Source organism: Scaptodrosophila lebanonensis, unplaced genomic scaffold (genome assembly GCF_003285725.1).
Source record: "Scaptodrosophila lebanonensis strain 11010-0011.00,11010-0021.00 unplaced genomic scaffold, SlebRS2 tig00001410-arrow-pilon, whole genome shotgun sequence".
Lineage (NCBI taxonomy): Eukaryota > Metazoa > Arthropoda > Insecta > Diptera > Drosophilidae > Scaptodrosophila > Scaptodrosophila lebanonensis.
Genome location: NW_022060738.1, coordinates 6,626,928 through 6,769,995, shown reverse-complemented (window position 1 = coordinate 6,769,995; position 143,068 = coordinate 6,626,928). Strand labels below are relative to the sequence as shown.

At 39.6% G+C, this 143,068-nt stretch overlaps 14 protein-coding genes across 17 annotated transcripts; 8 read left to right on the top strand and 6 right to left on the bottom strand.

Moving 5' to 3' along the window:
- The first annotated feature begins 8,158 nt into the window (after positions 1-8,158).
- LOC115630565 (casein kinase I) lies at positions 8,159-9,523 on the top strand. Its single transcript, XM_030527181.1, has one exon. The coding sequence runs from the start codon at positions 8,159-8,161 to the stop codon at positions 9,152-9,154; it is 996 nt and encodes a 331-aa protein (XP_030383041.1). The 3' UTR covers positions 9,155-9,523.
- Positions 9,524-36,794: 27,271 nt separating this feature from the next.
- LOC115630812 (dynein heavy chain 7, axonemal) lies at positions 36,795-62,589 on the bottom strand. The gene is made up of 23 exons (XM_030527479.1): positions 62,002-62,589; positions 61,707-61,931; positions 60,458-60,620; positions 60,164-60,397; positions 58,512-60,091; positions 58,325-58,447; positions 58,046-58,199; positions 56,676-57,971; positions 56,171-56,617; positions 54,477-56,104; positions 53,625-54,411; positions 53,363-53,545; positions 52,950-53,296; positions 52,618-52,889; positions 51,161-51,728; positions 50,731-51,096; positions 45,652-45,939; positions 45,170-45,585; positions 44,930-45,108; positions 42,010-43,386; positions 41,355-41,604; positions 37,471-37,622; positions 36,795-37,339 (listed from the first exon to the last, which is right to left on the bottom strand). The coding sequence occupies exons 1-23, from the start codon at positions 62,532-62,534 to the stop codon at positions 36,833-36,835; spliced, it is 12,075 nt and encodes a 4,024-aa protein (XP_030383339.1). The 5' UTR covers positions 62,535-62,589; the 3' UTR covers positions 36,795-36,832.
- On the top strand, positions 37,742-41,349 carry LOC115630809. Its single transcript, XM_030527477.1, has 3 exons — positions 37,742-38,116; positions 38,182-38,416; positions 38,469-41,349. The coding sequence occupies exons 1-3, from the start codon at positions 37,810-37,812 to the stop codon at positions 41,281-41,283; spliced, it is 3,357 nt and encodes a 1,118-aa protein (XP_030383337.1). The 5' UTR covers positions 37,742-37,809; the 3' UTR covers positions 41,284-41,349.
- Positions 62,590-62,770: 181 nt separating the features above from the next.
- Positions 62,771-64,416, top strand: LOC115630810 (elongation factor Ts, mitochondrial). The gene is made up of 4 exons (XM_030527478.1): positions 62,771-62,958; positions 63,040-63,368; positions 63,428-63,676; positions 63,740-64,416. The coding sequence occupies exons 2-4, from the start codon at positions 63,195-63,197 to the stop codon at positions 64,265-64,267; spliced, it is 951 nt and encodes a 316-aa protein (XP_030383338.1). The 5' UTR covers positions 62,771-62,958; positions 63,040-63,194; the 3' UTR covers positions 64,268-64,416.
- Positions 64,417-66,084: 1,668 nt separating this feature from the next.
- Positions 66,085-92,970, top strand: LOC115630532 (villin-like protein quail). Its single transcript, XM_030527136.1, has 7 exons — positions 66,085-66,649; positions 89,625-89,834; positions 89,906-90,108; positions 90,188-91,109; positions 91,239-92,264; positions 92,470-92,661; positions 92,727-92,970. The coding sequence occupies exons 1-7, from the start codon at positions 66,623-66,625 to the stop codon at positions 92,838-92,840; spliced, it is 2,694 nt and encodes an 897-aa protein (XP_030382996.1). The 5' UTR covers positions 66,085-66,622; the 3' UTR covers positions 92,841-92,970.
- Positions 92,971-93,672: 702 nt separating this feature from the next.
- Positions 93,673-95,653, top strand: LOC115630447 (glucosidase 2 subunit beta). The gene has a single exon (XM_030527009.1). It carries the CDS (start codon positions 93,774-93,776, stop codon positions 95,421-95,423), a length of 1,650 nt encoding a protein of 549 aa, XP_030382869.1. The 5' UTR covers positions 93,673-93,773; the 3' UTR covers positions 95,424-95,653.
- LOC115630448 (ragulator complex protein LAMTOR3 homolog) lies at positions 95,610-96,185 on the bottom strand. The gene is made up of 3 exons (XM_030527010.1): positions 96,142-96,185; positions 95,901-96,093; positions 95,610-95,838 (listed from the first exon to the last, which is right to left on the bottom strand). Exons 1-3 carry the CDS (start codon positions 96,183-96,185, stop codon positions 95,701-95,703), a joined length of 375 nt encoding a protein of 124 aa, XP_030382870.1. The 3' UTR covers positions 95,610-95,700.
- A 374-nt stretch (positions 96,186-96,559) lies between these two features.
- LOC115630573 (conserved oligomeric Golgi complex subunit 5) lies at positions 96,560-99,215 on the top strand. Its single transcript, XM_030527190.1, has 4 exons — positions 96,560-96,622; positions 96,699-97,341; positions 97,413-98,519; positions 98,573-99,215. Coding segments are annotated over exons 1-4 (2,331 nt in total). The 5' UTR covers positions 96,560-96,620; the 3' UTR covers positions 99,152-99,215.
- An 81-nt stretch (positions 99,216-99,296) lies between these two features.
- LOC115630574 (probable tyrosyl-DNA phosphodiesterase) lies at positions 99,297-101,499 on the bottom strand. Of its 2 annotated transcripts, XM_030527192.1 has the most exons (6): positions 101,470-101,494; positions 101,338-101,407; positions 100,683-101,238; positions 100,228-100,617; positions 99,570-100,167; positions 99,297-99,508 (listed from the first exon to the last, which is right to left on the bottom strand). In XM_030527192.1, exons 3-6 carry the CDS (start codon positions 100,886-100,888, stop codon positions 99,377-99,379), a joined length of 1,326 nt encoding a protein of 441 aa, XP_030383052.1. In that variant the 5' UTR covers positions 100,889-101,238; positions 101,338-101,407; positions 101,470-101,494; the 3' UTR covers positions 99,297-99,376. The 2 variants fall into 2 exon arrangements, with proteins under 2 accessions (XP_030383052.1, XP_030383051.1); XM_030527191.1 differs by having other exon boundaries at positions 101,338-101,499.
- Positions 101,500-102,124: 625 nt separating this feature from the next.
- On the top strand, positions 102,125-104,879 carry LOC115630579 (apoptosis inhibitor 5 homolog). The gene is made up of 7 exons (XM_030527196.1): positions 102,125-102,284; positions 102,466-102,627; positions 102,685-103,218; positions 103,276-103,476; positions 103,535-103,737; positions 103,798-103,984; positions 104,049-104,879. The coding sequence occupies exons 1-7, from the start codon at positions 102,216-102,218 to the stop codon at positions 104,298-104,300; spliced, it is 1,608 nt and encodes a 535-aa protein (XP_030383056.1). The 5' UTR covers positions 102,125-102,215; the 3' UTR covers positions 104,301-104,879.
- Positions 104,880-105,170: 291 nt separating this feature from the next.
- LOC115630580 (small glutamine-rich tetratricopeptide repeat-containing protein beta) lies at positions 105,171-106,512 on the bottom strand. Its single transcript, XM_030527198.1, has one exon. The coding sequence runs from the start codon at positions 106,398-106,400 to the stop codon at positions 105,351-105,353; it is 1,050 nt and encodes a 349-aa protein (XP_030383058.1). The 5' UTR covers positions 106,401-106,512; the 3' UTR covers positions 105,171-105,350.
- Positions 106,513-106,709: 197 nt separating this feature from the next.
- Positions 106,710-116,434, top strand: LOC115630813 (MAGUK p55 subfamily member 6). Of its 2 annotated transcripts, XM_030527480.1 has the most exons (10): positions 106,710-107,138; positions 107,537-107,634; positions 112,803-112,955; positions 113,790-114,287; positions 114,656-114,754; positions 114,815-114,976; positions 115,046-115,256; positions 115,324-115,655; positions 115,729-115,803; positions 115,974-116,434. In XM_030527480.1, exons 1-10 carry the CDS (start codon positions 107,036-107,038, stop codon positions 116,148-116,150), a joined length of 1,908 nt encoding a protein of 635 aa, XP_030383340.1. In that variant the 5' UTR covers positions 106,710-107,035; the 3' UTR covers positions 116,151-116,434. The 2 variants fall into 2 exon arrangements, with proteins under 2 accessions (XP_030383340.1, XP_030383341.1); XM_030527481.1 differs by lacking the exon at positions 115,729-115,803.
- A 297-nt stretch (positions 116,435-116,731) lies between these two features.
- LOC115630814 (proteasome maturation protein) lies at positions 116,732-117,423 on the bottom strand. The gene is made up of 3 exons (XM_030527483.1): positions 117,370-117,423; positions 117,052-117,317; positions 116,732-116,982 (listed from the first exon to the last, which is right to left on the bottom strand). The coding sequence occupies exons 1-3, from the start codon at positions 117,370-117,372 to the stop codon at positions 116,847-116,849; spliced, it is 405 nt and encodes a 134-aa protein (XP_030383343.1). The 5' UTR covers positions 117,373-117,423; the 3' UTR covers positions 116,732-116,846.
- Positions 117,424-125,420: 7,997 nt separating this feature from the next.
- LOC115630610 (homeotic protein caudal) lies at positions 125,421-142,083 on the bottom strand. 2 transcript variants are annotated; one of them, XM_030527235.1, is made up of 3 exons: positions 140,771-142,083; positions 134,263-134,316; positions 125,421-127,006 (listed from the first exon to the last, which is right to left on the bottom strand). In XM_030527235.1, exons 1-3 carry the CDS (start codon positions 141,555-141,557, stop codon positions 126,540-126,542), a joined length of 1,308 nt encoding a protein of 435 aa, XP_030383095.1. In that variant the 5' UTR covers positions 141,558-142,083; the 3' UTR covers positions 125,421-126,539. The 2 variants fall into 2 exon arrangements, with proteins under 2 accessions (XP_030383095.1, XP_030383096.1); XM_030527236.1 differs by lacking the exon at positions 134,263-134,316 and having other exon boundaries at positions 140,771-142,070.
- Positions 142,084-143,068: the final 985 nt, after the last annotated feature.

Here is a 143,068-nt window from a genome sequence, read left to right as displayed (position 1 = left end):
GCTGCGACTGAGCCTGAGTTGTTTGCGTTCATTTGGTACAGTGCTCGCGCTTGAAGCATCAGTCTCTGGAAGCAGCAGCAGCAGCGGCAGCGCCAGCGACAACGACGGCAACAATAATGTCCGTCCCCTGGTCCCGTTGTCCAGCAACATCAAGCGACAGACGTGCAGACTTTTGACTGTGTGGGGTGACCACGTTGCTCACGTTGTTGTTGCTGCTTTGCTTCTTTGATTGCCGCAAACAGGGTGCTTTTTTTTTACAAAAAATAGCATGCTTTAAGGAATTTAATTTTTATACCCTCTAGCCAAAGAGTAAAAGGGTATACTAGTTTAGTGCGAAAGTATGTAACACACCGAAGAAGGCACGGCAGTCTATATTACCATGTTTGTCTGTCTGTATGTACGCAAGGATCTCAGCAAGCACCAGTGCTAGAACAACCAGATTCCCTGAAGCCCAAGGCAGATCAAGCTTATGTTTTTTCCGATAGACCGCCCTCCTCTCCCCCCGCTATTGGTGATTTTCTATAATAAAGGGGGTATTTACTTTTTGGCATGCGGTTATTGTTTTGTGGCTTTATACATACAGTTGCATCTTGTATGTCATTTGTAAGGTTATAGCCAGAAATGTAATCTGTCTGCCAGCAGCTGTTTTTGTTGTTGTTATATATTTTAAATATTTTGAATCGTAAAAAATAAATATTTATTCTAATTTATTAATTTTAAAACTACTTATACTGTTACTAAAATACTTATTACCTCTGATAAGTCAATTGTGATCTATATTTTAATAAAAATTTATTTAATTATCTTTGTATAAAAATCTCGCTCTATTAATATTTAATATGAATTGATTATTTAGTTCATTTATAATTAAATGCTTTCAAAATGAATTAAAAAACGGGTATTACAATACAGAAAACACCAACAGCAGTCTCCTTAATTAGCCCTGTACCTATTTTGAATCGTTCGGATGTCATTTAGAACAAAAGAATCTATTTGTATTGCAAAAAGGCAATTTGTTGTTCACTTTGGCAACACCCTGTATCAACTATATTTAACTTTAACAAGTATATAAGAATATAACATCAAGCATATAAACAGTGAAATGGAATTAAGTTTGCATAGAAAAGAAAATAAACTACTAAAATTACAATAACAAGCAACGAGTGGCGGCGGCAGCAGCAACAACAACAATGAACGAAACTAGTGTAAAAACACAACAACAACCACAACACAATTACATGCCCCCACAGACACAAACACACACACACACACGCAGACACTCACACACTTTACGACAAAAGTGGCAACTTTTTCTGCATGGCCCTAAAAGAAAAAACAGTATTTTATAATATCCTTTGTCCTCTGTTGTGCTTTGTGTGCTATGTTTGTGAAAAGTGAAAATATGTGTAGTGTGTGTGTATGAGCATGTTGTTTGTTGATGTCAAATACTTTTGCCATACAGGCGCACAAACACATACTATTTGAACATACATACATACACTCGAAAAAATAAAGAGACAACCACTCACAAATGGCAACGCACATTACTGTTGTCGCTTTGCTTTTGTCCAAAGAATGGCACGAAAAAAGCAGACAAATAGTTGAAACTAAAAACATATCTCCAGCATAAAATAAATTTAGTTGTTGTGTGCAGCACACACATACTCGTACACATGTATATACACTTAGCTAAAAGATAGCGACCGATGATGAGACGCCATCTTTGTGCACATTTATTGCGCTCGCTCGCTCGCTAGCTCGCTGCCCTGATAAGTATCCTACAGTTGTTTGGCGTAGTCCGTTTGCCTGCTGCAGCACGAAATCTCATTATATTTATTTTATTTTATTTGCAACCACGTCGCTATCGTTGCCGTTCTCACTTCGCACAGTGGTTCAGGACAAAAACTCATGTGTCCAAATTGAATTCACTTTTTGGTTGTGCATTTTTTTCCTTTATATTTATTATATTAATATCATCATTGAGATGAACCTCGATTATTTTTTGTGAAATCTGTTGAAATGAACATTTGAAAAAACCTTAGATGATTGCATTAAGGAAATTAATTAATATTTATTTTGAAGCTTGTTGATATTGGAACATACAGCCGACAGTGTTTCCAAGTATCGGCAAAATATCGATATTGTCTTTTAAAGCGTATTATAAATTTACATCTCAGAATTGTTCACTTTCAAATTTCAACTGAACCTGCTTTTTATTTAAGAAACGCGTTTTAAAAGAATGACATTTATTGACAAATCCTGAAACAACATGTTTTAAAAGAGTGACATTTATTCAGAAATCATGAATAACTTTTTTTTTTAATTAATAACATCAAATATGTTTTCATTATTCTATACACTGATGAGAGTCAGTAGACCATAACAGTTGTTTATATTAAAGCCGACTATCTTTAATCAGCCTTTCATTAATTCTTAAATATATTTTCAAATACCTGTACGTACAGTTATGTCACAAAATTAATATTTAAACCAATAACAAATACAAATAAAGCACCATATATTTCAGCCTTATGATGAATGAATTGATAGCCTAGATTCTGTTTGATCCCGAGCGTAATATTTAGTAAAAATAGTACAAGACGCCAACATTCCTTTCCCAAATACAAAATTGAGACACCTTGCTAGGTTAGTTCAAGTAGTAGACAACTATTTCCTCAAGAAAATATGATTCTATTATTATTATATTTTTATGTTACTGGCTTCCACTGTGCTAGCAATCAATTCTGTGGGTGCTCGAAACGGCCTCTAAACATCTGGTGCCGATTTGCTGTGATGACTCCTCTAGTGACAAAACCGATACTAATGGGTTTAATTAAATTTCAGTACTATAGGTCTTGTAGGAGATATAACCAGTCTAAATTAAATAATACTGTGCACATTCTCTTAACAGAAAACAACTCTATATGATTTGTTTGGACTGGTTTTCAAAGGTTCGAAGCCAGATTATTCGAATATCTGGACCTGCAATTCAAGCCAAAGCAAACGAAGTAGCAACAAATCTTGGAATAACAGACTTTGCGGCCCCCTAGACGCAATATTACGTTTAGATGCATATCCGGAGAAGCTGCTTTCGTAAACCAATTATGTACAGCAATTATTGAACATCTTCCATAATTGCTAATTGGAAGATGAGATTGGGCTCATTTTCATTCCTCAATAGAACTCTTGTGTATAGCATTAAAAAATATCATGAAAGACAACTATCCAATGAGATGCTAACGGTTTTATTTTGTCCCCTTGCCATGCTGGACAACTAAATACCCCCTAAAGTAGATCACTTAAAACAAGCAAAAAAAATATGTCTAAGTATCCTCTTAAGCGGGCAAAAGTTGGCCGGCGTTGAGTTTCTGGCTACGAAGGGTTTTTCTTGTATATTGAGTAAGTATGTACATCGTTCGCTTCCCGACATTATAGCACCCCCTGATGTTACCTATTTTCGGTATATAAAGTGTGTAACCAGTCCAATTAGTTGCAAAGTATTTTACTCATAGCTCCCACAAATTTGCTTAGCTTTTAAATTTGTACAATCCAACCTAGTTATTCAAAATGCTGGACTAGTTTAAAAGGTGTAGAGTATGCGCAGATGCAAAATAGTTCTGAGCCACAGTGCATCGTCGTCTTCTACTGCGAATTCTTTTGACTTTTATGTCTATTGCCAGCTTGGGCATAAAAGCCAAAGTACTTTTGTGTGTAGTATGCATCTGTCTGTCTGTCTGTCTGTGAGAACGTCTTTGAGTGTGAGTGTATTGGTGTGCCGTAACTAACTTTGCACCACCCACACAATTTGGCCCAGTGCATTGTCGTCTACTTACTTACTACTTACTGCGTGCTTAGTTAGTGTTTTCGTGTGGCCCTTTGTCTCAAATTATTAACAATGGACTTTGCCAAGTGAAAGGTGTGCTCTATGGTCGTCCCGCGACGCGCCGTCCTTCCGTGTGCTAGTGTGAAGCAACGGTAATAGCATTTAACGCACCTGCAAAGCGCTATACAAATACCCACACACCCACACGCACAAACACACACACACACACCTAGAAAGTTAAGGCGCTTTGTTCACTGTTGCTGGCATTGTCCCGATGCTGTTGCATTCTGGTGTACACACACACAAACAAAGGCAGAACACTGTTACTTTGTAGTCACTGAGAAATATGCAAGTGATTGGGATTCTTTAGCCGCGTGCTTCTGATTCTGTGATTTTTAATTTCGATCTGCCATAGAATTGAGATGAGAAATGCGTCCCCTCATGTATGTATAGTATGTCACTATGTAACCCAGAAGAGCAACTGCTTCATAGTTTAAACGGCTGTTAGCACCACATCTCTACTTTTATTTCATTTTTATCACTTACATACATATGTACATACATATGTATGTACTTGTTTAAAGAAGAACAATCTAGATGCATGTGTGTACTTGTTGCGACATACATATTTGGCAATTCATACATACATATAAAATTTTAATAACAAACGCATTTCACTACTTTTTAATGATTTGATATTCAGCTTTTTAAAAACTTATATGACTTCACTGTTTATTCGTAAAAGCACACACAATTTCGACCATGGCATATTAATATATGACGGAATATTTGCTATAATTCCGCACTTACATGGAACGGGGATTTTTTCAATCAGCTCTTCACAATTGATGCGAACTAGTGCTGGACGAAACCTCGATGCTTCGATACCTCGATGTTATGATATTTTTTAGACATCAATGTTTTATTCCCGATGTTTTTATTTTTGTATCTTACACTTTATTTTGTTTATAACATGTGAAAATATAATTTGTTTTGAAACCTTTTGTATTTAATAAAAAGCCTTAGCTTTTTAAAAAATATAACAAATAAAAATGATATAAATAATAAAAATGAAACAATAAAAAGCCTTAGCTTTTTTAATAATATAACAAATCAAAATGATATAAATAATAAAAATAAAACAATAAAAAGCCTTAGCTTTTTAAATAATATAACAAATCCAAATGAAGTTCCCTGTGTTTAAACATCAATAAAACCTTTTTAAAAACTCGTTAATAGGAGTTCGATGCATCGATAAATCGATGTTCTGCGCCTTAAAACATCGAAACATCGATGTGGGTTTTCCTGAAATTACGACTTACAAAGGCGCTACTTATTTATTGAGCGGCGTGCACGGCAGAAAAACATTTGGCCATAGAAGAACAAAATAAATTTTATAGAAACACCACCACGCATCTTGATAAATACATTTTTCTATACAAATGTACGGGTATGTACAAGTATGTATGTATTGGAGGGCACGAAAATGGAGAATGGACCAGAGGAAATACATAGTTTGCCAACCACAGGGCGCAAACTTTTCATTTTCCTTTGCTAGAAAAATAAGTGGAAAAGTTTATTCCATATGCCAAGCGCCGTGAAAACATCCCCGACAATACTTTTGTTAAAGAGCCGCTGACGCACCTGCTGCCAAATTAAATTGTAAATACAAATATGTAAGGCATAATACACTCGAAAAAAAAGTATATTTCATAAATATAGGCATCTAATTTTTGCCAAATTTCAATTCCAGGAATTACGAGAGCTATGAAAATAATCTTAAAACGAAGAACTCAAATTGTGATAGACAAAAAAAAAAGAAGAAACTTGCTCTTCTTAAATCTTAATAGCATTCTAGCTCTTTTATTTTACAATATCCTTGCGTTAATACGTCCGTCAGGCGACGGATTTGGCCCATCATACTAAAAAAGAATATGTATGCTTGGTAGGGTCTGTCACGCATTTTTAGGTGTAATACCAGTTTGTTTTCTTAAGTTTATAAAATCCTTTTCTAAAAGAATTACGGCTAAGAAATAATAAAAGTTGGTTGAGATCCATTTGAAGAAAATTGCTAGAAGCATTCCATTTTGAGGAAGAAATCCGGTATTCAGCTTTTTAAAAACTTATATGACTTCACTGTTTATTCGTAAAAGCACACACAATTTCGACCATGGCATATTAATATATGACGGAATATTTGCTATAATTCCGCACTTACATGGAACGGGGATTTTTTCAATCAGCTCTTCACAATTGATGCGAACTAGTGCTGGACGAAACCTCGATGCTTCGATACCTCGATGTTATGATATTTTTTAGACATCAATGTTTTATTCCCGATGTTTTTATTTTTGTATCTTACACTTTATTTTGTTTATAACATGTGAAAATATAATTTGTTTTGAAACCTTTTGTATTTAATAAAAAGCCTTAGCTTTTTAAAAAATATAACAAATAAAAATGATATAAATAATAAAAATGAAACAATAAAAAGCCTTAGCTTTTTTAATAATATAACAAATCAAAATGATATAAATAATAAAAATAAAACAATAAAAAGCCTTAGCTTTTTAAATAATATAACAAATCCAAATGAAGTTCCCTGTGTTTAAACATCAATAAAACCTTTTTAAAAACTCGTTAATAGGAGTTCGATGCATCGATAAATCGATGTTCTGCGCCTTAAAACATCGAAACATCGATGTGGGTAAACATCAATGTTTCTCCAGCTCTAATGCGTACCATAGGGATGTAAGAAAAAATACACACATACATATGTACATGCGCCGAAAATCGACGAACATTTGTCATGTTTTGTTGGGCGTTCAAATTTGTGGTCCTCTGGTATCGCTAATTTTGATTTTTCCTACTATGTCGGTTAGAATCGATAGCATAACTGCAGGGTACCCAACAAAGTTTTAGAAAATTCAGTCACGCATTTTGTTTTATTCTCTCATTTTAATACATTTTTGTTTTTAATATATGTTTACAAACCGACACGACATTCCTCAAAGCATTATTTCATCAACATAAACGTTAGGATATAGAGTAATAACTATGTATTTGCAGAAACAAATAAATACCGATATGGTATTTAACAGACTATTGAAATGGTACTGACGATCAACTTTATATTTAAAGTAAATGTTATTCTAATATACTTACATAAATATGCTTTAAATGAGTTAAATATCTTATGCCACGGGTTTTATTCAAATCGCTGCAGTTTAGTCACAATTTATCATTCGTTGCACAGCACTATTAACTAATTCTCTTCTTCTTTAGCAGTCACAAATAACAACAACAACGGGAGCTGTGTCATTATAACTCATAAGCGGCTTTTTTATGTATATTATTATTTATGTGTTTGTTCATTACTTATTTATTAAAGTGACTCTTAGTTTTAACCATTACCACCCAAATGTTTTTATAGTTTTTTCAAGTACGAACATTAACAAATATAATGTAGAGACTATAGACAGGTTTGTCACCATTAGCATTAGTTCAGCACATTTAAGAACTAGAAAACTAAATATCAGATGTCATGTACATAATAAAGTTGCAAAATAATTGATATTGACTTAATCGTTATTTTCTAAAAAAAAAAAAAAAAAAAAAAAAAAATCGATAATGTGTAAGATCGATTAAGCGATTAATCAATTTCCAAATACAATCGATTTTTAGCTAACTTCTTAAGCGTCGACTCTGAATCGATTCTTTTTGCTGTTCTTATTCATAGGTCACTTCTCTTTCTGGCGTATACTTGGTGTGGAATTTAATAAATTTTCTTGAATTAATGATAAAATTATTGGCCTTCAAGCATTTTGTCTTGGGGCTTGTTTTCAGTTGAGACATTGTTTGATTTGATTCGATGGTGAAATTTAAGAACAGAAATGCAGCGGCTTATATTATTTACGTGTGTGCAATGAATTGCGAAATTTTGAGTATCAAATATCGCAGTTCCAATATATATAAAACAAAGCCAAACATTACAAGCATGTCCACTTAGACTGATCGCAACTGAATATCAAAATATTGTATCTGTCTTCCCTCGCAATACATGTATGTATGTACACATGGAGTATGTGTTGCGAGTAGAATGTTACTTGAGTGATTTCCCCTGTGAGAAAAGTAAGTGAACCATAACGAAAAACACAGTTCGATAGCTCGATATATTTACCCAATCAATCGAACCAGCTTAAACTTGTTCATATGAACTCTCATCCTTATTTGAAAACTTTACATCTGGCAAATCAATTAAGTAGGTATCGCCTAGATTTTCAATCACTCAATACCTTCTCAAGTCCAACGAACATTACAATAGGGGACGACGTGATGAATGCCTGCGTGGAAAACCTTCTGATTGGTGGGAAATACCGCGTCATCAGGCAGATTGGCAATGGCTCCTTTGGCGAAATCTTTCATGGGGTCAACACCCAGGATGGTAGCGAGGTGGCCATTAAGCTCGAAAGCATTGACGCCAAATGTCCGCAACTGATGTACGAGGCAAAAGTCTACCAACAGATCGGTCCGCACTATGGCATACCGAAGCTTCTACATCACAGCCGCGAGAACCACTATAATGCCATGGTGGTGGAGCTCTTGGGACCCTCGCTGGAGAGTCTGTTCAACCAATGCAAGAGACACTTCTCGTTAAAGACTGTCCTCATGCTCTGCGATCAGATGCTCTCACGCGTGGAATACGTGCATAGCTGTGGGTTCATTCATCGCGACGTAAAGCCCGACAACTTTCTCATGGGTGCTGGCCGCCACTTGAATAAGCTCTACGTGATTGACTTTGGACTGGCCAAGCGCATCATCGATGCCAAGAGTAATGTGCACATTCCATTTCGTACCGGACGCCATTTGACAGGCACCGTTCGCTACGCCTCCATCAATGCCCAGAAGGGTGTGGAGCAATCTCGACGCGATGATCTTGAATCCTTGAGCTACTGCGTCATGTACTTCAATGTGAAGAAACTGCCGTGGCAGGGTATGGTGGCCGCAACGAAGAAGCAGAAATACGAAATGATTCTGGCGAAGAAGTTAAGCGTAACGATCGAGGAACTCTGCAAGGGTTTTCCCGCAGAGTTTGCACTAATGATGAAGTATGCCCGCAACTTGCGTTTCGAGGATGAGCCCGACTATACGTATTTGCGTCAGCTATGCCGCATATTGTTTCGATCGCTGAATCATCAGTTCGACTATATGTACGACTGGAATGTTATGGAGCAGCAGATAGCTAATCGGTTGAAGCGCGATAATGAGAAGCAACTAGAGAAGGGAAGTGGACGCTCCTACGACAAACACAAGGCGTCAATGACGAAATAAAACAGACCCTCAACGTGTTCTGTTTACAAAATTTTTATTTTAGTTCATAAAGTAGTTTTTAATTAATGATTATATTTTCGAAAAAAAAAGAATAGACTTCCATGATCTCTCAATAAGCGGAATATGGCTTAATTATCATCCCAAATTTCTTTCATAAAAACAATAGTATAAAACTATATTAAAGCTACATTCAGATGGGCAAATAATTTATAGACAAATTCGTTCCGTTGAAAAGGTACTACAACAGCCTGAACATCTTAGTTGCTTTGGCTATAAATTAACATTGCAATTTAGGATTTAATCCAAGTTACAATAATGTAAATAAATATCATGACAAATAATAATATTTGTGTAGCAATGTAACCGAAATCTATTTGAGATTGATTTTTTATAGCCAACATAAATATCTCTATTGAATTTCTTGTAATATATATACGATTATCCAGATAAGTAGTTGTATTGTGCCCTGAAGAAAGTGTAACATACACGTAAATAGACTATCATGAAGAGACGAATTGATATAGCCAGGTTCGTCTGGTATTTTTTATTGCTGAATGGCTAAAGCTTTTATATTGATTTTTTTAAATAAGATAAATATCTCCATTGAATTTGTTTGTAATATCTATGAAATTACTGTGATAAGTAGTTGTACGCCAGAAGAAAGACGAATCGATATAGCCAGGTTCGTCTGGTATATCTTATAGCTGGCATAGGAGCCATATTGTTAAATACTTAGTAACCAGAGAAGTGCATTTGCAAACGTATACATGCCACCAATTTTAAGGTATATACACATTTTTTCCATAAATAATTTCTAAAACTTTACTTTCACATTTTTTTGTTGTTTTTGTTTTGCCTGTTTCGGGGCCCCAGCGCTATGGGCAAACTTTATGAACCCCAACTGTCAAATTGTCATGTAAACGCAGAAAGCTGCCAACGTTGCTGCGGCGATAAAGTTTTCCTGAAATTACGACTTACAAAGGCGCTACTTATTTATTGAGCGGCGTGCACGGCAGAAAAACATTTGGCCATAGAAGAACAAAATAAATTTTATAGAAACACCACCACGCATCTTGATAAATACATTTTTCTATACAAATGTACGGGTATGTACAAGTATGTATGTATTGGAGGGCACGAAAATGGAGAATGGACCAGAGGAAATACATAGTTTGCCAACCACAGGGCGCAAACTTTTCATTTTCCTTTGCTAGAAAAATAAGTGGAAAAGTTTATTCCATATGCCAAGCGCCGTGAAAACATCCCCGACAATACTTTTGTTAAAGAGCCGCTGACGCACCTGCTGCCAAATTAAATTGTAAATACAAATATGTAAGGCATAATACACTCGAAAAAAAAGTATATTTCATAAATATAGGCATCTAATTTTTGCCAAATTTCAATTCCAGGAATTACGAGAGCTATGAAAATAATCTTAAAACGAAGAACTCAAATTGTGATAGACAAAAAAAAAAGAAGAAACTTGCTCTTCTTAAATCTTAATAGCATTCTAGCTCTTTTATTTTACAATATCCTTGCGTTAATACGTCCGTCAGGCGACGGATTTGGCCCATCATACTAAAAAAGAATATGTATGCTTGGTAGGGTCTGTCACGCATTTTTAGGTGTAATACCAGTTTGTTTTCTTAAGTTTATAAAATCCTTTTCTAAAAGAATTACGGCTAAGAAATAATAAAAGTTGGTTGAGATCCATTTGAAGAAAATTGCTAGAAGCATTCCATTTTGAGGAAGAAATCCGGAATACGGACTTGAATATACTCGTAGTACATAGGAAGTAGGAACGTTAACTTACTTGACCGCAACTATGGACTATGACAGCCGCAGAACCGCCATGAACCGCCAAATAATTTATGAACTGCCGTTCTGGACGAAAAGTGTAGAGGAAATGCTCGAAAATGATTTTCGTTGCTATATTTCGGACGCTGTTACTATTTGTCTTAAACAAAACTTTTCCCGCTGCAGAAAACATAATTAAGTGTTGTCTTGAGCTCCGGCATGACGCTACAGTTGACATGACAAACAGTTAATGAAAAATAACAAAAAGTCGAAAACTGCCCAAGGGACATAGAAAGTAGTTGGTAGAACTTGCAATGTGGCAAATAAAGCGACGCGTCAACCACGGCTGCCAAGAAGAAAAAGGGCCAGAAAGTGAACAACAAAATACTGCACAATAGTGGCAGCAGTAGCAGCAGCAGCAGCAGCAGGACCAGTAACAACACCAGGCCGGCCCCGAAGTGAGTGAAGAAGATCTGTAATGGGGTGGCAGCCCTACGGTTCCTGGCACCTTCAACGTTGAAATGACAGTTGGTATGTCAACATATGATAAATTGCACAACTGACAGGCGACGGCTTGTTGAAATGATGTTATGGAAATTCGAAGTAGTCTATCTGCCCCCCCACCCGCCACATCCATCGTTGCACAGTTAGGAGTAGTTGACAATGACGATTGCTAGTCAGCATATATGGCAGCCATTTCAACTCGGTTCTGGGGCTTACCTGTAAACACATACATGTACTATGAGTATGTTTGTGTAAGTGTGTGTGTGTGGAAGCCGACGGCGGTGGCTTTTACCTTCACGTAATGTAATTGCACACAGGTAGGTGTTTATTTAATTTGCTGAGTGAAATATTTCTACGTGCGCGGTGGTTATTTACACTTGCACGTATTTGAAGGAGCCCTTTGAATGGTCTCAGTTTAAAAAGCACCCAAGATGGATAGACGAGATATGTATAACCACATGAGACTTGTGAATGTGAAAAATTAGTATGTAGGACACTATCTACAATCATAGAGTGACATCCACTTACTCAAATCAGTTGAAGCAATTACATAATTTAAAACTCCATTAAGGTCGAATATTGATATTTCGAATTAAGCGTGACTGAAGATCATAAGTATAAAAGGATCAAATAATTCAATTCAATTGACAAACTTAAGACAACAATTTCGGACTGTCCTTATACTAATAATATACTAGCTGCTGGACCGTTGATAATGGTTGCTACACTTAAATTGTCCGGCAATTCCTGTCTTTAATAAGCAGCCTTGTCCCATTGCACATGCTCGGAGGGCTTAAATATCTCAAAATCAAGATTGAAATACCGATCTTTAACTGCAATTCATTTGGCTGCAGTCCAGAAGGGTTTAGCGAATTTAAAAATTGGGTAATGGACTGTGTCTTCGATATTAGTCACAGTGTCGATTGATTGTAATTCTTTATTTGGCTAGGGACTTTTGAATAATATAGCCAGTAGCTTCGGAGCACATTCAATTTAAATTAACATAAGAACAATCAAATCTTTCCTTTATATAATATTAGTATAGATACGACTCTGTGATCGAAGATTTGTAAACTACCAGGCTTAAGCTCTGATTAAAGGAAACAATTCTGCTGCAAATATAATGGACCAATCTAACCATCCATCTAAGTAATATCTGTACATCAACTATATGATATATTTGAGTGGCCTGTTACTTTATATATGTGTGTGTGAGGATATCGCTATATCAGCTAGACTTCTCAACAACTCCCAGAGGCATCAAATGAGAGGTAGTTAAAAACTTGGTATCTAAATGCTCTTAAGATCAAAGTAGGACAAGAGAAGTTAAGTCTAAACTAAAAAAGGCATATATCTTAATAAGTTAACAAAGACCTTCAGTTTTTAATGTTTGTTTTTTAAGCAGATCTTTGCAACCAGCCTCAGAATAATTATACACACTATGCTCCTTGCTGCTTTCAACTTCATTAAGCGGGACCACACTAATCTTTACAATGCCACTACCGCAGAACTAACCATTAGCGTCAACACGTCGCCAGTGAACAATGGACGGAACTGGCAGTACTCGCAACTAGCAAACTTTGCAGGACACTAAATGCGGTGACCGTCGACGTGGTTTGCAATTATTTCAAAACTAATAGCAACGTAAAACCTGAAACGCACTGAGATAATGTAAGCCAACGCCGAGTCCTGGTAAAGCAGCCACAGGCAAGCAACGTCAATGACTCAACTTTCAGGAGCTCCGTTTAGCACACTCCACTCCCCTTACATTCCGTATTCTGCACTTTAAGCTGCATGAGCTGCAACCTTAAACTTTTCACTCAAATAATTGCTTTTGTTGGCACTAATAGTCGACGTTTCCCCGAGCTGCAGCATAATCCATGAGCCAAGATAACTCACGAGCCATCCCTGATAATGGCAGTTGGGCCAACTTTGTTTCCAGCTCTCCACTAAGGCCAAAGTCAACAAGAAGACGCAACTATAATATGCCCGAACAATAGCAGCAACAGAATGGCTCCTTTTGTGCTGTGCCATATGCGAATTATTGAATTATTTATTTGGCATTTTCGTGGCTCTGCCCGCTGAAGAGTACTGGGAAAACAAAAACACGTAAATGTGTGCTTATTTTCTTCTGTGCAACGATGCGTATGCGTAATGTTTTATGTTATTTCCACAACAAGGAGGAATTAGACATAAAAATTAATTAGTCCGTGTGCCAGGTGGTGAGTGGCAAGCTTCTGCTTCTGCTTATGGTTGGGAGGAAGGTAGAGGACAAGAAAGAGCTGATAATGAATCGATTTGCAGAAAAACGGAAGCTCCGTTGGCTGCCCTTTTCGGTAGGGAGAGAGAGCCATCAAAAACAAGCAATCCATAAAATAGCATGGCGTTGCCGAAATGCCAAAATAACTTTCAAGTTCTTGCTCCTTGTTGTCTTCCTACCACTCTAAACAATGGCAAACATCATGTGCACTGTTGGAGCTGTTGGATAGTCATGCTGTGGAATCAAAATCGAATGTCATTAAAATAAAGACAAAACAGAGTAAGAGAGGCGGACAAGTAGACGAAACAGAAGAAGAAGCTGAAGCTGAAGCTGAAGCAGCAGCAGCAGCAGCAGTGAAAGCAAAGCAGCATCATGTTGAGAGATCATTAAAACGAATACGAATTTAATGGTACTTAAAGCGGAAATTGCCTGGGAAGTTTCCGCAACGGTGAGCACACAAGCAGCAACAGCAGCAGTGGCATCAACAACAACAACTTCAGCAAAAACAACAATAGCAACAGCTGGAGAAAATATGGGGCTGGAGCAACTGAAACTAGAGCCAAGCGGGACAAGCGAAATCGAAGTAGCAGAAAAGCCCACAACAAAGCTTTTACGAGCTGAAAACTATTAGTGCCAACAACAGAGCTGGCAACGGCTCAACACACACCACAGCACTAGCATCAGAGCTGAGCGATTGTGTGTACACCCTGTACCAGATATATACTTGTATGTACACACGTGTATGTTGTTATGCTTCGACTATTCACATGTACTGTGGCTGTAAGACCTGTAAGCTTAAATGAAATTTAATTTGATTTATAATTTAATTCATTTAGCAGTTTACATCTGGCTGCAGTTTCACATCATAAATTTAATCAATCAACAATTAAAACATTTCTCATTATCACAATAATTTATTAAATTCACTGATGCTTGTAAATGTGTACGCAAAAAAATGATAGTATGTAAAATTCATTACAGAAATCCCTAATCAGAACGATACAAAAAATGTTGGAGCCTGCTCTCTCAGCAGAGAGTTTGAGCGTGTGGTGGACAGGTAGGAAGCTATTCCTACCTTAATTATCGCACAGTAGGAAAAGTCATTAATTTTTTATAAGCATGCAGAGTGGTCAAGAATTCAACAAAGTTGCAAAATAATGGCCTTCCGATTGGAATTCGTTTGGAATTACCTTAACATTAAATTGCATTAAGAGGGAAAATATTTAGCATATTTTAACAAATGCAGCACTTTGTCCCTTTTCTTTTAAGCGCTGTAATCTAAACACTAGTCTTTTTTGCTTGTACCTAAAAAATCCAATAGTTATTTTTATAAATTCGTTCAATTCAGGACGACCCCTTAGCATATACATATATATATATTATTAATCAGCATGACAACACGAGTCGTTCTAATTATGTCCTTCCAAATGTCTTTATATATAAAGACAACGGTCTCGAAAAGCTTTTAAGCCTTATTTACTTATGTCCCACGTTTTATACTATATAAATAGCACAACTCTAAAGGAATCCACAGCTGGGAATATGTGCCAACAAATCCACCCACATCGTCGCTTTGAATGTCTTCATTTTAAATGCATATACATATTGCTTGTATATACATAAGTGCTATATAGTATAGTCTATTTATTATTAATTTCAATCAAATAAAAATAAAATTCCAAGAAATGTTAATCTAAATTATTCTCATTAAGTGTCCAATGTTTTAACTATTTTTAAATACTTCTCGGTTTTTATTTCATATGCGAAGCTGTACCAACTGAACTTTTTGTGGTATTATATCGATCTTTTATGGACCAATTTTGTACCTCTATTTGAATATTTGTGATTAAAATTTTATTAACAACAGTAACTTTTGCATGGAATCTCATGAATGAATTATTGTTTTCATTTTTTTTAAGTATAAAATAAAGGATTTTAAACGAGAAATTATATGTACATAGACGCACATACATATGACTATTTCAATATTTTTATTCTTATTAATGATAACAATGAAATTAACTTGGAACATGGACAAATATTTAGTTTTTTAAATTTCAAGGCTCCAAAATCTTCGGCAAAATATAAAAATATATAAATAAAGAAGAAACGACTTATAATTTACAACCTTTTCAATGTGCTTAGAAATATTTGTTCATTTTTTTAACTGTCCATTATATGTTTGGATTATCGCGCACATATTCTATTTGAGTTGGCAAATGCAAAGGGCAGCCTTGACTTGGCTTTAACTTTAAGACCCATATGGTTAAATATATTTTCTTATACCTTTCCTAAAATGGTAAATCTGATAATTACTGCAGTAATTATTGTTATATAATATTCTCTAGTGATAGGTATTTGTAATCCATCCATCAACAAAGTATTTACCAGTTTTTATATTTTATTCAGTTTAGGAAATAGAGGCAAGAACCACTTTTATTACAACGTTTTTAAGCAGTGTTTAGAAGGCATTACGACAAAGAATTAAATGGTGCTATGTATAAAGCCGTAGACATACATATTGTAAGCACTTTACAATGTTTTAGAGTGTAGCGCACTTTATAGCTGATTAAGCCAAACTATAGTGTCTGCAGTTTTTTACTTTGCAGGAGAAGCTACTATTGCCAAATGAAGCCATCACACCAGGACAAAGCGACAAGTGCAAGCACAGCAGTAAAACCTTTTGGGTTAGGGAGGAGAGAGGTGGAACAAAAACGAGGTAAGCACAAGGAAAACAAAGCAAAACAAAAAGCAAAGTGCGGCAATGGCTTGGCAACAGTGTGAAAAACTGCGACGCCATTTTGGGACAAACAAAAGTATGGTTTAATTGAATGTTTGTGTGGATGTTATGAAAACGTCGCAGGTGTGCGAGATGAATGTGCGCACAGGTGTGTGTGTGTGTGTTTTTATTTGTACAGGCATATGTATGTATGTACTTGTATGTGTGTGAGTGGATGCAAAATGCTGGAAAATTTGCTGCACATATGCATGTCAGCGCCCATAATGGCTATACCATTGTATTTTGAGTTTTCAATTTCAGCTCAACCCACACTGAGCCCACCTCACAACCTCACAACCTCACACACGAATATGTACATATGTATAGACGACGTATACAGACGTGTAGAATGTTTTGCCTTTCATGTGCACGGCATACAATTCTGACACAAAAAGTAGATTAAAATGGCTTTTCGTTGTTTCGCCAACCTACATACATATATACATATACTCGTACATACAAGCGTACATATTCGTACTCACAGCTGATAACGAATTCTGTCAAAAGTGAAGCAATTTTGCGATTGGTATACAGAAAATCGATTATTGAATCATTTTTGCACAGATAAAACGCTTTCTAAATTTGATTTTCTTCCAAGAGAGAATTAAACACAGAAAAGCGTAATTTAAAAATGTATCAGTGAAAAAAATATCGAGTCGTAATATCTGTTTAAAATACAAAATTCCTGTCGTAGTCGTGACATGGAATCATTGATTTATTTATAAATGGACCGCACACAACACTGTAGAGAGAATTCTTTAATTTGTGGCGAAGAGAAAAGTGTGCAAAAGGAAGGAATAAATAGTATTGGGGTTGGGGAAATGCAAATCCCAAATATTCACTTAACTTTTTAAAATAAATGGTTCGTCAATTCCTATGTAATTCTAAATAGATTTATGTAAGCTATTCTTACTTTAACAAATCTGTTTATTGGTCGAATGGGAGGGAAATGAAATATGCACCAAAGCTCTTTACCCTTAAATGTGGCCAACAACTAAGTACCTTCAGAACTACCAAGTTATTCGCGGCACGATTGATCTAAAACTGTGGAAGAAGTAGAGATTAATACAGAAAGACAAACATCGCGATTTCCATTCGGTCCGGACACTATCGCTAAATCTAGAAAAGTAAACATGATATGGGGCTCTAGATTTTGAATAGTTGAACCTCTGGAGATCAAATAATAAAATATAATATTAGATACCCACAGCATGCTAGTCTCTTTCCTTTGGGGAATATCCTCTCCCCCCTACTTGAAAAACTATAATTTTGGCATTTCTTTTCTTTCAAGTTTGTGCACACATCACGCACAGACATTATTGCGAAGAACAACAAAATTGCGAACAAAAAGTCCGAATAGTAATAGACAGAGAAAATATGCCACTACACCATTTGAAATTTTTAATTTTAATGGTCAACAGCACGCATACAAAAGGACGCCTCCAGCCAAGCGTATACACAGTTACACTCACACAGACACACACGTACATATTCCTAGCAACCGACAACCACACACTCCAAGCCGACTTTGAAGTGCACTTAGTTGCCAAAAGTTAATAATAATAAGTGCCTCTTGGCCAAGAGGCCAAGGCACAGGCAAAAGCAAAGGCAAAGGCACTGTGCTGTTTACCGAGTGTTGAGTTCCTGCATCCATATGAAGTGCTGCAGACCGACATTAGTAATTTAGATTGTTACAAAATAACTTTTTAGCACATTGTGCAGGCGGCAACGACTGCAAATGTCTGCCAAGTTAAAGCATTTGTTGGGCAAACGAAACAGCACAAGAAACAGCTCAGCAAAGGAAAGGGCAACAAAAGAAAAATAATAATAACAATTTTCAACACATGCCAGCCCCAATCTATTCAATGCCCTACACTATAACCCCAACCCGTACGCACCGTTTCCAGCAATACTCAACAGCCAGCCAGGCGGAAACATGCCGAGCGGATGTCGACAGCCATTGACAATAATTGTTGTTTGCTAAAATTTGTTTAAAATATATTTTCAAGAGTTTATGTAAGTGCCAGCGCCCTCAAGCTCGTAACTTAAGTCAATTCTGAGAAACCCTAATATGGTATATTTTTATACTCTTTTGACAAAAGGTTATTATGTTTCTGTCAAAAAAGCTTGTGCAGCTTCAAGCACACACGCAATAAATATAAACATTATCGGCTTTGTCTCTAGTTGTGGGGAATCATCAGCGTTCAGTTCTGATTAATTTTGAAATGTTTGAAATCATTTTAAACCTAGATAACTAACTGAACAATTTTATTATTATTGAGCAGAAAAAATGAAGTTGCTTTCGCATTTCGATAAATCAGAGGGGGCTAAAGGAAATGGCATTGCTTTCATTCTATATTATAGTTAATCGAAACGCATTAGCTTTAAAATGTGGGAGGATTAGTGAGTAAAACAGACAGAACAACACTGGATATATCTCATCTTTTTTATGGGCAACATTTTTCTTTATAAATATAGATATACCATATTTAACATTGAGAATATTATTGTGTTTATTAAAACTTGCAATATTGGTCTTTTGGAGCAAACTGTATTTCAAAGAAAATAATTTGCAAGCGCCAATGAGAAAAAAACTTCTTCCCCAATAATTTGGGGAGCACGTTTTCTTTATGTCTACATACATTTTTACAATTATATTTTCAGCTCATTTATCATAAATCTTTGGAGTCATAACTGTCCGCTTGTTTGTACATAAGAGTGTAATTTTTCATTTAGGCAACTATTGCAGAATTGCCGCGACCCTGAAAATTAATTAAGTTGCCAACAAATGTGCCAGCAACTACAAGTCATACACACTAAGTCCCTTAATCGCGTTTCTAATTAAGTGAGAATTTCTGGCGCGGCCTTTGAGATGTCGTCGAGCAAATTGTGTTGCCGCCTATTTCCTCGCTGTTTCCCTCTTTGCTGAATTTAATTAAATTTCTGGACTTCAAAGCTAGGGCAATGTGTAAAACGTGCCCGACAATTCACTACAAAAAAAATTCCACCAAAAAAAAGTGGGAAAAGGTTGTACAAAGAAGAAAAAAATGGTTATAGTAAAAAGGAAATCTTAATTTTTTCTCTTCGTTATTTTCACTTCAACTTCGTTTCCTTCAGGTTACAAATTGTTGCCACCATTGCAGCAATGTTTGCTTTTTTCTATTTTATTGCCCTCGCATTCGTTGTTATATTTCGCTTTCTTTATTCTTCTCGGTTTACTTTAGCTTCCTTTACTAATTAATTTCGATTCATTGAGCACTTTAACAAGAAATTACACACCCACACCATGCCACAGCCCTCCTGTCGCATTCCAGTGCGCACTTTTCCATTGCATTACTTGCTCTCCCACTCACTGAGCATTTCTCTGTAAGTCTCTGTTTGACTTTATCCAGGGCCTTCTTCAAAGGCAGTCACTGAATGCTGAACGCTTCAGCAAATGAGCGCTTCAAATTGTTGCTAACAAATTTGCTGCCATTGAAGAAATTGCTTGAACTGTGGCTCAAAAGCGACAGCACGGGTTTGCCAGAGTGGGCGCACTAATGTGACTGGACAGCTGCGTGGTTGTAGGTTTGTGGATGTGTGCTAATACACATTGGTCTGTCGGTATAGTTCGTTTAATTCCTTTTACCCATGCGTCAATTAAATGGTATTACTGTAATGCATGCATTAGATGTCTGCATTAAGCAGCTGAAGTATATACTCTACCTAAGAGATTAGGTAGGATTACATTAATAATTTAACACTGCCACTTGTTTATTTATACTTTGTGGTTTTTTCCCCAGTTAAGCAAATGGCTGTATGTGTATTTAAGTTTTTGATGAACAAATACTCCAATTAGTTTCCTTCTATCAAGAATATTGCAATCGATTTTATATTGAAGTGTCCGTCCTATTAATTAAGCAATTTACGTAAAATTTGACAGATTGCAAATAAAATGAATTTATTAAAAACAAAAAATTAAAATCATAATAAATCAATACAAGTATTCAATCACAGCTCACACGACGTTCATAGCTATACATACTTGTATATAGCATTTGTTAAGTAAGACTATGTAGTTTTAATGGATGGTTAGTTTCTCCAGAAGTATTAATAAACACCCCTCATTTAAGGAGTTCTTCTTCTTTTGACAATGTGTATTATTTGTATGTAAATTATGTATTTAAATTATGACTTCTTCAACAATTATTATATTATCTATTACTTCTAAAATGTTATATGATATACAATAGGAAATGGAATACCAACAGTCTCTCCATCTAAGACATTATTTCTCGAACCACTGAACAAAAGCTCAATCCTGGAAACCCCAGCCTTATTAGATACTAGATGTTTCTGAAGGTACTAATACCGTACCAAAAGGTTAATAGAATTAGTAAATAACTGAAAACTATTTAAAAGTATATTTTTTTTAGAAACTAAAACAAGCACCCTAATTTTTTCCAATTACTCCATACTAGAGATGGGCACGGGCCGGCTATTTTCGGCCCGACACGACACGGCCACGAAATTAACTTTTGGAAACACGCACGCGCACGCACGACGAAAATTTTTCTTAACACGGCCCAACACGGCCCAACACGAACTTTTTATATATTAAATATAAAAATTTAAAAAAAATATATATATATATATAAACATTACAAATTTTTATTCAGAAAGATTATCTTATCAATATTTGAGCTAAGAAGCCGAGTACGTCGCTCATTTAAAATATGTCCAGAAGTGGAAAAAACTCGTTCGCTTGTTGCAGAGCTGACAGGGATATTGAGTATATGCCTTGATAATTGCCGTAGCATTTTACATTTTGTTGTTTTTTTCCAGAATGTTAGCACACAAATTCCTGGATCAACTACACTACTTATATAGTCATCTATTTCAATATCCATTCTTGACCTGTCCAATTTAATTTTTTTTTTTTAATTATTAGTGTCTAAAAATTCAGAAAAGTCGTGTTGACTATTGGGTGCTTCGTTTTCTGATTTTAGTGTTCTTTCGTGTTTCCTCGTGCGTGTTTTGTCGTGCCTTTTTGGCTCAACACGAACACGCACGGCCACGCACGAAATCGGAATTTACAACACGAACACGCGGGCCCACGCGTGGCACGAAGTGCCACGACAAAAAACACGACCCGTGCCCAACTCTACTCCATACTATACTTGTGTGCAGCCGAAAATAAGTTTTCTACTTGCCCCATCATTCGCTTTAATGTTTAAATGAAATTCCCATTTAAATTCCACACATGCCAGCTCAGCTCTGTTCAAATTGCGACCCGAAGTCAACATTGTTGCATTAACTGAGCCCACAAACCTCAACAACAAACCGACAAGAGCATTTCAACGGCAGAAATATGTATGTAATACGTAATAAAAAGCATAAAATAAAAATTAAATACCGAATAAAAAGGCAAAAGAGAAAAAGTGCAGCCATTCCAGTGAAACAAAAACCTCATGTACAGAAAATGTATTAAATTTTTAGCATGCTCATTAAAAAAATATTAAAATAAAATTTCTATGGTAACCGACAAGCATATTATGCACACAGATACTCAAACGCACACACACACGCGCGCACACATATATGCACTAATAATACCCATAATGTATGTACAAAAAAAAAAAAATATAAAAAAAATAAAATAAATAAAAATGCGAACACAACTGCCTTATGGCAAAACCATGAGCCAGCGGAAGGGTGAACTGGGCATAACATTAAAATTGGCATCCCACAAACACACACAGAGACGTACAGACGCCTGCACATTAAAACAACGCCATGTTGTTATATACATACAAACATACACACACGCACACACTCATGCGAGTACACACCCCCATACACTTACCCTGTCATGCCAATGCGAGCTTTCAGGGGGACTGAGTGAAACAAACTGTAAAGATATCGGAGCAACCCTGCGATGCCAGTCAGCGAGGCAGCCAGGCAGCCAGGCAACCAGCAGAGGTGAACCAACGATATGTGAATATCAAGATTTAATTTAAAGTTAACTAAGTAAGATTAAGCCAAAGCAACACATACACTCACATCTATACTTATGTACATGTACATCCATATACGCACGTACAACTATATGTGTGTGCGTGTGTATGAGTAGTATGAGAGACACACATGGCCATTTGCAGGGTGCAAATGTGTGTGTGCATTGTAAAGGCGGGGGAGGGGGGCGTTGGTATCAAGTAGAGCAGAAACTCTTAATAAAGCAATTGCCTCTGGCAGTCAAAAAGTAAACGTCAACATCGAGCTCTGGGGGGTGCGGTGTGTGTGTTTGCGTGTGTGTGTTTGCGTGTGTGTATTTGTATATACATATGTATAGTATACTCGTAGTATATGTGTGTATGCCTGTGCTGAAATGCTTAAACAGACCTTTTTTGGACCCAGGGCAGAGGCATCAGTTGGATGCTTCGCACAGTAACGTTGCAGGATTGAAGTGGTAATTATCAAAATTAAAGCGCAACTTGATGAAGTAATGAAAAGATGAGCAGTGTGAGACCACTACGATTGCACAGGGGACTCTCTCGCTAAAGGAATATGGAATGCCAAGCAGAGCATAACTAACTAAGAGCTGCATTTAATTAGCTTTTGAGTGCATAGTTTCGATGGCGCTCACATTCCTTTCTCAATCAATGTTAAGCACTTTGACAGTATTTCGAAGAATGCAAGCGAGCACTATTTCCCAACATTAAAATCAAATTAAGAGCAATATTAATTTATCAGTAGAGAGACAGAATAGCTCACTCGTCTTCTGATAAATTAAATGTTGCAAAAAGGGCCATGGTTTACAACTTCGAAACATCGATCATATATTATATAGTTTATAGTAAACGGGTACTAAAATAAAAGAATAGTGTCTTATTAAATAATAAAAAAATATACAAAATATACAAATGATTATATAGTAAGTAACATGTACAGATAGTATTAGTTTGTAATAGTAGAAAAAAAATGTAAACTTCACATTTCTCAGGCTAAGGAGAACGTCAATACTATGTTTTTTTGATTCTAGGGGTTTCTGGGTGCTTTCTGAGATCCTTGCTCTCAAAACACACGGTCAGTCGGAAATTCCTTAAAGTCTGTATCGACTCATTTCGACATCCTAATGAGTGTATCATAAATAATCTCTCATGCTAGTTCATTACCAATATATACCAATAATGCAAATTCAAAGGAGTTAGGATTTAGATGGTATTACAATCGAGTTGACTATTAACTTCATATTTCTCAACTAAATAGGGCATTTTCAAAGTTTCTTCTCAGATCCATATTCACATTTAAACAGGTTTTTTTGAGTTAAGTGATATAAAAAGGGGAGAAGATCCAAGTTTTAAAGTTAAGGTGCTTATCGAATCTACCTAAAAATTATATTTAAACATTGTTCTATTTCTTCGTCTAGAGGTACTGTATTTATAATTTATGTAGAACACAAAAGATTTGTAATATTACCTGAATAATAACTTTTGATTGATTTATTCCTTTACTTAATCTCAGTGTAGTTTGAATTTTGTTTAATTGACTGTAAACCACTGTGCAGGAGTCTGTTGTCCAATATACTTGTATGTGCGCAAGAGGCAAATTACATAGCAAGGAGCGTATTATTTGCAGCACCAACAATAACGACAAATGTGACACATGAACTACAACAACTGCAACAACAGAAACAACATCCACAATAAAATTAAAAGAACGAACGACTCTTAGCTACCCTAGCCTTGGCTTGGCTTGTGACGGTCGCATTGCCCAAAATCCCCTTTTATTATTATATCTCTGAACAAGAGAGTATTTCAAACAACGGGAAAAAAATTTAATGTAAACATAAAAGCAAGCAAGTTCCCAAAAGCTAGTTTTACATTTTATAATCAGCACAAATCGCGGGGGTTTGCCGCGGCATTAACAAAAAAAGGAGAATAATAATACAAAAAGGATAGGGGAAAGGGTGACTGTCTGCTCGGCATGTGCTGCATTTGATGGTTGTCTCTGTTGATGTTGTTGTTATTGTTGCTATTTCAGCTGGGCATTGCAGCAACGAGCAGCAACGAGCAGTTGGGGTGGCAGACACAGACATATAGCCTGAGGCCTTAATAGCGCTCTGTTGCCTTTTATGCTTTGTCAAAGGGAAATTTTATATGATTTTTAATGCTTCGCGCTTCATAAAAATGTAGCTGTAGAAAAAATAGAAGAAAAAAGAATAAATGGGCTTCATGTAGCGCCCCATCGTAGCTTTTAAGCCAATTTTTTACGGCCACTTTGTACGTGTGCCGTAGATTTGATTAACTCGCCGGCCATCGACGTTGTTGTTGTTGTTATTGTTGGAAAGTCCCGAAAATGTGGAAATTTGCATCACAAAGTTAGTTCATTTGAAGTTTTGGCAAAATTGTTTTCGCCTTTTATGCAAAGTATGTATGTCAGCCGGCTATCGTATTCATACTAAGTATATACTAGTAAATACCCGCAGCATAGACAGGCTTAATTTATGCAGAATTTGCATATTCAAAAATATTTGTAGCATACTTTTTGGGGTAGCTGCGCAAAATTTACAGATCAAAACATCCTGCCATTTATAAGTAAGTGTACATGTATGTTTGTATTAAATACTATATTATTGTGAGCTCTAAGGCGATGACATTTAAAATTTAAAATCAAATATTTCTGCAATAGATAGAGCACGAAAAATACATGTATAAATGCGATATGTCATTGCACAATTTTAATGCATTTCATTAATATTTAATTAAAATAAATAGCATTCATTTTCATAGTTAATGAAGCAACACTTCATTTAAAATAAACACACATAAGTAGGCACAAATTCTCTTCGACCATTTAAAATCGTCATGTCACATAGCAACACGCGCTCATTATGCAACAACAAAACTCCAATTATAATTTTAAAACATGGCAAACAGAAAAAAACAAAAAATAAAGCCGTATACACCCGGGAGCAATAAACGCTACGCAATTAAACTGTGTGCAAAATGCCGTCCTGCAGCAAAAACAATATAAAAAGCCTTTTTCAAAAATAAAGCACGATAATTAATAAAAATAAAATGCGCATGGTTGAACAGTCGAAGAGCTTAAAAGCGTGCAAAAAACAGCATAAATGCATAAGGAGGTGGATGAAATATAATTGTAAAATGAATATAACCCTATTTACGCACATTTCGCAGGGTTCGTCAACCCTCAATAGTTTCTAGACTAAGAACGTTAGAGTGAAGCCATCAATAACCATCAGTTTTCTGTAGTTTAATTATTTAGAAACCTTCGCAGTGTTTTAAGTAAGCAAAATATTACTATTTTTGTTCGCTATCTATGCTGTTTTCCCAACAGCAGCTTTTCTTTATCATCTCTAAGTACATACATAAATTATAAAAACCTGGCAGTTTGAATAACTAGGGTGGAATGCTAACCAAATACTATTTTTAACCATTTGATTCAAATGTGTTTAGTTGTTTTCATGTGACCATTAAATTGAGCTTTTCCTGAACGCATTTCAGTTAGTTTATCAATATTTCATTAGAAAAGTTCAGAAAATTCTTTAAATAGGCAAACGAATCCTTTTGCGACTAATCCTTTTCTTCCAATGGCTTCCTAAAGGCCACCTGCGAATTTCTTGTGACTTATTGTTATGAAGCGACTGATAAAAAAGGTTAACCACTGGACTGTATTATTATATAGATGAGCACTTACAATCCGCCGATAAGCAGCTGTATCCCATAGCACAGTACAACATTCAAGAGCATTGCGTTTCATTTTTGTGTGTTTACAGCCTTTGCTTAAATTTAGTACTCTTTACTTATTTAGTACTCAGTCAGAAAAAAGGTTGTAATTTAAATAAAATAATTTAAGAAAATTCATTGCAATGCGAGAAATTATATCCTGCTTTCGTTTGAGCCATAACAGCTGCATGAATTGAAAATCTTAAAAACTAACACTACATTCGGACTCCAAAGCACTTTTCTACACCAAGTTCTGCAGTTTAATTGTCAGACATCAAGCCGACGCTTAGCGTTAGTCAAACTACGAGTTTGCAAATAAGCCGAAAAACAAATCCTTTTTTTAAATACCACAACTCTAAGGTTAAATAAATATAAATAAATGTATATGTAAACCGTACTCTGACCATATTATCTTGTTTCATAAGAAAGATTTTAAATATTAATGTTGGCTCCAATACTTCAAAAACAATAAGTCATATCGTTTGTTTGACTACTGATCTGATGTGGTCGGTCTGTGTCCATAAAGAAAATGGCTCGATGCAAAGTTTGAACGCACGGATAACAAATGGACAGACGGTCGTCGCGATTCATCTCATCATTCTGCCAATAAAAAGTGGAATATCACTCTTTCTTTTGGGTGTCACAAACACACACACATTTTACTGAAGGATATAAGATATCACTACACTCCTTTGTTATGGCAAACAACTCATACTGGTATATAGAGTATATGGAGTAAATCAACGGAGGCTATATGTATATATGTACTTATGTGATTATTTTTGTATGGTGCATGACGCAGGCTCAATTACAAGATGAAGAAAAATAAAGCTTTTAAGTCGGTCTTTTTAAAAAGCTGAAACATTCAATTATAGTACACCAGGACTTTTGTAAGTATAATCGCACACAGTTGTGATATAAGCACTTTGGCGGAATAAATTGCGTAAAGCCTTAATTCTGCTGACATGGTCAAAAACAAGAAATATCTGTCATTATTTATATTCAACGCACAACTCATTAATAAATGCCTGAACATTTTCACAGATTTCAATTAAATAAATGCCTTGCCTATTTAGTGGGCTCAATCCTCTTTTATTTACAGCCATTCGTAGCCATCGGGCATCTTCGCATGCTTTTTGCTTATTAAGAAATATTTTTTATTTGCGTCAAGTACAACACAGAGCAGGAGCAGGAGTAAGGCCAGAGCCAAGGAGCACCGACAGCCGCTGCCACTTGCCATTTGCCTGCCTGCCTTCCTGCCTGCCACCAAGTTCTGGGGTGCAGTTTCATTTTCATATTGCCGCCTCATCATAATGTTGCGCAACCCAGGCAGGCACCAGCCACGCCTCAGGCCATCCTTCAGTGTCAAATCCAACGAACACACACACACACACACACACACACATACTTGTACACACGCTCAGCCATACACTTTTAATGCGTGTCGCTCTCCTTTTATGAGCTGTCGCACCCACACCCACACCCACAGACACACACACAAACAAACAAAAGTAAAGAGGAAGTACGCGGACCCAGCTGTGACCAACAGCAGCAAATAAATGAAAAAAAGTTAACTAAATAAACAAGAAAGCAACTTGTGCAGAATTCTCTCGCTATTCGCATCTGTATCACTCCCGCCTGACTCTTATTTAATTAAATGTCAAATGTGACTGTCCGCTTGATTCGCGCCACAATCGCAGCGGATTGGCACTTTTGGTTGCTGTTGCTGTTCCCAATGCCATTTCCATTTGTTTGTTATTGTGCTGTTTGATTTGTTTTTCGGCAACGTTGCAAATTAAATGCGTCTGACAGCTGCATCCTGATAGCTGCACAAATTTTGTATCGCAAAAGGATATCGCTGCATTTCATAGTCACGTAACTTCAGGCAAAACAACGTTCTGTGTTTTTTAGTAATGCTCATGGAATAAACAGCAATAAGCTAATTATATTATAGGTATGTACTAGCTGGATGACAGGCTAATAAGAGGGCTAATAATATTGTAAAAATACGCAAATGAGTGTACAAATTCTCATTAAAGTAGTAATGTATTAAAGGCCTATTCCGCCTGCGCTTGGGCTTACTGTCGTCTGGTTGCCTTGCTAGCTCCCTAAGGCATTAAGATGGAGCTGACATCAGCTTATATACGTTTGGTTAGTTTGCTTGTGGCTTTTAGCCAGTTGAAATGATAGTTAGTTTGCTTGAGGCCTTTAAACCAGAAACCAAACCAGAATGAAAATAATGCATTAATTGTGGGAATGACAGCGCAGAGGATGCATTTACTGCGTCACTCAACTAACTTTGCGCAATAAGGATTACAAGAGGAATTAAGAGAAAAGTGAAAAACAATGAATCGCAACTCGCAGCTGTCTGTTTGCCCAAGCACCTCTTGGTGCTGAGTACCCTCGATAGCAAGCAACATTCAAGAGCTAAGTCGCAACAACTCGAAACAATTTCGACGAAAGCAAGGTTTTCTGTTCTTATTTCAGCTTTCATAGAGACATTGGTTTATCTGCGGTAAAGCCAGATCCAAATTAAAAGGCTATATCTCGCAGGAAGCCTGTTAAAAGAAAGATAATCGGAAATGGTTGGAGATGTTCAGCCAGATCCTTTCCATAACAAAAGACAATTCGTAAAAAAATGTTCAAAACACAGTCTCCTTCACTTAATGTTGGCTAGTTTTTGTATTCCTATCTAATAAACATTGGTTTTTTTGTTTGTGCCAACAAAAATGACTATTAACATTAATTTACTTATTAATAATAATTTGAATGGAATTTAAAATAGAGAGATAAAATAAATTTTTAATTTAATCATTTTTTTTGTTTGTTTCAATTAAATAAGCTTGTGCCAAGGACTAGGATTTAATCCATTTTAGCTAAGCTTTTTGCGCAATCCAGAAGTTAATCGAGACATGTAAAGGTAAGCAAACGAACAGACAGATATGGCTAGGTTTGTGCCGTCAGGGAAAGCAAGAATATACGTGTATATGGTTTCCAAGATGATTCCTTCTGCTTTCTGCTTTCTTCCCAAAATAAGGGCTATGGAATGTTATCAAAAGAACCAAATATCCAACGACACCTCCAATTTCTTGATGGAATTTTGTATTTGTATTATCATTCGGTCGTTAGTTATATGCCTTTAAAATGTACATTCTCAGCCTCGCACTGATCTAGTGGAGGTAGACTTCCCAGACTGCCCGCAAGCTATGTATACTCAGATTCAAGACCGTTGTGGTCCACCGTTCTCCCTCAAATAGGGAATTAATGGAAATATGTACACACGGCTCTACCTATGCTGACTATTTGTTTCTTCATTGCGGAGTTTATTTTTTGTTGGCCAGCACGCCAGCTAAATATTTAAGCTTCTGCTTTTCTCATTCTCAAGTATGTCATCATGGCAAATTGTAAAAAGATATACTAGTTTAGTGCGTGTGTGGAAAACAGAGGAGAGTAGCAGACCCCACAAATTATATATATTCTTTAACAAGATGACAAGAAAACTTATGTGGCAAATATATCGAGCTAGTACGTATGCGTCCTCATGTCAAGAAAATTACAGCCATAAATGTAATCTGTGTCCATGCTCTGCCAGCAGCTGTTGTTGTTGCTGCTTTGCCTCAACTCTGTACCGCGCACAACGCACACGCATAGACACGCATAGATACAAATAGACACTCAATCTCCATGCCAATATACTTGTATGCTATTAAAACTTTAAATAAACGTCGCATACGTAGTAAATGCGTTTTATATATTTTATTATTTTAATTAATTTATGTCGATGTTGGAAAAATTTGAGGTGCGATGGCACTTTTTCTGACGTTGATGATTATTTTTGCCTTTGCATAGAATTAGAATTATGTCGATAAATGAGAATGGGCACACACATATTTTCGAACCAAAACATTGATTGGAGCATGTTCATCAATAACAGCCTTCTGTCTTGTCTCGGTCCACCAATGTTTGGTATTATTCATGCTAACATAATTGAGCTGCTTCTTGAATATAAGTCTGTTGTCTATCATTACTCCTATGTACTTAGTTGCTACTTCAGAGGTGATTTCCTACCTCTATCTTTTCCCTGCTGCTTACAATTAGTTCTTACGTTTTGCGGTCAGCTATTTTGAATCCTATGATTAAAATCTGGTATCTGACTATTGCTACAGCCTAAGTTTAGAGTATTGTCAGCATATCGAGTGCTGTGCTGTTTCCTCAGCAATCCTAGTGATTTCTGCACTGCTGGGCAGCTCAAGCCCAAGTAAGCCGTCATACAAAATGTTCCCAAGTACTGTCACAGCATATTGGCTTCTGCCTTCGTCTGTGTAGTACAGATAGAGTGATAATGTGTAGTTTTCGCACCGCGATCATGACGTATTGACACCGCATAACACAACTCCATGGGCATATAAAAGATATAGTCCCGCTTACTGCTACCATCTCCCAAAGAAAGGTAAAATACATTTTTTAGGCACAAAGTATTCTTTATTGGAAGTTAGAGAGCAAGTGCGTAGTAATTAAAGTTCCGGAAATATCTGTTATAGACACATAATTTACTTTCTGATGCCTCTTCTTTCTGTTTATTCTTTATGAACCTATTAATTAATTTAATTAAATCCAAAGCTTATATATTGGTGTTAGTTTTAAAATGTATATTTATACATGTATGGTACTACATTTCCATGGAAGCTGATGACCAAACCAAAGCGTAATTCTTGGCACTCCTCGTTTTTTTGTGTGTGTTTGTGTGTTTGTGCTTTGTCATTTTGCAATTTTCTCATTTACGTTTGTAGCGCTTCACGCTCGAAGGCACACGATGCGTCCGCCATTTTGTTGTTTGCCTTCAAATGGATTTTATAATACATTTTTGCGACAGGTTATTAGCGCAAAACCATTTCTCCCATGGCAATTTTATTCTCAATTTGCAGCTGCTGTGCATTTCATTGGGTGCTTGCGTTGATTTTCAAAGAAGTCCAAGCATGATTTTACACACACACACACACACACACACACACACACACACACACACACACACACTTACATATACTTGTACATACGAGTATTTATATTATGTACTATATGTATCGACCGCAGAGTCTGCCAACTGCAGCAAATGGCAACATAATTACGGCAACCAAATACACGGCCACGGCAAATGTTTAACATTATTGTACTAATATGTCATTACATTTAATTAACCGCATTTGGCAAAGCTCGCACACACACAAAGGCATACTTACTTAGTATGTATGTTCGTACATATGAACACGTATGTGTATGTATGTATGTGTGTTTAGGGCACCGAAATGCCTGAAGAAGACATCAAACGCAATGCGTGCCTGCAAACGTGAGAATGCGAGTACAGTTACACTAATTAGATTAGCAACATTCCGACAATTTTATTAATAATGTAGAGTAGCCTTTTCGGCTGATTAAAATCAGACACGGACTTACCTACATAATTAGAATCGAGTTGTCTCTCTCTCTCTCTCTCTCTCTCTTTATATCTCTCTCGCAATCAAGGGCACTTACAAATCAAATCAAATCAAATTACACAAATTCTATTAGATTCACTCAAATAAAACATTTAATTTAAATACATGTAGGGCCATTGAAATAGTTTATTTGTATATACATATGTAGTATGTAAACTTGTAGAATAAGTGTGTTTCAACTTCTATAATTGCATGCCCTAAAGTTTTATATTTGAATTTGGGCTTAGACGCAGAAAATAACTAAACCTATAACAACAGCAACAGCAACAACAACAACATGTTGCTGTGCATGCCTGGTCTTTAGGTCTACTGCTCGGCTCATAGCTGTGGTGGACTAAACAATTTTCCGAACTGATGCCCAATGGGAAAAACCTGTTCATGTGTGTCTGCTTGTGTGTGCATTACAGACAACAAAATATATAAGAAAAGCAAACCAAAATCCCAAAAATCCCTTGATTTATTTGTAATACCCACACACACATGCAGACACACACACACACACATGCAGACACACTCACATATTTACACTCGCACACGTACACACACGAACAAACGCGGGAGAACGTCGTTTATGGTAAATAGAGCAAGTGAAAAGTTGGCACCAGCCTCATAATGCTTGCCGGCGGCCAACGCCCACCCCCCACCCTCACCACACCCATCGAATACAACTACAGCTTGAGCATTTCCCAAAGGAATTGAATTCTGCCAACGGCTGCTTGTTTGCTGCTCAAGGAAATGCGGCGCACGGAAAACGCTCGAGCATGCAAAGCGAACCAAAGCAAAGCAAAGCTAAACGAAAGTGCCTCAATTTAAGTTCTAAGCTGATTTTGAGAAGCCCCACATACACACACCCACACACCCACACCAGAATCGCACAATCACAGGAATAGGCAGGACTTCATATGCGCCTGCCTTCCAACAGCTTATTGCTGGCAGGAAAAGCATTTGCTGTGGCAGCAATGTTCGGCATTGAAGCAAAAGTTTGGCCGTACAAAAGTCTTGCCTTCGACGCGCCTGATTTTTTCCTATATTTCGTCGTCTTCGGCTTTTTGTTTTTTGTCCGATTTCGACACAAATCCCTTTGGTGCTAAAGCAATTTATGTATAAGGTTGAGGCCACAGTTTGTATGCTTTTACGTGCACTTTCGTCGTTGATGCCATTCAGACAAAAGTCCTTCGGGATCTACTATACGAGTTAAAATGTAAAGCACAATGTGCTTGCTAAAATACGATTATGCATATAAGCGACTTCTTATATAATATACATTTAGAGCTTATGTAAAAACGGTGTCACTGACTCCGCCCTGTTTCTAACTGAAGTCACAAAAAATTTATTGCATTTCAGTCATCGAGTAACTCTTAATACTGCTTTTTTTATCCATTTCAAAAATTTTAAGACCAAGTCTTTAGAGAACAAACTTTTGAGAAATATTTAAATAAAATATTAAAATATGAAACAAATTCAAACAAATTAAATTCATTCATTATTAAATTAGAGTCAAACACTCGACAATTTCTAAATAAATTTAAATGAGTTTCTTTTACATCCATCATTAAACGTAGTCGTACGATATGCTACCTGCACTATTTATAATAACTTTAAAAATCTGTATTTATTCAAAATTTATTAAAATCCATTTCATCGCCTGCCAATGGTTTTCCTAATTCTCGAAGCAGTACTCGAAATTAGTTTCTAGAATGACCTTCAGTAACTTATTGGATTCGACTTTAATCTCTTCAATCGCGTGTCAAAACGTTGTTTATTTAAAAGCCAAAAGGTTTTTTGCCCCACGGAGCTAAATTAGACGAATACGGTGGCAGCTTGTTTTGGCGAAATCATCACGAAAAACGGGAGTAGTGGTGCAGTGTTTCTTTGGAACCAAACGAGAAGCTATTGCTTCATCTCCATTACTTTTTTCTGAAGTCGAATAACGTCTCTGACTTCTTTCTAAATCCCCCACTGAACCTAGCTGGTTTCTAGATATTTTTGTAATTTCTAAGGCTTTCCTAGTTTAAAGAAAGCTATACTTCTTTTTCGAGGAAATAAATTAAATAAATAAAATAGATTTGACTTTTATGAGGCACAAAAGTTCTCTTAAAAGTAGTTCATTAGAAATTTCAATGCCTCTAGTGTCAATCGAGAGCTTTTTCGAGAGCTGATGGTTATTGTCGTGATGGTTGTGGTTCGTCTTCTCGCTCTTTTCTTCAAAGAGGGATTTTGTGCCACTCATAAAATTGTGTTTTTGTCATAGACTCTTTCTCAAAAGCTGTTTACAACATTCTTAACGTGTAACGGCTGCAGAAATTTCAATCTTCACTCAAAATTAAATTGAATTTATTTTTTGACAAATTTCGGACATTGTAAAAATCGAAAAAATTACCTTTCAATGTCCACACAGAGTTATATTCGTTCCACCTCAATCATTTATTTTTCCCTAACATTTGGAATTAAAATTTTATGGTCATAATTTGTTCTCAACTTTTAGGAAGAAATATTTTCTTTTTCCCCCTTTAAGACTTTAAGTATATAGTTTATAGTTTCTGGGCTGTCTGAAAAGGTGCTATTTTGTATTTCTCTATTTCTCGACTGCCCCAGTTGATAAATGGTAGATCGCCAAGAAATTGTTGGCGCCAGAAAGTGCAAAGCTCAATGGCAATTCAATATTGGAAAAGGTTTCCAAAACTAGATGCTCATACATACCTTGACACAATAACTTCTGTCACAACCCTACTACACCCTTTCGAATGATGAAAAAAATGCAAATTTCTGCACATAAATCTACCAATTTTCATATTTTTTTCTTTTTATGTCTCTGGCATATCAAAGCATGCTTGGCTAACGAGCCAGCAGCCTACCTTTAGGCCTCGGTGGTTGGTTATGCCAAAACATTCTGTGTCATAAATTTTACGACATAAGCGCGGGCAGCCAAAATCGGATAAAAAAATATAAAGCAAACGCCCCAATGCGATAACCAACAACAGCAACAACAGCAGCAGCAACAACAGCAGGGGATGTGTGTATTACAATAAATATTGAATCACAATTTTTTGTGTTTAGAACATTAATTTATTTGGCAATAGGGGCTGGCTCTGCATAACCTCAAATGGAGTGTTACATAACGGCCATAGAGTGTGAGTTACTTTTTGTTGAAAGCCATAAATTAATTTAAGTGCCTGAAAATATTTTTGATATCATAAAATTGCCAGGATTTAGAGTTCTGTTAAACGTTTGCCCTTGCATTTTATATAAAAGCCAGCCGCCCATTTAACGAAACGAGTTGCCCATACTTTAATGGCTCCATTTTCATTTTGTGCAGACGAGTTTGTGGGTGCGTGGGTGTGTGTGTGTGTGTGTTAGGGGGAGAAGCAGGAAGGGAGGAAAAGAAACACTTTCCAATACCGCTCTTTCGACATTTTATTTGTCTTATGCTTGAAAATTTAATTAAAAAACTCAAAGCATGCAAACGAAGTTTTAAAGAAAATGTTTCTGGCATTAGCTAAGTGGTGGCGGGCACCACAAAAGCCTCGGTTGCAGCCACATCTGTAGCCTTGGCAGGGACTTGGCAAACTTGGGCGCACATCGTTATCAACACCATAGCCATAACCAACGTCTTCACCATCACCATCATCATCATCATCATCATCACCATCATCGTCAGAGCAGATACTTGTACACCAAACAACAACAGCAAGAACAAAACCGTTGATGCCGAGACTTCGATTTCTTCGCCTTGTTCTTACTTCTTTTTTTTAAAGCAAATTCTGGTTGTGTGGTGGTTGCCGCTTTTCTTTCTTCATACTACTATACTCTGCTTTGGTTTGGTTTGATTTTTCCACAGAATCGCTACAGCTGTTTGCTGTTGCTGCTGCTTATGTTATTGTTGTTGCTCCCGTTGTGAATGTTGGATGAGTTCTCGTAGAATTAATTGCATGCAAATATTGGTAGAGCGCAAGTAAATATAATTTCGTTGTTTGCCCATAAATACGCATTATTATTCGAAATGAAAAACAAAAAGCAACAACAACTCAAACAAATTGCGTGGACGGGGGTCGCTGGCGGTGGTGTGGTGTGGTCTGAAAGAGGGGGAGGTTAGCTGTTTTACATATTTGGGGTAGTTTTGATTTTCCAAATGTTTGGAATACACATTTCAACAATATCTAATCGCTTTAAACACTGCGAAAAAAGTAAAGTTTGTTGCTTAATTAGCCTCATTATTTTTGATGGGGTCACGCAGTACGAGTATTATTAGATGGGTGGGGTAGAGTGGGGTGCGATTGCGATAAATGGCGCTACAGCTTCGAGGGCTAATTAATGGCTGAAGGAGTGGCACGAGCGCAGGTAGATAGCATAGCAGCTTTCGCTTAATACGCAAAGTAATTTATGTTTTCGATCAACATGCTTTATTGAATTTAAATAAAGCCTTTAAGCTCGATAATGCGTGCCACATGCTAAGCATAAAGAGCTCCCATAATTGCTTTCGATAGACTCTATATTTATTTGAATGATGCGCTTAATCCCCTAGCACCTAATATTTTAGCAAGAGCATAAAGTTTTTACATGAAATGTAAAATGTATTGCAAATTTTTAGCAAACAAAAATGTTGTTGGTGGATTCATCACAATTGAAAAGTTAAAGCCCTAGCATAAAATGAAATATGGCAAGACAGGAGCTGAATAATCACAGTCATGTCAGATAATAAATGATTAACGTGCCCGAAAAGGCAGATACTTCATAGGGCGCGGAAGTTATTGAGGTGGCAACAACCCATCAGTGCCACATTTTGAGCCATTTATATTCTGACTTAACTCTGGCCGAACAACAAGTATGCCGCAACGAAAAGATGCACTTACGAGTCTACATGGGCGCGTGCCTTAGGATACAAAAATGTGGAAGCAGAGAATGTATTCAAATTGAAATTGATGAGCTTTCGGTCTGCCAAGTAAACCCTTTTTTCGGGTCACTCCACCCACCCCTATCCCCTGTGTTTTCACATTTTCTGTAAAAATATTCCAAGCTAAACAAAAAAAAAAAAGAAAAAGGCCAGATTGGTGGTTGCTGTGATTTCGCACCAAATGCGGCAACTAGAAAATATATTTGTAGTCCTGTAAAGAATGATATTTAGAAACTTAACTGACACAACAAGGCCGTGCCACGTATAATCCAATGTGAGGGCTCAACCTTCGGATTGCACGGTAACAGCATGGCGACTACGAAGTTCGTACTGTGTCCGGTGGTGGACAGCACACCTCTACGCTCAGCTGTCTTGTAGAGCGGACATAGATAGTTGTGGCGATCAGGCAAGTCGCTGCGCTTGATGGGCTTCAGCCAGATGAGGGGCATAGTGTCGAAGAGTTCCCGTGGATTCGACTCTGCCAGATATTTAATCTTACGGTCCCAGCGGGCGCCCTCCAAGTAAATACCGTACACAAACACGCCATCTATGGGCGCCGATACGCCCGGAGCTTGATGCTCCTCCAGCGATAGCATCTCATAGTCGAAGACCAGCAAATCAATGGGTATGACGTACTTGCGTGCAAAATTCTGCTGAGCCCCCGTTAGAAAGGCCTGTGTAAAGAAAAATCCGGATAGCCAGAAAGTAGAGGGCGCCCCCTTTTCAAACCATTTCTGCAAAGTAAGAGAAATTCCATGAGAGAGGTGTGACCCACATATGCGCCCACTCAATCGATTGCGCAAAAAAAGTCCCTAACAGCACCTAGACAACTCGGTTGCTTGGTGACCGGTTATCGAACGCTTACCTGCAAGAAATCCAAACGCCGCAAAAAGTCAGTGACATAGCTGCCTAGTGGCTTTAGGCTCGGATAGGACTTGCTAGCCCACATTCCCGGGATCTTTGCTATCAATACCGACTTGTAAACGGCTTCCACAGCAGCGGACATAACGACCAGTCCTGCAGATCAAATATTTATTGTTTGTATTGTTGTTGTGGCAAATCAAAGTAGGCCCAGGAATTAAACATCAAGCACAATCAATTAAAAGCACAGTCATTCAATTACAAATTAGACTTAACACACCAGAGCACAGAATTTTGGAATTATTATTATATTTAATTAGAAGTTAACTAAACGCAAAACAATATGCCTGCACCTTACAGGGCCAGTGCAAAGGTCCAGTCGCCCACTATTGAAGTGCTTCACGAATCGCATTATTTTCGACGCTGCACCTCCAAACAATCCCTGCAGTCCACCATGAGCTCGAAAAGTATGAAGAGCGTGAAGAGTGCAACTAGTGGAAAGACAACACTAGAACTTCCCAGACACACTAAACGCGTGACGTTCAGCAAGCCAAGCATTGAGAAGCCGCTGAATAGGGAAATCGAAATACAAACAGGCCTAACATCATGTCTGATAACAACCCCAACCCTAGAGCAACGGCATTCAGGGGGTAAGTGGCCATGATTGATGGTTGTTTTTTTCCCCCGCATCTATAAAATTTGTGCTGTATGGCAGGTGCCAATAATCCTGCCGAGCGCAAGGTAATCGGAGCCCCTCGTACAGCAAGTGAATGTAAAATATCGGCGCCTGGTATAGATTACCTAATGGGTAGTAAAGAGCCTACAGTGGCTAGCTTTGAGCTCAAAATAGATGCCACCCCACCCCCACTTTTGAAAAATAAGTGCGGCTTCTTCCCCAAATATGTTGACTCCAGCCCTTTTAAGGAACAGGCCACACAGACGCTTTATCGGTATGTAACTAAAGACTTTATCTGTTGCAAACTAATTATAGCATTGATTTAGTGAGTCCTCGGCACAGACCCTACCTTATTTACCCGAAATAGTCGACAAGGAGCTGGCTGAGGGACTGGAGCTTTTTAAGCTATCAACGCTGCTGCCGGGCGATAAGCCACCCGGACTTTATGAAGTTGAAATACTAGAGCGAGCGCGAAAACGCTGGGCCTTCACTAGCGCCCTAAAGACAAACTTCAAAAGACAGTTGCACGAGGCTCGCGAGCTGGCCATCAAGTCCAAGTACAAGACTATACTGCAAGCCTTTGAATGGGAACACTGGATCGAACGCGAAGAGTATATACAGGAATGCCAAATGATGCGTCTAGAAATCGTCATTCGCATGTTTGACAAGCGGGAGCAGGAGATGCACACCGCCTCCAAGACGCGCATCGAATTGGCATGTGATCGCATAGAACAGCGTCGTCTAGCTGGTCTCAAGAAAAATGAAACGGAATTCCATCGCGCCAATCGACGTTTGCTGTGGAAACATACAAACACATCCCGGAAATGGTCAAAGCAACATCCAATTGTTGCACTAGGCTCGCCAACCTCAGAGTTTTATGCACCCCTTATACGGAATGGCGTGGATCCGGCTCGTGGCCACTTCCAGTGCACACAGAAGACCTTTGATATGCGCATCGATGATTTGGAGAAACGCGTGGATATGAATCAACTGGAATGTCCATTCACCAAACTCAGGGAATGGTCTAGGCCAAAGGAAACTGTTAAGGAGTACGAACAGAACTTCTGCTCTGACGCCAACCTACAGAAATTATATGAATCGCTCAAAGGACTTCGCACACAAGCCGCTAAGCAGAAGATGTCGCCAAAGTGCCTGAAGAAACGCTATCATGCGGAGCCACCGAGGGAGACAGTTCGGCGCGAGATATACGAGTATGCGGAAACAGACTATTCGGCATACTATAAGAAAACCGAAACACCTGACGCGGATAAAGAAAAGACAGAACAGTTCACACCTGAACAGCTGCTCGCCTTCCAGAGGCACTGCGCCAATGCAGAAGTGCCAACTCAACAGCAGGCCAAGGAATTGTTGGCTGAGCGCTGTCAAGAGGATCTCGAGAATTTATTGTACATGTATGAGGGCACCACCATAGGTTGGGTTATGCAATTCCTATCCGAAGAAATGGAACGATTAAAAGAGCAAAGAAAAATGCACTTCTTTTCTATACTGGCGCAGAAGGAGCGTTGGCGACGTGAAGCTGCCGAGGCGGGTCTGAGGCAAAAGGAGAACGAGATGCGTAATTTGTACGAAGAGCTGTTCCAGGAATGTAATTTGACCAACTCAGAAGTGTCGAAAGAATATATAAAAAGCATATTAACCACCGACATGTCTCATATTGAAACAAAGGAAGCTAATGAATCCATTCAGGAATTAGCTAAACGCATTGATAAGGATATAAAGCACTGGCTTGACAGTTTCAAGCTCGTCCAGACTCCGTTGACTTATGAACCGCTACGTTATGCACTCCGCGATATCGTCTATCCAGACTTAAATTCTGCCCTCGAAGCTCGCGAAAAAGAGTCTATGAGCAAATATATTATCGAAGAAGTGCTATTTCCAAAGATTTGGGATGAGCTCGAGCCCTACGACATTGCTTCTGCACTGACCAGCGACCTCGTCGATCGGTTAATCGACAACGACCTATATCTTTTCTCAACCGATAGCGAGAGCGATACAAACTCGGCATCCATTGAAGCTGGGGCCATTATACGCAAGGTGATACGTCAAGCTGTTCCCGGTCGTCGCTGGAAAACAGAAGTTGAGCGCATTGCGCATGAAAACTATAACGATCTCTTCGATGATGTGTTTGATGAAATATTACGAAACTTCTTAACCGGTGCGGATTTGCCACCAGCCGAACCCTCTGTTGTGCATTATGTTAATGAACGCGCTCTAATATTCGAATTTGATGATCTTAAATTCGAAGATCCATACCTGAAGCTACCATCGTTGGCCCACGAAGACTCGGAAATAATACGAACCCAAGTTCTTAGCCTATTGAAGAAACTAAAAACCGACTTTGTGACAAAGACTCTGGCTAGCGACGATAAATATGAAGGCGATGATAACTTTAAAGATTCTGATCCAGATACTCTAATTGCGTATGAAATATACAATCGTGCTACCAAGAATAACGTGGAGCTGGAGGAAATTTACAGTATTTTAAGCACATTGGATATTGGAGATTTGCCGGACTTTAAGATCTTAAAGGCATATCAAGCATGGAAAAAAGAGCGCGCGGAGACAGAGAAGTCCTCTTCATTGTCAGATATAGGAGTCGTATTTGATAAAAAAGAAACTCGCGAAGAAGCACAACAGACCTCGTCTCACGACACGCTTCTAGGTATAATTGACGCTATTGTTTCTAGTGAGGAAGAAACCGATGTTGCTGATCAGAATCTGTTTGATTCAGAAGAAGAAATCAATTACGAGGCAGACGAAGAACAGAGCTGGAAGGAGTTGACAGAGCCAAGTGCGCCATTACTAATACCAGAAGAAGAAGCGCCTGAAGTACCAATAGAATTGGAAGCACCAGACCTTAATTTAGTCGTGGAAGAAGAACAAAATGAGACTGAAGCAGTTTTAAAATGCGAGCAGATTTCTGAAGTAGTCACCCCCACACCAGTCGCCCCCCTACCAGCCCCAGACATTGATGATGGGGCGGATACAAGTTCCTTCTTCAGTACCAAACTTAGCTCGACAATTCATAGCGGAAGTTCATATAGCTTGATAAAATCGGGTTCCCACATAATTCCAAATGTAGCAGTCAATGACTTGTCACCAGAAGTACAGCGAGAGTAGATCATAAATGAATGCTACTACTTTTTTGACACATGTTTGAATTAAATTAAATGTTTATTACCAGTACTTACCTTTAATGCCCTTCTTTAATGTAATCAGACTTGTGCGTATAGTGTTGAGCAGCACATTGAACCGAACCATCTCTTGAACCAGTACAGTGTTCATGCTCTGGTGATACAAAGTAGGATAACGCTGCAGGGCTGCGTCGCGATCAAACGCCTTCGGTAGCTTGTCCAATATGTCAGTAGCCACGTTAGTGACCACCTCTTCGGGGGTCAATGCTTTTGAGTCCTCGCTGTCGTCGTGAGAGGCACTCGTGTCCTTTAGGGGCAGATTATAGAGTGCAAGGAAGGGAGGGCATGTTGGATAAGTGGGAAGGGAAAGGTTTTCGGGAAAGCGTTTCGAAAGCACTTGCGTATAAAGCAATTGGGTCTTTTCCAGTTTCTGAAGTGCGGGCATTGTGTTGAAAAGAAACCTAATTATAAGCCAAACTTGTATAAGCTCCATCAATACTTTCTTACCCGTTTCTCATAAAGATCCTGGTCAGCGTGTGTGAGTCAAATAATATGATGATTTCTCAAAAGTAATAGCAACACTATTTTACTTACCCATCGATCCTTTATCGGGAGGTGAGCAATAATGTTAAGCAAGCAGAATAATAAGCAACCATTCGGCAACAGATGCCTATTCTAATAACGGCCCGAAGCAGTGCCAATAATTACTTACCTGCGTTAGCAGTGTGTGCGACAACAACATGTCCGTTTCCTTCTGATCCTTCATAATATCGGCGTTGGCATGAAAACCGAATATGGATGGTGCCGATATTTGTGGCAAGTCGCGCGTATAATTCAAATAAAGGTCAACCTCCTTATAAACGGGTATGTAGTACAGCTCAGTTTCGTCCAAGAAGTACGGTTTTTCCAGATCCAATACCTCCGGACAGTAGTAAATGTCCAAAATTGTTTTAAGCGTGCGTCTATCCCAGTCGTCTGTCACGCGTCCACCATAATTGCATTCGCCCGTCAAATATCGCAATGCATCATAATTAACTGTCTCGTACTGATTCAAGAACATTTTTAACTGCATTAGAGATATACGCAAGTCGGTCTCATTGAACTCATAAGGTATGTTCCACCCAATCGGTCCGAAATAACGACGTTCTTGTATGACCGCATGGAAGAAGCACAGTGAATAGATCAACTGCTTAAATATGCGTGGCTGTGTGCAGGACTCGTACCACTCCGGATCGCTAATTGGATCGCTCAGCATTGATCGCAGGATATTTGAGCGCAAACCCTTTGGCGGCTCATTGGTCATCTTTATGCCATTCTGCAGTACGACGACCGGAAAATGATCAGCCGGATAGGACGTGAGCCACAAACGGAAATCTGGATGTGTCGAATCCGGCAATAGTCCCTCGCATATTTTCTCCAATTGTGGCATGAAGCTCGCAGCCAAATGGCAATTCTGCAGGACTACCCAGTTCCCTAACTTAACACCCTCGTCAATCATTTTCATGGCAATCGGACCTTGACCTTGACCCAAGGACAGCGAAAACAAACGATTCGTGCCAAATCCCTGGTCCTCGGCAAATTTCAGCAATGTGGCCGTAGGATCCGAACCAGGTGTCAGTATAAATATCAAGGGTACACAGCAGTGCGAATCGCCAAAGGAAGCCATTAAATCGAATTGTGGCGGATCCACAAACTTGGGACCCAACTCATGCGATACAAAGTTAAGCACGGCTGGCACCAATTTATCAGGACGAAAGACGCGCAAGATTAATAACTTTTGAAACATAGACAGACGTTTAGCCCAATCCTTTGGAACATCTTCATTATTTTGTGGCGATTTTGAGTCAAAAAAGGCCTTCCAACTGCCGGTATTTGCGACGAGATCCTCTCGCAGGCCTTTAAAGTTTGGTAATTGCGACAAGCGACACACCTCGTCCCAATTGTTCACACCCAACCAGGGTGCCGGATTCTTGTGCGGATTTTCAAGACCAATACCACCCGTTAACAGAAACATCCACTCAGCATTGTCAATCCGGTTGTCGTGCTTCATCAGATTGATGTTCAATATAAGCGAGAACAGGAGCTTGTCCTGTCAATAGAAAAAGATTTCATTATAAATGTCGCTGCCTTCGTGTCGGGTAACCGGGTGGTATGTGTATGTGTGTGTGAGGGTGTATGTGTGTGTGTGTGTGTGTGTGCATGAGGCCAACGGCAAAGCGAGGCACTCACGCATTTAATGGGTTACACAGGCAAAAAGGTTGTGCACTGAAATCAAAGCATTTCGAAAGGCAAACGAAGCGATGATAGCATTTCATTTCATTTTTTTCGCAAGAAAATTAAAAAGCAAGGATCAAAGGCACTCCTCTGTGTGCGCTGTGATGCTTGTGGGACAAGGCATAATTGACTGAAAACGGCCTAGAAGCTGTGAAGCACTTGTTGGGATTTTTTTAGACGTATGTATGTTTACGCTGAAATGCGTTGCTCTGATTGCAAACGCGTCTATTTGTATTTTCTACGATAAGAACCCATACAAAATTTAATAAATTTAAAAGATGTAACTTTATATGTTTGTATAAGTCATCTGATCAAAAAAAATACTTGTGTGTCAGGGCGACACGCAATAGAAGTGAAACTTAATGGTATTGGAATGATTTGATTTGAGTTAATTTTTCTTAGATTGAAGAGAGAAGCCTTTATAATAATTCATTAATGATTGATGACAAATGTAAATTTGTCTTGGTTGATGGTTTAACGTGCTAGAAAACCGCCAGACGTACCTGCTATAAATAGCTAAAAATCCTGCTCGAAAATTACTAGAAAAAACAATAATGAGTAACGGTATCTTGAGAAAGATAAAAAGTCTAGAAAAAAACTGAAATTATATAGAAACCCCGCTGGAAAACGGCTCTAAATAGCTATAAAACCACATAAACTTGGAAGAAAGCCCGCCGTCATCGATGGTTGTTGATCCAGCTTTCAAGAGCCTCGGAAAGCGCAGTTCTGTTTCGCATTTAAAATATTTCTAGAAAACCCGAAAACCACAAGAAATGGCGACTACAAAAGATCAAGACGAACCAGATTTTGCTTGGCTATTTTAATGTCCATCTTGCATTTATATGTTTTAACAAATAAGAGAACTCCAAGTTTGTTTACATTTCAGGTTGTACCGTTAGGTTCTTAAAACTACTGTTGATTTTTGCTTGCATTATTGCAGAAAAGATTGCCGATCCACCATTCAAAACTCTCGCATAAGAAGCTTTACTTCATAAACCTGAGACCCAATTGATTTCAAATAGCTTTTATAAGCAGACTATAAGAGACTTATTCGAACCCTTATTCGAATGCAATGTCATTGAATCAGTGCTTGTTTGACCAATTTCTGTAGAAATCAGTCCGATTGAAATTAAAAATATTTGTGGATAAATCGGGCGAAATGGTGCTGCTGTACCTGCATTGGTCAATTGAATAATAACCGGGGATACACAGTCACATAGCAGCAAATAAGCGGTGATAAAATGCTTCAAATTCTACATTATGAGATTATTTCGCAATTAAAGCAGCTAACACAGGTTGGTTCTGGGTTGGCCATTAGGCCGCATGACGATAATTGCGTTTGAAAGCCAAATACTCACTCGCTCGAACAGACTGCGGCAAATGTTGACGTACAGGCTATATGTGAAGTGATTGCGCAGGTCCTTCAAACGCGCCTCGATATCGTCGACCTTCTCCGTGTTGTCAATGGAGGCCATGTAGAGATTGACAAACCAAACCAAGCTGTACTGGTACATGGGATCTATGTTGGCCAGCTCGACTGCATGGAACGGACAGGTGGGAAATATAATTATTCGGACTCCAAGGATTTGACTGCTTACCAATTGTGAAGAATAGAATGGTGGAGTGCTCTGCAATGGGCACATAACTCAGACGCGCAATGTCGATTTGCTTCTCGGTGGCCTCGGTAATTATTTGCTTCTCACTGATGTCATTAGCCAAGGCTTTGGCGGAGCTCAGTATTTGCACAGCCGTTTCATCCTCCAGTATATTGTCCGCCGATGATAGCACCTCGAGTATCTGGTCCTCAGTCTCTTTCAACATGCGCTTATTTTCTGCACCCTGCACTATTAGATTATTCTTCTCCGCCTCCAGGTCGGGACGTTCCCGTGCCACCGTAATACCCAGAAGCTGATCTTGTAAGCCCTGCGATGTAATCATAAAGTTAAGGAGTGTGACCTTGACAGCTACCTCCGGAAGATAGTGGGGATTGCGCAACTTGGTGGTCATGTAAAATCTGTAAATACGCATTTGCGAAAAAATACATAAAAATAACTCTTCGTCGAATCTCGTAATCCCTCACCTGAAGCTGTGATTGTATTCTATGACCGAGTCGCCCAGCTTAATGCACATGGTGCCGCCCTGCTTGAAGAGCTGTTTTAGCAAAATCGACTCCAGAATGGGGTCTAATTCCTCGCCTATATTCTCTAGTAAAACAGGTAGTCCGAATTGTATGGCATTCTCCAGCACGCGGGTATAATCCGGTTGATTGAGACGAATGACACACAGCTTGTTATTCTTCTCATAGTTCTTAATCCATTTATTTGCCTGTCCCTGCGGATCAATCATGAGCGGCCAACGACGTGCATTTCTGCAATCAGATATAGAGAGGCATTTAATTCCTGATGCATTTTAAACAAAATATACACATTTATTGTATTTTAAAGAATCTTCGTTGAATTGCACGTTGATTGTTTACGCTTTTAACAAACCATATAGAGACAGAAAACATTTTAATTCGGTTAAGCCTTCAATATAAATGACACGTTTTTAAGTACCCTTCAGTACGAAAAGCTTAGTGCGCTGTTCCTGCAGCAGAGAGATTTCAAACTTAATTTCATTAAATTTCTGCTTAACTTTGAACAAAATAAATCCATACACTTTTAGAGTATTTTAAAGAAACATCTTTAAAAAGTACGTTTATTGGTTACTTTTTTAACAGACCATTTAGAGATAGGATATATTTTAATTCAATCAAATTCATGACAGTTTTCTAACTATCCTTCAATGCAAATTGTATAGAAAACTGATTCGGCTTAGATTTCATTTCATTTAATTCCTGAGAAATTTTGAATAAAATAAATCCATACACATTTAGGGTATTTTAAAGAATCTTCTTTACTCTTTACAAAGACCTTATAGAGACAGTAAAAATTTATATTCGCCCAAATCCTTCAATGTAAATGACAATTTTCAAACTACCATTCAGTGGAAATTGTATAGAAAGATTATTCAATTTAGGGGGCTTTTAGTGCAGCAGATAAATTTCAAAGTGACATTAAAAAGAAAGTGCATTGAAACATTCAAGTATGTACTCGTATATTATTGAACGCTGGCACAGCGAAGTTGCTACCTATTGTTCGAGCTTTGGGCCACTTACCCATGCTGAGGGGTACAAACTACTACATCAGGCATTCGTATATAGTAAGTATGTTTTCGCGATTTATAAGCCACACACAAACTTATACGTATGCCAATGAATGAGTCCGAGTGGGAGGGTAGCGTTTATGTACGCCTGACTGTATCTTAATACAGACATATATACATACATATGTACATATACATATAAAGGGCGACATCGCACGATAACTCTCAGTCACAACGGCATGAAAAAACCAACAACAACAAGAACAACAATACACACACACACACACTCACAAAAAAAGGAAACAAAAACGACAGCAGCAACACATGACAAATTCACACCGAATACAAATTACTCGTGCGAATGAATGAACATTTTTGTAAATTGAAAACTTGATGAATGGAAAATATTTGATGGGAAAACAAAAGAACGGTGCCGGCGATGTGTAGTGGAAAATACCAGCGAATAGAGCTGGATATGGATAAATGCATGAAAGGCACGCAGCACGCAACGCATTGGCAGGACACTGAAAAGATAAGGTATTCAGTTCAGAGAGTGCAGGCAGGCACGAGAACACAACGCACAGATAAGTTCCAAATGGTTTGTTTCATAAACGGCAAATCAATCATAATTTACTAGGAACCATTATGTACACTCAAAAAAAAAAAGAACACAAATATTTAAGAGTACATGAAGATATAAATATTTTTACCATCGATTTTTCAACAAATTAGTTTTACAAAATATATAATGTATGAACACTTCAAATTCAAATTAAAAAGAATTTTTTTTTTCTAATTATCAATTATAGCTGTATTAGTTTTTTCTAAATGGTGGACTGGTATTTCGTATATGTATTTGTATACTCATTTTTGAAGTAAACCATTATTCGAACATTTTTGTTCTGATAAATATATTCACTACACCTAGCCCTCGCTTCATATGAACTCTTTTAACGCGAGCTCGTTATTTGGTTTGAACATAGAACAAGTATTTAAAAAGGCAGAATTTTTCCTTTAAAACGATTTTGTTGTTAAACAACATCCCACGTCCTGCAAAAAACTATCCGAATGTCAAAAACAATTTCTTCCCTCTTAATCAGGCGCTCTAAACGCATGATTTTGGATTCAACTGAAACTGACTTCATAGATGTAATCAGTGCTTGGAAGAAATTTTCTATCAAAGATAGCCTTGAATTGGTTATTTTATCTTTAAAAGAGTTTAAGGAGTCATCAGATGGTGGAGGAAATTAAGGCCAGCAGTCGAAACATGACTATCGATGATGTCCAAGACTTATAAAATAGTTAAAGCCATAGGAATACTTCAAAAAGAATTCCCATATACTAGCAGCATTGAATCGTAAATTCTGAGCCGCTCATCGAAAAATTATAACGCCACTAAACAATCGCAAAGCAAAGCGATTTTTTTTGAAAATATTCGAAATAAGTATTAATAATAATAAATTTAATAAATATACTATGTATTTAAAGCAAGTACAAAAAACTTCAAATCTAAATTAAGAAAAATATCAAAATACACTATGAATATTTTGAATTTCATTCTTATTTAAATACATACATAGGTGTTTAAATATGTTTTTAGGTATTTAGTAAGTAGTTGCTTTGTTAATATTTTATTTAAATACGAAATATGCAATTTTTTGAGTGTATGGAAATAAATATCAAGTATTTAATATGCAATTAAATATTTACATACCAGCTATGTGTATACCTGCTACAGATTTGTTCGTATTTAGAACATTTTCAAAAGTTTAGAATTTAATCTGAATTTAATAACTGGAATGGACACCTGTTACCATGAAACTTACTTCTATGATGTCATCATGAAGGATGCCTTGCAACTGACGCTCGTTTTCTGTTTTGTATTTTTGTGTGTCATATGGAAAAATATAGAATACTTATGTACTTAAGTATTAAATACAAAACTAGTGCAGCGCTGAGTTACGCGCGACCGACTATTGCATACACTGTAATAGCCCCTCTCTTCAACATAGTGTTTCAACTCTATAGAGACTTTTACTATCTTGAATATTCTCGTATGTAGAATCTCTTGGGCCTAACAATATTCCGTCTTATTCAGATGGCTGGAAGCAATGTCTCCTTGACGGAATTGATAATGCATGTTCACCACTCGAATCCTCTCCCTTATTAGATATATATTAGATATTATTGTAATTTAAACAATTTTTACTTTATAAGTTCTCTATGACATGTATGTTTGTCAATAAATAAATAAATAAATAAATAAATAAATAAATAAAGTGAAATCAAGTTTCCTGCACCAATCATTATAATGGCAGCCTCATGATAATGAGCATCTATTTTAATTAATCTTATAATTATGGTGTGGCATTACAAAAAAATTTAAATATCAATTTTGATACTGAGGGGATTACTTTACCTATCATTCCTATTTCAGCTACTTGTATATGAAATAGTACACCAATGTAAACTTAATGTTTTGTCGATACATTACAAACATACAGATGGAGCAATTAGCTAAGATGTCTTGCGTTGCTGTGCTACTAAAAATATTCTTTTCTCATTATCCTAGCTGCAGGTTGGCTCTAGTTCGTTGTTTGCAAAATTTTACTTAATGGGTGTACTTATTGGTCTATTGGTTCACTGCAGACTTTTACTAAATTTTGAACTGTCATTTTCCCATCGCTTTCACAACTCTATGATACAGAGGAGTGTTTTCTTACCCCTGGGAAAATGTATCTGAATCGGTGTAGAGCTTTTCCAGAGGTTAAATGAAGATTGCATTTTACTTATGTAGATGAAAAGATAGAGAACATAGAGATAATATAAATAATAATATACATATATGTATACAAATGCTTTACATTAAACCTGGGCCATGCCTCCTTCTTCCTCCTGTAATGTTATAAACCCTTTGTTTTAACTCGAAGCGTGCAGTCCAAGACTGTGCCAGGTACGAAAAGGTTGGCAGTACGACTAGCAAATAATTTACCCGTTTGCGGATAAAAATGAATAAATTGTAGAATAAGTAGTGGAAATTTTTCCTTTTTACTTTAGCCGACCCTTTTTTTTGTTTTTCTTTTTCTTCTTGTTGTCTTAGTGCATCTGACCAGTACGAGGAGAGCGTCTGCTCCCCATCTATTTAGGAATTACATGTAATCCGCCATGGCGGACATTAATCAATTGCTTATCCACGGGACAGGTCGCTGCACTTCTTACGCCCTCCTCCCCAGGGTATGTTTGGCATGCTCCAAATTACTTTGAACACTTTCCAGCCTACAGCAAGAATTTCGTTTATTAAATCGAATGGCAGGCACGGCTGTGGAAGCCAGCTAGTGATGTGGTGTGGAGTAGAGTGGTGGAGTGGTTTGGTGTGGCGTGGCGTGGCGTGGCATGAGGCATGTGGCATGTGGGACGCCTCCTCTGACCTTAGTGAAATTCACCAGATGCGTAATACACGCATCAAACATGAACGAACATACATATTCCCCCACGAACGAATTTTCTTTTGTACCTTGAAGCTGGGCCTGGCTTTGCAACAGAAGCAGAAGCAGAAGCAGAAGCAGCAGCAACCACCGGCGCTGATGGTGACGCATGCTGTGCTCATGATTTTGGTGAGTGGGTCGTATCCTAGCAACGGTGTACAGGCAACGAACGGTGGCATCAACATCAGCCGGATGCGGGCGTCTTTTATAGTATGTGTGGTTGTACCTACCCCCTGGCTACACCTAACGCTTGTGCTTGTGCTGCACAGCACCCGCTGCTGTTCCCACACTTGCGTCGCGCCATATCTTTAATTTTCTTAATATGCGTGAATTCCAACATTTTATGTTTGTAATTAGAAAGAAGTGAAATTCGTGTTTCTGACAACTTTGCGAGCAGCGGCAGCCCGACGCATAATTACCGTGTCAGGTTGTTTAATTGATGTGCATGCCCGCCCGTCAAGATTAAGAGCGAATTTATATTCGAGCATGTTTCACCTAGGACTACAATTTACAAAGTATTTTCTACTCACTTCATCATGATGGCGCTCTCCACTGAAAACGCATCCGTTGGCAAGCCGCAGATATTCCAGAAACGTATCTCCACCGGTTCACCGAGCACAGTGGCCAACTGAAAGTCCAATGAGCACGTGACGCCAAAATTGTTGCACTTTGCGACCCATTTCCGTATTTGTTTGATGCGAAAGTCAATGGTGAAGGGTCCCAAATAGGCTACAACTCCGGACGAGATCAACACGTCGCCGGTAACGCTTTTGAAGCTACCCTGCAACATTTTGGCCGTCTCCGACCACCGTGTTCGCTCCCCACCGAGTCCTGAAATAAGCTCCTGTGCGCGTTGCAGCTTCTTTGTGCATGCCTCGTGTTCCGCTTGCAAAATGCTGTGAAAGGTCGACAAGCCATCAACCATCTGAAAATTGTATGTTACTGCGCCTAAGTACGTACCCATATTGACGGAGCTGTTCGTCTAAAATCTTTTGTATAGCCGCCAAATTGGCCTCCACTCGTGCCAATTGGGCCAGCTTTTCGTTCAGTGTTTTCATGGCCGTATTGTACGAGGCCTCGGCCTCGGCCAGCGCTATTTTCTTTGGAGCCACTATTTTGGCCACAACATCGTACTTGGACAGAGCAATTACCCAGCGACATAAACCTTCACAAGCAGTGGATGCGGTCTTTATCTTGTCCGGATCAAAAGCCTCATTGTTCAGAATGCGATCTTGCAGTTTCTTCATTACAGGCGGCGGTATGTTGTCTTTATCAAAGTTTAGCAAGCTGTCCAGGAATTTCATGTCGCTTAGTACACGTTTTGAGGGACCCCAGTAGTCCTCCACAGTGCCGAGACCGCTGGGATTGGGAACTTTATCGGGCTTGACATCCTTCAAGATGCACACGGCTTCCATAACAATGCGCACACCGATGGGAGGACTCTTCATAGTCTTTACCACAGCAATATCCGCCGTAGTTAATGTGTTAAGAGCAGCCAGAGCAGCATCCAAAATCGGAAGTGCCTCCCCTTTAGTCAAAAGTCGGAGGTATTAATACGTTAATAGAAGAAAGTATGGTTTCACAGAACGCCAGAAAGCGATTTCATAAGGTTCTATTCAAACTTAAGGATATGTGATGCTGCCAATGTGATTAGGATAGAATAGGATTAGGACTTTATCATAAAACTTAGTGGTTCGTACCACCTGAGGCATTTATATACCTTGAAAGACGTGCAAAATAATGAAGGAATCCCAAAAAGGGCGTACGAAGGGGGGCCATATGAGGCCACATTCATTATTATGAACTGAGTTGTATTTGATGAAGTTTTTTTATTGATAATAATAATCTTTTTTTTTCCCACCCCCCCTTTGGATAAAGCTGCGTACGCCCTTGAATCCCAATACTTTCCATAGAAATAGGAGAGCAACAACACAAACTACAAACATGAGCAACACAATAGCAGCTAATGAAATGCGTTTTAACCAACAAATAGGAAATAGATACAAAAGGGCATCAACTATAATACGAATGAATGATAATCGCCTTCTTGTAGATCCCCTTCCCTTAACCCTTTTAGTTTCAAGACATTGCCCTCTTTATAAAAAAAAAATGTGTTAAATTTCTAAGTAAGGTTTTTTTCCAATTTTCATTACGTATTAATTATAATTTCTTTGTTCAACAAATTCATAAGTTAGTAGTATATAGATTACTTTAATTAATTAAGACTTTAATTATAGAGTGCCCGTTAGGCACTATTAGAGTAAGAACGAATATGTATATATTAACTAGGGTTTATTATATATAGTAGTACAAATGTATTTGTTGCTTATTTATGCCAATTAAATATATCTAACTGACAGAAAAAAACAACAAATAAAAAAATAAAAATAATAAATTATAGCTTTTATAGTACTTACCTAGCTTGGCATCACATTCGTCTTTTATTTCCTGAGCTACAGCGGCCTGTTCCTTGGCCGCTAACTCGTCCTGTTTGACGATTTCCCTCTGCTCCTCGGCAATTTTACTGTCAGCTGTCACTTTGGCCACCTGCTCGGCCACAATTTCGGAAGCCTCCTTCAGTTTCGGCTCCAGAGCCTGCAGTTGTTCCTGCATGACGCCCACTTGCTGAGCGGCTATATCTAACTGAGATATGCCCGTCAAATAGCGATTGCGATTCATTGTAATGTTGCTAGTTAGAACATATTGAGGATGCATTTTTGTGGCTCACTAAATTACAAAACAAACTCACTTGCGCTTCTGGCCTAGTAGCGCCTTAAAGGTTTGTATCAACTCCAAATACGAAGTCGGAGTGACGTAATTATAGCGATGCAATCGCGAGAAAAACTTCTCGGACAGCGACTGCGTGGAGGTGTGAAAATCCATGCACATATCGATAGCTGTCGATCGCTCCAAAGCGGTAAGATCTTCGCTGGCAAGGAAGCGCGTTGACACAGCCAATAGGGCGTCCTCTGGCCACGACTGGAACCAATCGATAGTGCAGCAATTGACAATAGAGGGGAACTTGCGTATACGATTGCGCAGAGCCTCACCGATCGGCGACATGGCCAGCACAATATGCAACTGATCTTTACAGGTCTTCGGAGAAAGAAAATAAAAAGTGTACCACTTGAAGGAGCTGACCATGAGAGTAATTTAACTTACCGTGACAAAGAAATTGAACAATGCCACAGGACTTCCATCTGTTTGCACGGACTTATCACGTTGCTTGTCAATTTGTGCCATCTTTTCGACAACTTCGATCTTTTCCTCATTGGTAAACAGATTGGGCACCTCGCCCGAGTTCAATAAATTATTGATATCCTCCAAAAACGACTCGTCTTTGATCTAAAAAGCCCCAAATTAGCATTGAACTGACCCACTAAAGTACCCTCCCTCCCTAAAATAGAGATAACCAAAAGCAAACCTGAACGTCTGTGAACAGAAAAACGCCATGCATTTCCGATGAACCGATCTTGCGTAGTATTAGTTTTATGTCCTCATGAAACTCGAACGGACCGTACAGTCGAGTGATTTCCACTTGGAAGAGCTCATAGTCACATATATGCGAAGCCAAACGAGTCAAGCTCTGGCGTCCGGAGCCTCCGACTCCAATGAGCAGAGCATGACTACGTGGCTGCTTTATAATGCGACATATTCGGGATAAATGCTCAATCGCAAAGCGGAAGAGCACTAGATTCATTGGTTTCTTAGACATATTGTTATATTCGACCAGATAGGCCTCAACCACACTGCGCAACTCCTCGAGATCCTGCACCTCCACATAGTTCTTGGTATCCGCTTTGGGATTCGTAAAATCACAATAGATGAGCTGACGGAAATCCGCCTCCTCCAACTGCTTATCCTTGGCGAGCAAGCGCCCAAATAGCCGCGACGGATCTGAATTGAACGCATTGCGTACTGTGCTGCAAAGATTCTCAAAGAGCCAAGATCGATCAGCATCCTCAACGAGGCGATCGCCATATACCCGTAGCACCTCATGCACCCACAATCGACGCATTGAATTCATGTCCTCTGTGGCCTCGGGCACGGATAGCAGCACCCCTTGAATGACGCGCGAGAAATCACGCAAATTGAAGAGATAGTGCGACTTGGTGGGCGTCGGCAACAAATTCAATTTTGCATCATTATAAATTGTTAAAGTGGCATTGACGATTTCATCAATGCACGGATCAAACTCCTTCGAGAAACCGCTGTCGGTGGCCAGAAGTTATGTTAGTTAGGAAAAACAAATGCTCCGAAATGGCTCTCTACTCACCGAGTGTCTAGATGCCACAAAACAATTTTGCTGAAGATTGTCTTCATAATATCGTCGTTGAACTCATCAATGCTGATTACATTGAAGAATCGCTGGAATCTCGGCGTAACTGTATTGCCCGTAGACGGGGGTCCCATGGCCGTAATCATTTGCAAGTCAATTAGCTTCATGGGCACAATATTCTTTCGATCGTACCACATCATGTGATCAAGCATCATGCGTAACAGTTCAATGGGTGGCTGTGCTCCGTAATTCTCCTTCAATGGCATCGAGACATCATCCACAAATATCACAAAACGTTTATTCAGAGGTGGACCAAAGACACCCTTACGCCGCTTATCTAGTTTGGACATGATAATGTCCTGCGTCTGGTTGGCCGATGTCTGTGCTGAAAAGCTGATCAACAATGGCTTGTATGTGTTCAAGTCCATGCGCTTTAGCATATAGTCTATGGCATAGACACTCTTGCCTGTGCCGGTGGGACCGACAAGCATCAGGGGCTTTCCATGCCGCACCAGCAAATCTAAAACTGCCGCAATGCGCACGCTCTCGTTCGTCTGTATGATGATTTGATTGACGGGTATGTCTCGAGGTATAGCCGGAGCTGAGTTCACATCGTCCTGCCACGGCTTCCACTTCCCCTTGCCTTCCTTGATATAGCGATAGTCGAAGACAGAGCCCTGTTTGGGTATGGGGAATATAAAAGGCTTCGGCAGTGCAGGCACATACAGATCCTCTGTGATGCCGTATGTCTCATACAGTGCTGTGGGGAATGTCTTCTCCATAAGCGCACGGAAGAAGATATTAAACTTTTCACGACTCTCGGAATTAAGCGAACCACCTAGAGACCAAATGGCAGAGAAAATAAAGATACCCTCGATTTGCGCACGGAAGTCCAAATCCGAGATGTTAGCCACGTATTTCTCATCCTTGAAATCATCGATGAAGCACTCGAAGAAGTTCATCAAACTCATCATTAAATTTGCATCCGATGTGGGCGCTATTTCTTTTAAGCCCTTTCGCACCACATATAGTAATATCGGACAGAAACGCGTTATTAGCGCCGCGATTAACTGCTTGCTGACAGTGTGAAAGCTGGCTGGCAATGTGTTCTTCCACGACTCGACCAATGGTTCCCAACCCAGCGAACTAGGTTCCAGATAAATCATGCCACAGCGCGAAACCGTAGCAGGGGACGCCACTTCCAAGTCCATAGGCTCAAATATTAAGTTGGTAGTGTTCGACAGTTGAATAATCTCGCCGGACATAAGGCACAGTTTCTTGTTATCATCGAGCACAGTGTTCATGTTTTCAATCCAAATGGCGTCAACAGGCCCATCAAAGATAAGCCACTTGCGATCAGGCGTATCAGAAACGGCAAATATACGATAGTTGACCGCCAAAATTCCGTCGCTCCACTCATGTGATACGGCATCGAACTGCCCGTATAACTGGCCCATGGTAATGGCCTTTGGGTTGATAACCGTGTAAATCGCACGATTCTCCGAACCATCCTTTTTCTCCATGCACTCCAGGGCCTCAGCGAGCACACGATATGTAGTGGACTTGCCCCCAAATGGATAGCCTACTAACATCAGGCCATGCCGCACAACAATCATCTCATAAAGCTACCAAAGAGAATGCATGTTGATTATGCGAGAAATAACAATCACCGGGTAATTCATTTAACCCACCTGCTGAACCTTTTCCAGGACAAACGGCGTGCATTGCTTGTTTTGCTTCTCACAAGCCCACTCTGTACACTGATTGAAGACCACATAGTCCGACTCGGGCAACACAACACCTGGGAACAAGTCCGAAGTTATGCCCTGGAACAGCGGTATATCTTGATTAAGGAACTTGGGCAAATTGACATCCTTAATGGAGCGCAGGACAAGTATGTCCTCATTCTCATCGCGATAGCGCAACTTCAATGCACCAGCCGCCTTCAGCACAGACTTAACCGCGCGCATGCCATAATCATAATGACACTGTGTACTCAGCTGCTCCGAGCACAGGCGATAGGTCGCTACGATTTTAACAGACAGCGGCTTTGCAGTTAAGAAGCCATAGGAGTACAGTTCGATTTCAGATATCAAGGCATAGTCTGGCACCATCATGGCCACAGAGCGGAACAGTGCCTGGGCAAAAAGAAAAGAAACATTAACTAAACTCCGACTTCATCTTTGGCAAACGCACCTTCAAATTATCCGGCAATTCAGAGCGTCCAGCATAGCCCGGATTCATGGTAATGAATACAGCACACGTGGGGTCCAAAGTTAAGGTCGTGCCCTCAAATACTAACGTGGGACTGCCCGAATTGATGCCACGTTGTATTGTCATAATCTGCTGAGCCACTACGGACAGCACTTCCAGATCAATGCGATTAAACTCGTCGAAGCACGACCACGCACCGCAGGAAGCAAGCCCCTTAAAGAACTTGCCCAGTGCCAAGTAGTCCAATCCATCGGAGCAATTAAACACCACACACTGTTTGGCCACAGCCTTTGCCAAATCCTTTGTAGTCTCTGTCTTGCCTGTGCCCGCCGGGCCCTCCGGGGCCCCACCCAAATGCAGATTTAACGCCGCAAATAGTGTTCGATAGCAGCGATCGGTGAGCGGAGTGACGACGAGTCGCGTTGTGTTGCCAAGATACTCGTAACCGTACGGCAACGAACAGTTGATCATGCGTGTGTCTAGATTGTTGTCTTCCCAGTAATAGCGCAGCTGACACAGCCACTGGAAGTCCTGTAGGTCATCTACACCTTTGGCGACGATATCTGCAAGGACATCACGTGCATGCACGTCCAGCACAACTAAGGCGCCCAATGTGATGCGATTCTGAGTGTTCAGGTCGCCACGCACAAGGTCTACAATGCGATTGATCTGCTGTATGCACTTCTGTAAGTATTTCTCTAGACTGTCTCTAGGCGATTCGCTCTGGAAGCATTCAGTTATTTCGAGGGTCCAATAGGTCAGCGATATGGACTGCACGCATTGACCCGGCCAGGTGAGCACCCACACATGTCGCACCATCTTCACATAGCTGTAGAAGGCCTCCGAAATCTTGTTGTGTATGCTCTTTTTCATATCAATCTCCAGCTCCAACAGCCACTTCTCGACCTGACCACGCGCCTTGGCTGTAGATATAACATCCACTAGCTGCACTACTTCGCGTTCGCTTGATCGCATTGCCGTGACGTCCAACTCCTCGGTAAAATTGAGCGTGGCTATGCCCTCGAAGCATTTCTTCAAATGGGGCTGTACGCGCGTTGGATCCTTGGTCTCGGACAGTATTTCCAGCAATTCGTCGTTGGAAAGGAAGAAGAAGCGGGGGAAGTACAAACGCTTCTTTTCTAAGTACGCATTCAGACCCTTCTGTATAATCTCCAGTAAGCTATATGCCTTCTTGAGCTTGTCATTCATCTTGTCAATTTGTACTACCGTCATCACGCGTGGATCTGATGCGACCTGCTTCATCAGCTCCTTCCAAATCTACAGGTTAATATTTAATATTCATGTGAAAATGAGATCCACTACAAATACAAGTATAGTATGTGTGTACATGCCTTGTCTACTGCACTAAAGCGCCGTCCTTCCTCAGGCATTTGTTGTTGTATGTCTGGACTAGAAAATATGGGCTCCAAATACATCCAGGTGGCTTGCACACGCAGCCATTCATCCAAAATCTCCTGTAACAGCATGAGCTTCGCCTCCCACTTGCTGCAATGCAAGAAAGAAACAATGTTGGGGTTGTTTATTTACGCTTCTATCCATGTGTGTGTGTGTGCGTGGGTGTCTGTGTGTGTAAGCTTGACATTGACATCCCAACAACAACAACAACTTACAGTATTTCTGCCTCAAATGGCTTGATGTACGGTGAGCTTTTCATTGTCTGCGTCTTGATGATTTGATCGTCCAGGAGTATTTGTATGTCATCTACGGCCGACAGCTTGAAGGTACCGGAGTCTCTGCGGGACATATTTCAATTAAATTTCCATTATAATTTCTATGCGCCTCCACTTGTTTGCTTACCTGTATGGCGAAATGGTAAACTCAACACCTTCCCATTCGTTCACCATCTTAGACATGGCCTTCTCAAGATTATTCTCCTTGGTGGCACTCTCCGAAATGGCCTCAAACTTGGGCACGTACTCATCCAACTGATACTCGATAATCTTCTCCAGCGTCAGGTCTGGCGATACTTTGATGGGGAAACCGATAATCTCGGATACTTGTTCCCAGTGCCGCGCTTTCATGCCCGGATTGCCGAGCGTATTTATAATCGGCATATGCTCGCGGAAGGCCTCAATTTGCTCCTTAACATCTAGAATTAATTGCATAGTGGTGGGATGGTCTCCCATTTGCTTCTCCAGCTTTTGTACTATGCGATAGAAATTGGCTACATCTGTGTCTATCTCGTCCGGATCGAAAGAGCCGACTTGTGAATGCATCCAGAGGTCATATTTGTCCATGAAATCCTGTCCAGCATCGAACAGTGTTTTATATGGTTTGAGCTGATCGTGCGCCTTCTTGCGGACAGGATACTGTGACAGATCCCAGCCATATGCCGTCTCTTCCTCGTTAATGCGGTCAATAGTTTCCATGGCTTGCACCAGACGTTGATCGAGCAAGCCGGCACGCTTCTTGTACTTCAGTAGCTGCTTAATATCGCCCCAGGTGTCATAGGTCTGCACCTGATCGAAGTAGTTCTGCAGCTCGCGCCGGAACAAGTCAATGCGCTTCTTCAATGCCTCCTGGTATTCAATAATCTTTTCGGCTATGATAGCGCGATGCTGTTCAAATACAGATGGCAATTTCAGGTACCACTGGAAGGAATTGCTGTTGTTTTTTATCTCCAGTGGGGAATATAGCGTGTGATCCATCAACCAAAGTATCTCGCTCATGTTCACCTTAAGCCGTGCCTCCATCTCTGGCACCAGATTCTCCTCAGCATGCACCACATAGGCCTTCAGCTCCATTAGCTCGGCTGTGTCCTTGGGCACTGTGAGGGCCTTCTTTGCAATGGCATCGTACTCCTTGCCGAGCCGTGAAATGCGTGCCTGTTGGTCGGCCACCATGCGCGACAACAGCTCCATCTGCAACTGACGGGCCAGTGACTCCAAATGCGTAATAAACTGATCGCGATGGAACTCATATAGGCCCATGCGAATGACGCCCCAGACTTCTTTGGCAATGCGATCCTCCTTCTCACGGTACTCGTAGACCATTTCACAGAATTGCTCGAACGTGGCATCGCTATCCATGAAGGTGTTCACCCGCTCGGCGTCAATCCCATTGATGAGGTCTATAAACATATCAAAGTCCTGCAGCCGTAGCTCAGGCCCAATGCGCTGCTCCTCGAGCATGGCACAGATACGATTGCGTGTGTCCGCCACAATGCTGTCGGGCACGGCTGGCGTGAGATATGTCTTCTTCGAGATCTTTAGATCTGTGTATAGTTTGCTCTCGATGCGTGGCAGCATCTGCACGGCCATCACAATCGAATCGATGACACGCAGCAGCTCGCTCTGCATCTTCGAAAAACTTGGATTAAAGGCTATGGTGTCCTCGTCGGCAAGCATGACAGCAATTTGAAATCCGGGATTCGAATGCTGCAACCAAATGATCGATGGTCAGTGGATGGTGGATGGTGGAGAGTGTTCCAGCATTCATTTATAACTTACACCAAAATCGCATATGAAATCGGCAAAACCCTTCAGCGTGCGTATACAAATGTCCTCCAGTTGTTGCGTCATCAGCGCGGCCACGCAGTTGAAGAACCGCTTGACCAGTGTAGTACGTCGAATGTCTGGCAGCTGGCCCCGTTTACTGGCCTTCAGCAGCGTTGCGTGAATCTCGCCGTACCATGTATCCTCCAGCATGCTCTTGCCATTGTCTATGTTTGCCCCGCACATGTACTGGACATAAAGACCGTTAGAATACCTTGGTATCTCTTTTAATGGCTACTTACTACCTACCACAAAATTGAAAAGTGCAAACGGCTCTGTGGCCTTTTTTATTTCGTCGATATTGACAAGGGTAGCTGTGGCATATTTCAAACTCCACAGCTCCAGAATGCTGGCCACGGACCGATGAATACAGAAGAGTGTTTGTTTCAGTCGACTGCGATTCTCATCGTAGCTGAAAGATTGGGATTTGGTCAATAATTTACCTTTTTGAGTACTGAAAGGCTCGCTTAAAGCATGCAAATTAGAATCAGCCTATCTGTAGAGCTCTACACTTGAGGAAATTTGTCACAGCCCATTAAGCCCAGCGCACAAGCCATCTGCCCCCCCACACCGGCACACATTTAATGACGCTAAATGCTTAAGGTTATAAATTACAGAACACGGTTATCGAAACGCCACCGACCCCCGCCAGCCACTGCTGCCAAAGCCGCATTGCTGCCTTATATCTTATACCCAGAGACCCCGCCCGGGCGCCCAGGCGACCCACTTAAGGCACAAAATGAAACCACACAGCCGCACAACCGCACAGCCCAGTCAACCCACAACAAGGCAACTTTTTCTTGACAATGAGTTTTCTGGAGTAAAATCAAACTTTGTCTTACAATGGCGCAAGCTTTCTTCTCGCCCACAGCCCCATGCCCCCATGCTCCCGCTGACTGCGCTTAGTGTCAAAAACAAGTTCAATTCATTCTTAAGCATATCCGTTTTACAATGTACGAGTACATTGCCGCCCCAATGCAGCCCAGCTTACTGTTGCTCATCAAATGTCAGGCCAATACACAGGAGGGCTTAACTTGATGCTGCTGCTGCTGTTGGTGCTGGTTCTCCATTTCCTTAGGTTAACGGTAGAGTGTGGTTAAAAACTTTTCGTACGACTCGAAGTGATTTTTCGCGTACCGAAGACTCGAGTTATGACAACGCCCGATCGAACAAATGAACACCCGCTCGCCCGCGCGCCTCTCTTTTTCCCGGCTTAAAAAGCAATACATTTCATAAAAATCTGATTGAGATTTTAATTTACAGCCGCCTCCACACGTGCTGACATGCCGCCCTCCTGAAATGTGGGGGTGAGTAAGGATGTGTGCGTGTGTGTGTAATTGCATGTCAATTGCATACTTTCAGGCGACACCTTCCATTGAAATTTTCATAAAGCATGCTTCTGACTCTCAGGAGTACATTAAATTAACTTCGCGGTTTCATTATTATTTTTTTGTTTTTGTTTGTTTGTGTGCTTGTAGGCAGGTAGAAGGATACTCACCGATAGCGCCAGTGATTCATAAGCCGGTTGACCTCCTGCCGTTCCTCCGTCTCTTGCGGAGTAGCCCTACCCTCTTTTGTCAAACGATTTAGCACAGATTCTCGCAGTACAAAATCAACAACAGCCTTTTTCATGGCAAACACATAATCTGAACGCACCTCGGCAATATTCTCATTCAATGCCGATTCCCACTTGTTCAGATATGCGGGCACCAGTGCGGATATTCTGCAAGGCAATCGAATGTTACAACTTTGACTCCGACTGCTCTGCACATATGTATGTACAGACAACCTACCTCTTGAGTATGGCATTGTTGATAGCAGAGACGTGGATCGTATCAATTCCATGCTTTATATAGTAATAGTAGCGCAACATCTCACGCTCGCCCTTATCTGGAAATGGTACGGAGCATTGGCCCCCCGTCGTCGGATCATCGTCCATGTGCAGTATGAGCTCGACGAGCTTGCGCCGAAAGTTTTCGCGCTCCATCCGCATAGTCATATAATTGCTCTTGCCCCGCGACTCGGCTTGATCGCTTTTCTGAGTGCGCCGGCGGCGAGAACGCTCCGGCTTGGCGTACAGAATGTTATCCGGCAGACTAGACAGCATTTTCCCATCGAGTATGTGACTGGCGCATTCAGGCATATTCAACTCATACCACAGTTTGCGCGACTTGTACTCCGGATTGGCTTTCGAGCGCAAAATGCTCTGCAACACATCCGGCTTGGGTCGCGTGTAAATCAAATTGGACTTCTGGCATATTCGACGGGCACCACACACGGACGTAAAGCTGGATACCTGTGCATTGGGATTTTGTGAGCTCCTCATTGTGTTCTGTCGGCTGTAACAATTTTTCAGCAGTCACACTGCTGAATAATAACAACAACGTAAGTGTGCTGTAAAAGAAAAGATTTTTGGAAATATGTTTGTTTGTTTATTCGAAAAATAACTGTGAATTGGAATCGACTTAGCACAGACACACACCTGCCGACAAGGTGGCAACGCCAATCAATACAAAACTTTTCGCGATAACACTTGTCAGCTGTTTGCCGGAAAGCATGTGTACTAGAGTGTCATAACTACGAACCGTCAAAATTGTGCAACCCGGAAAATTGTCAATGTTACCGAAATTTTTGTAAATCACATACACTGGCTCATCAGTCGTCGTTTCAGCCGTAAATGTACTAAAACCGGGTCTTCTGTGGCCACTTGACCCGATAAAGAACGCGCCGCAACGCGTATATGTTTATCTGTAAGCTTTCCAAAAACGGCTGGTGAACGACTGTTACAAGCGGCTGAAAACAAAATCAAATGAAAATCTCACCTTGTTTAGAATAAATTGATTTTTTGGATAACATAACAACAAGCACGTCGCCGTGGCAGCAGGCAGCGTTCAACAAGTCCACATACATATTTCTGGAAAATCTTGTTTGCACCCACACAACAAAAATTCTCACAAAATTTGCCGACAATTGAGTAACGAGGAAAATGCTGCTACAAAAGTTCTGCATGCGCGCCCTCCACACAACGCGGCGTTTATATAGCAACAGTGTTGGCACGGGCATTGAAAAGAGCGCCCTAGCAGCGCTGCGCAAGAAAACCGGCTACACATTTGCCAATTGCAAAAAGGCACTGGAGTTGCACAATAATGACATCAACTTGGTAAGGTGCACGTTATTCTTTATTGGCAGACTTGCTCAATTACTCTATATTCGGCGCAGGCTGAGAAATGGTTGCACGAACAGGCGCAATCTTTGGGTTGGACCAAGGCCACCAAAGTGGCTGACCGGGCGACCACACAGGGCCTCATTGGTGTGCTTATAAATGGCAATCGTGGCGCTATGGTGGAGCTGAACTGTGAGACGGATTTCGTTGCACGCAATGACACCTTCAAGCGGTTCGTGGATCACGTAGCCCGCATCTGCTTGCATTATACCGATATGACCGAGTTCGATGGTGATTTGTGGAAGGTAACACGAAAATCTTCTAATGTCCAGCAACTGTAAAAATCCTCTTCATTCTCTCTGACACAGCTTGGCTTCGATGCGGATGCGTTGAAGAATCTGCGCACCGACGAGGGCCGCAATTTGGGTGATCATTTAGCTTTGCTTATTGGCGCCATGGGCGAGAATGCTTCCATTCGCCGAGCACTCTGCTTCAAGGTAAACAACGATTTGCAGCTGGTCGGCTACGCGCATCCTGCGCCAGTTAATGTAGGCACCGTCGAGGACATCACGCAAGTAGGCAAATATGGTGCCATCATTGCATTTCGTTCGGCAGCCGATCTGGATGTCGAGTTCCAAAAGAGCATGTGCCAGCAAATCGTGGGCATGAAGCCAAAGAAAATCGGTGAATATGACAAGGATAAGCCGGCCGAAAATAAGGACGATGAGACCTGCCTCATACATCAAGAATATCTGCTTGATGCCGACCGAACGGTTGGTGAAGTGCTTCAGGAAAATCAAGTGACGATTGTGGACTACCATCGTTTCGAGTGCGGCGAGCAGACCGAGCGCCACATCGAAGATATCTTGCAGTCAAAGCAACAAAGCAGTAATTGAGACGCCTGGTGTGCCATTGCAGGGAAGGAGTAGTAGCCGCATACAAAATTGTTAGTTATCTTGATTGTTTGGAATGTAATTCTGGGAAACTTTTGGCAAGCCACATGCTGATTTGCATGTATTAACAATAATAACTAGAACGTATAGTACCACATTTTGTTTCACTTGCATGCGTCATGGCTAGCTGTGGGGTAGAAGTGTCTGTCGGCGTCTGCGCAGTAAACGGGAAGCACGCTTGAGCGCCTCACGTTGGTGGTGGCAACTGCAACAGGTAGCGCAGAGAACAAACAAGAACATAGGTACTATTTATTTCGTTTCTGCTGGCTTCGCTTTTAACCCGCACTTCTTTTTCACCAAATGAATAACAAAGAAAGGGCCAAAAACGAATACATAGTCCAGTCACACGCTCTGAAATGCGCTGCTACAGTAAGCGGCATGCAACATCGAAGTATATAACTCACAACACACACTTGAAAAAGGCAACTCCTTCATTTTTCTGGATGTAACTTTATCGTTATACTGAAAGTAGATATGCTAGAAAGGGTAAACATCACATGTATTTATGTAATAGGCAGAAGGGAGCGTGAAAGGCTTCATGTTATAGCATGATTAGACGAATCGATATAAGCATGTCAGCCTGTCCGACCGTTCGCTATCATGGCACCGATCGGATCGGATAAATAATATTCTCTAAATACATAAGTTAGTTTTTCTATTATTGGAAGCACAAGGATACAAATTAGTAAAATCTTCAAAATTCAAGAGCATCTGTTTAGATAATTAAGAAATAAGTCACAAAACTTGCTTTGCAAGTTCTTCCTAATCCGGAAAATGGCACTTTTGTGGTTGATGTGGCTTCTAAAAAAACATTTTAGCTCACGGAATTTGTGGTTTTTGTTTTCAAATCAGAACGTTTGAAAACACATTCCCGTAAACCTTTATTACAATTGTATTTTTCGAAAAATAACTTTTACTAAGGAATGTATGCTATAGATTAGTAAGTAGCACATGGTTTTTATTATTGTTTTGGATATAAATGACCATTTCAAAATAAGTGCTCATTAAAAAAAATTGTTTAATTCCAAAACTCAGAGGAATTCTGTTTAGACTGTAAGACTGTAACAACTGTCGATAACTAGTTGGTAAGACTGGAAACCACAGAATTTCTATACCAACTTGGAGAGAAAGAAAAAGTATCTTTAATTTTATTTCTATTTATCTATTTAAATATTTAAGAATTGAATTGATTACTTTTTGATGTTATGATTAGGAAATCAATTTTTCTCTTATTAATAATAATTTTGTTATATGCATATTTTTTTTAAACTGTTTGCTTCATTTTTCTATAATTATCTTCTACATATATTCTTATATGGAGCATTCACTGTAAATCTTCGCACACACACACATGCACACATTTTTTGTTTTTATTGTGGCACTAAAAGTAGTAAACAATTATCACACCCGTAGCTTCAAACTCGGCCGAACTGTTTCGCTATCACCCTCTCCTCCCCTCCCTTCCTTCTTCAAACGAACTAGCTTGACTTCAAAAAGAGAAAAGAGATCCAAAAACGTTCTAAAATGTTTTTCTCACAAATAATTTATGTACACACTATATATGTATGTACATACATACATACATAGTAGTATGTACTAGTATTTTTGTATGTTTTTACATTTTCCAACCCCAGCACTGCCAAGCTGAACTCTAAAGCCGATCCCACGCTTCCCTTGACATGCAGCCGCTTTGCTCTCAGCGCGCAACCAGCCGGGACGCACTTCAATTGAAGTTGTCAAAAGCTTAGCTTCAGTTACAGACAGACTTTTCACGGGTTAAGTGAACGCGAACGCCGCGCATACGCGTTACCAATCTTTGTTTATTTTACCTTTTGTTTTTGCTTCCGCTCACAATTTGGGTTAATTCGGCTCCGAGATTCTGCACTTCTATATTTCCGTCATACAATAATCGCCAGTAATAACAAATAAAATTCGAGTCGTAATTGCGCTTCATTTGGAGCTGGTCGTGCGCGCTCACCCCTTCTCCCTCTCCCTCTCTCACACGCTTTACATTTTTCTCTCAAAGTGTGTTTAGCGGTAAATTTGCAACAACAAAAAATTAGTATAAAAACACCGGGCCATAAACACAACAAACGTGTAAAAAGAGTGCGAAAAAATTAAAATTGTTTAATTCGTTTTGGCTGTAATTACAAGCCACATTTGTCGGCAAATAAGGCATACACGTACACGCACATACATACATACAAACAACAAAAACAGCAACAAGTTGAAGCTGCTGCATTTGGGAAATATTGGCAACATTTGTGACAAAGCGGCGAGAGAAGCACACAACAGAATATGCCACCATTTAATTTTATTAAAGATGTGAGTGTTAAATGAAATAGAACATAAATAATAGTGATGATTCATATTTATGCCGCTCTTCGTATCTAGTACTAGTATGTGTCTCCCAATCTACCGCCATTTGTGTTGTACAATGCGGCTGACAAAGTAAATTAATTAAAAATTGAAAAATTGAACAAGTCGTTCTTGGACACCAACAACCAAACTACACCCACACTGGCGAATCTGCAATGTCAGCAGATTCGTATGAACATACTATTTGTACATTAGTGGTAGTAGAAATGCTTGCTTGCAGCACAGAATACTCCGAATATTGTGCTCATATTTATTTTCCATATCACACGCTTGCCAAACAATCACCGAACGTGTCTAATTGGCAAGCCAAAAAAGTGAACAGCAACTGGAATACATATCCGATATGCGAAACCAAAGCAATTTAAATACACTCATATCTCATGAGATGTGCTGCCAACGAACACTATCTAAGCCATAGAGAAAAATAGTAGAATGTAATTAAGCGGTGCTGGTGCTGCTGCTGCTGCTGCTGTTGCTGTTTTTGATGATGCCCAAAAATAACTTCCGGTGATTAAAACAAGAGAACTACGCATAAAAATTCAAAATAAAAAATTCTGGCGCCATAAAGGTGGAAACAATCTTGTATGGCCCAGCCCCAATTCCAGTCCCCAGCCCAGACAGCTTTCTACTTCTACTAATTTTCTTTGGGCAGAGATTGTCTTGCTTACAATGCAAATGGGTCAATGGACAGTGTTTTAGATGCCAGAAGAGCCAGAAATAGAGAAACAGAAAAGCAGAAAAACAAAGACTAGGGAAATGATTATTTTAGGGTTTTTCTTGCTGGCTGCCACCGCTGTCTAATGAATTCCGAAGTATGTACATTAAAGCCACATTTTGTTTAATTTGAAGCTTTGAAGCTGCCCGAGCCCGTGTCCGAGTATCAGCCTGAGCCTGAGCCGTGTGAGTCTGCCTCTGTTGTGGGGAGCGTGATAATTAAGATGAATGACCCGCGACCGCGCTCTGACCGCGTCCAACAGCTTAGCTTGTTTAGAAAGCCGAGTATGGTGCAAGGCGTAGTTTGCTCAGCTGAACTGTAGCAGAGATTTGCATTTTTAGTATCTCGGGTTAATTGCTTGTTAAATAACTGTTAAAACATAACGGTCCGTTTTATTGTATTGTTGTAACTGCAACTGTCTGTTTAATTTGGCGCATAGCCACAGCATTGCACAAATAATACTTTTGTTTCTACCTACACTTATAACCTCTTGTTGCGCCATTGTATTCATTCATTTTGTAGTACTTTTTATGACCAAGAGTCGTACCTAGATCCATTATAAAGAAATTGTTTTGAACTTTGTTTCACCCACAATGAGGCGCTGTTGGCATTTTCGCGTGGGAAGGCAGTTCGATTACGATTACACGTAGCGTCTACAATTGCTTTGACTTTAAGACGCCGCAGACAGCAATGGTAGCAGTTTCTGGCAGTTGCAAAAAGGCAAAGGTGGAGCAGGCAGGGCTTAGAGATGGCATAAGTGCCCACAACTTTCCAAAATATTTGAGTGTTTTCGGAAAGGTAATTATAGCCAAAATAATGCTTCGCAATCAAATGAGTTAATAAATTCAGCAGCGGGAGTCTATGGACCTAGATTTCAGAACTCCATCGCGAGGCACAAGCTTCCTAACCATCGTTCAAGCGGAGTTTTAACTTTAATTTAAGCCGACATCTATGAAACGGCTCTGGCTCTACAGTCCTTTAAATTCTCCTCAACATACAATCTGATATCTGCAAACACAACAAATAAAGTGGATATTAGTAGATTAGAGACTCGCCCGGAACTATGTTGTACGGAAAAGTAATCAGAGGGAGAATAACACTGGTTGGGCAGAGCAGTCCAATGGCAGATAAAACAGTCTTCTTCCCCATGAGATACCATTTCAATGCTGAACTTTGTTAAGAGAGCAGTGCTCTCTTAGGCCGTTACAATCATTGGTAGAAATATAATTACCTTAATACTCAATAGTAAGAGAGAAGGGAGTTGCACAGCTTGTTGGCATATGATTGATGGTGGCGATATGAGCACAAAAACATTATCCGCTGTGATTTATGATGGACAACACATTACCGCGGAATTTTGATATTTTTACAGACCGATCTAGAATGTTGGTCAAACGGATGCATCACACCTGTCAGTTTCTGGGCAAGATAATAAAAGCATCTCCGTTCATACAAAAATGCACTCTAAACTATTTCTACCACAATATTATGCATAATTAACCTACATAGATATGAATTGTAAAACAGTCTGCAATTGCAAAATGAAAAGATGTAACGAACCTGAACGGCTTGTTTACATCCAACAAAGGCTGTTATGAAAATGGGAGGAATTTTAACTAAAGCATAATGCAATTCAGTTTCCTAAATATGGTGAGAGTGAGTATGGCCATGGGATGAACTTTAAATGAAGGCTCCATTGTTGTCGTTAAGGTCACCATTGCAAGCAATCCATGCAGTGGCGAAAGCAACAGCACATTGTGTGATTTTTATAATATTTATTATTTTATTATTTAATAAACAATGGGCTGTCGATACAGAATTGAGTAAATATATAAAATAAAGTACGTTGTAAATTCTAGTTAAAATATAAAAAATCTTTAAAAATAATTTTACAATTTACATTAACGCATCCGTCCAGCTATGCCACGACTTACAGACAAATTTGATGAGAGACCTTATACATTTTATTGAAGTATATCGGAAGAGTTATATTGAAAGTAATTCCGTGCAAGAGGTTGACAATTTAAGAGGTTAAGAGGTATTGTAAAAAAAGTTAAAGTGCAAATTCATGATTTCCCTACGGCCTAGTAGTTTAAAAGCATTTTTTAAGTCCCAGCCTTATTCTGTCTAGGTTTCAGATTAAAGTGGAATTGTTTGATTTTTGAAAACAAAAATTGTAAATAATTTCGTCTTGCCTTTGCACTAGCGTTTTAAAGCAAACCGAACAAACAAATATCTCAGTTTTTCTTTGAAGTCATTCACAAAGATATTAGAAATTAAAATCAAAAGTGTGAAGAACTTTCTTTCAACACAAAATTTATATACGAAATGTTTTACCTCATCAAAATATTGTTAAAGCTATAAACAAAACTGCAGGCATCCCTAGAATTTTTAGAAACAGTACTGAAAGTTTTTGATTGTAAAATGTGTGAGCATCAGATTAGTGTTCGCCACTAGGGCTGCACCTCATCAAAATAAATTTCAAAGCTACAGACAATTTTCACGCACAGTCTGTTTAAAAACAAAACTGAAAGTTGGGCAGGCTTTTGAAAGACGAGAGATGTTGATTAATGATGCCATTTGGGTTGCCTTATCAAAGCCAATTAACAATTATAAATGCTAAGCGAAATGCATTTGAACTACAACAAAAAGTAAAACACCTGTTATTGTTATGGTTGTACAGTTGTTTTGTGCATAAGAATGAGGCAGAAGTGATGGTGACGACATGCCACGCACGACATGGCCTGCAACTGCGTCTGAGTCTGCATCTGCGACTGTGCCGGTGGAAGAGGAACGCTGATAAAGTCAGCTGTAGTCTTGGGCAATTAACTTCACCGTCTAAGTCGGCCGATCTTGTATGACTGGATGTTTGTGATCGCATTGCCATTGCCGTATTCAGCGGCCTGACGCGCCGGTTCTCCGTCTAATGAAAAGAGTGCAGCATGGGGAGCTGGCGGGGATGGCATGGCTTAAAAAACGAATCGGCACACAATCACCGCTAGGGGCCAGCCAGATGGAATACTAAAAACCAAAGCGGTACATTTGCTATTGGTGCCGTTTCTGCAAAATGCCAATGCGCCATGCCAGAGCAAAGTGCAGCCGATGAGTCGTTGATGCTGCCGTTGTTGCTGCTGTTGTTGCTGTTGCTCTTGATGTTGATGTAGTTGGCTGTTGTTGCCGCCGATTGTTGCTACCAATTTTGTGCAACATTGGGACCAAATTGCACTTAATTTGTACAACAACAATCATGCTGAAACGTGTTTAGAAAATGTTTCGCATTTAATTTTTTTTTTTTTTTGTAGTTTTTGTTTTGTTTTGTTTGTGTTGTTTAATGTATCTATTTGCACTTTTTTCATACACTAAGTGTCTTTAATAGGCGGTGTTGGGCAAAGAGAGGAAAAACAATAGATTGTGGCAATACTATTTGAAAAGGAAAAGTCTATTGTCTAACTGCTTTTCAAAATGTTTCTCCTCTGACTTGACGTGCGTAATTATCATAAATTGCATTTTTCATCATTTTTTTATTTCTGTTTTTCATATGCTAAAAGTCGCACCGTTTCCAAATGGAAAATGCTTTGCATTTGCTTTCATTTTTTTACAACTACAGTTGGTTCACGCCTTAACGGTTGATTGAACTTGTTTGTCCGTCCGTCTGTCCGTCCGTCCGTTGCAGAGGGAAAAGTGTAAAGTGAATTGCTGCAGTTGTTGGAGATTTTTGAAAGGCCTCACATTGTTGTTGACGGACGACAATACAGAGGGATGACAACCAGCAGACAAGCGCGGCATACTCGTATTACGAATATAAACAGGCAGCAGTCAAAAGCTTAACCTTGAAACCAAACGCTTAGCCTTAAGTGTAACAACAATAGAAGCTATATACTATACCCCATAAACCCACATCCACACACATAGTCATACATACTATATGTATAGTATAGTTTGTAAAAGGGCAAACCAATTAGTCGTGGGCCTGCAGCTACTAACTTCTTTCAGTTTCGAGTATTGGCCAACAAAAAACAAATTAGATGTGAAAAGGAAAAGCAAAATGAAATAGTTTAAAACCGATTACCCATTTTGTACTTAATTGCGGCTAAAGTTTGTAAAATTGGAAAATAAATCATTGTGCAAAAGTTCGGTAAACCCGCCGTTAGCAAAAAATGGATGAAAAAAACTCACAAAATTTGACTGGCAGGCTGCCTGATTTTCACCATGTGGCGATGGCCAAACCCAAACCTACAGCCACATTTTGATTGCATTGGAGGCTGTGGTGGTGTGTTGGCTGTTAATGATTATTGTAAATGTCAGTTGCGTCTTTATGTTTAAGTCATAAATGCGAAGCCAGCCAAGCAACCATCAACCAGGCAACGAAACAGACCGTGCCACAAATGACAAATCCAAACGAAACTTGAGCCCAGCCGAAGAAATGAGCGACAGATATATAAGTTGTACACTGAAGAAAAACTTATTGTATTACCTAATAGTATATATATAGTCGATGATATTGTGTGGCACTTCATTAGATATGTCAACGAATAGAGACAAGCTATATGTAAAATCAGTTTATAAATAACTAACTCCTTATATTAAATTCCATTTCCTATTAAAATATATAAATGACTTAAATTTATATAAATTATTTGTTCTATAACTAATGATTTGCAATAAACCTTATCAACAAAGACAATCTATATGCCAAGTAAAGTTTTTTCTCAAATCAACCAATGACAGTCTAGCTGTCAAGTTACGTTTATAAAAAAAAACTATTTTTAGATTCAGGACAGCTTTCTTTTTCACCGACTTCAGGAGGAATATACGACTGGGTGAACCAATGTTGCTGATTCTTTTGTTATTTGAAAGCTGGTACTTCCCATTTCAATTTGGTCCAGTTCTGACGATGGCATCCATGAGAAAACCATATAAGTCCTAAATGGACGAATAAGTCATTTCACGCCAAACGATTTCGATGATTCTTTTTTTTACTTCAAGGGTATTCGAAGAGTTTGGTTAGGCTCCGCAAAGGAGGACGCTCTCAATTCGACTGTATTTTTGATTGTTACCTTAACTTTCCACTGGATGAATCGGTTTTGATGATTCTTTTTAGTATTTGAAAACTGCTTCCCGTATGGTCCCATTTCAATTCTGTCCAGTTTCAAGCAGGGCAGTTTGAAAACATTCTTTAAATCATATTATATTCTCAATTATAGAGAAATTCTGTTGCGGAAAAACCAATAAATAATCGGAATATGACATAGTTTGTTCTAACTTAGATAGTCGATAAAAAAGTGACCCCGATGTGTAGCCTTAAGCGTGCTATGCTGCTAAATATCAATAAAAGTTGCTCATCTTTGCTGACTGAAGCAATTCGCTTCAAATAATCGAAATTGATAGAAGTTAGGAAATCCAAAGCCGCAAATCAAGTTACCATTTCATTAACATTTATAAATATGTATGACTTGAGAAAAGTGAACTTGTTTTAGCAAAAAAAAAGTCTATTAAAAACTATCAATCCCATAATACATAAAGAAAGGTGCTATGTCAATAAGCCAATAAAAGCCATAAAAGTTGAAAATAAAGCAAAATTTTGACTTTTTCCAGTGTACAATTTCCTACGTATATGGATGATTGCATTTGAAAAAAATTATACAGTTTCCCTTGGCGTCCACTCTATTGTTTTACATATACATAGTAGCTTGTGTTTACATACATAACTCGTATGTAGCTTGCAACTTCTCGGACAAGCTCTACAAATTCTCGTGTACTAAACCTTTCTAGCTGGGCACGATACGCATTAAGCAGGAAAAGAGAAGGAATATGTGGAGCCCATGTTGCTTAGCCCGCCTCAAACCACAACAGAAAATGCTGCGCTTTCTGCTTTTCGCGCCGCAAAAGCAAAACAGACAAGCAAGACGATGCGACTCCGACGACTCGCACAGCAAAGAGACACATAACTGATAATTTCATTCATGTTCCATTCGGTTTCTGAGTCACAGTCACAGCCATAGCGATAGCCATAGCCAAAGCCATAGCCAGCACTTCCCACTTGACGGCTTGATGTTGCTTGGCCAGAAACGCGTCTGGCAGTCTGCATTTGACTTTTGAGCAGCGACGACGCAGTCGCTGGAAAACGCGCTATTTCTTCAAACCTGGCTTAAAGTTAAAACTTTAACAACTTTTGTTGTATCGAATCGCGCGCAAACTTTAACAAAAACGGGGTGCGAGTTGTTGTAGCCAACTTATATCAAATACAGGCCATAGATCTGGCTATATACTAGATACTCGTATTTATAAATACATACATATGTATATCACAATTCGTTTTTACTTTCATTCGGTTGTCAAAGTTTTCAAAAATCGTGCTAAATTCTAAATTTCTAGTTAAGCTCAGTACCAGAATTTGTGGCAATTGTGTGAGTGTTGTGTGCGAATTTTCCAAGCTCGAAACTGTTTCAATCACGAACAAGTTCGGCGACATTCGCTTTTCAGAGACTGACTCCCAAAAGGATTTCACTTTGTGAGTGTGTGGATAGCCACCAGCACGATCACCACAGTCATCAGCATAGAGCCAGTTGGACGGCCAGACTGTGTAAACTAGTTCAAGGCTGCGCTCAGCTCAGCTCCTCTGCGCTTCTGGTATTGTCCCCGCATTTAAAAATAAATAATAAAAAGCTGCTACTTCAACTTAAAAATGGAGCTATCGCCAAAAGAAACGGTAATTACAGGCTTTTCATTTTGCATAATTATGTGCCGTCTACTTATGTCTCTTTCTCCATTTCCATCTGATCACGTCGCTCTTTGGCTCTCAGATGCCGGCGACAAGTTGATTTTGTGGCCTTATGTTAATTATAAGCTGATAAGCACTTGTCTATGCAATTTTATTGTTATTAATGCGCGTCCGTATTGGATTAAGACAACGAATCATTAATGTATTGACAGGTTTATCAAAACACAGACTGCGCGAACCAAAAAATTTCCCCTACAATAGATTAGATCCAAACGAGATTGAAACAGAATTGAATTTTAAACAGACATAAGATTCACTGCCTCTGATATACATACATATTTATAAACTATGTACAAACCTTATTCAAATTATTTATTAAAATTGCGATTATGTTAAGGTCATGACCAATGGGAAACCAATTAGGAGCGGGATTTTTAAACAAACTACTGATATTCAAATGCATTTAAGTCCATTAACTTTATTTAAAATAAACATCTCTTTGTAAAAGCTAGAAATCGTACAAAGATACAGTATTTTCAAGCAATTCACACAACGACGACCCACAAATCTAAAATTTGTAAAGAATGAAAAAATAATATTAAGAAAGGTTTCACTCTTGCCATCGTTTTGTCAGAATAATTGCTGGGCGCAATTTGTGGCTGCTTTTGGCGCATAAATGGCGTATCTGCGTATCTGAAAACTGTGAAAGTTTCTGTGGCATTGATGAGAGGTGGTCAAAAGAAAAACAAGCTCAATATTTGCTTTTTGCACTATTTTTATTGACGCGACAAATGTAGTTTAGCTGACAATGTTCGATGCTAGCTTCGCTCAATCAATCATTGGCTGGAAACGCCAGTTTTTTTTTTTTCGAACGACACAATCACCAAACGAGACTGGCACCAAAGTCAGGCCAGACATCGCCTAGGCGAGGGAACCAAGCAATTGCCATTTACAGACAATAATTAAAATGTTTTCATACAGTTTTCAGCTGCTTTCATGCTACACATGCCTCAGATGTACATATTGTACATATTTATGAAAAACAAACAATTATAATTATTTTTGTACTGCTTCCACGAAATATGCCGACAATGATGACGACAATGGGGTAACATCAGCCATGTACTTGGCACTGCTAGACGAAGCATGAACAGGTTGTTTGTCACTGCTCGCATAATAAAAACCACGAATCAAATGAAAAATTAAAAATGAAAAGCTTTATTACTATCGTATTGTGTGTGTGTCTGAAAAGAGTCTGCCACCTGTAACGGGTATAGGACATATCCCAGTAGAGTAGGCGAGATGGTGTGTGTATGTTGGAGAGCGCACGCTATATGTTCCGGCTCGGGCTCGTCGGCTAGTGGGTGGTGTTCGAGGTCTCTCCAATCATACGGCCTTTCATTAAGCTTATTATTTAAAGTTAAAGCGTGCTGTGGGGAAGCCAAAAAAAAACCGGTAAAGATATACATGAATATGACTAACAAAAGGATCGCGGGTTGGCAGACCACGTAACACAAGTGAACACACCTCTGGTATTCCCCTGATGGTGTTGAGGAAGTATTGGCCCACCCATCCTTGGTCATTTATATCCAAAAACAATTAGGCAAATGACCCCTTTGAACCTCTACATGCTGTGGCTAGCGGAAATCAATGTTAGGCGGAATTTAAGCGAACATTATAAACTTTTTATTAAAAACTAAAATCATAATTTTCAAGGAATTCCAAAAAAAAGTGACCGTACATTAACCGATAATAGAAATCTAAAGCTAATTATCACTGGATTCGTAGCCAGTAGCAGAATAGGTAAACATATGACTGCCTTAAAATACTAGTGTAAATATAAATTGAGCAAGGTGAGTAAAGCAACGGCTTGGCTGTAAGAGATGGTTAATAATTGAAATGGATCGTAATATAATAGGAAAAAAATTTGATGTAAGAGAAAGTGTTGATATTTAAAGTGTTATAAATTCTTGCATCGCTTTTTTTTTTTTTTGTAAAGATTGGCCATAAATTTAAGTAAGTAATGACCGCAATCAAGTATAACGTTATTACGGTGATTTAAAAAAAAATAATAATAATGCGGAAATTAGACTTTACATGGCCAGCAGGCAGACATATGACGCATATGAACAGGTGTTTTATTTATTTTTTTTTTTTGTTTTTGTACGCGTGCTCTTCTGCATGAAAGTAAATAAAATTCAAACGGTTCTACTTACAGTTGTCGTCCAACGTCGAAAGATCTTTCCGTTGAGGCGCTCTGCATAGGCTCGTTGCTGCTTACATGCACATTAATTATGATTTTTAATTTGTTTGTAAAATTTTATGTTGAAATTTTGGTTTTAAAAACATGCACTTTTCATACCTTCACTTGTCGCCATGCTTAATAAAATTTTATTTCGAAACGTATAGTCAAAGGGGTTTTTATTTGTTGTTTTGCCTTTTTTTTTTGTTGCCTTCTCTTTTTCTTTTTTTTCTCTTTGGTTTTCACTTATTTCTTTTTTTTCCCTCTCTACACCCCCGGCCGTGCTGCTTTGCTCACATCGGATATAGATCAATTTAAGTATAAGGCCGTATACGACCCAAAAAAAAGAATATAAGACGAAAGAATAGAAAAAAATAAATGCCTAGTTCTCTCGGTTGCACTTTTTTTGTTGTTTTTGCAGGGCCCACATTTGTGTATAGTTTTACATAAATATAGTTTTTATAATTTTTTTTTTTTTTTTTTTTTACGCAGGCACTCTTCACTAAAGCCACCTGGGGCTTCGCCACCTTTTCGGTGCACGGAAACGCAACAAAAAAAACAGGTGCCCTAGCTTAAGCCGACGACCGTCATATCGGATATGATCCACGCAACTGAGGCGGTGATTCTTTTCGCCGTTCCAGTGGCCTGAGCGAAGCGCCGATCTCGTTTCTAGCACGCCTCCTTCTCCCGTGCACTTCCCTTTTCCTAGTCGTCGCTCTAGCAAGTGCCCATCAAAGCGATAAGCAAAGGTTAATGCCCTTTCTGGGGATTGGACTTTTTATTAAGTGCCAATTCTGCACGAAAACAATGTACAATGAAGAAATAGCATTAGCTTTTGCATTTTATATGCGAATAAACGGAAAAAGTAAAATTTACCCGATATCCGGAAGTGGCACCAGGCAGAATTCCTTTTGCTAACACAATTGAAGTGAAAAATTACTGCAAATTCTCCAAATTTGTTGCAGCAGGCTTAACGCTTTGGCCCAGCCGAATTTGAAACGGACTATAGGTTATACTATATGTATGACCATATATTTGCCAGCCAGAGTATATTGGGCACAACCTGCTCCCATGCGATCTTCAAGCGAAAAGAAAGTATCCGGATGCCGAGGCTACGCAAGAAAACTTTTCTTTGCGGAAATTGCTTCACCCCCTCTTCTGACAATCTCCCTTTGACAGGTCAAGGTTGAAGAAAGGGCCACTGACAACTAGCAAATATTGCCACTGAGCAATACTGAAAATAACCCATAGGTGGCCGATAGCCGTGCGGCTGCAGAAAATAATTTTTTTTTGTACATATATAAAAACAATTATGGAAAATTTGTTTGTTTCGTCTGCTAAGGCAAGAATAATAAAAATGCGATCATAGGCAGTTGGCGCTAAGACGAATCGCCAATTCAAACCGTAACTAAACAAGCAGTGCGTAAACATAAATAGCCAATGAACTGCTTGACTAAGGGAATGCAATTTAATTTACGATATTCGCCGCCAGCGTCGTTACAAATTCCCCCCTGCTAAATTCAATCTTGGGTTTCAAAGCAAACGCAAGATTGAAAACACCAGACGCTGCAAGAAAACAAATTCTTACTGACGCAAGTCTTTCGCATGATAACGACCCAGTATTTTCCCTTGCAAATTTTCGACCTCGTAATAAGAATTTCCAAGTTTACGTCGAACTCTCGCTTTCACAAAAGCTGGTCCTAACTTTGCATTGTATCCGGCTGGAAAATTACTCTGTTTAAAATTTCTAAGGAAGATTTCTTGTCCAACTGAATAAGAAACCTCACGCGACCGCAAATTATAGATTTTTTCGTTCTTCTGCTGCTGTTTCTTCATTGTCTCAAGCGCCTTACTGCGCACAATATCGAGCGAATCCTCTCTTGAGAAAACAACCGCTCTATCCTCAATAAGACGCAACGTTTTAAGCAACTTGTACGTTGAACCTGAAGTAATCATATGCTGACCAAAGACCATGTAATAAGGTGTTGTGCCGAGGCCAGAGTGGACAGCAGACCGTAAAGCGCAGCAGATACTGCTCAAACTTTCATCCCAGTCTTTTTGATCTGGACGAATATACGAACGGATGGCTGCTATAACTGAGCGATTCACGCGCTCAGAAGCATTTGCCTGAGGCGAATGCACCGCTGTAAGTGAATGGAAAATTTTGTTTTCCCGCAAGAATTTTTGAAATGCTTCAGATTTAAACTGGGAACCATTATCCGATACTATAGTTTCGGGCACCCCAAATGTATGAAACAATTCTTGCTGCATGTACTTAACAACCGTTTCTGCATTCAATTTCCTTACTGCCTTCAGAAAAACAAATTTAGAGTAATGATCTAAAACAATGAAGATGGCAATATTTCCGCTGCGTGACCGAGGATATGGACCTAAAAAGTCAACGTATAAACGTTGGAAAAATCTCTCAGACTCCGCAGGTTTGCCCAAAGGTGGTCGCATCGGAAAATTCGGTGCTTTTGTCATCTTGCAAGTTTCGCAAGCATTTACGTACGTCTTGACATCATCAACAAGACCAGGCCAAAAATAGTAACGCCGGACTCGTTCCAACGTTTTATGGATCCCGCCATGTGATGCTAACGGATTGTCATGGGCATTGCGGAGTACTTCCTCGACCAAGTTCTTAGGTATCCACAATTTCCAAGCATAATTGTCGTGTAGCTGATCACCCGTTGTATGCACGGTGCGCCTATACAGCATATTGTCAACCACCTTCAAGTCCGGAAACTGGTCATTGTTGGCTTTAACTGACTCGACCATATCCAGATAATCAGCTGACTTAAAATGTTCTGAGTCCAAATTTACAATTAGGCCCTTATTATAGTCAATTGCTGCTAATTCGTCCTCGTTTACGCGTGACAGCGCATCTGGCACAATATTTAATTTGCCTTTTCGATGCTCAATATTAAATCGAAAACCCTGCAGTTTTAACGACCAACGCGCTAAACGGGAATGTAAATCGGTTTGCGACATAAGCCATTTTAAAGAGGCATGATCGGTAATGACTGTAAATTCATGCCCTTCAACATACGGACGAAATCGTTTGATACATACGATGGCTGCCAAACATTCCTGCTCGGTGACAGAATAATTTCTTTGGGCCTTGTTTAATTTCTTAGATACGAATGCAATCGGCATTTCGTCTCCTGCTTCTGACTTTTGTACAAGAACCCCACCTACTCCTGTCTTGCTTGCATCGCAATGTAAGTAAAAAGGTTTGGAAAAATCGGGACTGATCAAAAGTGGAGCAGAACTAAGCATTGATTTTAAAGTTTCAAACGCTTTTTCTCCTTCGACAGACATAGTAAATTTACGCTTTTGCTTCAGCAAATCTGTTAGTGGAGCAGTGACTCCAGCAAAGTTGTTTATAAACTTTCTATACCATCCGGCCATACCAAGGAAACGCCTTAACGCCCTTAAATTCTGAGGTAAAGGAAAATCTACAATCGCTGACACTTTGCTAGGGTCTGTGCGTATTACTCCCTCTCCGATTATGTGGCCTAAGTATTTTACGCTACGCATACAGAAATTGCTTTTTTCGCAATTTATTGTCAAGCCGGCTGCCTGTATGCAAGAAGCTACTTTGCGCAAAACATGCATATGCGCCTGAAAACTATCTGAAACCACTAATAAATCATCCAGATATATAAACACCTCATTCCTCAGAGCCGCTGGTATTACCTTGTCCATCAAGCGGGACATGGTTTGAGGAGCATTGCAGAGCCCGAATGGCATGACCTTAAAATGATATAAAGGTCTACCTGGTATGGTAAAAGCGGTTTTGTCGCGAGATGCGGTATCGAGTGGGATTTGCCAAAAAGCATCTTTTAAATCCAAACTCGTTATGAACATTGCCTTTGGTAGCCTGCTTAGTATGCCATCAATTTGTGGTAAAGGATATGCATCCTTTTGCGTAACTGCATTCACCTTTCTACTGTCTAAGCAGAGCCGCACTTTGCCAGGCTTTTGGACCAACACCACAGGCGAGGACCAGGCACTGTCTGACTCCTCAATGACATTTAGCTTCAACAATCGATCGACCTCAGCATATAAAAGTTTTTCAACCGCTGGCGATACTGGAAAATGTCTTTGCTTTATTGCCTTGGCGTTGCCCACATCTATAGAGTGAGATACTAAATGTGTTTTACCTAAACCAGCTACGGCAAACGATGGAAACTGCGCTATAACATTCTGCAATTCCGATTGCTGAGCCAAAGTCAAATTGTGTGTACCCCTATCTACTTCTGCCAATTGCAAATTAGATGGAAGTAACCCAAAACTGTTCCAAAAGTCTATGCCCAAGTATAAGTCTTGACTAAGAGAAGGTATTATATGGAATACAATGTTCTTTTTCTTATCATTGTATTCAATTGGTAATGTCACTCGTCCCAAAATTGTTTGACTACTGCCGTCCGCAGTGCAAGCGTTGCCAAGAATCTTTTTGAGTCCTATCTTGCTACGTATAACTTCCTGGGCCAATTGTCCACTAATACAGCTCATTGATGCTCCTGTATCTAATAAGCCTGAAACAACTCGACCTAATATTTTAATATCTGCATACGGACGTTGGTCCTTAGCATTTTTGCCAATAGCCGAGATAACTTTCGCTGCATGCCAAAAAGATTTAAGTCTAGCTGTGTTGCGCGAACGTTTACCAGGATGAAGATACGTTGGAAAGTTGGCGGATTCTTTTAAAATCTGAATTCGGTGAGGCCAGCATGACGTAATGTCAGGCATAGTCTCAAAATGTGGTACGTCCGGTATATTTTCAACAATAGTTGAGTTTATTTTATTATGATACTGGTCTACAACTCCGTGTTTGTCGACCGAGAATGGTGAGCGATCTGAGGCGGTCGACTGCCTTGGGTGCTCGCTTTCGCGTTTTTTGAGCATCGCTGACATGATGGCTTGTAGGTATTTGCCACTCCACAACCATAACAAAACACTTTTCTTTTGGCAATACAGTCCTGATAGCGGTGACCCTCCTTCCTACAGTTCCAACAGACTAATGCTAACGCTTCTATATCTAAAGGAACTTCGTCTTCACCAAACTCAGAAGCCTCTTCCCAATTACCTCCATTGACTACTTCAGCTACGTTAGTTCTGAACGGAAGTGCTTTACGATAAGTCTGCGTGCGATTAATGCTTTCCAAAAAGCATTCGCGCCTGCGACAAATTTCCCGCAACTGCTCAACAGAGTTGATCTGCAGATTCAAAATTTCATGCTGAATTTCTGGTTTCAAGTTGCGCCTCAAAACCTCAACTAACGTTTGCTCCGACAGTGGAGTTTGCAAACGGTCAGTCAGCAGCACAATCGCATCATAAAATGCATCAAAGCTTTCTTTCTCGCGCTGCTTCCTATCGCGTATTAATTCGCGGATATCCACGTCGGTGCGAGTGTCCCTAAATTGTTTGCGTAAGGCCGCGCATAACTCTGGCCAACGTATATGTCCACTGGACTTGTGAAAACGCCAGAAGAAATCGCTAGCTTTTCCCTCAAACAGCGTACTAGCATTTCCGCATAATAAATCGAAATTTCCTTCCAAAGTTTGATGAGTCAAAGCCTCAACCCGGTATAAGAAATTATCAATAGACAAACTACTGCGTTCACCAGAAAATCTAAGTTTCCAGCTAGTAATGATTTGGCCAACTTTATCGGGTCTACTCAACAAGCTAGAATTGATCGAACGGGGCGATGCATTAGGAGGTGCCGTTGATGGTATGTTAATGGCATTGTTAGAGCCAATGCCCAATAGTTGTTGCAAAGAAGCGGTCTGATCTGGTATTTCTAACGATATGTTTCTTGATTCTGCCGTTGCTGCAGGGGCCGCTTGTGTGGCTGCCGCTGGTGCAGCTGACAATTGAGCTGCAAGATTTTCTTGTAGTAATCTCCCTATCTGACCAGTTAACTCCAGCATTAATCCAGTCTGCATTGCTTTAACAGCTTCTGCAATCGCTGCTCCGACCTCAGGAGAAAGGCTTGAATTACCAACAGTACTGAGGTTGACGGTATTAGGTGGGCTTGGACTAACACTAGTTCGCCTTGCCTCACTGGACGTGCTAGCCGAACCTTGTTGTCGAGATTGTGCCCTTGTGTTGTAAGCCGAAGTTGTTGGCTTGGCCAAAGGCTTACTTATGCAAACCTCTCTGCAAACGGGACATAAATTTGAGGCATGGACATGCGTTGTAATGCATGCCTTATGGAATATGTGTCCACAAGTCACCCTATATGTTTCCAAATCCTGTAAGTTGCCCTTGCATAAAAAGCAAAGGTCAGTTGCCGATTCGGCACTGGTTTCTGTAGACCGATTTAGTGGCATCTCGAAGCTACTATTAATACTTCAATGCATATGCAAGCAAAACACTTGCAAGAATAAATGCAAAACAAAATCCCAAAACAAAACAGAGAAACTAAAATGTCAACAAAACCAAAAAAGAAATGTTGTTGTTGTCTGCACGTCAATAAAACTATTGCTGCAGCTTAAGATATAGGTACAACAAACCCAAAAGCGAAAAACTAAAAATTAAACCTAAACAATAAATATAGCGAAACGGTAACGATCAAAAACCAAAAGTCTATGATTTCACGCTTAACCAACAGCATATGTAGAGATTCTTATCAGTGTTTATCAGCCTGTGTACGTAAGTGTCTGCTTCCCAAAGCGGGGTAAGAGGAAAGAACACTGGTGTTTGTCGTAAGAACAACAACGCCAAACTCAACGCAAGCCAACGCTTGGCCGGTATGACGGTGTTATTCTGATGCCAAACCTACGTGACCTTGTCTTCATTATGAGCCGTGGCCAGGCGGCAATTACAGAAAATTAACCCAGCCTGTATTCCTAAGCACCCCATAACGCAAACAAAAAGTCTTTAGAAACCAATGATATTGAACTTTTTTACTATTTGAATGCCTACATTATCCGTGGTCAGTAGTCAGCTCTTAAAGCCGATCGTACTGAATTCCTATGCGTCTAATTGCAGAAACTCATATAATAAAAATAGAAAAAGGAATTGGTATCGCTTTAATTCCTATCAGCCGTGGCCTGCTGACATTTCAAAGAAACTATTCACCAGTATTCCTATGCGTCTGACAGTCACCAAAGCGGTACACAAGAAAGGACAGAAGAAATGGTTATAGATATACAGTGTCATTGCAATTTAAACAGTAGCCGTGGTCAGGCGTACCCTCTGTAGAGAACCAATCCCCTGCAGTCCAATGCGTCTAACTGCTAAATATACCTAAATGACGTTAAAAGAGATTTATTTTTCCTTACGATAGTTGCAATTAAAAGAAAACATAGCGATAACGATAAACAAAAATGTAGCTAAACTACAAAAGGGAAAAAGAAATTTAATTGCGACTAACGTACGAGAAGCTATTGTTGGAAAAGACTAAAGATTTTACTGCAGAAAAGAATAAAAAGTGTATCAGTCATATTTATGTTCTTGTGAAGCCTAACATTTGAAAGCCAAAAATACGAAATAAAATTGACAACTAAAAGTTGGGCTCCACACGTTGGGCGCCAAAATAATAAATGAAATTATAACTGTAACGGGTATAGACAATAGCCCATTAGTGTAGGCGAGGTGGTGGGTGTAAGATTGAGAGCGCACGCTAGTATGTTCCGGCTCGGGCTCGTCGGCTAATGGGTGGTGTTCGATGACTCTCATATCTTACGGCCTTTTAATTAGCTTATTATTTAAAAACAAAGCGTGCTATCGGAAAAGCCATAAAAATCGGTAAGTTGACACAAATAGGACAAAAAGAAGAAAGCTGGGTTTGCAGATCACAGGACACAAGTGGACACACCTTTGGTATTCCTCTGTTGACGTTGAGGAAGTATTGGCCCACCCATCCTTGGTCATTCATATCCTAAAACAATTATGCGAATGACCCCTTCAAACCTCTACATGCTGCGGCTAGCGGAAATCATAAGACCGGAAAATTTAAGCAATCATTATAATGTTTTTATTAAAAACTAAATTCATTGAACACCTTGTCTTTTCGAAGTTCCATATATAACCTAACTTTATCCAACGGCAAGTTAAAACTAGTTTTCAAGTCTTTCGCCTTAACCTTTACGACGAAATCAAGCCTATGAACATTTCTAATTAAATATCTAGTAGTAAAAAAATATATATATAAGTAGGTATAGCAAAGTGAGTAGAGCAATTGGCGTGGCTGGAAGAAATGGTTATTTATATTCAAATATTAAAGAAATTAGGGTAAGAAAATATAAACAAATATTTGAATTATATAAATTCATGCATTTTCCCCTTTTGGGATGTTTATGTGCGTGCCGATAATAGGAGAATTATGAAACAAAAGCCAAGACTTGGCATAAAGGCGTTAAGTTTGTTTTTATGCCTAGCAGGCAAGCCTGTGTTCCAATTGAACAGCTGATCACTTCCGTACGCATGCACGCAAGTAAGTATGAAAAATAAAAATTAAAACGGCTGTACTTACAGTTTTTGTCCAACGTCGAAAGATCTTTCGGGGGGGGACGCGCTGTGTGGGCTCACCGCTGCTTGCATGCATAATTTTTTTGTACTAAAGTTTATGTTCGATATTTACTGGGTGGGCTTTAACGTGTTTTTTTTTAAACAAACCAGAAAAAAAATTGTCGCCATGCACATACACATTTGTAGCTAACGAATTTTGCTTTGTGTATTATTTTTTTTTGTTTTCACTTAGGTATATTCTTTCCCACTTCATCACGCCATGCCGAGTTGCTTTGCTCGCGTGGTTACACATATGTACATTTAAATTTGGATTTAACACAGGGGAAAAAAAAATTAAAGAATGATAAGCGCACTAGAGAAGTTCATTTTTGCGCTGGACACATATATAAATATATATGTGGATATATATATAATGTTGCCTTTAAAGGTTGGGGTAGGCTAATTTATGCCTTTTTCTTTCCCACGGGCCTCCAACCAACACAACGGGGCTTTGCCAATTGCCCAGGCACAGGTTTCACCGAAGACAACACAAAAAAATCACTCGCACTCCGTTATTAGGCGACGTCCGTCATAGACGATATGACCCACGAAACTGCAGAGACGGTTCTTCTCGCCGTTCCAGTGGCCTGATCGGAAAGCCGATCTTACCTCTGGCACGCCTTCGTCTGGCGTACCCCTCCCTTAGCCTAGTCGCTGCATTAGCATGCGCGCATCAAAGCGACAGGCAAAGGTTAATGCCCTATTGGATTGGACTAATTATTAAGTGCCAATTCTGCACGAAAACAATGTAAATCGAAAAAAATGTGAATTAGAATTTGCATTCCAAATGCGAAGAAACGAGAAAAATAAAATTTACCCGATGTCCGGAAGTGGCACCATGCAGAAAAATCCTGTCGACAATAGAATCCTCCAATTTAGTTTTCGCCAATTTATATACTTTTTTATTCGCTGTTAATACTATCGTTGCTGTATTAGGTTGTAGGTTATAGGTACAAATATAATCTGTATAACCAAAAAGTTGATAACCCCGTTAGCGTGGATAATGCACAACCTTCCTCTAGGCGATCTCGAAGTAAAAAGAAAGATCCGGATGCTAAGGCCAAGCAAGAAAACTTTCTTTTACGGAAATTGCTTCACACCTCTTTTGACAATTTCCTTTCGACAGGTCAAGGTTAAAGAAAGGGCCACTGACAACTCGCAAATATTGCCACTGTGCAACAATGAAAATAAACAATAGGTGGCCGATAGCCGTGCGGTTGCAGAAAATTAACTCCCTTTAAAATAAGTAAAAACAATTGAGAAAATTTGTTTATCTTGTTAACTAAGGCCAAAAAAAAAATGTGATCGTAGGCAGTTGACGCTAAAACATAACGCTAATTCAAATCGTAACTACACAAGCAGTGTGTGTACATAAGCAGCCGAAGCACTGCTTGACCAAGGTAGTGCAATAAAAAAAAAATACGATATTCACTGCCAGCGTCGTTACACACCCAGTCCATCTGCGCGTAATGACTCTTAACGGTTCAGAGGCAACAGGTCGGGCTCATCAATGCGTATAGATTCATGGCTTACCCGCTCAATAACTTAATAAATCAAAGCAATAGCCAACAAATGCAGAAAGCCAATCAAATAACCTTTATATTGCATAATTGATCAACAAAGTTACTTAACGCAGGTGGTGGTTACCAATTTTTAAAGCATCTATCTACGCAGACTAAGCTGATATAAATATTTTTTATAGTGGCTCTTATTTAAAAAAATTTAATTACTTCCTTAACATTTTGGTACTCTTAGCCATGAACATTAAACATAGTCAAAAGGTAAAAGATAATTAGTCCAAGTTGTGGACAAATATTGTGTTCGTTATTAAAATGATACTATAAATCCTAGAAGAACAAGCAAGAAAGTCAAATGTTAGAAATATTATTTTAAACAACTTTTTCCAAGTCAAAACAACTGTTTAATATAGAATGCACTTTTTCTTAGTTAATACGCGGCTTACAAAAATGGTATTTTTAGTTAATCCTAAATCCTTTTACACACTTCAGGGGTTAATCAATTGTTACATTTTGAATTCTCTTTATAATATTCTTTAATAAAATGTTGGTTATTGCCCTAGCGTTTTGGCATTATTAAGAAACATAGAACATAGAAAAAAGGTAACCAAATATCAGTGGGACAAATATTCTGACAGATTACTGCTGTATATTGAAATAAAACGTCCTATTAGAACAAACAAGACATTCGAAATATGTATTATTTTTAGAAACTTTACATGTCAAAACAACTCTTGAACCTTTTTAGAGTGAGCCTGTTTGGAGTGTTATTTTTCTTAGGTAACACTTTACACTTCAGGGGTTAACCGATTTTTGCTTTAATAATTATTTTTATAATATTTTTTAATTATAATGTGGTTACTTTCGTAATATTTTAGCATTCTTAACGAACGTAGAACGTAGGCAAAAGGTAACAAGTTGAGGACAATGATAATTGAAATGAAACGTCCTAGAGGAACAAATAAGAAAAGTCAAATATTAAAAAAAAATTTAAAACTGAATCCAAGTAAAACCGTCTATTGACCTATTTAATATACTATAGAGTGTATTTTTTCTTAGTCAACTATCCTACGTAGATTTTTGTAGAATTAACATTTTAATATTTTAATGATTATTTATTTTTATTTATTTAATTACACTATGTACATGCCTATATGCTTATTTAATATTTTAAACTAAATAAATATGTATCTTCAACCAATCAAAATGTCGAGAAATTATAGTACAACAAATTACAACTACAATATTTGTGACAGGAATGAGAATGTTTATCTTTCTTTAAAATCGAGGGCGAGCCCAAGTACCTTTTTCGCCTGCTATGAAGAAGCTAAAATTATTACAATAGAATAAATAATAAAAATAAATAAATGATATAGTAATAATTTAAAAATTTATCTATACTATTCATTAATAGACCTTATGATTGGAAGTCAAATATACTTTTATACTATATAAATATGTTAATAAATATTTATCCTCCTCATCAATAAATTGAAATGTATAAAAATAATCACACGATATCAACAAAATGTATGATTATTTTTTATAAATTATCAATATGTATCTTCTACCAATCAAAAGTAAATGTCGAGAAATTACAACAAATTACAACTACAATACTTGTGACAGGAATGAGAATGTTTATCTTTCTTTAAAATCGAGGGAGAGCCCAAGTACCTTTTTCGCCTGCTACGTATACTTATATGCAATGCGAAAAATAATTTATCTCTGAAACTATTTGAACAGGATAAAGATAGATATAGAGAAGGTGGCCTACAAACCTCTAATTATTGGCAATCTAGTCCTGTTGCCTAATGATATCAATCAATGACTGACATCCTGCAACAACATTTTACAAATACACATTTCTAATAGTATCTAAATAAGAAATCAATTTAAACCAACAAAAATTTGCAGTGAATAGCCACTATTGGTGGTTTACTTTAATTTTCGCTATCGATTGCCAAACAAATGGGAAATTGAGATGCAACGATGGCGCGTCAAGACGTGTTTATTAAAACCGCCTCAGGTAATTGAGGTCTAAATTACATTCTTCGGTCTTGTCAGCAGGCCATGTAAATTAACTCGAATGACATCGCTACTAGCGTTTGGAGAAAATGGTCATCGTTGCTTGATTGAGTTGCAAAAACAGCAAAAAGTGTATCACTACTCGTATATATAACCTGATGCTAGCTAGTCCAGACATCTATTTAAGTAACCCTAATAAAGTTAGGAAGAGATACTTTCAGGCATTTTTTACTGGAAAATAAACACCTTCTATGTTATTTTAAGATGTCCAAGCCCTCTGTTTATTAAGTGCTCCTATTTATTGGAGATACTGCAATTTTATGCCATTTATTTCATTTTCCTTCACATAACTCAATGGTACAAAATATTTTCACACAAGTCGGTTATTACTCGTATATACCAACTTCAACTAAATCAAATTAATTTAAAAAATCTTAACTTAAATTCAACAAATTAAAAGCGATAACTAACTTATTATCTGTATTTTACCCTTCAGAATGTTTCAACATTTCATTAAACTGAATATGAACCTTTTTAGAGATATTAATAACTTAATTGATTAATACTTCACGATAAAATGTTTGTTGAAATTCAATTCTTTTAAGAATTTAAAACCGTATTAGGTTCTTCATGCCATAATGGATCTACATTTATTTTTCTATTTTTATTTTATTTAATAATTTTATAGGACTATTCCCTTATATTTTCACAAGAACAAGTCATTTAACACTTAAATTAACGTTTTCTTTACCGCTGTGGTTATGTTTTATATTATATAGATGAATTAATCATACACAAAATATATTTTCTAATTTAGTTCCTCAAGGAACTCCTGCTAGTTTAATACCATTCATAGTATGTATTGTAACTATTAGAAATGTAATTCGTTCATGAACATCAACTGTTCGATTAATAGGTTATACTTGTATAATTGCAGGACTTTTATAATTAATATTATTAGGAAATACAGGTCCGTCTTCTTATTTCTTCTTCTTCTTATTTATTTGTAACATTTTTATTAGTCGTTAAACTTGCTTTATTTGTTCTTGAATCCTCTGTAGCTATAATTAATTATTATCTTATGTATTTGCAGTTCTTCGAATTTAATTAATTAATTAACAACAACATCAATCTCTTTTTCGAATATGTCTAATTGCTCTATTCTCTACTGCTTGCAGGAGATTCAGCCGAATACGATACCTGACTTAAAAGTTGATGCAACTTTTCGGAAGGTACCCAAGAATGCGATCACCTTTGCGCTTTGGAAAATCGACGACGATCACTTGGAAGCCGTTGCACGGCCACAGTACGGCATTTTCCAGGATAATTGCGCCTACATTATATACGCGGCCAGCACTGTGGGACATTATGTTAGCCACGAGACCATTGTAAGTTGTACAGTTTAAGAGTTATCCTGTGCGGTTGTTCACATACTCCTGACATTACTCTCCACGGATAGACACGCGATCAGAAACCAAATGTGACACTGGAACGCTATATACACTATTGGCTGGGCAGCAGCGTTACTGAGCAGAACCGTTCGAATGTGGTGCACAAAATACAAGAGCTGGACTCCTACTTGGGCAATGTGGCGACTATTTATCGTGAGACCCAAAATCGTGAGAGTGCACGTTTTCTCTCCTACTTCAGAAAGGGCTACGAGTAAGTACAAAAGAACATACTTATGAGTAGCACAAATACATATAAAAAATATGCTGCTCATTCTGATTTCTTCTGATAGCGTACTGTCAAGCGCTCTGCTTAGCGAACCGGCTCTACCACGTCTCTACCAATTGTACGGCCGGAAATGGCTGCGCGCCATCGAATTGGCCACCATTGACTGGCAGCACTTCAACTCGGACTACATAATGGTGCTGAAGACGGAGACGGTTGTTTTCGTATGGATCGGACGGTCTAGTGCGTCCATCGAGCGACGTACCGCTCTTGCTTGGGTGCAGCGTCAGAAGATGGGCAATACGTCGATTGTAATTGTAGACGATGGTTACGAGCAGGCGATGACAGGCGAACAGAAGGAGCTGTGGAATAAACTGCTGCCACTGGGCAAACGGATTGTTTGCCAAACCAGCCAGATACACGAATACGAAACCAGTGCCAATGGGGCTAACAATAAGTTTCGCATTTATAAGTGTAACAAACGTGGGCGGCTGCATCTCGACCAACTGGATGTTGGTATGCCTAGCAAAGATGATTTGAACGACTCGAACGGTGTTTATCTCTTGGACAACTATGCGCAGAGTGTGTGGCTATGGGTGGGATCTCAGGTGCCGCAGGCCGACTCTCAGCTGGCCATGGGCAATGGAAGGGCCTTCGTGAAAAAGAAACAGTATGACAACAGCACTTTGGTAGCCCGTGTTGTTGAGGGCCACGAACCCGTGGAGTTCAAGCGCCTATTTGCCAACTGGCTTAATGTCTGGCAGGATAATAGGCGCAGTCACAAGCCTGTTTCGACCAAGTTTGGCAAACTGGACGCCGTGTCCTTGTGCGAACGACCAAAAATGGCCGCTGACACGCAACTGGTAGACGATGGCAGAGGGGAGCGTGTGGTGTATCGCGTGTGTGGCACAGATATTACGGAGCTTCTGCCGACCAAGGCTGTGGTCTTTTGCACAAATAGTTGCTATGTGGTCAAGTACAGCGTGTTGGTAAGTAGGACAAGTTGGCTGTATGTCCAGGCGACGGTTACGACGAGTTTTGTTTCCATAGCGGTTCAAGTTCTTTGAAATATTCCTAGGGACTCGGCTGGACTTATTTAATTTAAAAATCTTTTGCAGTGTGCCACGGTGGTGCCGGCGGATTTGGCTTCGGTGGGCATTCAAAACATCATCTATCAGTGGAATGGCTCGGAAGCGCCTGCCGAAGCGATAAGCAATGCCGAGCGCTTTGCCATTAAGTGCTTTGAGGGTCTTACCAGACCCGGAATGTTTGTGCAGCTGTACGAGTTCGACGAGACCCCGCACTTCTTACAGATCTTCGAGGGCAAGCTCATCATTATGCGCGGGCAGCGCAACGAGCTGTTGCAGCGGGAGAACTACACCGACTACAAGGCGAACATTCTGTTGGAAACGTTCCTGCTGAAGATCTACGGCGATGCCACATACAATTCCAAGGCGGTCGAGGAGCACCCATTGTCTTCGATCAGCTCAAAGGACTGCTACGTGATCAAGACCAGTCACGTGTGGGTGTGGTGTGGTCAGAGCAGTACGGGCGATGCCCGCGAGATGGCCAAGTCCGTGGGCGCACTGCTCGGTGAGAGCTCCCTGATGCTGGAGGGCAAGGAAACGAAGGAGTTCTGGCAGTCGGTGGCTATGTACTTCAATCAGACTCTGGTTATCAATGGTAACTCGTGCAACAGCAGCACCAGCAGCAGGAACAGCTGCAACGGCAGTAGCTCGCCAAACGGCAGCAGCAACGGTGGCAATGTTTCACCCACGCTCAGCAATAATTGCTATCTGAACACTTGCGTACCTTCAAAGCCGCGCCCGCCAGTGCAGCTCTTTCTGGTCTGGTGGCATCAGGGGGGCAACACGCTGCGCAGCGAAGAATTGCTAGGATTCGAGCAGCAGGATCTCAGTGCCGATTGCAGTTACATCCTGGATACAGGCAACATAACCTATGTGTGGCTTGGTGCCCATGCCATCAGCCTAGAGCGGGAGAAGTACACAGCGATGGCCCAGAGTTATATACAGAATGCGCCCTTCGGACGACGTGCCGCCACCGCCCTGGCTATAGTGAAGCAGCATGAGGAGCCCAATGTGTTCAAGGGTTACTTCGAGTCATGGCAGAACGATTTAGGCGAGGTAAAATACAGATGCCATATAGAATCAATCTAAGCTTAAATTTGAAACTTAACAATGAAAATGGAAATTCAACTTTGGAATTTTATAGTTGCGCTGTTAATACTTTTGAGAACTTATTGTCTTTACACATGCTATGAACACTGGTTCTAAAAAAGTTAGGCTGGAACTAATTTATAATATGAATTTCATTTTGATTTTTGTGTAGAAATTTATAACCTATGAGCGAATTCGAAAAGATTTGGCCAACTCTACTCCGACAATTGATACCAACAAAAGCTCTGCCTTGATGTTAAACAATTCACAAAAGGATTTCGATGGGCATAAGAAATATCCACTATCTGTTTTGGTGCAGGAAATAGACGTCCTTCCGCCTGAAGTCAATCCTCTAATGCGTGAGGTGAGTGTAAAGCACCTTAGCCCAATCCTTTACAGACTTAATAATTTTTGTATTACTCCCAACAGCTGCATTTAACGCACGACGACTTTGTGGCGGTTTTCAAAATGTCCTTTTACGAGTACGATGACTTGCCCAAGTGGAAGAAGCAGGAGCTTAAAAAAGTGTACAAGTTGTTTTAAACCATTTGTCCAGCAGGCGCACACACATTGTTGTATATAGTTCTTCAACGGCACACAGTTTTGGATCGCTTCATTATATAAAACTATTAGTTATCGAGCTTATGTTATATATTCCTTTTCGTAGACTTATTTATGAACATTTTTATGAAATACAAGAAAAGAAAGTGAGTGTACTTTTAAGGGTTCGTTTCTACTTCCTCCGATCCAGGTTCATCGTCGCTGTCACCGGAACCTATTTTTAAATATGCACATCAGTTAAAAATATATAGCATGCAACTGAGGCGATAAAATGAAAAACTTACTGGGAAACAATAAGCCCATAAGAAACTCGAAAATGCCGCCCAAAAGGTCCCACAACATGATTCGGCCGTCGTTCTTAAGTAAATGGTGGCCAGTGAGTCGGGAACTTTTTTTGCCACATCACCCATTAATGAGCCGTAACCAAAACGCAATAGCAATTTTGTACAATTTTAGACGAAATTGTTGAACTTGCCAATGCCAAGCAATAGCTATTGAGGCCACAATTGTAGATATTTAAAACCAATTATTGTGGTCCAAAATATGGTAATTTGAATTGCTATCGTTAAAGTGCTTAAATAAAAATCAGCATACGCGTTCGAGCGTTAAAATATTTGATATTTAAATTGTTTTCAAAATTAATTACTAAAGTTCAAAGTAAATAATTTGGTATTGGCGTAAGTTACAACTTTTATAAATAATAACGTGCCGGCAGCTGTTAGCCAGCGTTGCCACTGTGTCTGAACGGCTACTCACGATGCAGCGGCAAGATATGAATGCAGAGCATTTCATGCAGTGATGTATTACTTCCACCTCTAGCTGCCGGCGTTTACGAGTGTAAAATTCATAGCAAATACCACGTAATTGGACTCTCGAATCTGTAACGCCACCTTACTTAATAACACCCGTAGTAATATGCGTGCAGAGACACAGTTAACAGCATTAGTATTATTAACATACGCTTCGGCGGTACTAATTGGCCATGGCTCCGCCAGCAGTGGGAACGTTCCACGTCCGCGAGGAGTGTCGTTAACAAAGACTGCCCTGTATCAGCCGCAAGCTGACAGCAGCTGGACTTGCCTGGATGGTAGTAAAAAAATACCATTTGTGCAAATAAACGACAATTATTGTGATTGCGTCGATGGCAGCGATGAGCCCGGCACCCCAGCCTGCTCCAATGGTCAGTTCCATTGTAACAATCTGGGCCACAAGCCACTCGAGATACCAAGCAGTCGAGTGGACGACGGGATCTGTGACTGTTGCGACGGTAGCGACGAGGAGAATAGCCGCTGTATCAACACCTGCATCGAGCTGGGAGCGGCGGAGGCTCTAAAGCTCAAAAGTCAGGCGGAGCTCCACAAACGTGGCGCAGAGAAGCGTCAGGAGATGATAACGCGGGGTAGACAATTGAAGTCGGATCGACAAGCACGTCGTGCTGAGCTTGATAGAAGAATAAAAGAGCAGGAGGCGCTGAAGGCAGAGAAAGAGGAGTTAAAACGGAACGCCGAGGCCTTGGAGACTGAGGCTGTGGAGGCATTTAAAGAACAACAGCGTGAGTTGGACGCGGACACGGCACAGGCTGAGGAAGAACCGCTGCAAATGCGTCAGGAGGCCTCACTCAGCTTTGTGCGCTACGATACAAACAAAGACGGTTTCGTTGAGGTCACCGAATTGATGGTGGATATGAATTTGGATCGTGACCGCAATGGCGTTGTGGAAGTCGAAGAAGCCAAGTACTTCTTGGATGAGCGCGACCGTGTGGACTTGGATGCGTTTGTTACATTGGCCTGGCCGCGTATTAAACCCTTAAAAATGCTGGCTGAAGGACTGTTTAAGCCACCACAGATTCCCGAAGCGCACCATGATGAAAATCTGCCCGCAACGGAAGATGTTTCAACACAGGATCCACTGCCAAGTGAGGATGCTGAAATTGAGCCAGCAAGTGAGGATGAGCGGGCAGATGATGAAGAGATTGAAGACGATCATTATGATGATGAAGAGCCCGATGTAGGTGTTGGTGAAGCTACACCAGAGACCACCACACCGCCAAACTATGATCCAGAGACACAACGTCTGATCGAACAAGCAAATGCGGCACGCATTGCTTTCGATGAAGTGGAGCGTCAAATACGGGAAATTGAACATGAAATCAAAGAGATTGACGAACAAACTAACAAAGATTATGGCGCACACGAGGAGTGGGCTGTTCTGGATGGCGAGTGCTACAATTTTGAAGACCGTGAGTACGTCTACAACTTATGCCCCTTCGATCGCGCTGCTCAGAAGCCACGCAATGGCGGATCCGAGACAACTCTCGGCCGGTGGGATCAATGGATCGGCGAGGGTAACAACAAGTACACAAAACAGAAATATGCACATGGCGCTGCGTGCTGGAACGGCCCACAGAGATCGGCCATTATACATATAAGTTGTGCCCTGGAACCGCGTATCACGGCCGTATCGGAGCCGAACCGCTGCGAGTACTACTATGAATTTGAGACGCCAGCAGCTTGCGATAGCGAGGCTTTTGCAGCAAACGCCGAAAATCTGCACGATGAACTTTGAAATTATAGAATGCAAAGCATGAATGATGAATTGTAGTTGTAACAGTTATTGAAATATTTTGTAAAGTGAGTTGAAATCGAGATCATTCCCTTCATGCGCTCAAGCTGAACGGTTAACGCAACACGATTATGCAGATTTATAGTAAAATATTGTATGTATGTATATGCATTTAAACCAAGTAAAAAGTTTCGATTTGAATAAAGTGTGAACGAATAGTATTTTTAAAAAAATGATACATTTGTAATATATGGCTTAGGTCTACGGTTTCAGATTTCTACTACGCTTCGGTCACGGCCAGCTTAATGTTTTCCAAATAAGCTTCCACTTGATGTTCCAGTGCCAGTATATGCCCCGTGTTACAATTCTCAGCGCCGACAAAGGTTAAAATTAACGGCAGTTTATTCATTTGCACCACCTACGAAATGCGAAATATTTCTATTACTGCATAATCCACAGCTAACAAAAGATAACACACACCTGATAATTGGAATACATTGAGATTATAGTTTTGTTTCGACCCAAACCAAGCTTGCCAGCCTGATCACAGGCCGTTGTAAAAGTTGGTATAAAAGACGGCATCAATGCAAAGTCCACATTCTTCTCCTGGCTTACATGAAGGAGTGGCACACCATCCCGATCCGTTATCTGTATAACGTAAAGACCACTGACCCTGCAACAGAATTAATCAGGAACGTGCAGCAATGATTGAGCAACTTACTTTTGAAGTAAGCCATTGAAATATTTATTAATGTCGTCAGACATTCCTTGCAGCTTATATATAATTACTTGCAAACGATTTAGAAAAATATAATTACTCCTCAAAAAATCAAAACAAACCAAGAATATGTAGAGGTGTGAAAAAACATCGATGATGAGTCAACGTTTCCTTAAATCATCGAACATTGTGAATAGAAAAATTTAATCTTTGTTCAATTTTATTAATATTGTTTAATTTAAATGATTTGCAATTGATTTCGCTACTGATTCATAGTTGTTTTAGTTAAACTCTGAAATTGTATTTCTAATGCTTTGATTTTAGTTCAAAGCGTTTATTAAAAACATCGAGTAATCATCGCTGCATCGGTATTTTCCAATTGACAAAATGAACAGATGATATTCGCGGAGCTGCCATTACGCGATAAGTAAAACATTAAAACAGTGCTACCAGATGTTTGGCAGTAGCTGAGTTCCGAGAAGATGTACGTGTTTTGTTGTGGAATAATAAATACAAATAGTTATTAAATGCAAAAAAGTCTTTTTTAACAAACCTCACAGGGTAGTCGCTGCCACTGCTGCCGATATGGTTGGCACTAAAAGCATGGTCAACAGTCAGAAAGAATCAACCAACCCGACCACTCTTGATGACGACGACTGTATTGCGTTGGCAAATTCCCACCTCACAATTGGATTGCAAATACAAAAGCTATCGAAGCGGTTGCAAAACACAACAGAGGAACTGCATCAGCAGGTACGGGACAAGCACAGCGCACTCATTCAGCAGGCTACACATGCCGGTCGATTCGATGCTGCCCTTAGTGTACTCGCCGATGATGTGGAACGAGTTCGTGCTACGGGCCATCGGTTGAAGAGTCAGGTGGACACCCAGTACCAGTTGGTGGAAAATCAGACAAGGGTACTGGGACGTTTGCACGATGTTTCGCATCTGCTGCGTTCGGCGGGAACGCTACTTACATTGACCGCAAAGCTGAAGAGCACAAAGGATGTGCTGCGACAGGCCGAGCTTCATTTTGAGCTGGGTCAGCTGATTGAGGACACGGAGTTGAAGGACATAGAGTTCATACAACAGGAACGTGCATTTGTAATCAGCTCTAGACAAAAAATAAGGAACCTAACGCAGATGCAGTTGTTTGCAGGTCTAAAGGAACGTAACCAAACAAAGGTGGTGAATTCCTTAAAGGTAAGAGGGCAGAATATACGTACGTCAAAAATAACGTCACATTATTATATACATACATACATATATTGCAGATATTTATTAATTTCAATACGTTGGAAAAATCGCTGGATAATCTATTGACAACATTTATAACCGACATGGAGCAGTCGCTGAAGGAATGCTTTGCCGGCAACGACATTTCAGTGCTGAATAAAAGCGACGCTGGTCGGTCACCGACGCACAGCAGCAGCAGCAACTCGGTTAAATCGGGGTCTGGAAGCGCAGCCAGGGGTCCCGGAAAAACACCTCAATTGACTACTACCCAAAATTTTCGGGCCAAGTTCTGGAAGTCGCTGCATTGGCTGCTCTACGACGAGCTTTTCGAGAGTTGCACCCAAATCAAGCTTCTCAAAACGGCATTGGAGCAAATCAACCAATTTGGTTACACTTCAGAGTCGAGTGAGCAATGCATTCCACAACGTTTCTGGAAGCGAGTGCAGGATCTGATCCGAAAGTCCTTTGACGAGTGTCCACAACATGTCACTCAAACGCTGCAGGAAGGCCTGTCCAAGCTATTGACATCAGCACGTGGCCTGGAGCAACGTTTGAATAGCGAATTCCAATTCAACAACGAACTGTTTGCACCCCTAGAGGTGGGCTATGTCAGCAAGTGCGCCGCCAATTTGAAGGCCTGTCTGGCAGGGATCGATTTACCCGGCAACGAAACTGTTGACAATTTCATACGTGTGGCGTCGACGGAGCTCAGTGCGGCTCTGATTGATGCACGACTGACAAATTCAATAGCAAACGTGTTTATAGCCTGTGGCAAGGAACTCTGCACTAAGCTGGAAGCGCAAATTAAATTGGGTGCGGACTCAAAGCAAGTCGTCGATTTGCCAAACTTGCAACAACAGCAGAATACGCAACTGGCCAATGTTTTGTATTACTATAAAGATTCCGTACGTCGCATGCTGACTGATTTAGAAATTCAATTTGAGAAGGCGCCGGGCAGCGCTAAGCAGAATATAGCGAAGTCATTGGAGCAAGCCGATTTGCTTATTAGTACCATATTGCAGCAAATTATGGAATCGATTATCACTGCCATAAGCATCATAATACTGAGCATGCACCGCGAACCGGGCCTGAATACTGAGAGATTGTCCACCACAGGGCCGTCCATGTATATGAAAGAGCTGCAGGTAGGTTGCAATTTCATTTTTCCTGACAATATAATTTATTTGCTGCTTTGCAGGAGTTTGTCTCACGCTCCTGGTCACATCACATTGAGCTCTATGATGACAAGCAGATGACGACGAAATGCGGCCACGAGCTGGCCAAGCGCTGCATTGAGCTCTTCATACACAATGTTTGTATTTTACGGCCACTTAGCAGTGCCGGTCGTCAGCGTTTGAAGCAGGATTGTCTGTACATGGAACAGGCTTTAAAGCCACTCTGCGTAAATTTTGCAGAGCTGGGCAAGCCGGCACGCCTACTACGTGCCATGTCGCTCTTAATTGTTAATAGTCCGCAAGAGCTAGTAAAGCAAACGGTCGGCGAAGACTCACTAGTGCCCAGTTACATTGTTCTATTGTTACTATTTGGTCATGCCAGTCCAGAGCTGCAGTCGCCCCACACCACAGCCAATTGGACCAACGAACGTTTAATCGAGTGGCTGGATGGACACACAGCAGAGCGCGAAAAATTGGAACTTATTTCGGGCGCGCTTCAACGATATCGAGACAATGCGCGGCGTAAGAATATACAGCATTATGATGAAATCTACCCCATGATGGTGGACTATTTTGAGCAAGCGCTAAAAGCAATTACATAATTGTCGAAAATTAAATTATTATTTGTTGTATTGTATCCTTATCAAATAATATTTGTGTTTCTGACTTGGTTTCTTTTTTCCTACTTTAGTTCGAAAGTGAAAGTATGAGAAGAGTTGAATGCTAAGTTCCAAAATAATGGCTTCATTGATGTTTATAATCTCACTGAACTTTAATATCAATTGGATTCGTTATATTATATAACAGAACTCAAATACAACAAATATTTATGTATGCAAATAGTCCATTAGGAATGGTGTATCATCTGGACCATAGGGGGTTAATGGGACATCGTAGGGTAGAGGAAATGCAGGAATACCATCGCGTGCATTGACCAAAGGAAAAGTATCCTCGCCAGTCTGCAAAAAAAAATATAAAAAATTAAATGATTTGTAGAAAGCGCTGCTCTAGAAGACTTACCACAAATCTGGGTAGGAATAGAACCCCTGCTTCATAATTAGCTATGCGCAAAATGGGCTGAATGTTGGAATTTTTGTTGAAGGAGCCCCAGGCGGCCTTCGATAAATTCGCCGAGGTCAGAACAAACCAATAGGCGCACTGCTCCTCTAAGTTAAAACGTGTATAGCTTTTAATGTGCGGCATGGCCTGAGAGCGGTACCGATCACTGGATTTCCACTGCTGCAGATAAGACTTCAGCCAGGGCTGCTTGTCGTTGGTATTTTTGGAATACGGTAAGCAGCCGCCTCCTAACATACCATCGTGGCTGGAGGCCACGTTACCAAAACTTGGATATATCATCTTGAAGGGTGGCAATTGACGCAATCGGCCCAGAGGCGATGAGTCCTTGCGAAGACTGTTTAAAACATCCTGCTGTATCCAGGTCTGTACATTGGCACCCAAACTACCAATGCTGGAACTTTGGCAGATGACGGGTATACGATCATCAACTGGCGCCGCATGTTTGGCTAGAAGCGAACCGAGACGCGCATGTCCCCAAGGATGGCCACGGGTGGTGCTTTCTCGATGCCCGCCAGGCACAGAGCCAATGAAGAATACGCTGTAGAATTCAAAGTTCAATTGTAATATAGTTAATATTGTATATGTAAAGAATACTCACTTGATCGCACTGAAGTCCGACTTTCGTATGCGTGCTATCCAGGGCTGAAGTTGTGTTAGCTTGTACTCCACTAGGTACAACATTAGATCCTGCTTAAAGCCAGTGGGACTCTCACCCGCGGCCGTATCTGCACCCTCTGGTAATGGATCCAGACGTGGACTAATCCATAGACCTTGCGTGCGATTGTGCCAGTCATCCTCGTATAAATTTGCAGTGGAAATCACCACGCGCATCGATCCATCTGCATAGCCTAGCAGCATCATTTTGGTATGCGATGTGGCAAATGGCGTGGGCATATTCACTTTGATGGCCGTAACCTGCGGCTTGAATTTGCCTATGCCCAGTAGCTCGGGTGATTCATCGCCATAGAGCACCAATAAGGGTTTATCGCTGTGTATAGGGAAGTATTATTGGATTAGAAAAGCTGCAGAGACCATTTCTCAATAGTTACACACAGAATGCCAGCGAAGTAGTAATGTCCAAGCAACCAGCCTATATCGACCATAAAATTGATTTGTACAGTGGACTCAATCTCGCCCATACTTTCATCGAGAATTTCCTGGAGCGTTACGCTCAGCGGCTCCTTATGTGTTGGCTTAGAATCCGTAATGGCGGTAAGGAACATGTTATATGGCGCCGCAGCCGCTAGTTTATCAGCCATCCGTCCTTCGACCACGACCGGAATGTAGTCGCGTATATTCCGCTCGGTAAGCTTTTGTTTCTTGGCAAGATTAGAGGTGTCATTCGTGCTACTACTGCTACTACCCTTACTGTTGCCACTTGAACACGCGCGGCTAGTGGTTGAAGCAGATGTTGTTGGCTGTTTAACAGATGTTGTTGGCTGTTTAGATGATGTTGTTGGAGCTGGACCAGCTGACTGCTTTTGAGTTTCCTTGGGAAACACCTTCTCTAGCAGCTTTAGCTGTATGTTAATCAACTCGGTGGAATACTTAGGAGGTATATCATACCCATTGTTGCCTGCTTCAGAGCCTTTAGCGTAAATAGCATCAACTAAAAGCCACACGAGAAACAATTAAACATAACGTCATATTTTAAAGTTTTCAAATTAAAGCAATACGAGTCGTTCCACAACGAAGTAGGGGTACTTACGGTGCGCATGTGAATACTCAGAAAAGTGGATAGGATTTTTCCGATAACATTTCTCACCGTACGGACAGACCTGCATTTTATTTACTTTATTAATTTCGCAAAATATAAATCATACAAATTGGCAAAACAAACTAAAATCCCTTTATATCCGCAAAGTTGCCGGAGTTTCCCCGCCCAGAACGCCAACGTTGTGTGGCAACGCCACATTCGAATTTTGCAACTACCGTTAAAAATTGTTAAAACTACTAATTACATTATAATCTTTATAATATTTCTGCATTGCCTACTGTTTTAATTCTCTATGTGTATTTTCGCGATTACGCCAAATATTGCATTACATTTTTTGTGATCAAGGTGGCAATGCCATTTGTTACAAAAGTATCGCTTATTTCATGCCAGGGAACTATATTGAACTTTGATGTTCAGTTTAAGGAACTAGTTTAACTATTTAATATCCATATTCGTTCAGATTATTTTCAAACATATTCGATTTTTAAGTGAAATAAGTTGATTACTTGTTGTAATTATGAGTTGTGCATGAAGTTAAAAAAATATTTAATGTCATCCGGCATCAATGGTAATTTATGGTTTTTAATAGAGCAATAAAATTGCCAAAAGTGCACTGACAAATTGGGGCCAAAGTATTTTAGAATATTAGAGTAGATTCACGAACTATTGGACTCAAATGAACTAAACGAACTAGATGAACGACGTACTTAGCTCTTTCGTTAAGTTTAGTGAGTAGTTCGAATGAACCTATTGTGAACGATTCAACCCAACTCTACTAGGCACACCATTTTGTTTGCTATCCCGTGTCGAGTGTATTGAAAATTTAAAATATCTGTAATCGTGCGGCGTTTTACGCGTTAATTAAGCAAATGGACAACATCGAGAGACTTTATAAATGTTACGAACTATTGTCTGAGGCGGGCGATAAAATAACCGAGGTAAGTAAATGCGGAAGCGGCAGCCATTAAACGGTACTTATATACATATGTACATACATACACATGTACCGACCAATGTGCCAGCACCGGTGCTAATTCTTATAAAATAAAAATACATACATACCATGTGCATGTTTGTATGTGTATATGCAAGTGAAATAATGTGTGACGATTATTACAGCATGTTGAGGAATACAAGGAAATATTACAAGCCGTAAAGGGTACATCAAAAGAGAAACGTTTGGCGTCACAATTTATTGGAAACTTTTTCAAGTACTTCCCAGATTTGGCAGATACAGCCATAGATGCTATATTCGATCTATGTGAAGACGATGATACACAGGTATGATTTAGCAGCGATATTTTTACAGTCTAGATTATAATATTTTTGCTACCTTAGATTCGAAGACAAGCAATTAAAGATCTGCCTAAGCTATGTCAGGGCAACGCTGACGCCACCGTGCGCGTGGGTGACACGCTGGCCCAGCTGTTAGTTCTTGACGATCCCGCTGAGCTGCAGCAGGTTAACAATTCACTGCAGGCTATCATTAAGTTGGACACAAAGAGCGCCGTAACAGGACTATTTCAGCAAATCACTACTGGAGATGAGCCCACAAGGGAGCGCTGTTTCAAATTTATTGCCACAAAGTTGCTGACTATGGGACCCACATTGATTACTAAAGAAATTGAAGATTTTATTGTTGATGAAATCAAGAAGGCATTGCAGGATGTTACTGCCGACGAATTTCATTTATGTATGACGATACTGGGAGCCACTAAGCTTGGAACCACCGTGACTGGGCACGCCGAACTCGTCAAACTAGCAACGGAGCAGGCTGAGCTGAACTCTGCTGAAGCGGACAGTGTAGTCATTGACGAGGAGACTGTAGAGCGTTTTATACAATGTGCGACAGCTGCTGCGCCTTATTTTTCGGTATGCTCTCTGCTGACATCAACTGATAAGCCCATAGCTTACCTTCTGTATTTCTAGAAAACTATAAAATCGACGCAGTTTGTCACCTATGTTTGCGATAAACTGTTGCCTACTAACGCCTGGCATATTATAGCATCATCAGTATCACAAGATCAAATTCAGTTGCGATTACTAAAAGTTTTTGCCGAAATGGTACCCAACATCGACAAGCTGGAAAATGCTAGTGAGCGCATCGATGCAGTTTACAATGTACTTTTGGTAAGTCAAGACCGTTGAAATATTAAATGAGAATAATCAATACAAGTTGCCATTTTAGGAGTATATGCCATTGCCAAAATTAAATGAAGAAGATTTGGGCGACTCTCCGCCCTCTTTCCAATTCTCGCATGCCGAATGCTTGCTCTACGCTCTGCATACACTAGGGAAAAAACATCCAAACAATTTGTCGTTCGTAGAAGATGCCGAGAAGCTAAAAGATTTTCGTTCCCGATTGCAATATCTAGCGCGCGGAACACAGGGGTAAATGCTTTATTATGCTGATTTTAAGTCGTTTTTAAAAGCTCCATTTCATATCCATAGGTACATCAAAAAGCTAGAGGAAGCTCTCAAGGGTAAAAAGGGAGAGGAACTTAAAACAGAGGAGAATCAATTAAAGCAGACAGCATTAAAGACTACATCAAATATCAATCAGTTGATACGCGATCTATTTCATTCACCACCAATATTTAAGCATGATATTGTACTCTCTTGGGTTGTGCCGAAGGACGTAAGTTTTCAGATGTTCATAATAACCCAAACGTTTAATGTTATGTAATCGGTTCTGCTTTTAGAAACTTGGTAAACGTCATGCGCCGATTTCATTTGGGGACAAGAACGCCGCTACCAATGGAAATAAGGATCAGGATGAGAAGAAGCAGCGCCCATCAAATGACCAGAAATTCTATTCCCCACCTTCCGGTAAATATTCCGCGAAAGTAAATCAAGGGTATGGTAATAATCGGACGCGGGCACGTTATTCTGGCGGCGGTGGAGGCGGCGGCGGAGGCGGCAACTTTAGAAATCGACGCTTTAATAGATACTAAATGTGACCATAACTCTTAAATATCCGCCAACGAACGGCTACTGTCTTGTCACATACACAGCAATGTTTGTTGTCCTAGTTCCTAAACAACAACAAAGTCATCAGAGATTATGAATAAAAGCAGAAACGTCTGTATCACAAAACTCTACGAAGGCTTTGAGCCACCACTTCAAGAATTTCAAAATTCGCCAGTTGGTGGGTGAGTATTATGTACATTTTTTGAAGTAATTTTTCCCCGTTTTTATTTAATTTCAGCTGCAAATATCTAAGTAAATAAAAATTTTGTACATTTCGTCATTACCCTTTTATACACAAACAAGTTCTTCGTATGTGAAACATGTTTGCAATTTTGCGCATACAATTCTAAAACAACTTCGGGTCAACACATTTATCATTGTCGTCACACTTGTCCATAAAATACGACGTGTATGTTGTTTTAGAATATGCAGGCGTTAAAATTTTATGATCGATATTATAGTAAACCAATTATACTTACATAGAATTTAATCTTAAATATTTGCAAATAACCATGGCAAACCAAACGTAAACTCAAATGAAGTAAAAGCATATGCTCCAGAAATCTAACAATTATTTCAATATATAGCAAACATGTACGCAAGCTTGTGAAACCTTATAACTCGCATAATTATTTTTTATTTTAAATATGCAATAATTGTACCACATTAACAAGCACCTGCGAAAAGAAAAAATACGAAGCTATTTTTGCAAGTTAATTACAATTACACAATACAGCTCCAGTTGAAACACTAAACATGTCTTTCATTTGGGAGTAATGTGAGAATTTAAAATAATATTTATACATATGTTTTTGAATACAAAAAAGGCAGCTTACAAATTAGAAGAGAATTAGTTTGGAAGTAGGTGTGTAAATATTTTTATTGACATTATTAAAAATATAATAGTATTCTTTTTAAACTTTAAACATACTATTTATAATGAAAGCGGCTTAAAACGAAACATGCTCCGGTTTCTATCAATCAAGCCAACAACTACAAGCACAATTGTGTGTGCCATATAGGTCTCTAATCACCTAGATGCTCGGGGGTGTTTGATTGCCGCCACCACTGCCTTGTCCAGCGGCGCCACCGCCCCCACCTTGATTGCCACCTCCTGGCTGTTGAGCGCCCACCAACTGTGTGGCAAAACTCTGGAAGAGCTGCAGCATGTCGTGTGGCATGGCTGGCGCCTGAGCAGGCATACCGCCAGCGCCACCACCACTAGTACCGCCCATATTGGCAAACAGCTGGCCAATTGTGTTCATGACCATCGGATTCTGCGTCATTGACTGCAACTGCTCCAAGTCGATTTCAGCGCTGCTGAACAAATTGCGAACCGTCGGGTTGGCAAGCATAGCGTTGAGGCCGTCGGTTAGATGCGACAACTGTGGCTGTTGGTTGCGGCCATTGCGTGCCACCTCCAGATTATTGCGGTAGTCCTGGTTATCCGGCTCAAGCTCAATGGCCTTAGCATAAGCCTGCTCGGCCTCGTTGTATTTTCCCAAATTTGAGTAGGCAACACCGAGGCGGCAATACGCCTTGCTATAGTTTGTGTTATACAGCAGGGCCGACTTGCAGTCGGTAACAGCACGTTCATTGTCGCCCAATCTTATATGAGCGGCGGCACGGTTGCAATAGAAAATAGGATTTTTTGGGTCGAATGTAATGGCTCGGTTGTATTGCAGCAATGCTTCATTATATTTGCCATCTTTCATGAGCCGATTTCCCTCGTTCTTCATCGACTCAGCCAATGTACTAAACTGTCCGTCCGGATTGCGTTCAATATACAACGATTGGAAGAGCTCGAACATGTCAATGTTCTTGGTATTTACAGCTGGGGCTGCGCCGGCGCCACTGCTGCCAGATGCAGTTGATCCATCTGCAGGCGTGGCTGCCGTAGACGACTGTGCTGTTGCGGTGATAGTTTCTTCTGGATCATCACCCACATTAAAAGCTGCTTGCAGACACTGTATTGCAACTTCCACACTTTCTACGGCATCCGGAGTCATGGTCTGGGCATCGATCTGCTTCTTTAAGTAATCGATAAAGGAGCGCACAAAGCTCTGCTGTACTGCGTCCGGCATCTTGAGTAATATTTCTCCGTTATTTTATTTAAATTCACTGCAAATTACAAATGCCACTACTTATGTGGCTCTCACACAATAAAATTGCCGTGCGTACGATTTCTTAGCTGCAGAGTTGCCGGATCTTTTAACTTGACAGCAATTCCTAAGGCAATGACAAGTAGATTTCATCACTTATCGATAGCATCGATGTGAGTGGCTATTGCTGTCCGGTCATCGTGTATCGGCGAAGCGGCTGTTAAGCTTTTCGGCTGCAACAGAATATTTTTCAGTTGCTCTCTTGCTCTGCTAGCGGTTGCTGTACCGTAAGGTTGTTGTGCGAGATATGTTAGCCAAAACTTGTTGTTTCTTGGCGTGTGGCAGACGAAATGTTTCGTAGTGTGTGTATATAAAAACAAAGAATGATTTCAGACAAAATCATCTCCATGTCTTCGAGCATGTGTTGAATCCTACGAGCCAATACAACCCAACTGCCAGAATAAAGAAGCCTGTTTTGTAGTAACCTCTGCTGACCCCCCTTCCCAACCTTCCCGCGTCTTCCTGTGTAACCATCCTTTTGGCCAAATTAGGTTGAGTCATTCAATACCCCCTTTCGTACTCGTCCCTTATTCTCATCTTATTGAAAAGGCGCCAATATGGTGCGATTCAGCTCGCGTCGTGCACGTCAGGACACAGTTGAACTGTTAGCCAGCAACAACAAAGTCAATGCCGGAGACGATGTGGAGGCATCCGATAATGGTAAGCGCCCAACTGCCAAACATTAAATTCATTTGTTTTACCCTAATGACTTTGGCCGCTGCAGAGGCCGCAAATATTTCACGCCTGTGTAATTACTGTTTAAATATACATATGGATGCTGAAGCCATTTAAAAATCAGGCCTGTTCCCATTTCCGAACACGTTCAAATTTGCTTAAATCGATTTGAATGTGTTTCCATTTTTCACAAAATCAGAGAATTCATCAAATTAAATCTATGCGAGTGAAAAGTCCATTATAGTACATTGAATTTCTGGTTCATAATGTCTTATATCCCTCATTCTGTGAAAAACTAGCAATCAGTTGAATTGGTTTTGAACGATTTCAGAAACGGGAACAGACCCTAATATGTTTTTGGCACTTTGATTTTTCTCTTACAGCCGCTTATCGCAACTCGGCCGATTTAACGGATACCGATGAAATATTTCTGAAAGGTCTGCTGCTCAGTAATCCATCGACGCCGCACAGGGAGCTGTTGGTACGTATTGGAATTGTGACCCACATACCGGAACAGCGTCTGCATTGGCGCCCCCTTTGAAAATTGCGCATACGAATACGATGTGGTTGTGTTGCTTTCGGTTTTTCAATTTTCTCGCACGCACCCAGACAAGCACCGCCTTTGTTTACTTTATTTGATGGCATTGCATGCTGATTATATCTTTCTGGAGAAGAAAATTTTTATTGTGTGTGGTTATGTATGTATGTATGTGTAGATGTGTGTGTGTGTGTGTGTGAGCGCTTTTCTTTATTACATCATTTGCCGCTCGATTACTTTCTAAATCATTTACATTTCTCTGAAGAGGAAGGGTCATGGCTGACAAGCTCTTTGATGGCCCTTGACATGTGTGAATCATTTGCCAAGTAAACACACATACCTACATACATATATCGCCTTTGTTCCTCTAATTGAGTGAGAACCACTTGATTCTGATTCTACTTTGTGCCTACAATACAGGACAAGTACCATTTAATTATGTTACGCTGCCCGCCTTTCGCAGTGTTCTCTAAACTGAACCTATTCTGTGAAAGTGTTCGACATTCTCGGCCCATTTCAAACCCTTCTTTATTATGCCATGAGAGAAATTTAGGAAAACTTATTGATTTTCTTATCTACGCCCAAAATTGTAATGAAAAATCTCCATGAAAGCCTTACAGTGAGCTTAATTGAACTATAAATATTTATATTTGTTTGTTTTGATTTCATAGCGTCGAACACGCGACTAGCCAAAACCAACAAAACACAAAATATATAAAGATATATACATACATGTATGTACATTCGTACATAACTATTAAAAATGCGACGTCGCGTGACGCAGATAATTAGAATTATACCTTCTGCGGGCTGTGTGTGGAAAATAGTGAAAGTAATTAAAGGTTGAAGTTGCGGTGCGGAGTTTGTGGTATAAGTATGTGCTGATAAGAAAATATTAAATGTCACCTCAACATCAGCGACAACGGCGACACCCGCCCATTTAGACAGGTTATATAAAAAGCCCAGTCAGCAGTCCCAACAACATATTCAACTTACTTGGAAACATGCAAAGAAGCTTTGTCCGAAAACCAAACCTGTTTGCATGTTTTTTAAAGGTAAATAAAAAAAAGCTAAATATCACACTAACACATACACATATCGACACACAAGAGTGCTTATGTTTCTGGCCAAGGCAAGAAATGCAGAAATGAAGTTGTTGGCCTACTAATGCAGCTACTAAAAACACAAAAAAGCTTGGAAAGCTTAAGAGAGTAGAGCTGTGATGAGCCGAGTACAATGATCCGCTGTTAAATAACATTTTGAAGCTCTGTTAAGCTGGTCTTACCACTGCACACTGTTTTAAAAAAAATTTTTTTTTTGTAGATTTTTGATTATTTTCCAAAAATGCATTGTACAGGTATGTCAAAAGTCGAAAAGATTTACATACATATGTACTTACATATAATTTATATGTACATACATATAAAAGTAGTTAACATAAATTAGAGGCATACTTATATTACGACTATTCCATAAAGTTCTCTGGCCAACCATTTTAGATTTATGTTTATTTTTCAAAAAGGCATGTCAAAGGTTTGTTTTGTATATGCTCAAGTATGAATACATTAATTATATATGTATGTATATAGATAGTTAACAAAAATGAGATGCATACAAATTTATATTGCGACTATTCCATAAAGTTCTCTGGCCAACCACTATAAATATGTAATTATACATTTTTAAATACAAAAACAAAAATTTAACCCACACTTATATGAGGGCTCCATAACAGAGTCGTTATGTTATTTGTTGAGCTTTCTTCCGAAAATTGATCAAAAACAGACCATTCGAACTAGTGTGCGGTGGACAGCAATGTACAGTTGTAACGTTATGACCAACTAAATTAATGTTTAACCCCTATTTGCCGTGCCTTGGTCTTCATACCAACACAAATTAAAAAAGCTAACTATACGCACTAACTTGTAAGCTCGCGCTCACTCTTGCTCTAGTACTCACACACACACACAAGCACTGACACACACAAATACATGCTCAGCGCTAAACTGGGTTTGGTTATGGCAGCTGCCTTCTCTCCGCTGAGCAAACGAGTGTGTGAGTCAATTGTCAGTTACTAGCGAGCAGTGCTAAGGTGAGGTTGCGTTTTCTCCGCTAAGCGGCTAAAACGGTGCCCGTGTTATTATCTTTTCCACAGCCTTTGTGTATGTGTGTGTGTATGTGTGTGCTCGCGCTTTGAGCGTGGCTTAAACGGTCCCAACGTATTGTCCGCTCACTCTCTCGATCGTTGACGCCGCTCTGTTGCTTTAACTTGTTACGCTTCCGAAGAAGAAGAAGCAGAACAAGCAGCTTGAATAAAATAAAGTGTTTGTGTTGACCAAATTCCATAAAGAATGTGTTAAAACGAATCATTTATACTACATACATACATATGTATGTATATAATTGTCAGTAAATTGAATAAATATTTTTGTTTTGTGCCCTGCCGCTACCTTGGTTACTCATTTAACAACAACAACAGCTACACAAAAGCTCCAACATTGCACCAGCAACAAACCCCATTCGAGCCAAGTTAACAAACTTCAATATTATTGATGACGTCGTGCAGACGTTCTCAGTGGCGTTGCCTGCCCCTCTCGCTTCAAAATCTTATTGTGTAACCATTTTTATGTGGACGGCAACGTCTTAAATTTTGTGTTGTTTTGGCATTTCCAAAACCGAGAACGACTGTGTTGCATGCTCACCAATACACGCACACCCACATATACTCACAGACGCACACACACACGCCTCACACTGACACAACACCTTTGGCTCGTTACGCTCTTCTTGGCTTTAACGTTGCGCTCGCGCGTTTGGGAGTGGCTCCAAAAAATATAATAAAAGTGAAGAAAAATAATTGAAAAATGTGTTTTTCCAATTTCAACAGTGGGCTGCAAAATCTAAAATAATGTATTACATTTCATTGTCTACAAAGAGCGTAAAAGAAATACTTGTATACGAACAAATATGAGTTTCCCTCTTAAAATTAAAATTAAAACATGTTTTTTAAGTTTGTAGGCTAAATTTTGAAATATGTGGCCATTTGTTGTTGTTGTTAGCCTTCGCACGCACACCCAACTAAATAAATAGCATTGTGCTATTACTGTTGTGTAATTAACAATTTAACTAATTAGTGGCCACCTGTGGAATGACAATTCCATTTCAATTGGCAGCGAAGAGAAAAGGCCATAGCTTACTCACTAGTACGAGGTGAAAGCCCTTTTGGGCCCAGGCTAAGACAAAACATTGAGAACGGGCCACGAGTATCAATAGCAGTTATCGACGAGTGTTTGCCAGACAATCGGGTATAGGGCTTCCTTTCACACTGAACAACTGAAATGCGATCTTATCTTTGTAAACAAACGACAACAAATATACATACAAGAAGAGAAAGCTTAAGTAGAACCGCACACCCCTTACGGCCATGGCAACACACCCATTCCAATACGGCGGCAGCAGAAGCTCCCAACGCCCCCACAATTCTTTGGCTAATGCTAATGCAATTTTCCACCACCACTTTTCCGCTTTTGTGTGCATTGCATTTGTCATCAACATCGTTGAGCTCTACACCTCAACAAAATTCGCGTATTCCTCCAAAAGTTCAGTTTAATATAAATTGTTCAAATTATCAATTCATTTAAGGAAAGAACAATTGATTATTAATGATTTCTTTTATAAAATTAGCGCAATCAAGACTACTCCAAGAAGTGGATTTTGTTGTTCCAAAACATTTGAGGGTTTAGTGAGGGGAAGCACCAATAATTAACGGTGTTTGTATAACAGGCCTGCCTTTTTAGATCTCTTGTAAAAATTAGACCAAAGTTTTGAAGTATTAGTATTAATTTTAAGTAGCTTATCGATGTATTGATACTCTCCAATTTACAAAATGGGCCATTAGCATTATTTTCTATTTAATGCGCCAAGTATATGATTAATTCTTTAAACAACAAATAGTTTGAATTATCGATTTATTTTAAAAAAATAGCAATTGATTATTCTAGCTTTTCTTTGAGAAAGTTATGGCAATCGGAACTAATCCAAGAAATGGACTTTTTTATTCCAAAACATATTAGGGTGTTATAGGAGGAAGTTTTTAGTATAAAATAAAATATTAAATGAATCATTAGCACTATTTTATATTATAAATTTAATCAAATATTTGGCATTAATACTTTGAACAAAAAATTCATTTCTGTACTTTTTAAGTAAGACTTCACTTACTTTTCCTTAAAAAATTAGCGGATAGATTTGCAATATATCTTCAATGCGTTTGCTTGAATATGTATTTATATTTGACTAATAATTTCTCATAAACCATTATGGACTGTTGTTTATTGATGGAAAAAATAGATCAGAATTAGCACTCCATTAAATCGATTCAACATTCCAGAGTGTACTCTGCTTTCTTAAGTTTTGAATGCAACATTTTTTGTGTAGTGTTGTTCTTGTTGTCGTTGCAAAAATAGAAAGAAATTTTTCCATCACATAAATATTGCATGAGTGTTTTCTGCAGCTCTGCCCCCCGCCCTCTCCCTCTCTCTTCGTCTCTCTTGCTGTCTCTGGAGAAGCTGCCGCCGCATTGTTGTGCGTCGCTGTCGTCTGCTGGGGCCATTTCACAATTTGTAAACGGAAACTGCGGCACAATAATAAATACAGACATTGGAAGGCGCCGTCAAAAAATGTACATAAATAAGTAGATAAATAAAATAAAACCCGCTCACGGCATTTGGCGGAAGACAAAATTAAATGCAATTAGGCAGAAAATTCACTTTCCGAGCAACCGACAGTTGCCCCAGATTTGTAGGACGACCCAGTTTTGACCTAACACTTGATAAATGGCGTTGGGCCGGTCCCCATGAAACATTACTTTTCGGTTCAAAAGGTTAAATAAGCGCTCTGCCAAAAAAAAGAACACAAGAAATAAAAACCAAATGCCAATTAACGGCACTCGGAGATGCGTCAATTAAGTGACCATAACTGGAGAGCGACTTGACCTAGGGCAGTGAGAAACGAGGGCTATCCAACGCCCCAGTGACTGTCGCAGATCTAATGTGTTCAACTTAATTTAATTATACTCGTCTTTATTTGGTTTCTCTGTTTCGTTTTTGCAGTTAAATCCAGTTGAGCCGCAGCCAGTGCCCGCATTTCTGCCCGCCCATCTGAACAATAAGCCCATCTGTGACGACATCATACGCAAATTCTCACCATCTCGACGGCTGGAGTCGCGCGAACTAGCCAAGATCTTGGCACAACCACATTTTCGGGTAAATATACTGCCCATGATCCGCAATGGGGGAATGACAAGATCTAAAAAGTAGTATAAAAGAAAATTTGCATATGCAATTTAATGTTCTATTTCATGTTCAAATCAAATATAGAGGAGGTAAATTTACTGATTTAAATATGAATACTATTCAAAACAAAGTGTACATCTTTGTGATTAAAGTGTGTCCAACATTAAGGACCATATTTAAGTTTAATATTCGCCCACTTCAAATAACAAATAGTTCAATTTACTATATTCCATAGTAAATTTAAATATTTTTCTCAACTTTAATTTGAAGTTTTTTTGTAGGCGATTTAAATCTACCAGAAATATATTAAATTATAATATTTTTAATAGTTAAATCGAATTTTTTTTAAATATAAAAAAGAGACAAACATAGACTTTTCTTCACTTCTAATATTCATATTGATCTAAACTATATAAAAGGCATAAAAATGTCAAGATAGGTATTACTTTCTGCTAAAAATAGTTCTATACAAAATATATATATAAATATATATAAAATGTACAGTATGGAAATGTAATAAATTGAAGATTTAAATAAAAAATACAGTAAAGTAGACAAAAAAGTGGGAAAAATATCTAATAATTATAAAAAATAAACCTTTGGTGTAAATTAAACCCACGTCCACATCATCACTTGTGATTTAATATCGTCACACTTTAAATTTAATATTTATTTAATTAACATTTATTTATTTAATAAAAGAAATCGATGTTAAAAATATTTAAATTTACGTAGGTTCTTTTTTATAAATGCAATGGCAACCTCTACCCAACTAATCCATTTCTGGAATCTGTTTCGCTGCAGGCTCTGATACGCGCCCACGATGAGATAGGCCATCTGTACGAGCAACGTCTGAAAGCTGCCGGTGGTTCCATTACCAAACTCGAGGCTACAAGTCGACGCAAACAGGGCTGCTATTTGTTCACCGACGATATTTTGAACAGCAAGATGCCAGTGGAGGCGATCAAGATGGTGGGTCTGCGTCGCGATCCCAAACAGCCCCTGGGTCTGACCGTTGAGGTCGACGAGTATAAGCAGCTGGTGGTTGCACGCATTCTGGCGGGCGGTGTCATCGACAAACAGAGCATGCTGCATGTGGGCGACGTTATATTGGAGGTCAATGGCACTCGTGTCCATACACCCGAGGAGCTCCAAGTGGAGGTGTCGCGCGCCAAAGAGAATCTAACGCTCAAGATCGGACCGAACAATGAGGATGAGATCAGAAGCGGTCGCTATACGGTCAGTGGGGGTCAGGTAAAACAGAACGGCATTGCAAGCCTTGAGACGGGCAAGAAACTAACGGTAAGTTGAATGTTTTATTGCAGTTAGCCCCCTCCCTTACCTCAAGGTCCGGTTCCAACAGTTGGGAAATTTCCTTGAAATTGAATCCAGTGTTTGAACGGATCGGAAGGCATTGTGTCCATTGAGCATTGGACAACAATGGGGGGCTAGAAGATTTGCTACTTTTTTGCATGCATTTTGTTTAGCCCTATTTTGAAAGTAGAATGCGTATTAATTTTTATTGTAAGACCAAAGTAGTTCCAAAAGTTCCTATCAAAATTCCAAGCCAGTTGTTGCAACTAAGTAAGTAAATCGTAGCACACCAATACACTTCCACCGAACCTTACACTTGCATCTAATAATCCCGATTCGGATATATGTATATTTAGTGCTATATGCGCGCCCTGTTCACATACAATCCTTCGGAGGATACACTACTGCCCTGCAAGGATATTGGATTGGCCTTCAAGTCGGGCGATATTTTGCAGGTGAGTCAAGTAACGCCAGTTGCTGAATTACAGATTCTCACCCTATTCCGATCCAATTAGATCATCAATGTTAAGGATCCAAATTGGTGGCAGGCGAAGAACATTACCGCAGAGTCGGAGAAAATCGGATTGATACCCTCGCAAGAGCTAGAGGAGCGTCGCAAGGCATTCGTAGCGCCCGAGGCCGACTACGTGCATAAAATAGGCATTTGTGGCACGCGGGTAAGTTAATTGGCACGCGTCAGTTCTCAGATTTTATCACGGAAAATATATGTATATAACTATTAACAGATTTCAAAGCGTAAGCGGAAAACGATGTACCGATCCGTGGCTAACTGCGAGTTCGACAAGGCCGATCTGCTTCTGTACGAGGAGGTCACGCGAATGCCGCCTTTTCGCAGGAAAACACTCGTGCTCATTGGTGTCTCCGGTGTGGGTCGACGCACGCTCAAGAATCGCTTGATTAACAGCGATGTGGACAAGTTCGGCGCCATTATTCCACGTGAGTGAATAAATACATACAAGTATATGCGGAAGTTATCTTAGATTCCATGGGTATTTCTTTATAGATACATCCCGACCCAAGCGCGCCTTGGAGGAGAACGGCATCAGCTATTGGTTCTTGGAACGGGAGGAGATGGAGGAGCAGATCAAACAGAATCAGTTTCTCGAGTATGGTGAGCACAACGGCAACCTGTATGGCACGCATTTGCAGTCCATCAAGGATGTCATCAACAGTGGGCGCATGTGCATTCTAGACTGTGCACCGAACGCTCTGAAAATTCTGCACAATAGCCAGGATCTGATGCCATTTGTCATATTTATTGCCGCGCCAGGCATGGAACAGCTCAAAACCATTTATGCCGATCGTCGCGCGACAGGCTCAAATAGAAATCTATCTGTATGTAAAGCCTAAGCTTAGCGTAGTTTGTCTCCCGTATTTAAATGTGAACCCCCCTTATACCTTATTGCAGTTCGATCGGCAAAGTTCCATACGCTTCAGTTCAAGACGCGCTCGCACGCTCGAGTCGTTAGCATCGCTATATGAGGTAATACCCGCTGCTCCTTCCAATTGTGACCCTCTTCTCTAATACTATACATACATATTTATCACGCATCGTATCGTACGCATTAGGCCAGCATCGTGGCTCTCTTAGATATATGCTTGAATACAGAAGTATTGCTTAACACATATTCCATTTATGATTATCATCTGCAGGATGACGATCTCATTTCTACAGTGGAGGAGAGCAGCTTTGTGCAGCGCAAGTATGAGAAATATTTCGACATGGTCATTGTCAACGAGGACTTTGATGAGACGTTCCGTCAGGTGGTCGAGACTTTGGACCAAATGAGTCATGAGGAGCAATGGGTGCCAGTCAATTGGATATACTAGGCTGAACTGGCAATCGTCTACAAAACTGTCTACAAACATCGCACTAACCTGAAATATAAATCTCGCTTCCCACACTTATGCAAAATCATATTTATATGTCGTCGAATATCGTAGACCGCTTAGGCCTACCTCTAAACGTAATCATTACAAAGTACTATAATAATTCAATTTGTTAAATGATCGATGCCCTCCGCTTTTTTTAATTGTTTCGTTAAGTTTAGACCTAATTTTGTATACCTATTTTATGATATAAATTGAAACGAATTCGTCCATTTGCAAGCTAATTAATTTTAATGCTTTTATCTTTAGTTATTTTTGTATTTTTAACCAACTCCCGCATTGCTTTTCTTTCCCCTGTTGAAAATACCCTAGTTATCAATTTTTTTTGATACGCGTATCAATCTTATACTAACGAATCGAACGAGTACAATTGCCCGTCTTTAAACCCAAGCTCTGCCAATATTCCGTTAGCCTTATAGTTTAAATAAAACTATCTTATGTATAAGAGAAAACTATGTCGATGTCTGCTGCTGCTGATGAATAAATATATGCGCATTTGGCTCAAATGAAAAGCACCTCGAATTTTATTGTTGGCATTTTTGAAATAACCAACTTGTAGCGTTTACGTAGAAATTTATTCGTTTCCAAAGTTATGTGTATGTGCATGGAAATACCAAGATTTTCCGCAATGTTTCCTTAATTGTAAATGCCCAGAGATTTCTCCATTACGGCATGAGGTTGACGCATCTGCTCACTGTATTCGGGCACGTTCAGGAAGTCCTCAAACGAGATGGTATCACAGCGACCAGTCAGCACGTCATCCATAAGGTTGCTGCAAATGAATAAAATGTAAATTAAAGTTCGCTGGCAACTGACAGACGACGTCATTGACGCTGCTCACCTGGACGGTAGGAATGGCAGACGACCGACTTTACTGGCCGCAAATCGTTCCATGCCCATTTTCAATGGTACACCCATACCCTCGCGTTTGCGCAACATTTGCATTTGCAGGTCGTATTGATGATCATAGTAATGCAGCTCAGAATCGCGCAAATCATGAACGCGTGCCAACTGGCTCAAGCAATTCGCCTCTGTCGGCATGGACAATTTTCCAGCGGCATTCAACACGGTTACCTCGGCTGGCTTCACCTTTATTGATTGCTGCTCCTATGGCCAGGACATTAGTAATGTTCTCATCACAAAGCACTTTAATACATACCATTTTGTTTATTTTTATGAAATATTTAAGCGGTCGATGAGACTGTAAAATAAATTGAACGATTTGTTTTGTGGATGACAAACAAAAATGCTACTTGAAGTTGGCTGCGCTTCGATAATTTGATAATTCATAGCAACCAGAGTTGCTTCTAGTACACGCGTGTTGTAGCAATCAGCCTGCGCCTTTTAACAAGAGGCGGGTTTTTAAATTGTACATCGTAAGTATATCAGATTGTTATCACAATTAAGAAGATTGGAAATGCAATAAAGAATGCGTAATTAAGACAGGAATATATTTGATCAAATTCGTAAAATATAGGGATTTTCACTATACATACACATGTGCATGCATTTTACACGACATCAAAACAATTAAATTTGTCCTATTAGCGCAGTTAGCACATACATATGTCAAATGACCAACTTGAGACAAAACAACAAATTGTTGTGATTAATTACACCCTCGCAGCTCGGGAATCTCGTGCTCACACACACGTACACACACTCACACACAAGCCCGTGGCGCGCTCTAATCAATTCAATAAATAAATCAAACACAACGACGCAAAATTGTGTGAGTGTTGTTTCAATTTTTTGTTGTTTTGTGAAATCGCCCACACCTTTTAGCGGCTTTTATGATCTTCTGCTCCACAGAGCAAAGCTTTTTGTGATCACTTCAAGTGAGGACGACGTCGAATGCCAGAAGAAGCGACAGAGTTTAATTAGTGCATGCTCACTAATAAAACTTGTTGCTAAATTTTTAGAAACAAAAAACAAATGTGTGTTAATCAAACTCCCGCACTGGTCGCCACAACACGAAACAGCCAAAGCACTAAAGTAGCTATCACTGTCTCCGGGGGAACTACTAATCTGAACTTGAAACAAAATAATAAATTAAAAAATAAACAAAAAAAACAGAACATTGTCGATGCGCGGATGACAACAATCTCAGCGTAAAAGAAAAGTTGTAGATAAGGGAGATCTATTGGAATTGTTAAATTACCTGCTTTTCGGAAATGTTGATGTTAAAGAAATTGGTAAATCGGGATAAATGATGAAAATATTCTCAACATAAAAGTGGTAGTTATGAGGAAGATATATTGAAATTGTTAAATTAACTGCTTTTCGGAAATTGGTTAGTCAGGTTAAATGTTGACAACAATCTCGGCATAAGTTAATAATTGCAGATAAGAAGGAGATCTATTGAAATTGTTAACTGATTAACGGAAAGGTTAATATTGAAGAAATTGGTAACTAAGTTTAAATGTTGACAACAATCTCAGCATAAATGGAAAGTTGTAGATAAGAGAGAGATCTAAATGAAAAGTTGTAGATAAGAGGGAAAGGTTAATGTTGAAAAAATTGGTTAAAATGTTGGCGACAATCTCACCATATATGAAAAGTTGTAGATAAGAGAGTGATCTATTGGAAATATTAAGTTAACTGCTCCTCGGAAAGCTTAATGTTAAAGAAATATGTTAGTCAGGTTAAATGTAGACAACAATCTCTACATAATTAAATTATTGAAATTGTTTAGTAAGCTTTTCTTTGGGAAGTTTAATGTTAAAGAAATTAGTAACTCTTGGTTAACTCTGGTTAAATGTTGACACAGTCAGTAACAATGACTAGTTGAGTTTTCAAGTGCCAAGAACACACGAGTATGTACAGACATACATACATAAGAAGAAAAGAACAAATTGTACAAAAGTCGAGAGGTTTTCAACAATAATTTACTGCACAGCAGATTAGCAAAATCGGAAATGTCGAAGCCGAAATATACAACCTGTCTAGATTTGATATAATTCGAGCCGAACGCTTGTTGCTGCGAATCAGTTACGCTGGCTACGACGGCTCTCTGTGTACTTGGATGCATGTAACCCAAATATTTTGACTTTTATGTAAAATGCAAAAAGACAAAAGAGCAGAAGAAACCAAATACCGATAAGGGAAGTGAGCTGCGTTTTCACACCTACATGCTAAAAAAATAACACCAAGAGAATAATACACGGAGACAGACAGCGATTGCATTGCGGGTTAGGGTGATGGTGAGGGAACGCGGATATGTGTGCGCTGGTTCGGGCGAGGGTGTGGGACCGGGTGCGCAGGCGTGTTTGCATTTGTTTGATGCGGCAAATGCACATGCCGATTTTTAGGCGGAATTTTCGGGTAACTGCTGGTCAACTCTTTTCGATTGCTGCTGTTTCCTTGCTGTTTCTGCCCTTCGATCGCTGACTCGGACTCTGTTTGACTTTTGCCGACGGACCAGCCACTGCATTACACACCATTTACAGGGAATTCACAGCTTATGGCGCAGTTTTGGAGCGATGTACGCCATTTTGCGCTGACATTCGAGCTCACATTCTCAAAAGTGGATAAAAAGCGAGTAACCCATCAGATGAGATTGATTTACGAGCCTCTTTCTGTGAATAGAATGCATTGCAGTTGGCCGGCCGCCATAAAACTTACGAATGATCTTTTTAAGATCGGTCACGGAACGGAAAAACTTTTATGACATGGCGGCTGCTGCAGCCAGTCCCTGGCCCTGCCCCTGCCCCTGCCCCTGCATACCCGATACCCGATGCCCTATGCCCCTAACCGGATTCCCGATGCCAATGCCGATTGTCTTAATTGGCATCCAAGAGTAACAGAAGAGCACGACCCCTAGCAGACACTTTCCGGCATTATGCCCAATCATCGTGGTCCGCTGGTCGCTAGTCGCTGGTCGCTGGATCGCCTGCTTACAGCTGCCATTGTCAGCGTCGTTGAGGCGCGGCATGTCTCATAAAAGTTTATGACACCCCGAAAAGTAACGAACGTTCGAACTTAGTGGATTTCTGTTCAAGTCCCACTCCACTCCCCAAGTCCCTCATCATGCTGAGTCGGTATGTCTCTATTAGTGAGTCAAGACAATGACCACGACTGCCAGCAGCATCCAGAGCCGATTCTCTTGCCATTGCAAACGATTATAAAATCTTACGTTATATACAACAACTACCTTCTTATAAATAAGAGATATCTACATACATATAACTTGTACATATGTATATGTATATGTAATTTTATGCATTTATTACTGTGAAAAATTTTAATTCTTTTCGTTATACTTTTATTTGACTTTTTACATTTTGGATTGATGCGCTCGATTTGGTCGCCCCTTTTCCACACATAGTTGACTCTTTTGATTGTCGGCAAGAAAGTGGCATTGGCTCGAGATTCGTTTCGAATACTATGTATTAATTGGCGGCAATGGCCATAATCGGAAATAGGAAAGTAGGAATCGTAAATCAATCTGCAGTGGAGAGAGAATGTTACATTTGTTTGTCGTCGCGAGCATAAAGGATGACGTTTGTTCCACAGGAAAATAATTTACAACGGACACCAGAATAAATACGCAAATATAAATATTATTAAAAGGAAAATACATTTCAAATAAATCATCACAAGAATAGACATTTTAGACACTTGTTTTAATGCCTTCATACATAGTAATTTTTATGCATATAATAATATAATGGCATTTATAGGGTATTTTCATCCAAAGTTATCTAAGAATTGTTCGTAAGTTTCTCCCTAATCGAGAGTTTCCATTTCAACCAAAGACAAATTATGCCTTCCTCTTCGATATAGCGAGGGACTAGAGGTCGTGGTGCCGCCCACACTTTCTCAATGGCACATAGACATTTTGATTTCTTTTTGAGGCTTAGAGGAACTTTGATAAGTGCTTTGTTTAAGAGGTGAGGCGAGGGCTGTGTTTATATAGTCTAATATATGATTAAAACTCTAGCGCTTCTAAAGTCGCCGCTGTTGTCAGGTCCAGAATTAGGTTTATATTTGAACAGGAACACGTATTCGTATGCAACATTATTTTGAAGTTCCCAGCAATCGGTTAGAGACTTTTATAGATTTACATTTTTAAACAAACAAATAGCTTAACATTTATATTTTTATTATATATTTATAGTAGCGTTTCTGGCTTGCGTTGCTGCGCCACTGATTTGTAGTGCTTTTTAATCTTTCCGACGTCACATCTTCCCCAATACGTCCTTCGCTTTTTATGGCTTCGATTACGTCCTTGATTGAGTACCCAATGTTGTCCACCTTTTGGGTCTGTATAAAGGATGTCAGTCGCCTCCTGTTGGTGTTTCTTGGATCAGATGTAGCCCTTTCCTGCATTTGCCGAAGCCGCGACTCAGGTTTTCTTTCGATTCTCGATTCACAAAGATCTTGCAAACATTATTCGCGTTCATCGGCATTTTCAGCTGCATTTTTTAAAATTCGATTTCATAATTTTATTTATTTACGAATGAAACAGAGTAAAAAGTGACTGTTAAACAAATGAAAATGCGCAGAAATAAGACAGAAAACTATGGTTGATTGCGTTGACGAATCGCCACGAAACTTCACAGTTTTACCCATTTGACAATTTTGAATATTTCCACAAAATTTGATCAACATCGGTTGAGCGGCTTCGGAGTCTATACGAAACATATATATATACATATACATACATACATACTTCCATTTTTATCTATGTATATAGATAGACAGATAGCTAGATAGATAGATAGATAGAGAGATAGATAGATAGATAGATAGATAGACAGATAGACAGATAGCTAGATAGATAGATAGATAGATAGATAGATAGATAGATAGATAGATAGATAGATAGATAGATAGATAGATAGATAGATAGATAGATAGATAGATAGATAGATAGATAGATAGATAGAGAGATAGATAGATAGATAGATAGACAGATAGACAGATAGCTAGATAGATAGATAGATAGATAGATAGATAGATAGATAGATAGATAGATAGATAGATAGATAGATAGATAGATAGATAGATAGATAGATAGATAGATAGATAGATAGATAGATAGATAGATAGATAGATAGATAGATAGATATAGATATAAGAATATAAGATTAGGAAATTTGCAATTTGGTGTACACATCTTTCGAAATAAACAAGTGTTTGATACAACTATTTTAAAACCATGGTCCGTCTCGACATTTTTCTACAAGTCTGTATATCATTCAAAAAGAAGCCTCTGCGCAATGTGTATTCTATTCTTTCCTCTGGGTGTTACGAAATCATGCACCAATAATAATATATTTTTTATTAACCAATTTTTTATTTTATGATCTTTTTTAAATAACTTCTCAAAACTCCTCCATCTGGTACTTAATTTCTCTGGAATCTAGAGTCTAGTAAATGATTGGCGAGTAGGTTTTGTTTAGCATTTGGTTTGTTCACTGATAAAAAAAAGTTGCATAGTACGGATGAATATTTTCATATTAAATGTAATGTTCACTTATTTCATATTCAAATCAAATAAAAACATCGTACATTTTCATAAAAACATATTCAACTAGTGATTTTAATATGAATAATATTCAAAACAAAATGTAAAACTTCGTTATTAAAGTGTGTCATATTCAATTTAATGTTGAACCATATTAAATATTAATATGCACAGACTTCAAAAAACAAATATTTAAATTTACTATATTCCATAGTAAATTATAATATTTATCTCAACTTTAATTTGAAGTTTTTTGTAGCCGATTTAAATATTCTAGCAATATATTAAATTTCAATTGACTAGAATTCTCAAGTCGGGTTTCAGCGTTTGTGTGGTATAAATACAAAGTGTAACCGCTTTAAAATTACTTTCTGCTAAAAATGGTGGTTCTATAGAAAAAAAAAAAAATATATATACTGTAGAAAAAAAATATGCATCATGATAATGTCAATATTGAAAAGAGTTAAAAAAAACAGCGTAGACAAAAAAGTGGAAAAGATATTTCATAATTATAACGTCTCAACATCATCACTTGTGATTTAATATCGACACACTTTAAATTTAATATTTAAATATTAAATGTAAAATTTAAGTGTGCACACTTCATATTTCAAATCGATGGTAAAAATAGTTAAATCTACGTGTAAATATTCAAATTTCCGTGCTTTTTTTTATCCGTGTTGGATAACCATTTGGAATGTTGTGCATGCATTCAATGCGATGGAAGTGGGTTCCAGTAAAGATTTTGAGGGTTACAGATAGGGATCGTTGAATATTTTTCCCACTGGCTTTGTAGTGGTGTTATAGGACTTTATATTATAAGTTTAGGGAAGAGCGAGATGTAATGTAGACTGTATCCTTTTTTTTTATCCAGCCATTTCAGTCTTCTGTCGAGATTTACACCAAGATATAGAATGTCATTTGACTGCGGGAACATTACTCTGCTTAAACAAACATAAATATGGCGAAGGGCAATTCGTTTACTTTTTCTGTTAAATAATATCTTTGATGCCCCAGTTGGCCAGTCCAGTCCTCCATAAGTATCAACTAGCCATCCAGAACTATAGTTGCATGATGTGGAGATCGAGCATTGCTTAAGATTGCAATGTTATCCGTAAACCCGGATATTGTAAGTCGTGAGTTCGTTGGAATGTCTCTTTGTTCAATAACGGAGCGAGAACGATTTCTTGTGGTAACTCTGCTCCCATTCATACAATCTTTATGGCGTTCTGCGAAGGGTCTATTGCTGATATAATTTTGTAGGATCTAGTGAGAGTTTAAAGGAAGCAGCGCTTCGTCTGCGGGACACAGTCATAGAATAATAGAACCATACTATAGCCTTACAGTTTTCAGTGAAGTGTGAAAGAAAGAAAGGAATTACAAAATGCTTGCTACTGAAAATGGGTTGGTTAAAAATGTATTTAAAATTCATATCAAATAATGTGTAGAATTATTCCAATCACCAGTTTAACAATTTTTTAGTTAATTAATTTCATTATTTCAGATCACTAGTTAATCTTAGATTTACTGCTATAAACCATTGAGATTTTGATGTGAAATCCCTCATTTGTGGAATAGAAATTCCCAATTATTGCAACACTCTCCCAATCTTATCTTATCTAATTTCAAGGGCGTACACAGATTTTAACAAAGGGGGAGGCCAAAAATGTAAGTCTATTACATACGTCTGCAACGTATTGTTTATTTTTTTTGATTTTTTTCCTCAAAATGGCATACTATATGTGTGTAGAGGTTCAACCCACCCCCATCCCCCCTGCGTACGCCCTTGTCACATGTGCATTTAAAAATATCAGATATTTTTACCTTCAGCACCAGGGTTATGGAGCTGCAGAATAATTTAATACGCATTTTAATTCAACTGCTACGCAAATGCATTTATTCTACTACTTTACAATTATTATAATTCCTTTCTTTTCACATTTGTTTCCCCGGTCCATTATTAAGTAAATAAAAACATTGCTGCTCATACTTTTAAAACAATTAAGTATAATTAGGCAATAAAAATCGTTTCAATTAATTATTGTATTTTTCGTGCATTGAGCCAGTTTGTTGATTTCAGGTTCAGAATCAGACGGCAAGACGATTTTCCTGCCTGAAGCTGAAAAGCCTGTTCCAAATCAATTGTTGAGCCAAAAACAAAACAAATGTTTCCAGCAAAGCACATCAAAAAGCTTCAGTTCTAACAATTCCTTCACATCATCTAACAAGTTGTTTTCCAGACAAAGGCCATTTTGTTTCATTCTAACCGCTAAGTACCCTCATGACCTATTTATACTTCCCATTACGCGCCATTAAATAAATACATATGGTATTGCTCCACTAAAAACAATTACAGGAAAGGCCGGTTCCGAAACTTCCCCTGCATGAAAACGGCCAACCGCGAGAGAGAGAGAGAGAGGGGAAGCGAACGAGAGAGAGACAGAGAGAGAGAGAGAGTGAGGGCGACAGCAGCTATCCCTTATCAAGGGGGGGGGCGTGACAGAGCGAGATAGAAAAACAATTTGACAACCACATGCTATAAGTACATCAATAGTAGAAGTACTTATTTGAATATAAAAACGCCTCGAGACACAATTGAGGAGGGAAACTGATTGCTTTATTTTGTAATTTCTTGTGTTTTTATTCAAATAGCTAAGCTTAGGCAGATACAAACATTTTACATTTATAAATTAATTGCCCGATAATAGTGTTTAAGTAATTCAACTAAAATACAATGATTTGCATTTTTATTTGTACCAAGGCGAAAATTATATTTATTATTTATATGCGTTTCGTTTTTCCATACACACACATATACATATACAAGTATAGTACAATATATTTAATTTGTTGCGTTGCTCGATTGTTGTGCACGGAATACAAACACACAAGTACATACATACCTACACATACTAATGCATGTAGTATGTCTATAATATTATTAATTTAGCTCTTTATATTACACATTAGGACTACAACTAATTTTTATTACATATTTAGAGTAATAAACGTTAAACATTTTGCTACACACACATAGATATGTACGTAATTTCATATTTACAACTTGGATATTAATATTGTTTATATTTTCTATTTCTATATTTCTTTCCTTCTTCCTTTTTTTGCCGATGAAATGGTGATCATTTGAAAATTAATTGCACACAAGTTTTGGGGTTAAGATTAACAAATATTTGCCCCACAATTGGGGAGTGGGAGTTACAATTATTGTGTCTGCTTACTTAAGGCGTTTTGCTTTCTGCTGTCTGCTTTGTGGGTGTCTTCTACAAGTATATGTAAATTATTTAGTTTAAAAAGTGTTACTTGGGGACGGCTATAATTAATTTGTTTTTGTTGCAATTGATCCTAGCTATAAGGGGGCCAGCTTATTAATAGTTTTGCACTTAAGAGCTAAACATTTATGTTCAGAAACAAGCAATGTAAACAAGAATAAAATACATAATCATAATTTATAAAGCATACATATACAAGAAATCATCGCAGCTGAAGCTTCGCTGGTCGGCGTGTAAGAGTGTGGGTGTGGGTTTGGGTGTGTCTGTGTGCCTGCGATCTGACTCCTGTTTCGTGTTTCCTGTGCAGCGTTGAACGCCTCGAATATACAATCACAAAAAATAACAACGTGCAATATTCGAACGCACCCTGCACAGGTTTCGCAGTCAAACTGCTGCCAAACCTTAGGCTAAAGCCATCGCCAGATCACTAGGACACGCTGTGGGAGTGCCATCATTGCCGTTGCCGTTGCCGTCGCCATCGCCGCCACCCAGAATGTAGCTGTTGCCATAGCCAACGGCCGATTGCTCAAATAGAGCCTCCGCCTTTGCCTCGCTGGCATAGTCAGGTCACATCGAAAGCGTGCCGGCTACCGCTGCGGCAGACATTTGTACGCTGTGCTGGAGCGGATGGGAATGGGCGGCCGCAGCAGCCATAGAATGGCTGTGGGCCGCTAGATGCGGATGCAGACGCATGGCGGATATGTTCATGGCCATGGGATTCATTGAGTGCAGTGTGTGCTGCAGATGCAGGCCCGGCTCGAGCTTCGTCTTCGGATCGAGCAGTTGGCTGTAGTCTGTGTGCTGGACACCGCCCATGACATTGGGATCGCTACCCTTTTTGTTTTGCTTGCGCTCTTTGGCGCGTCGATTCTGGAACCAGATCTTCACCTGACGCTCGGACAGAGCTAGCGTCTGGGCGAGCTCACTTTTGCGACGTATGGTGATGTAGCGCGATGTGCAGTATTCCTTCTCCAATTCGAGACGCTGGTAGTCTGTGTAGACGACGCGATATTTGTCCTTGGTGCGGGTTTTGCCTGTAAACGAGAAGAGTTGGAAATTCTTTAAAAAAAAAAAAAAAAAACATACTGATATAAATGTGTATATGTATCTTAAACGTATGCCATGCACATAAGTCAACAAACACTTTATTTTCTCAACGTTCGCAAGGTTCGTGCGCAATCTTGCACGCTGGTGATAATCTTTTCCAGATCGCTATTCCGTTAGCTGCTCTGGTACTCTGGTGAGTGAGTGACTGGCGTCAGTTATACAAACAGCTCCAACTGACAATATTTGAATTATGATACCATCTAGCCCGAGTCCAGGCCGATCCCATGCAACATCCCCATCTTAAGAGCTGTCTGCACGATAAGGCAAGACGTTCTTTTCGGAGAACATCAAAATTTCTCTACTCTTCAAGATCTTTCAACTTTGGCGCGCAAACAGCAAACACCAAACACCTAGAATAGATGGAATACCTAGTTGCCTCCCCAAAAGTAACACAATAGCTGGCTGGTTGGCTGGCTGGCTGGCTGGCGCTGCGCAATTAGTCAATCAAAATTCAAATAAATGACGGCTGCGCCAACGACGTCAACTCAAGAACGCGCCCAGAGCTGCCAGCCACAGGCGAGGCACGAAAAAGGCCAGGGATCATGCCATAGTTGCGCCGGCATACGTGATGGGCACACACACAGACTTATCCGTCTACCCACCCAGTTAGAACACATTTCCACACACATTTCTAAACGACTCGACTCGACGCGACGCGTCGGCAAGGTATCAAGCGCAAGCAGAGTGCAAACATTTTTGGGATTTTGCTCTAATTTTTTATGTACCCGTGTAGTATAAACGTACCCACAATTAAAATTGAGCAAACAGCGGAGCAAACATACAAATATTTTCACAGATGATAAGTTCAAACGACGCACGAAACCATGGAGCTGGAGCGACCGAGCGAGTGTAAGGCGTAGGAGTAGGTGTTAAAGAACCGAATGTGCGCTACACCCGAGGAAGATATATGGCCATGGGGCTGAAGAATATCGGCATGGCATGTGGTTGGGGTTGGGGTTGGGGAGCTGTTGGCTTTTGATTTAGTTAAGCCAATGCAATTTATTGCAGTGTACTAAACACCTCCCTCGGACTACTTCAGACTATCTGTCTGATTCACATCCCCTTTGCTAATCGCGACAGCTTAGTAGTACGCTAGCAGGTCTTTAATATCTGGCCAAAAACGGATTTGTTTCTTATCAGCTACTCTCTCGCTATTCTATTTATTTTTTACACTTTTGTTTAGACGTGAATTTATAGCCCGCCATTGTCGTCTGTTTGCTCAGCCTAATGTAGAAATAGTGGTTCGAGCATGGTAGGGGGTGCAATGGAGAAGAGTGGAGTGGAATAGCGTGGTGTTGCCAAAGCTAAAGCCACATGTTCCTTTTTTCGGTTCACAAATGACTCTTCATTTTATTCAGTCTATCTCTCTAATAATAAATCTACAATTTTCTGTCTCTTTGCAATTTTAGGCGCTTGCTTACGGGTGGGTGTTGGGCCCCGGTCGTAGCTAAAGCTGATAACATCAGTCTATTTGAACAGACTTAGTGGGTAAAGACGGATTTTGGTAACTATCTAGAAATATTTACGGCTATCTTCTAAAGAAAGCTGCACAATCATCCTGGGGATTTTCATAGATATGGCCCTCTTCGTATTTCGCCACGTCCAGTAACAGTTTAGTGGGAAACCTAGTTGGCCCTGTACAAGTAGCTGTACCTCTTTCAGATTTATCAGCACAACCACTGCTTATCTATAGCAAGATTTTCAGCTCCAATTTCTCACACCTGTACAGCAGATAGGCGATAAAAAAAAACTAGCACATCATTACATACTATATATCCGTTCCTGTCTGACCTTCAAGGTCGCTGTGCAATAAATTTTATATAAAACTACAGAGCTCTACAGATATAATTAGTGAAATGTTTTATTGTCAGCGGAAAGCAAATACGCTAGAGCTCTATCACAGATACAGCTCAGAAATGCATAGACCCATCCGTACCAACCCCATCTATGCATATCTGGACTAAGTAAAGATGTCTGAAGCACCTGTCTCTTGGTGCTTAGCTCTGAGCAAATATGCCAGCAGTACAGCCTCAGAATTGTACGAATCTGTGTGACTATTTCTAGTCTCGTCGCCGCTTAGATAAGATACAGCGTACGTATCTACAACATTGCGGTAATGGTGTTGCTGCAACAAAGAGCCTCCCACTCTACGCCTAGAAGTACTCAGTCATATTCACAAATATTTTGATCCCAAATGGCTTTGGTGGAAGACGACAACGACGGCTTTTATATAATCCCAGCGAAAATTTTAATTCATGCTACGTTTTATGTATTTAAAGCCCGCAGAATAAAAAACAAAAAGCAAATCTCACTGCTATATACAAATATATTTTGGCGCGTATGAAGATTAAACAGTACAAATACATTTTATTTGTAATTAAATAAAATTGTTGTGCTGCTTTTACGGGAAGGTGTGAAATTTTTTATGACTTTGTCACTGGCCCGCTAGCTGACTCGCTGTCAGCGGCAAGGTGGCGTAATTTATACATACAAGTATACAAGTAGTATGCTCCATTTAGGGCTGCCATGGGTTAACAGTTAGTGGTGGCTGCTGCTGCCAGTAAGTGAAGTGCATTGCTTTCGAGGTCGACTATACTTACTACTCGTATATCTGCCATTGAAGACACTGATAGACGCACTAAAAGTTTGATTTTGAACAACATTGCATCGTAAATGCACATATTGTGAATTGAATATGAATGGGGGGTTATCTCACCAATACTATATATAAACACATATAGCGTTCCCATAGAGTTCCATATAATGATAGATGAGTTGGTATTGCCTTTACACGCATGGCGGCACAGTTCAAAAGTCTCTAACTGCACGCACTCCCTAATCCCAGTTGAGGTCTATATAAATAAACATCGGCCCAGGCTCATCGATGTTTGCACGGCCAAGTTGTTGGAATTGAAGTTGTTAGGCTTTGTATGGGCTTGTCAGATAAGCCTTAATGGTTGTTCTGCAGCCGGGAGTACTGTGTCAGGGAGTTGGGGTCTCGACCACCAATTGATTGGAGAGCTCATGCCCATGAAGTAAACACTGTGCGCAAAAAAGAGCTGCTGGGGAAGAGCATTAAGGGAAAATTTCCCATGTCTATAACTGGTACAGACTTCAAGATGAGATTTTCTCCAATGTTAAGAAATGTGTTTGTTTAGATCTTAGGTGGGCTGAAAAGTTCGTATATAATAATCAAAACTTTGAGCGTCATCAAATTTGTCAGAAGACTATAAATTGGAAAGCTTTTTATTTGAATCTATACTTCTCTTTTAAAATAGAATAGCGTTCAATTACGCTCAAAAGACATAATGCTACACTATATTATGTGTCTCATGGTAAAAGGCTTTAAGAGCCCCAGCACTGTGAAGCCTGGTAGAATCATAATCTCCTGTCCGTCATTTCTTTATTTTTTGGGGGAAATATATCTCTGAAGAACTTGGCATTGATGGTCCATGGACAAGAAATAGTCCGACTTAGGGACTATCCGACCTGGGTGGAATCAATTTTTGAAGTATACATACATATGTCAAATGTCGCATTTGCATTAATTATTTCAATTTGTCTTAATGTAATGGAATCTAAGCTCATTTGCCCTTCGTTGCTCAGTGTATTAATGAACTACTGATTGAATCTTTAACATTTCGCACACATCTTCACTCAAGTCCGCGCACCCTTAGACTCTTTATTTAACGATTGCCGACTATACAATTTATTTATATTTTTGTATACACGCGCATATATGTATATACATATCTATCTATCTGTAACTTTTTGCCGACAAAGCAAAATGTGCAAACAACTCTAATAGCCGGTAGACTTAAACTTTTATAGCACAGCGGATTATATAATATAAAATTGATTATTTACCATAGAGCAACAACAATAACACCACAATACAAAATGGATCGAACTTTAGTTGCCAATGACAACGACAGTAAATAATTGTTGAGGGCATTATATGAATTTGGGTTATAAATTATCAATATGGCATGGTGTGGAATGGTTTGGTGTGGTAGGAAGGTGCTGTCTTCACAGCTGTAATTGCAGTTGCTGTTGTTGTAGTTGTTGTAGTTGTTGTTAATGCTTTGGCCAGCTGTGGCAAATGTTAAAGAGCCGCTGCTAAGTGGTCGAACAATCTGATTGCGGCAATTATCTGCGCACTCCCAGCGGACAAATCACCGGCCAAGGACATTTGCGGGTTGTTCCCAATCTGCCCTACTTGGTGGTTGTGGCGGCTTGCCGCCGACAGCGTTGTAATATGCACGACTCGGCTTTTTAAACATCCTGCTGCGTGTTAATTTGCCAACAGCCAAGGCATGTTGACAACCAGTGGCCAACATGATGGCTAAATAAACCCACGCTAAGGCACAGCGTGTGCGCAACAACCTATAAGGACAGCGGCATCTCACATCTCTGACAGAGTCGTCTTCGGGGAAACATTTATTACCTGCCAGGCAGCCAGGCAGCCAGCCAGCCTGAGTGCCTGTCCGCCAGCCTTCCTGCCAGTCTGCTCTATTTAAATTTGGAAATTAAAGCTGCCGAAAGTTCCGGCACTCGCCGATTCAAACCGACCAGCAACCCTCCTCCCCCCAACCACTACCCTCTACATCTTGCTCGCCACACAATCGAGCAATTTCGACAATTGCACTCCTGGGATCTGCAGCGCTTGACTTTTCAACACTCAACAATTTGTTTTTGGAGAAATTCTCGTTGTTGCTCTCATCTCGTGGCCCGAACTTAAAGTTAAGCCACAATTTTGCGCACTTTTTCTCTGCTCGTTGCCTTTTTTTTTTTGCACAACTGCAGCCGAATCGTGGCAAGAGCAGCAGCATCATAAATATGTTTTGGGCCAGAGCCAGAGTGAAAGACAGAGCGGAGCAACAACAACAACAACAACAACGGGTTCGTCTCTCACCACCCAAGCGACAATATAACAATAACATTTATTTGGCATTTTGCTGCTGTTTTAGCTGCTGTTATATCGTAAATATTAGCTCAAATTACATCATAAAATCATTTGATTCGATTTGACGTTTATTCTTTTTTCGCCATTTCAGTGTGGGCTTTTCCCTGTTTCCTTTTTGCATTTGGTGAAAAATTTACCACCTTTGTGGCCGGAAAAGTGTGGCATTTTAGGCTCTATTGTTTTTGTTGTAAATCAGCGCTCGCGTTGGCTGCTGCAAGTGCCGTAAGATGCCATATAAGTGGCACCAGGCAGAGAGCAGGCAGTCATATATACACAATCATATATACAAGTGCCAAGATCTGACACACGACAAATATGGAGAGCAGGGTCTATCAGGGTCTATATATCAAAATGCAGCATCCATTCCAGCAGCGGTTGCAGACAAGAATGTTGCTTATAGATTTAAAATATCAAATATTGCAAATCCTTTATTGATGATGTTAGCTTTTCAATTTCCCCGCGTGCATATTTTAAATCTATATAATAAAGCAAGCGAACGACTAGTTTCTAAAATAAGTAATTATTTGAACATAAATTGGTTTGGGAAGTGTGAAGACTGCATTAGAGTTTCCTCTCAAGAAGCTTGCTTATATATTAAAAATATTAGAAAAGTTCGTACAGCTGATTAAGTATTGCATATCCTATACCGATGATGTTAGCTTTTTAATTTTCTCTCATATATACACTTTGAATCTATATGATTATAGTAAGTAAGCAAACATGAAAATAAATAGTGGTTTTGGTTCTTATCGAAGATTACAAATCCTTTATTGATGATGTTAGCATTTAAATGTTCCCGTATGCATATTTTGAACCTATATATTTAAGCTTAATTTTTGAAGTGTGAAGACTGCTTAAGCGATTCCTCTCATATATCAAAAGGCAGAAACCGTGCCGTGCAGAAAAGACAATTTATCAAACGTAGCAAACGTGTTAGCTTTCCAATTTTCCCTCTGGCATATTTTGAATCTATATAATTAAGCAAGTGGTTTTGGAAGTGGGAAGACTGCTTTAAAGATTCCTAACATATCGAGTATACCAGGAGCTAAAAATATATTGATTTGCAACTCCGAAACAAATGGAAATTCTCTCCAAGGCGCAAACTTTGTATCTATAGGAGTAAGGAAGTGTTAGCAAACAACATCCATATGTACTCTTCGACTTAAAGAGTAGTTGGTAAGCTTTATGTAAAGGTAATGTCTGACTCTCTAGAATTTCTAGACCTTAAAAAGGAAACAGTCGTGTCATTGCTCTAATGAAGCCATTAAAACCCATTCGTTGCCTATCTGTCTCTACATCTAAGCCTTTCCTTTCTGTTCAAACCCCAACTTGTGATACGAGTCCCATAAAAATAGCACACATACGGCCGCTCTCACCACACTATTAACGAAATTCAAAATGGCGTACACAACATTAAACATGCAACATGCCAACTCTATATATACACACACATACATACATCCATATATGATGAATATGCAAAGGCAGGACGTCCCCGTTCGCCCCCAGCACGAACCGCGCCGTCGCGCCCTGACACGCAGCATTATAAATGCCAAAGAGGAGAGAAAAAATTATCAGATCGCGTGCAACAACAGCTAGGAATGCACAATTGTACGTGCCTCGGCAAATGTGGCACGCAAGCAGGCGAGGATTGGGGCGGAGGAAGACGATGGTGGCACGCCATTGGCGGCACCGGTTTCTTTATTCATTTTCTTTTGTTTTGTTTTTTTTTTTTTTTAATATATGGTCGACTGCTTTTTTATGGAAACTAACGCGACCGCGAGAGGAGTGGCGCCGCGGTTAGAAAATGGCAGTTCCCAAGTCACAAGTTGGGCCGACGGAAAGGTCGAAGCCGAAGCCAGAGCCATTGCTGATGCCATGGTCTGGGGGCTACGGCTAAGAGGCTGAAGTACTGCAAGCGTCGCCATTAAAGTCATAAATACGCGCAGGCAAAAATTATTTTCAAATTTACGTTAATTATTTTAATGCGAGTGGCATGCAATAAAATTTATATGCGATATATGGCACAATATACTACGATATGATATATGTATGGATGTATGTATGGATGTATGTATGGGCTCATTTATGAGCCTCACATGCAAACAAAGGGGGAACGAACAAAAAGAACAACAGCAGGAGCAACAACAAAAAAAAGAAGGGATTTTAGGAAAACTTGCGATAAAGAAGAATATGGTAAAAATTTAAAGCTCCTACCGCTTGGGTCCAGCAACTCTGTTATGTCCTCTAAATGGGGCGTGCTGCAATGCTCTGCGGATGGTTTAAAAATTGCTAATATTGATTAGTGGTTGTGTTCAGAAATTCTAAATAGAAAATTGTAGATGTAATTAAAACTAATTTATACTAGGCTATCAGAAAAGCTGTCATTTTATAGGAATACATTTCAATAGGCAGCCGTTCCAGTACATTAATTTCCAGGTAATAAAGACACAATTTTAAGTAAGCCACAATCATTTAAATGGGCCGCCCAAGATTGGTTTGTGACCAAAAACTGCAGGTATGTTAAGTACTTAATAGAAACAGAGTAGAAATGTAATTTTAACAAATAACTACAACCAGCTATATTCGTAAGTATACCAATAATGTTTCAATATTCGAGGCAGACCACTATTGTCGTGAAATATTTCAAAAACTTAACGTACTATCGGAATTCGATGTTAATCAAAGAACAGATTTAATAAAAAAATGTAGCACTATGATTGAGGAAGGCCTTTCTTTTAGAAGTCCCTAATTTTAAAACTGTGATCCAAATCGATTAACATTTCACTTCACACTGACTTGATTGATAAGAAGTGGCGCTATAGAGCTACCAACATTCCAAGCAGCCCACTATTGTCATGAAATATGTCTTTAATAAAAGCATAACTATGGGAATTCTATGTTAGTTAGAGAACAGATTAAATAAAAACATTGATTGAGGAAGGCCTTTCTTTTAGAAGTCCCTTATTTTAAAACTGTGATCCAAATCGATGAAAAAATTCACTTCACGCTGACTTGATTGATAAGAAGTGGCGCTGTAGACATACCAACATTCCAAGCAGCCCACTATTGTCATGAAATATGTCTTTAATAAAAGCATAACTATGGGAATTCTATGTTAGTTAGAGAACAGATTAAATAAAAACATTGATTGAGGAAGGCCTTTCTTTTAGAAGTCCCTAATTTTAAAACTGTGATCCAAATCGATTAACATTTCACTTCACGCTGACTTGATTGATAAGAAGTGGCGCTATAGAGCTACCAACATTCCAAGCAGCCCACTATTGTCATGAAATATGTCTTTAATAAAAGCATAACTATGGGAATTCTATGTTAGTTAGAGAACAGATTAAATAAAAACATTGATTGAGGAAGGCCTTTCTTTTAGAAGTCCCTTATTTTAAAACTGTGATCCAAATCGATGAAAAAATTCACTTCACGCTGACTTGATTGATAAGAAGTGGCGCTATAGAGCTACCAACATTCCAAGCAGCCCACTATTGTCATGAAATATGTCTTTAATAAAAGCATAACTATGGGAATTCTATTTTAATCAGAGAACAGATTTAATAAAAATATATAGCAATACGATTGAGGAAGCCCTTTGTTAAGTCCTTAATTTTAAAGCTGTGAGCCAAATCAATCGAAAATTCCACTTCACGCTGACTTGATTGATAAGAAGTGGCGCTATAGAGAGTGTGTAAAAAATAGAATATTTGCTGGCCATTGTTTATGTTCAAATAGGCTCCTACAAATTTATTGACAATTTGCCCATCGTAAAATTATTAAACAAAATAATATGCAATAAATTATCGGGCGGTTGGTGTGAACTATAAATTTTCTAGCAGCAACAGAAGCGGCCACAGACACATAATGCACACACCGTGTTGTTATCTTAGTGGGTTAAACAACAGATTGGGTCAACGTGCAACAATATTTGAATAATCTTTGTAGCAACAATGTGCTGTGCGATGCGCAAACACCAGCTTCAGCCCCAGTGCCACTTCTAGTGCCTCTGGAGGCTGCACTGATGCAGTGAGTAGGGAAGAAGAAGAAGCAAAATATATAGCTGTGTATGGAATCGTGTGCTATTTGCTTGGCCCTTGAACTTGAGCGCGCTCGCCCGCACACAAAACTGCAATATAATCAAAGCCGCATTAACTGCTTGTTTACAAGCTCTCGACTGTGTTTGGCCTGGCTCGTTAAATTCATCCAATAATAATCATAATCATAATTAAAGGTGAATAAAAATCAGAGCACAATATTGCGCTCATATATATTCATTATTATTATTATTATTATACGATACGAGTATGCCCGTATAGGAATTTTACTATTGCGACGACCATTTCTGCTCATTTTCCAACAGCACATTTAGTTTATTTTTTATAATTATTGCTACTTTATTGTATTTCTAAGCGATTACATCCACAATATATGGTATATGGCTCCTAGCCTTATGGTTGACTGCAAATCTTGCCAGCAATAAAAGTATTCGCGTCCCGTCTATAAAAAGAATCACCCTCGCTATTGCGTAATGAGTAAACTTGGTAGCCCGTCAGATAGTCAAAATTCTCGTACACTGGCAGAAAGTGATTTCAATTCCTCAAATCATATCGCACTAAAAAACTGCAGGTAAACTAAAATTAAATCCAATGACATCCAAATATAATAGAAAAGTCTTCTTTAATGAATCATAAGATTTGAAAAATATTAGGTTTAAATCATTTGTCATCTTTCTTTGGCAACAAATGTTTTCAGAAGTTGTCCATTAATCGTAGTGTTTCAAGACAAATCATATCCATCATCTTTCTTTGATTTAATGCTATTCAAGTGTTGATCTGCTAAAAAAGAGCGGTTAGGCATTTGATTCAACATTGCACAAAATAAAAACTTAGGACAATCAGTAGAAATAAAGACGGGAATAGAAAAAATCGTTGGTGCGAAATCTGGCATATTCGATTGCGTTATATATGTATAATTGAAAAATAAGCGAAAACAAAGCTTCCAGATTTTATAAAAATCAGATCAATGAACTATAATCAAATCAGACCCATTCTCAGACCATCGTACGCAGGGAGTTTCTGAGACAACTGCCAAAATAAATTGGCAAATAAAACTCTATCTGCGACAAAAACATACAAAACTTAAAGCGCTTTATATTTTTGACATCACTTTGCCTGGAAATTGTTAAGTTTCTCTCGGTGTGCAACATGTTTACAAATTTATTTTTGCCCGCCTCCATATGATATATTGTTGAAACGTGTGCTCGCATAAGCTTGACACGTTTCCCGCTTGACAATCAACGCCAAGCAATGTGTCAGTCAACCTGTGCGTCACTCAAGCCTACTAGCAGCCAGATAGAGAATCAAAATGGGACTGAAACTCTGACTGACAATGAGATACAGATATGCATAGCTTTCAACGTTTAGGGACTGGAATTTGTTGATGGAAACAAAATATTTGCTGCTCTACAAAAACCACCACGTACGAGGGATTTTGATTGACAAATGGATTTCGGTTTCACCTTATAACTTGAATCTTAGGTTCTAATAGCAAACCTTGTAATTATAACCTATTTTATGTTGGTTGGTCAATTTGACTTGGAATGGTTCAGTTGCATATCAAACCTCAATATATGCTTCCTAAAGGGGTTTTTGTTTTTGCAAAGAAAGAACATTTCATCAAATATGATGAAATTGTACAATTTTGTTATGGAAGGTTCTGTATTTTTTATAGAGGTACTTGAAACCTCAGGTAGAACATCATAACTGGCCAAGAGGCCTAAATGTGTTCAAAAAAGACAGCCTACCTATTATTTTATGGTTAAAATAAAAGTGAACCGTTTTGCATTCTCTATGACCGAGATTGCAAATCCACGGTACTCCAATGAGCAATCAACAAATAGCATGTTATACAGTTCCGAGTCCTAAACAGTTTATGAAGGGCTTTGCAGCTACTTAACAATTAACAAAAACAAAAACCCAATACACAAACATTCGAAATAACAACGAACTCCAGTTATTACCAATATCGCTATCAATACAAATAGAGGCCCACATTTGTTTATACAACTGAGCCCAAAACAAATGCCCAGTGAAAATAGAGTCAAGCGCTAATCCTGTCATGTCAATCATGCGCCCTGCGCCTCCTGCCTTTCAGACATTTCTGGCATTGCGCTCTGGCTGTCCCGCTGGCTGTCGATGTTTAGATGAACTCCGAGGCCTAATCAACAGCGACTTCATTTTGACACATGCGTCGCCGACGTCCCGGACGTGTCGCTGTCGTCATTGCACGTTTCCCATACCAAATATATATACGTAGTATATTGATAACGACGATAACGATCGACACATAGCGCACTCTATATAAACGCGCCTAGGCTGAACGTGGCCATTTTTAATGGCTTATCAAGGCGGCCCTATGTAACCTCTATATGGGTATGTATACTACTCGTATGTGTATATACTATACTCGTATATATCTATGCATGCATTGACATGTGTCTTAATGCCTACGAGTGCGTTTTTTGGGACTAGACATTTGGGCAACATGTCAGACTGCATTGGGGCTTTATAAATATCTATTTGAGCGCAGTTGCTCGACTCCGATATATAAATTTTGTGCTTACTGACAAATTAAATCTCAATGTGTCATGTGGCATTAAGTTGTATAGTATGAGGCCTGTGGAGACACTGTCAAATGCAATATGGACAGCAAATATTCAGCTAAGACCGACAACTCTTTTAGCTAGTGTTTTGGCAAAGTTGCTTATCACCATCAAGACCATCGATATTCGCGGAAATACCCGACGGCTAAAAATATTTCAACATTTTTTAGGGCCTCGTTTTCCGTCCAAAATATGAATAGCAAAAAGATTTAAGCGTAAATGTCGCTATTTAGTTTTATTGGAAGTAACACTAATTTTTATTGGTTTATGGCTATATTGTTTTAATCAATACGCCAGCGTGCTTATCAGGCAAGCGCGATAGCACGCCCGCTTTTGATATGACCAAATTAATAGAACGCACCCCCAGCCCCAGCCCCAATCCGAATTCCGAATTCCGAATGTTCCTCTAACGTTCCCGGCGATGGAGCATTATTGACGAGCCAGACGTGCCAGTATTCATTTAACAAAGGTTGCCCACACTAATCTAATCGCAAAAAATAAAAACCTGCCAGAGCCAGAGCCACAGCCAGAGCCATTGAAACGCAAGTACCACCGACAATAATAACAACGACAACGACATGCGAGCAGAACATTTTATTGCCACACCTATTGACGACATAGTCGAGTGATTCTAGAGGTCTGGGTCTGGGTATGGCATGTGTACGAGTGAGTGTAGGATTGGTGTGATATGACAAGAAATGCACCGAAAGCTAAGCAAATAACGACACAATTCCAAATGCCACATTAGTCAGCCAATAATTGGACAATTGATGAAGGTGAAGCTTCTAGGATACTTGGGGGTTACCCCTTCACTTGCTTCACTTCTTTAAGCGCCACGGTGCAGAGACATTCAGATATGATTGTTATGCAATAAATAAACCAAACTTAAGTTGCCTTGTCGGCTTGACCAACTGGATTAAGCAACAGCTATAGTCGAACATACAGCCAGCCCGGCAATAAACGTTAATTGCACACCAACAGATTTTATGAGCTTAATGGATATCGTCGATATCGTCTGCTGCTGTCAACTTGAACTCTGCCATAAATTCTGAGCGTGTGCACGTGCGCCCCTGTCTCCATACGAGTATGCCCGCCTGTCTGCATATTTGCATTGGCATTCAATGGCGGGCGTTGTGCAAAGAGTTTTTTTTTTTTTCAGCAAAGATTGTGTCCAAAATAATAATAATAATAAAAAGGAAGTGTGCATAAAAAAGCGCAAACAACAAACTAAAACATAAAGCCGTGCAACGGGAAACACGATGGTTCAGCTATTAGATCCCCGCGCCCCTCCACACCTGGGCGCTAATTACTGTGAGAGTAGTGTGATGGTGGTGTCCATTCTTCGGTATTTGCATTTTCCATTAGAGGAGCTTGGATTGTTTGAAAGATTAGAATAACCCGACGCGGTTTTATTGATAAATTGATTTACGATACTAAATTAGTCAACAACAAATTTTGTTTGGTACATAAATCAAAGCGACATGCCATCGACGCCTTACTGCGACGACCCGTTCCTTGTCCCATCCCCCTCCCCCTTCTCCCGCCACCAGCACGACCCTCATAAAGCCAAGTCAAACATTTGAAGTTTTATGAGCCAATGTCTGATGAATCTCGGCGCTTTGCTGCGCAAGCCAATTGCTCAGTTATAAAATTATGTTTCTTTTTAGCAAAGCGCGAACAGCACGAGCTTAACTTTAAAAAAAATCGAATACAATGGCTACGCTTTAGCCCTCGAGGCGGATGCTGGAAAAACCAGTGGAGTAGTGAGTAATGAAGGTGAGTTTCATTGGAATGGAAGGTGCAATCAAGCCAGACAATAAAATACCGAATGTTGGGGGACGACAATTTAAAATTGGATTATATTAGAGGTACCCTATCGTTATTGAACTATTTTGCAAAAATGGGTGAAGGATTACGAAATGTTGCAATCGAAACTTGAAGAGCTACTCTGATTCAGTTGTTTTTTTGACTCCATTACATTACATGGAAAATACTTCATAGTTTGTGTTCATCCTTTCTGTACGAGCTATGATGAAAATATGATCGAATTATTACCTGGCTGCGGTTGCGCTGGATACGACGGCTTCTTCATCCAATCGAAATACTGGGGTTTGGCGGGCGAGCTACGATTATTGTTGTTAGCTGCAACGCTGTTGTTGTTGTTATTGTGCGTAGACGGGCTGTTGTTGTTGTTGGCAGCCACGCTTAAATGATGCGCCAAATGATGGGGCGACGATGCCGAAGTCGGTGCACCCGGACTAGATATTTCGCTGCCCGATACCGTAATCGGAGGCGATGGCAAGCCTTCGGTAATATGTTGTTGTTGCTGTTGTTGCGCTGCCGCCGCTGCTGCTGCTGCTGCTGCCGCCGCCGCATCGTTGCCAATACTGCCACCCGTCTCATTAAGTTGTGTGCTGCCCGGCGCCGCTCCCACAACTGCTGAACTGTTGCTGCTGCCCGAACTGGCGGAGCTGCTGGATCCGCCGCTCGGCAAGCCGCCCGTTACATGCGCATGATGATGCTGCATCAGCTGATGGGCCGAGACGGGCACATTCTGGGGAAAGTTATCCGCAGATGTTGTCGAGCCAGATGCGGGCGAGTGCCAATCGCTGGCACTGGCCGCTGCCGAGTGGAACATGTGATGGGGATTGTAGTACATCTGGTGGGCGGCATGGTGCGCGGCATGCGGAGAGTCTATATCGCCCAGAAACTGATGATTAGGTCCCGTGGGATAGTTGGGTGTCCAGTTCCATGGCTGGCCGGCGGCGGATGCTGCGTAGGCCAAGTTGGCGGGACTGTGTTTCTGGGTGTATGGCAGTGTGTTGTAATAGTGTGAAACCATTTTGGACACAAATGCGTTTGAGGTTAGGCACACGTATGCAGATGATAATAACTTTGATTATTTCAGAATTAAGCAGTTTGTAATTAAGTTCTTCACTTTCGCTTCTCAAAACGCTCTTATCTCTCCTTATTGATGCACTTTGATTACATTTAAATACACATTTTACAAGCTCATTCGTTGGACCTTTTTTGCTGCGTTGCTTTGTCAATTGTATGGTTTTTGCTTTCACATGTCTTATCTGTCTTTCGCTTTTGGAGGCGCACACACATTCAACAGCGGCTCAGCCGTTCCACCGCTATCAACAATTCACAATAGAGCTAATCCGTTAACACTTTACGACTTATCGATTGTTTGATGGCGAAATCGAGATCGCTTGCAATTAGTTAATTACTATTTTAGTACCGATTTACGATGTGCTTGCACAATTTATTGTCCAACTGCCGCTTTACGTTTGGATTATTGCGAACTGGGATTTGGAAAGCAGGTATGCGGTAGTAAAGAGAATGTAGACAAAAATTGAATTTTTTTTAACAATTCTATTTGCTTTCAACTGCCGTTTTACGTGTGGCTTGTTGCGACGTTAACCGCAGTCGAACTCGTACTGAACTCAACAAACGCCGCACTGATAAAAAACCAAAAATTCAAGGCACAGCAATATAACTGCCTGTGCTTGACAACCCACCCGCCGTTCAAACAAACTCAGCTGTCATCTCACTTGCACTCACACGCTCGCTCGCAAGACAAGCAGTTAACGGTCACTATTCTCATTTCCGCCCAGTGTTTGAAATTCAAGATGGCTTATGTTTACTTGCGCTGCCTCGCTCTATTCGATTTTTCACTCACATGAGCTCGCCATATCTATCAGTTGACTCCGCCCTTCCCGGCTTTGGGGCGGGCAGGTAAAAATCTTCAACTTTGCGACAAGAAATACCATGGTAGGCGTTAGAGCGGATTAGTTGGTTTTTTACGTTATGATCACTTCGATTATTGTAATTGCCACTCACAAAAAGCCGTTAGTACACTAGGCCGAGCGAAAAAAAACCTAAGGCCGAAGTTAAATTTCTCGCCTTAGGCCTTAGCACTATTTCTAATCAGCTGCATTTTGTTTACAAAGCGATTGGAATAAAATATCGTAATGTTTGAAGTGTAACAAATTCAATACGAGCAACTATTTATGAATGGTTTTGACGAAAGACAATAATTGTATCGTTCGTTACTGAAGAAGGTGAAGAAGCATGGAGTAATGACCAGATTAAATGAGGAAGGAAGTCGATGCACTCAAGATCTAATGCCAAGCAATAATCACAGTCCCAGTAGTTATTTTCTAATGTGCACCGTGTTGTAATTAACATAATTAAAATTAATTTATTAAATTAAAACAAACCTTTATTTCAACTTATTAAGGGTTAGTGAAGCAGAGTAAAACACAAATCAATCAAAATTACACACAAATCCTGTCTAATTATTAGGGGCCTAAATTAAGCTCAACTAAATTTGTGTCGGGATAACTG

Coding starts and splice junctions, on each gene's coding strand:
- LOC115630448 (XM_030527010.1), bottom strand. CDS start 96,185: ATGTCTGACGACATTAATAAATATTTCAATGGCTTACTTCAAAA. Junction 96,094..96,141: donor TTCAATGGCTTACTTCAAAA/GTAAGTTGCTCA, acceptor ATTCTGTTGCAG/GGTCAGTGGTCTTTACGTTA. Junction 95,839..95,900: donor CAATGTATTCCAATTATCAG/GTGTGTGTTATC, acceptor CGCATTTCGTAG/GTGGTGCAAATGAATAAACT.
- LOC115630532 (XM_030527136.1), top strand. CDS start 66,623: ATGCCACCATTTAATTTTATTAAAGAT. Junction 66,650..89,624: donor CATTTAATTTTATTAAAGAT/GTGAGTGTTAAA, acceptor TACTGCTTGCAG/GAGATTCAGCCGAATACGAT. Junction 90,109..90,187: donor TACTTCAGAAAGGGCTACGA/GTAAGTACAAAA, acceptor TTCTTCTGATAG/CGTACTGTCAAGCGCTCTGC.
- LOC115630809 (XM_030527477.1), top strand. CDS start 37,810: ATGCCTGCACCTTACAGGGCCAGTGCAAAGGTCCAGTCGCCCACTATT. Junction 38,117..38,181: donor AGAGCAACGGCATTCAGGGG/GTAAGTGGCCAT, acceptor GCTGTATGGCAG/GTGCCAATAATCCTGCCGAG. Junction 38,417..38,468: donor GCCACACAGACGCTTTATCG/GTATGTAACTAA, acceptor GCATTGATTTAG/TGAGTCCTCGGCACAGACCC.
- LOC115630580 (XM_030527198.1), bottom strand. CDS start 106,400: ATGCCGGACGCAGTACAGCAGAGCTTTGTGCGCTCCTTTATCGATTAC.
- LOC115630813 (XM_030527480.1), top strand. CDS start 107,036: ATGGTGCGATTCAGCTCGCGTCGTGCACGTCAGGACACAGTTGAACTG. Junction 114,977..115,045: donor TAGGCATTTGTGGCACGCGG/GTAAGTTAATTG, acceptor AACTATTAACAG/ATTTCAAAGCGTAAGCGGAA. Junction 115,656..115,728: donor GCTCAAATAGAAATCTATCT/GTATGTAAAGCC, acceptor ACCTTATTGCAG/TTCGATCGGCAAAGTTCCAT.
- LOC115630610 (XM_030527235.1), bottom strand. CDS start 141,557: ATGGTTTCACACTATTACAACACACTGCCATACACCCAGAAACACAGT. Junction 134,317..140,770: donor TCCAGCGCAACCGCAGCCAG/GTAATAATTCGA, acceptor AACCATCCGCAG/AGCATTGCAGCACGCCCCAT. Junction 127,007..134,262: donor AGAGTTGCTGGACCCAAGCG/GTAGGAGCTTTA, acceptor TCTCGTTTACAG/GCAAAACCCGCACCAAGGAC.
- LOC115630814 (XM_030527483.1), bottom strand. Junction 116,983..117,051: donor CTGCCATTCCTACCGTCCAG/GTGAGCAGCGTC, acceptor ATTCATTTGCAG/CAACCTTATGGATGACGTGC.
- LOC115630447 (XM_030527009.1), top strand. CDS start 93,774: ATGCGTGCAGAGACACAGTTAACAGCATTAGTATTATTAACATACGCT.
- LOC115630565 (XM_030527181.1), top strand. CDS start 8,159: ATGAATGCCTGCGTGGAAAACCTTCTGATTGGTGGGAAATACCGCGTC.
- LOC115630812 (XM_030527479.1), bottom strand. CDS start 62,534: ATGAGGAGCTCACAAAATCCCAATGCACAGGTATCCAGCTTTACGTCC. Junction 61,932..62,001: donor AACAATGCCATACTCAAGAG/GTAGGTTGTCTG, acceptor ATTGCCTTGCAG/AATATCCGCACTGGTGCCCG. Junction 37,623..41,354: donor ATTAAAGAAGGGCATTAAAG/GTAAGTACTGGT, acceptor TTTGATCTGCAG/GACTGGTCGTTATGTCCGCT.
- LOC115630579 (XM_030527196.1), top strand. CDS start 102,216: ATGGACAACATCGAGAGACTTTATAAATGTTACGAACTATTGTCTGAG. Junction 102,285..102,465: donor CGGGCGATAAAATAACCGAG/GTAAGTAAATGC, acceptor CGATTATTACAG/CATGTTGAGGAATACAAGGA. Junction 102,628..102,684: donor GTGAAGACGATGATACACAG/GTATGATTTAGC, acceptor TTGCTACCTTAG/ATTCGAAGACAAGCAATTAA.
- LOC115630574 (XM_030527191.1), bottom strand. CDS start 101,413: ATGCAGGTCTGTCCGTACGGTGAGAAATGTTATCGGAAAAATCCTATC. Junction 100,618..100,682: donor TACTACTTCGCTGGCATTCT/GTGTGTAACTAT, acceptor CCCTATACACAG/CGATAAACCCTTATTGGTGC. Junction 99,509..99,569: donor TATTCCTACCCAGATTTGTG/GTAAGTCTTCTA, acceptor TTTTTTTTGCAG/ACTGGCGAGGATACTTTTCC.
- LOC115630810 (XM_030527478.1), top strand. CDS start 63,195: ATGCTGCTACAAAAGTTCTGCATGCGCGCCCTCCACACAACGCGGCGT. Junction 63,369..63,427: donor ACAATAATGACATCAACTTG/GTAAGGTGCACG, acceptor TATTCGGCGCAG/GCTGAGAAATGGTTGCACGA. Junction 63,677..63,739: donor TCGATGGTGATTTGTGGAAG/GTAACACGAAAA, acceptor TCTCTGACACAG/CTTGGCTTCGATGCGGATGC.
- LOC115630573 (XM_030527190.1), top strand. Junction 97,342..97,412: donor AGGTGGTGAATTCCTTAAAG/GTAAGAGGGCAG, acceptor CATATATTGCAG/ATATTTATTAATTTCAATAC. Junction 98,520..98,572: donor TGTATATGAAAGAGCTGCAG/GTAGGTTGCAAT, acceptor GCTGCTTTGCAG/GAGTTTGTCTCACGCTCCTG.